Source organism: Leiobunum rupestre, chromosome 5, assembly GCF_980474605.1.
Source record: "Leiobunum rupestre chromosome 5, qqLeiRupe1.1.hap1, whole genome shotgun sequence".
In the NCBI taxonomy this organism is placed as follows: domain Eukaryota; kingdom Metazoa; phylum Arthropoda; class Arachnida; order Opiliones; family Sclerosomatidae; genus Leiobunum; species Leiobunum rupestre.
Genome location: NC_143388.1, coordinates 41,933,091 through 42,032,009, shown reverse-complemented (window position 1 = coordinate 42,032,009; position 98,919 = coordinate 41,933,091). Strand labels below are relative to the sequence as shown.

At 43.3% G+C, this 98,919-nt stretch overlaps 1 protein-coding gene and 338 non-coding genes across 339 annotated transcripts; all 339 read left to right on the top strand.

The window, feature by feature from the left end:
* The first annotated feature begins 4,538 nt into the window (after positions 1–4,538).
* On the top strand, positions 4,539–4,610 carry TRNAA-CGC (transfer RNA alanine (anticodon CGC)). The gene has a single exon. It is a non-coding gene; the product is annotated as a tRNA-Ala (tRNA).
* Positions 4,611–4,666: 56 nt separating this feature from the next.
* On the top strand, positions 4,667–4,738 carry TRNAA-CGC (transfer RNA alanine (anticodon CGC)). Its single transcript has one exon. It is a non-coding gene; the product is annotated as a tRNA-Ala (tRNA).
* Positions 4,739–4,940: 202 nt separating this feature from the next.
* Positions 4,941–5,012, top strand: TRNAA-CGC (transfer RNA alanine (anticodon CGC)). The gene has a single exon. It is a non-coding gene; the product is annotated as a tRNA-Ala (tRNA).
* A 193-nt stretch (positions 5,013–5,205) lies between these two features.
* Positions 5,206–5,277, top strand: TRNAA-CGC (transfer RNA alanine (anticodon CGC)). Its single transcript has one exon. It is a non-coding gene; the product is annotated as a tRNA-Ala (tRNA).
* Positions 5,278–5,342: 65 nt separating this feature from the next.
* Positions 5,343–5,414, top strand: TRNAA-CGC (transfer RNA alanine (anticodon CGC)). The gene has a single exon. It is a non-coding gene; the product is annotated as a tRNA-Ala (tRNA).
* A 202-nt stretch (positions 5,415–5,616) lies between these two features.
* On the top strand, positions 5,617–5,688 carry TRNAA-CGC (transfer RNA alanine (anticodon CGC)). The gene has a single exon. It is a non-coding gene; the product is annotated as a tRNA-Ala (tRNA).
* Positions 5,689–5,753: 65 nt separating this feature from the next.
* TRNAA-CGC (transfer RNA alanine (anticodon CGC)) lies at positions 5,754–5,825 on the top strand. The gene has a single exon. It is a non-coding gene; the product is annotated as a tRNA-Ala (tRNA).
* Positions 5,826–5,891: 66 nt separating this feature from the next.
* TRNAA-CGC (transfer RNA alanine (anticodon CGC)) lies at positions 5,892–5,963 on the top strand. The gene has a single exon. It is a non-coding gene; the product is annotated as a tRNA-Ala (tRNA).
* Positions 5,964–6,028: 65 nt separating this feature from the next.
* TRNAA-CGC (transfer RNA alanine (anticodon CGC)) lies at positions 6,029–6,100 on the top strand. Its single transcript has one exon. It is a non-coding gene; the product is annotated as a tRNA-Ala (tRNA).
* Positions 6,101–6,165: 65 nt separating this feature from the next.
* Positions 6,166–6,237, top strand: TRNAA-CGC (transfer RNA alanine (anticodon CGC)). The gene has a single exon. It is a non-coding gene; the product is annotated as a tRNA-Ala (tRNA).
* Positions 6,238–6,303: 66 nt separating this feature from the next.
* Positions 6,304–6,375, top strand: TRNAA-CGC (transfer RNA alanine (anticodon CGC)). The gene has a single exon. It is a non-coding gene; the product is annotated as a tRNA-Ala (tRNA).
* A 65-nt stretch (positions 6,376–6,440) lies between these two features.
* Positions 6,441–6,512, top strand: TRNAA-CGC (transfer RNA alanine (anticodon CGC)). Its single transcript has one exon. It is a non-coding gene; the product is annotated as a tRNA-Ala (tRNA).
* Positions 6,513–6,577: 65 nt separating this feature from the next.
* Positions 6,578–6,649, top strand: TRNAA-CGC (transfer RNA alanine (anticodon CGC)). The gene has a single exon. It is a non-coding gene; the product is annotated as a tRNA-Ala (tRNA).
* A 65-nt stretch (positions 6,650–6,714) lies between these two features.
* On the top strand, positions 6,715–6,786 carry TRNAA-CGC (transfer RNA alanine (anticodon CGC)). Its single transcript has one exon. It is a non-coding gene; the product is annotated as a tRNA-Ala (tRNA).
* A 65-nt stretch (positions 6,787–6,851) lies between these two features.
* Positions 6,852–6,923, top strand: TRNAA-CGC (transfer RNA alanine (anticodon CGC)). Its single transcript has one exon. It is a non-coding gene; the product is annotated as a tRNA-Ala (tRNA).
* A 64-nt stretch (positions 6,924–6,987) lies between these two features.
* Positions 6,988–7,059, top strand: TRNAA-CGC (transfer RNA alanine (anticodon CGC)). Its single transcript has one exon. It is a non-coding gene; the product is annotated as a tRNA-Ala (tRNA).
* Positions 7,060–7,124: 65 nt separating this feature from the next.
* Positions 7,125–7,196, top strand: TRNAA-CGC (transfer RNA alanine (anticodon CGC)). Its single transcript has one exon. It is a non-coding gene; the product is annotated as a tRNA-Ala (tRNA).
* A 65-nt stretch (positions 7,197–7,261) lies between these two features.
* On the top strand, positions 7,262–7,333 carry TRNAA-CGC (transfer RNA alanine (anticodon CGC)). The gene has a single exon. It is a non-coding gene; the product is annotated as a tRNA-Ala (tRNA).
* Positions 7,334–7,398: 65 nt separating this feature from the next.
* TRNAA-CGC (transfer RNA alanine (anticodon CGC)) lies at positions 7,399–7,470 on the top strand. Its single transcript has one exon. It is a non-coding gene; the product is annotated as a tRNA-Ala (tRNA).
* Positions 7,471–7,535: 65 nt separating this feature from the next.
* Positions 7,536–7,607, top strand: TRNAA-CGC (transfer RNA alanine (anticodon CGC)). Its single transcript has one exon. It is a non-coding gene; the product is annotated as a tRNA-Ala (tRNA).
* A 65-nt stretch (positions 7,608–7,672) lies between these two features.
* TRNAL-CAA (transfer RNA leucine (anticodon CAA)) lies at positions 7,673–7,744 on the top strand. The gene has a single exon. It is a non-coding gene; the product is annotated as a tRNA-Leu (tRNA).
* A 65-nt stretch (positions 7,745–7,809) lies between these two features.
* Positions 7,810–7,881, top strand: TRNAA-CGC (transfer RNA alanine (anticodon CGC)). The gene has a single exon. It is a non-coding gene; the product is annotated as a tRNA-Ala (tRNA).
* A 202-nt stretch (positions 7,882–8,083) lies between these two features.
* Positions 8,084–8,155, top strand: TRNAA-CGC (transfer RNA alanine (anticodon CGC)). The gene has a single exon. It is a non-coding gene; the product is annotated as a tRNA-Ala (tRNA).
* A 202-nt stretch (positions 8,156–8,357) lies between these two features.
* On the top strand, positions 8,358–8,429 carry TRNAA-CGC (transfer RNA alanine (anticodon CGC)). The gene has a single exon. It is a non-coding gene; the product is annotated as a tRNA-Ala (tRNA).
* A 202-nt stretch (positions 8,430–8,631) lies between these two features.
* TRNAA-CGC (transfer RNA alanine (anticodon CGC)) lies at positions 8,632–8,703 on the top strand. The gene has a single exon. It is a non-coding gene; the product is annotated as a tRNA-Ala (tRNA).
* A 65-nt stretch (positions 8,704–8,768) lies between these two features.
* Positions 8,769–8,840, top strand: TRNAA-CGC (transfer RNA alanine (anticodon CGC)). The gene has a single exon. It is a non-coding gene; the product is annotated as a tRNA-Ala (tRNA).
* A 64-nt stretch (positions 8,841–8,904) lies between these two features.
* Positions 8,905–8,977, top strand: TRNAA-CGC (transfer RNA alanine (anticodon CGC)). The gene has a single exon. It is a non-coding gene; the product is annotated as a tRNA-Ala (tRNA).
* A 65-nt stretch (positions 8,978–9,042) lies between these two features.
* On the top strand, positions 9,043–9,114 carry TRNAA-CGC (transfer RNA alanine (anticodon CGC)). Its single transcript has one exon. It is a non-coding gene; the product is annotated as a tRNA-Ala (tRNA).
* Positions 9,115–9,179: 65 nt separating this feature from the next.
* On the top strand, positions 9,180–9,251 carry TRNAL-CAA (transfer RNA leucine (anticodon CAA)). The gene has a single exon. It is a non-coding gene; the product is annotated as a tRNA-Leu (tRNA).
* Positions 9,252–9,316: 65 nt separating this feature from the next.
* TRNAA-CGC (transfer RNA alanine (anticodon CGC)) lies at positions 9,317–9,388 on the top strand. Its single transcript has one exon. It is a non-coding gene; the product is annotated as a tRNA-Ala (tRNA).
* A 202-nt stretch (positions 9,389–9,590) lies between these two features.
* Positions 9,591–9,662, top strand: TRNAA-CGC (transfer RNA alanine (anticodon CGC)). The gene has a single exon. It is a non-coding gene; the product is annotated as a tRNA-Ala (tRNA).
* A 202-nt stretch (positions 9,663–9,864) lies between these two features.
* TRNAA-CGC (transfer RNA alanine (anticodon CGC)) lies at positions 9,865–9,936 on the top strand. The gene has a single exon. It is a non-coding gene; the product is annotated as a tRNA-Ala (tRNA).
* A 202-nt stretch (positions 9,937–10,138) lies between these two features.
* On the top strand, positions 10,139–10,210 carry TRNAA-CGC (transfer RNA alanine (anticodon CGC)). The gene has a single exon. It is a non-coding gene; the product is annotated as a tRNA-Ala (tRNA).
* Positions 10,211–10,275: 65 nt separating this feature from the next.
* TRNAA-CGC (transfer RNA alanine (anticodon CGC)) lies at positions 10,276–10,347 on the top strand. Its single transcript has one exon. It is a non-coding gene; the product is annotated as a tRNA-Ala (tRNA).
* Positions 10,348–10,412: 65 nt separating this feature from the next.
* Positions 10,413–10,484, top strand: TRNAA-CGC (transfer RNA alanine (anticodon CGC)). The gene has a single exon. It is a non-coding gene; the product is annotated as a tRNA-Ala (tRNA).
* A 65-nt stretch (positions 10,485–10,549) lies between these two features.
* Positions 10,550–10,621, top strand: TRNAA-CGC (transfer RNA alanine (anticodon CGC)). Its single transcript has one exon. It is a non-coding gene; the product is annotated as a tRNA-Ala (tRNA).
* A 65-nt stretch (positions 10,622–10,686) lies between these two features.
* On the top strand, positions 10,687–10,758 carry TRNAA-CGC (transfer RNA alanine (anticodon CGC)). Its single transcript has one exon. It is a non-coding gene; the product is annotated as a tRNA-Ala (tRNA).
* Positions 10,759–10,823: 65 nt separating this feature from the next.
* On the top strand, positions 10,824–10,895 carry TRNAA-CGC (transfer RNA alanine (anticodon CGC)). Its single transcript has one exon. It is a non-coding gene; the product is annotated as a tRNA-Ala (tRNA).
* Positions 10,896–10,960: 65 nt separating this feature from the next.
* Positions 10,961–11,032, top strand: TRNAA-CGC (transfer RNA alanine (anticodon CGC)). The gene has a single exon. It is a non-coding gene; the product is annotated as a tRNA-Ala (tRNA).
* Positions 11,033–11,097: 65 nt separating this feature from the next.
* Positions 11,098–11,169, top strand: TRNAA-CGC (transfer RNA alanine (anticodon CGC)). The gene has a single exon. It is a non-coding gene; the product is annotated as a tRNA-Ala (tRNA).
* Positions 11,170–11,371: 202 nt separating this feature from the next.
* TRNAA-CGC (transfer RNA alanine (anticodon CGC)) lies at positions 11,372–11,443 on the top strand. Its single transcript has one exon. It is a non-coding gene; the product is annotated as a tRNA-Ala (tRNA).
* A 65-nt stretch (positions 11,444–11,508) lies between these two features.
* Positions 11,509–11,580, top strand: TRNAA-CGC (transfer RNA alanine (anticodon CGC)). The gene has a single exon. It is a non-coding gene; the product is annotated as a tRNA-Ala (tRNA).
* A 65-nt stretch (positions 11,581–11,645) lies between these two features.
* Positions 11,646–11,717, top strand: TRNAA-CGC (transfer RNA alanine (anticodon CGC)). Its single transcript has one exon. It is a non-coding gene; the product is annotated as a tRNA-Ala (tRNA).
* A 66-nt stretch (positions 11,718–11,783) lies between these two features.
* TRNAA-CGC (transfer RNA alanine (anticodon CGC)) lies at positions 11,784–11,855 on the top strand. Its single transcript has one exon. It is a non-coding gene; the product is annotated as a tRNA-Ala (tRNA).
* A 65-nt stretch (positions 11,856–11,920) lies between these two features.
* On the top strand, positions 11,921–11,992 carry TRNAA-CGC (transfer RNA alanine (anticodon CGC)). The gene has a single exon. It is a non-coding gene; the product is annotated as a tRNA-Ala (tRNA).
* A 68-nt stretch (positions 11,993–12,060) lies between these two features.
* TRNAA-CGC (transfer RNA alanine (anticodon CGC)) lies at positions 12,061–12,129 on the top strand. Its single transcript has one exon. It is a non-coding gene; the product is annotated as a tRNA-Ala (tRNA).
* A 65-nt stretch (positions 12,130–12,194) lies between these two features.
* TRNAA-CGC (transfer RNA alanine (anticodon CGC)) lies at positions 12,195–12,266 on the top strand. The gene has a single exon. It is a non-coding gene; the product is annotated as a tRNA-Ala (tRNA).
* Positions 12,267–12,331: 65 nt separating this feature from the next.
* On the top strand, positions 12,332–12,403 carry TRNAA-CGC (transfer RNA alanine (anticodon CGC)). The gene has a single exon. It is a non-coding gene; the product is annotated as a tRNA-Ala (tRNA).
* A 65-nt stretch (positions 12,404–12,468) lies between these two features.
* TRNAA-CGC (transfer RNA alanine (anticodon CGC)) lies at positions 12,469–12,540 on the top strand. The gene has a single exon. It is a non-coding gene; the product is annotated as a tRNA-Ala (tRNA).
* A 65-nt stretch (positions 12,541–12,605) lies between these two features.
* Positions 12,606–12,677, top strand: TRNAA-CGC (transfer RNA alanine (anticodon CGC)). Its single transcript has one exon. It is a non-coding gene; the product is annotated as a tRNA-Ala (tRNA).
* A 65-nt stretch (positions 12,678–12,742) lies between these two features.
* TRNAA-CGC (transfer RNA alanine (anticodon CGC)) lies at positions 12,743–12,814 on the top strand. Its single transcript has one exon. It is a non-coding gene; the product is annotated as a tRNA-Ala (tRNA).
* Positions 12,815–12,879: 65 nt separating this feature from the next.
* On the top strand, positions 12,880–12,951 carry TRNAA-CGC (transfer RNA alanine (anticodon CGC)). The gene has a single exon. It is a non-coding gene; the product is annotated as a tRNA-Ala (tRNA).
* Positions 12,952–13,016: 65 nt separating this feature from the next.
* Positions 13,017–13,088, top strand: TRNAA-CGC (transfer RNA alanine (anticodon CGC)). The gene has a single exon. It is a non-coding gene; the product is annotated as a tRNA-Ala (tRNA).
* Positions 13,089–13,153: 65 nt separating this feature from the next.
* TRNAA-CGC (transfer RNA alanine (anticodon CGC)) lies at positions 13,154–13,225 on the top strand. Its single transcript has one exon. It is a non-coding gene; the product is annotated as a tRNA-Ala (tRNA).
* Positions 13,226–13,290: 65 nt separating this feature from the next.
* Positions 13,291–13,362, top strand: TRNAL-CAA (transfer RNA leucine (anticodon CAA)). The gene has a single exon. It is a non-coding gene; the product is annotated as a tRNA-Leu (tRNA).
* Positions 13,363–13,427: 65 nt separating this feature from the next.
* Positions 13,428–13,499, top strand: TRNAA-CGC (transfer RNA alanine (anticodon CGC)). Its single transcript has one exon. It is a non-coding gene; the product is annotated as a tRNA-Ala (tRNA).
* A 202-nt stretch (positions 13,500–13,701) lies between these two features.
* On the top strand, positions 13,702–13,773 carry TRNAA-CGC (transfer RNA alanine (anticodon CGC)). Its single transcript has one exon. It is a non-coding gene; the product is annotated as a tRNA-Ala (tRNA).
* Positions 13,774–13,975: 202 nt separating this feature from the next.
* On the top strand, positions 13,976–14,047 carry TRNAA-CGC (transfer RNA alanine (anticodon CGC)). The gene has a single exon. It is a non-coding gene; the product is annotated as a tRNA-Ala (tRNA).
* A 202-nt stretch (positions 14,048–14,249) lies between these two features.
* TRNAA-CGC (transfer RNA alanine (anticodon CGC)) lies at positions 14,250–14,321 on the top strand. Its single transcript has one exon. It is a non-coding gene; the product is annotated as a tRNA-Ala (tRNA).
* Positions 14,322–14,386: 65 nt separating this feature from the next.
* TRNAA-CGC (transfer RNA alanine (anticodon CGC)) lies at positions 14,387–14,458 on the top strand. The gene has a single exon. It is a non-coding gene; the product is annotated as a tRNA-Ala (tRNA).
* A 65-nt stretch (positions 14,459–14,523) lies between these two features.
* TRNAA-CGC (transfer RNA alanine (anticodon CGC)) lies at positions 14,524–14,595 on the top strand. The gene has a single exon. It is a non-coding gene; the product is annotated as a tRNA-Ala (tRNA).
* A 65-nt stretch (positions 14,596–14,660) lies between these two features.
* TRNAA-CGC (transfer RNA alanine (anticodon CGC)) lies at positions 14,661–14,732 on the top strand. Its single transcript has one exon. It is a non-coding gene; the product is annotated as a tRNA-Ala (tRNA).
* A 65-nt stretch (positions 14,733–14,797) lies between these two features.
* TRNAL-CAA (transfer RNA leucine (anticodon CAA)) lies at positions 14,798–14,869 on the top strand. The gene has a single exon. It is a non-coding gene; the product is annotated as a tRNA-Leu (tRNA).
* Positions 14,870–14,934: 65 nt separating this feature from the next.
* Positions 14,935–15,006, top strand: TRNAA-CGC (transfer RNA alanine (anticodon CGC)). The gene has a single exon. It is a non-coding gene; the product is annotated as a tRNA-Ala (tRNA).
* A 202-nt stretch (positions 15,007–15,208) lies between these two features.
* On the top strand, positions 15,209–15,280 carry TRNAA-CGC (transfer RNA alanine (anticodon CGC)). The gene has a single exon. It is a non-coding gene; the product is annotated as a tRNA-Ala (tRNA).
* Positions 15,281–15,482: 202 nt separating this feature from the next.
* Positions 15,483–15,554, top strand: TRNAA-CGC (transfer RNA alanine (anticodon CGC)). Its single transcript has one exon. It is a non-coding gene; the product is annotated as a tRNA-Ala (tRNA).
* Positions 15,555–15,756: 202 nt separating this feature from the next.
* Positions 15,757–15,828, top strand: TRNAA-CGC (transfer RNA alanine (anticodon CGC)). Its single transcript has one exon. It is a non-coding gene; the product is annotated as a tRNA-Ala (tRNA).
* Positions 15,829–15,893: 65 nt separating this feature from the next.
* Positions 15,894–15,965, top strand: TRNAA-CGC (transfer RNA alanine (anticodon CGC)). Its single transcript has one exon. It is a non-coding gene; the product is annotated as a tRNA-Ala (tRNA).
* A 65-nt stretch (positions 15,966–16,030) lies between these two features.
* Positions 16,031–16,102, top strand: TRNAA-CGC (transfer RNA alanine (anticodon CGC)). Its single transcript has one exon. It is a non-coding gene; the product is annotated as a tRNA-Ala (tRNA).
* Positions 16,103–16,167: 65 nt separating this feature from the next.
* Positions 16,168–16,239, top strand: TRNAA-CGC (transfer RNA alanine (anticodon CGC)). Its single transcript has one exon. It is a non-coding gene; the product is annotated as a tRNA-Ala (tRNA).
* Positions 16,240–16,304: 65 nt separating this feature from the next.
* TRNAA-CGC (transfer RNA alanine (anticodon CGC)) lies at positions 16,305–16,376 on the top strand. The gene has a single exon. It is a non-coding gene; the product is annotated as a tRNA-Ala (tRNA).
* Positions 16,377–16,441: 65 nt separating this feature from the next.
* On the top strand, positions 16,442–16,513 carry TRNAA-CGC (transfer RNA alanine (anticodon CGC)). Its single transcript has one exon. It is a non-coding gene; the product is annotated as a tRNA-Ala (tRNA).
* A 65-nt stretch (positions 16,514–16,578) lies between these two features.
* TRNAA-CGC (transfer RNA alanine (anticodon CGC)) lies at positions 16,579–16,650 on the top strand. The gene has a single exon. It is a non-coding gene; the product is annotated as a tRNA-Ala (tRNA).
* A 65-nt stretch (positions 16,651–16,715) lies between these two features.
* Positions 16,716–16,787, top strand: TRNAA-CGC (transfer RNA alanine (anticodon CGC)). Its single transcript has one exon. It is a non-coding gene; the product is annotated as a tRNA-Ala (tRNA).
* Positions 16,788–16,989: 202 nt separating this feature from the next.
* TRNAA-CGC (transfer RNA alanine (anticodon CGC)) lies at positions 16,990–17,061 on the top strand. The gene has a single exon. It is a non-coding gene; the product is annotated as a tRNA-Ala (tRNA).
* A 65-nt stretch (positions 17,062–17,126) lies between these two features.
* Positions 17,127–17,198, top strand: TRNAA-CGC (transfer RNA alanine (anticodon CGC)). The gene has a single exon. It is a non-coding gene; the product is annotated as a tRNA-Ala (tRNA).
* Positions 17,199–17,263: 65 nt separating this feature from the next.
* Positions 17,264–17,335, top strand: TRNAA-CGC (transfer RNA alanine (anticodon CGC)). Its single transcript has one exon. It is a non-coding gene; the product is annotated as a tRNA-Ala (tRNA).
* A 66-nt stretch (positions 17,336–17,401) lies between these two features.
* Positions 17,402–17,473, top strand: TRNAA-CGC (transfer RNA alanine (anticodon CGC)). The gene has a single exon. It is a non-coding gene; the product is annotated as a tRNA-Ala (tRNA).
* Positions 17,474–17,538: 65 nt separating this feature from the next.
* On the top strand, positions 17,539–17,610 carry TRNAA-CGC (transfer RNA alanine (anticodon CGC)). Its single transcript has one exon. It is a non-coding gene; the product is annotated as a tRNA-Ala (tRNA).
* A 65-nt stretch (positions 17,611–17,675) lies between these two features.
* On the top strand, positions 17,676–17,747 carry TRNAA-CGC (transfer RNA alanine (anticodon CGC)). Its single transcript has one exon. It is a non-coding gene; the product is annotated as a tRNA-Ala (tRNA).
* Positions 17,748–17,812: 65 nt separating this feature from the next.
* Positions 17,813–17,884, top strand: TRNAA-CGC (transfer RNA alanine (anticodon CGC)). Its single transcript has one exon. It is a non-coding gene; the product is annotated as a tRNA-Ala (tRNA).
* A 65-nt stretch (positions 17,885–17,949) lies between these two features.
* TRNAA-CGC (transfer RNA alanine (anticodon CGC)) lies at positions 17,950–18,021 on the top strand. Its single transcript has one exon. It is a non-coding gene; the product is annotated as a tRNA-Ala (tRNA).
* Positions 18,022–18,086: 65 nt separating this feature from the next.
* Positions 18,087–18,158, top strand: TRNAA-CGC (transfer RNA alanine (anticodon CGC)). The gene has a single exon. It is a non-coding gene; the product is annotated as a tRNA-Ala (tRNA).
* Positions 18,159–18,223: 65 nt separating this feature from the next.
* On the top strand, positions 18,224–18,295 carry TRNAA-CGC (transfer RNA alanine (anticodon CGC)). Its single transcript has one exon. It is a non-coding gene; the product is annotated as a tRNA-Ala (tRNA).
* A 65-nt stretch (positions 18,296–18,360) lies between these two features.
* TRNAA-CGC (transfer RNA alanine (anticodon CGC)) lies at positions 18,361–18,432 on the top strand. Its single transcript has one exon. It is a non-coding gene; the product is annotated as a tRNA-Ala (tRNA).
* A 65-nt stretch (positions 18,433–18,497) lies between these two features.
* TRNAA-CGC (transfer RNA alanine (anticodon CGC)) lies at positions 18,498–18,569 on the top strand. The gene has a single exon. It is a non-coding gene; the product is annotated as a tRNA-Ala (tRNA).
* Positions 18,570–18,634: 65 nt separating this feature from the next.
* Positions 18,635–18,706, top strand: TRNAA-CGC (transfer RNA alanine (anticodon CGC)). The gene has a single exon. It is a non-coding gene; the product is annotated as a tRNA-Ala (tRNA).
* Positions 18,707–18,771: 65 nt separating this feature from the next.
* On the top strand, positions 18,772–18,843 carry TRNAA-CGC (transfer RNA alanine (anticodon CGC)). Its single transcript has one exon. It is a non-coding gene; the product is annotated as a tRNA-Ala (tRNA).
* Positions 18,844–18,908: 65 nt separating this feature from the next.
* Positions 18,909–18,980, top strand: TRNAA-CGC (transfer RNA alanine (anticodon CGC)). The gene has a single exon. It is a non-coding gene; the product is annotated as a tRNA-Ala (tRNA).
* A 65-nt stretch (positions 18,981–19,045) lies between these two features.
* On the top strand, positions 19,046–19,117 carry TRNAA-CGC (transfer RNA alanine (anticodon CGC)). Its single transcript has one exon. It is a non-coding gene; the product is annotated as a tRNA-Ala (tRNA).
* A 65-nt stretch (positions 19,118–19,182) lies between these two features.
* On the top strand, positions 19,183–19,254 carry TRNAA-CGC (transfer RNA alanine (anticodon CGC)). Its single transcript has one exon. It is a non-coding gene; the product is annotated as a tRNA-Ala (tRNA).
* A 65-nt stretch (positions 19,255–19,319) lies between these two features.
* TRNAA-CGC (transfer RNA alanine (anticodon CGC)) lies at positions 19,320–19,391 on the top strand. Its single transcript has one exon. It is a non-coding gene; the product is annotated as a tRNA-Ala (tRNA).
* Positions 19,392–19,831: 440 nt separating this feature from the next.
* TRNAA-CGC (transfer RNA alanine (anticodon CGC)) lies at positions 19,832–19,903 on the top strand. Its single transcript has one exon. It is a non-coding gene; the product is annotated as a tRNA-Ala (tRNA).
* A 65-nt stretch (positions 19,904–19,968) lies between these two features.
* Positions 19,969–20,040, top strand: TRNAA-CGC (transfer RNA alanine (anticodon CGC)). The gene has a single exon. It is a non-coding gene; the product is annotated as a tRNA-Ala (tRNA).
* Positions 20,041–20,105: 65 nt separating this feature from the next.
* On the top strand, positions 20,106–20,177 carry TRNAA-CGC (transfer RNA alanine (anticodon CGC)). The gene has a single exon. It is a non-coding gene; the product is annotated as a tRNA-Ala (tRNA).
* Positions 20,178–20,242: 65 nt separating this feature from the next.
* On the top strand, positions 20,243–20,314 carry TRNAA-CGC (transfer RNA alanine (anticodon CGC)). The gene has a single exon. It is a non-coding gene; the product is annotated as a tRNA-Ala (tRNA).
* A 65-nt stretch (positions 20,315–20,379) lies between these two features.
* TRNAA-CGC (transfer RNA alanine (anticodon CGC)) lies at positions 20,380–20,451 on the top strand. The gene has a single exon. It is a non-coding gene; the product is annotated as a tRNA-Ala (tRNA).
* Positions 20,452–20,517: 66 nt separating this feature from the next.
* On the top strand, positions 20,518–20,589 carry TRNAA-CGC (transfer RNA alanine (anticodon CGC)). Its single transcript has one exon. It is a non-coding gene; the product is annotated as a tRNA-Ala (tRNA).
* A 65-nt stretch (positions 20,590–20,654) lies between these two features.
* TRNAA-CGC (transfer RNA alanine (anticodon CGC)) lies at positions 20,655–20,726 on the top strand. Its single transcript has one exon. It is a non-coding gene; the product is annotated as a tRNA-Ala (tRNA).
* Positions 20,727–20,791: 65 nt separating this feature from the next.
* TRNAA-CGC (transfer RNA alanine (anticodon CGC)) lies at positions 20,792–20,863 on the top strand. Its single transcript has one exon. It is a non-coding gene; the product is annotated as a tRNA-Ala (tRNA).
* A 65-nt stretch (positions 20,864–20,928) lies between these two features.
* Positions 20,929–21,000, top strand: TRNAA-CGC (transfer RNA alanine (anticodon CGC)). Its single transcript has one exon. It is a non-coding gene; the product is annotated as a tRNA-Ala (tRNA).
* Positions 21,001–21,065: 65 nt separating this feature from the next.
* TRNAA-CGC (transfer RNA alanine (anticodon CGC)) lies at positions 21,066–21,137 on the top strand. The gene has a single exon. It is a non-coding gene; the product is annotated as a tRNA-Ala (tRNA).
* Positions 21,138–21,481: 344 nt separating this feature from the next.
* On the top strand, positions 21,482–21,553 carry TRNAA-CGC (transfer RNA alanine (anticodon CGC)). The gene has a single exon. It is a non-coding gene; the product is annotated as a tRNA-Ala (tRNA).
* Positions 21,554–21,618: 65 nt separating this feature from the next.
* Positions 21,619–21,690, top strand: TRNAA-CGC (transfer RNA alanine (anticodon CGC)). The gene has a single exon. It is a non-coding gene; the product is annotated as a tRNA-Ala (tRNA).
* Positions 21,691–21,755: 65 nt separating this feature from the next.
* On the top strand, positions 21,756–21,827 carry TRNAA-CGC (transfer RNA alanine (anticodon CGC)). The gene has a single exon. It is a non-coding gene; the product is annotated as a tRNA-Ala (tRNA).
* A 65-nt stretch (positions 21,828–21,892) lies between these two features.
* TRNAA-CGC (transfer RNA alanine (anticodon CGC)) lies at positions 21,893–21,964 on the top strand. The gene has a single exon. It is a non-coding gene; the product is annotated as a tRNA-Ala (tRNA).
* Positions 21,965–22,029: 65 nt separating this feature from the next.
* TRNAA-CGC (transfer RNA alanine (anticodon CGC)) lies at positions 22,030–22,101 on the top strand. The gene has a single exon. It is a non-coding gene; the product is annotated as a tRNA-Ala (tRNA).
* Positions 22,102–22,166: 65 nt separating this feature from the next.
* TRNAA-CGC (transfer RNA alanine (anticodon CGC)) lies at positions 22,167–22,238 on the top strand. The gene has a single exon. It is a non-coding gene; the product is annotated as a tRNA-Ala (tRNA).
* A 65-nt stretch (positions 22,239–22,303) lies between these two features.
* TRNAA-CGC (transfer RNA alanine (anticodon CGC)) lies at positions 22,304–22,375 on the top strand. The gene has a single exon. It is a non-coding gene; the product is annotated as a tRNA-Ala (tRNA).
* A 344-nt stretch (positions 22,376–22,719) lies between these two features.
* TRNAA-CGC (transfer RNA alanine (anticodon CGC)) lies at positions 22,720–22,791 on the top strand. The gene has a single exon. It is a non-coding gene; the product is annotated as a tRNA-Ala (tRNA).
* A 65-nt stretch (positions 22,792–22,856) lies between these two features.
* Positions 22,857–22,928, top strand: TRNAA-CGC (transfer RNA alanine (anticodon CGC)). Its single transcript has one exon. It is a non-coding gene; the product is annotated as a tRNA-Ala (tRNA).
* Positions 22,929–23,130: 202 nt separating this feature from the next.
* TRNAA-CGC (transfer RNA alanine (anticodon CGC)) lies at positions 23,131–23,202 on the top strand. The gene has a single exon. It is a non-coding gene; the product is annotated as a tRNA-Ala (tRNA).
* Positions 23,203–23,267: 65 nt separating this feature from the next.
* TRNAA-CGC (transfer RNA alanine (anticodon CGC)) lies at positions 23,268–23,339 on the top strand. Its single transcript has one exon. It is a non-coding gene; the product is annotated as a tRNA-Ala (tRNA).
* Positions 23,340–23,404: 65 nt separating this feature from the next.
* On the top strand, positions 23,405–23,476 carry TRNAA-CGC (transfer RNA alanine (anticodon CGC)). The gene has a single exon. It is a non-coding gene; the product is annotated as a tRNA-Ala (tRNA).
* Positions 23,477–23,541: 65 nt separating this feature from the next.
* TRNAA-CGC (transfer RNA alanine (anticodon CGC)) lies at positions 23,542–23,613 on the top strand. The gene has a single exon. It is a non-coding gene; the product is annotated as a tRNA-Ala (tRNA).
* Positions 23,614–23,678: 65 nt separating this feature from the next.
* TRNAA-CGC (transfer RNA alanine (anticodon CGC)) lies at positions 23,679–23,750 on the top strand. The gene has a single exon. It is a non-coding gene; the product is annotated as a tRNA-Ala (tRNA).
* A 65-nt stretch (positions 23,751–23,815) lies between these two features.
* On the top strand, positions 23,816–23,887 carry TRNAA-CGC (transfer RNA alanine (anticodon CGC)). The gene has a single exon. It is a non-coding gene; the product is annotated as a tRNA-Ala (tRNA).
* Positions 23,888–23,952: 65 nt separating this feature from the next.
* Positions 23,953–24,024, top strand: TRNAA-CGC (transfer RNA alanine (anticodon CGC)). Its single transcript has one exon. It is a non-coding gene; the product is annotated as a tRNA-Ala (tRNA).
* Positions 24,025–24,227: 203 nt separating this feature from the next.
* Positions 24,228–24,297, top strand: TRNAA-CGC (transfer RNA alanine (anticodon CGC)). The gene has a single exon. It is a non-coding gene; the product is annotated as a tRNA-Ala (tRNA).
* Positions 24,298–24,641: 344 nt separating this feature from the next.
* TRNAA-CGC (transfer RNA alanine (anticodon CGC)) lies at positions 24,642–24,713 on the top strand. The gene has a single exon. It is a non-coding gene; the product is annotated as a tRNA-Ala (tRNA).
* A 65-nt stretch (positions 24,714–24,778) lies between these two features.
* Positions 24,779–24,850, top strand: TRNAA-CGC (transfer RNA alanine (anticodon CGC)). Its single transcript has one exon. It is a non-coding gene; the product is annotated as a tRNA-Ala (tRNA).
* A 65-nt stretch (positions 24,851–24,915) lies between these two features.
* On the top strand, positions 24,916–24,987 carry TRNAA-CGC (transfer RNA alanine (anticodon CGC)). Its single transcript has one exon. It is a non-coding gene; the product is annotated as a tRNA-Ala (tRNA).
* Positions 24,988–25,052: 65 nt separating this feature from the next.
* Positions 25,053–25,124, top strand: TRNAA-CGC (transfer RNA alanine (anticodon CGC)). The gene has a single exon. It is a non-coding gene; the product is annotated as a tRNA-Ala (tRNA).
* A 65-nt stretch (positions 25,125–25,189) lies between these two features.
* On the top strand, positions 25,190–25,261 carry TRNAA-CGC (transfer RNA alanine (anticodon CGC)). Its single transcript has one exon. It is a non-coding gene; the product is annotated as a tRNA-Ala (tRNA).
* Positions 25,262–25,326: 65 nt separating this feature from the next.
* TRNAA-CGC (transfer RNA alanine (anticodon CGC)) lies at positions 25,327–25,398 on the top strand. Its single transcript has one exon. It is a non-coding gene; the product is annotated as a tRNA-Ala (tRNA).
* A 65-nt stretch (positions 25,399–25,463) lies between these two features.
* On the top strand, positions 25,464–25,535 carry TRNAA-CGC (transfer RNA alanine (anticodon CGC)). Its single transcript has one exon. It is a non-coding gene; the product is annotated as a tRNA-Ala (tRNA).
* Positions 25,536–25,600: 65 nt separating this feature from the next.
* On the top strand, positions 25,601–25,672 carry TRNAA-CGC (transfer RNA alanine (anticodon CGC)). Its single transcript has one exon. It is a non-coding gene; the product is annotated as a tRNA-Ala (tRNA).
* A 65-nt stretch (positions 25,673–25,737) lies between these two features.
* TRNAA-CGC (transfer RNA alanine (anticodon CGC)) lies at positions 25,738–25,809 on the top strand. Its single transcript has one exon. It is a non-coding gene; the product is annotated as a tRNA-Ala (tRNA).
* A 65-nt stretch (positions 25,810–25,874) lies between these two features.
* On the top strand, positions 25,875–25,946 carry TRNAA-CGC (transfer RNA alanine (anticodon CGC)). Its single transcript has one exon. It is a non-coding gene; the product is annotated as a tRNA-Ala (tRNA).
* Positions 25,947–26,011: 65 nt separating this feature from the next.
* Positions 26,012–26,083, top strand: TRNAA-CGC (transfer RNA alanine (anticodon CGC)). The gene has a single exon. It is a non-coding gene; the product is annotated as a tRNA-Ala (tRNA).
* Positions 26,084–26,148: 65 nt separating this feature from the next.
* On the top strand, positions 26,149–26,220 carry TRNAA-CGC (transfer RNA alanine (anticodon CGC)). Its single transcript has one exon. It is a non-coding gene; the product is annotated as a tRNA-Ala (tRNA).
* Positions 26,221–26,285: 65 nt separating this feature from the next.
* TRNAA-CGC (transfer RNA alanine (anticodon CGC)) lies at positions 26,286–26,357 on the top strand. Its single transcript has one exon. It is a non-coding gene; the product is annotated as a tRNA-Ala (tRNA).
* Positions 26,358–26,422: 65 nt separating this feature from the next.
* TRNAA-CGC (transfer RNA alanine (anticodon CGC)) lies at positions 26,423–26,494 on the top strand. The gene has a single exon. It is a non-coding gene; the product is annotated as a tRNA-Ala (tRNA).
* Positions 26,495–26,559: 65 nt separating this feature from the next.
* TRNAA-CGC (transfer RNA alanine (anticodon CGC)) lies at positions 26,560–26,631 on the top strand. The gene has a single exon. It is a non-coding gene; the product is annotated as a tRNA-Ala (tRNA).
* A 65-nt stretch (positions 26,632–26,696) lies between these two features.
* On the top strand, positions 26,697–26,768 carry TRNAA-CGC (transfer RNA alanine (anticodon CGC)). The gene has a single exon. It is a non-coding gene; the product is annotated as a tRNA-Ala (tRNA).
* Positions 26,769–26,833: 65 nt separating this feature from the next.
* On the top strand, positions 26,834–26,905 carry TRNAA-CGC (transfer RNA alanine (anticodon CGC)). The gene has a single exon. It is a non-coding gene; the product is annotated as a tRNA-Ala (tRNA).
* A 480-nt stretch (positions 26,906–27,385) lies between these two features.
* On the top strand, positions 27,386–27,457 carry TRNAA-CGC (transfer RNA alanine (anticodon CGC)). Its single transcript has one exon. It is a non-coding gene; the product is annotated as a tRNA-Ala (tRNA).
* A 65-nt stretch (positions 27,458–27,522) lies between these two features.
* TRNAA-CGC (transfer RNA alanine (anticodon CGC)) lies at positions 27,523–27,594 on the top strand. The gene has a single exon. It is a non-coding gene; the product is annotated as a tRNA-Ala (tRNA).
* A 65-nt stretch (positions 27,595–27,659) lies between these two features.
* Positions 27,660–27,731, top strand: TRNAA-CGC (transfer RNA alanine (anticodon CGC)). The gene has a single exon. It is a non-coding gene; the product is annotated as a tRNA-Ala (tRNA).
* A 65-nt stretch (positions 27,732–27,796) lies between these two features.
* On the top strand, positions 27,797–27,868 carry TRNAA-CGC (transfer RNA alanine (anticodon CGC)). Its single transcript has one exon. It is a non-coding gene; the product is annotated as a tRNA-Ala (tRNA).
* A 65-nt stretch (positions 27,869–27,933) lies between these two features.
* Positions 27,934–28,005, top strand: TRNAA-CGC (transfer RNA alanine (anticodon CGC)). The gene has a single exon. It is a non-coding gene; the product is annotated as a tRNA-Ala (tRNA).
* Positions 28,006–28,070: 65 nt separating this feature from the next.
* TRNAA-CGC (transfer RNA alanine (anticodon CGC)) lies at positions 28,071–28,142 on the top strand. The gene has a single exon. It is a non-coding gene; the product is annotated as a tRNA-Ala (tRNA).
* A 480-nt stretch (positions 28,143–28,622) lies between these two features.
* On the top strand, positions 28,623–28,694 carry TRNAA-CGC (transfer RNA alanine (anticodon CGC)). Its single transcript has one exon. It is a non-coding gene; the product is annotated as a tRNA-Ala (tRNA).
* A 203-nt stretch (positions 28,695–28,897) lies between these two features.
* On the top strand, positions 28,898–28,967 carry TRNAA-CGC (transfer RNA alanine (anticodon CGC)). The gene has a single exon. It is a non-coding gene; the product is annotated as a tRNA-Ala (tRNA).
* A 202-nt stretch (positions 28,968–29,169) lies between these two features.
* On the top strand, positions 29,170–29,241 carry TRNAA-CGC (transfer RNA alanine (anticodon CGC)). Its single transcript has one exon. It is a non-coding gene; the product is annotated as a tRNA-Ala (tRNA).
* A 65-nt stretch (positions 29,242–29,306) lies between these two features.
* TRNAA-CGC (transfer RNA alanine (anticodon CGC)) lies at positions 29,307–29,378 on the top strand. Its single transcript has one exon. It is a non-coding gene; the product is annotated as a tRNA-Ala (tRNA).
* A 65-nt stretch (positions 29,379–29,443) lies between these two features.
* On the top strand, positions 29,444–29,515 carry TRNAA-CGC (transfer RNA alanine (anticodon CGC)). The gene has a single exon. It is a non-coding gene; the product is annotated as a tRNA-Ala (tRNA).
* Positions 29,516–29,580: 65 nt separating this feature from the next.
* Positions 29,581–29,652, top strand: TRNAA-CGC (transfer RNA alanine (anticodon CGC)). The gene has a single exon. It is a non-coding gene; the product is annotated as a tRNA-Ala (tRNA).
* Positions 29,653–29,717: 65 nt separating this feature from the next.
* TRNAA-CGC (transfer RNA alanine (anticodon CGC)) lies at positions 29,718–29,789 on the top strand. The gene has a single exon. It is a non-coding gene; the product is annotated as a tRNA-Ala (tRNA).
* A 65-nt stretch (positions 29,790–29,854) lies between these two features.
* Positions 29,855–29,926, top strand: TRNAA-CGC (transfer RNA alanine (anticodon CGC)). The gene has a single exon. It is a non-coding gene; the product is annotated as a tRNA-Ala (tRNA).
* A 65-nt stretch (positions 29,927–29,991) lies between these two features.
* On the top strand, positions 29,992–30,063 carry TRNAA-CGC (transfer RNA alanine (anticodon CGC)). The gene has a single exon. It is a non-coding gene; the product is annotated as a tRNA-Ala (tRNA).
* A 65-nt stretch (positions 30,064–30,128) lies between these two features.
* TRNAA-CGC (transfer RNA alanine (anticodon CGC)) lies at positions 30,129–30,200 on the top strand. Its single transcript has one exon. It is a non-coding gene; the product is annotated as a tRNA-Ala (tRNA).
* A 65-nt stretch (positions 30,201–30,265) lies between these two features.
* Positions 30,266–30,337, top strand: TRNAA-CGC (transfer RNA alanine (anticodon CGC)). Its single transcript has one exon. It is a non-coding gene; the product is annotated as a tRNA-Ala (tRNA).
* Positions 30,338–30,402: 65 nt separating this feature from the next.
* Positions 30,403–30,474, top strand: TRNAA-CGC (transfer RNA alanine (anticodon CGC)). The gene has a single exon. It is a non-coding gene; the product is annotated as a tRNA-Ala (tRNA).
* Positions 30,475–30,539: 65 nt separating this feature from the next.
* TRNAA-CGC (transfer RNA alanine (anticodon CGC)) lies at positions 30,540–30,611 on the top strand. The gene has a single exon. It is a non-coding gene; the product is annotated as a tRNA-Ala (tRNA).
* Positions 30,612–30,676: 65 nt separating this feature from the next.
* On the top strand, positions 30,677–30,748 carry TRNAA-CGC (transfer RNA alanine (anticodon CGC)). Its single transcript has one exon. It is a non-coding gene; the product is annotated as a tRNA-Ala (tRNA).
* A 65-nt stretch (positions 30,749–30,813) lies between these two features.
* Positions 30,814–30,885, top strand: TRNAA-CGC (transfer RNA alanine (anticodon CGC)). Its single transcript has one exon. It is a non-coding gene; the product is annotated as a tRNA-Ala (tRNA).
* Positions 30,886–30,950: 65 nt separating this feature from the next.
* Positions 30,951–31,022, top strand: TRNAA-CGC (transfer RNA alanine (anticodon CGC)). The gene has a single exon. It is a non-coding gene; the product is annotated as a tRNA-Ala (tRNA).
* Positions 31,023–31,087: 65 nt separating this feature from the next.
* TRNAA-CGC (transfer RNA alanine (anticodon CGC)) lies at positions 31,088–31,159 on the top strand. The gene has a single exon. It is a non-coding gene; the product is annotated as a tRNA-Ala (tRNA).
* A 201-nt stretch (positions 31,160–31,360) lies between these two features.
* Positions 31,361–31,432, top strand: TRNAA-CGC (transfer RNA alanine (anticodon CGC)). The gene has a single exon. It is a non-coding gene; the product is annotated as a tRNA-Ala (tRNA).
* A 65-nt stretch (positions 31,433–31,497) lies between these two features.
* On the top strand, positions 31,498–31,569 carry TRNAA-CGC (transfer RNA alanine (anticodon CGC)). The gene has a single exon. It is a non-coding gene; the product is annotated as a tRNA-Ala (tRNA).
* Positions 31,570–31,634: 65 nt separating this feature from the next.
* On the top strand, positions 31,635–31,706 carry TRNAA-CGC (transfer RNA alanine (anticodon CGC)). The gene has a single exon. It is a non-coding gene; the product is annotated as a tRNA-Ala (tRNA).
* Positions 31,707–32,186: 480 nt separating this feature from the next.
* On the top strand, positions 32,187–32,258 carry TRNAA-CGC (transfer RNA alanine (anticodon CGC)). The gene has a single exon. It is a non-coding gene; the product is annotated as a tRNA-Ala (tRNA).
* A 65-nt stretch (positions 32,259–32,323) lies between these two features.
* TRNAA-CGC (transfer RNA alanine (anticodon CGC)) lies at positions 32,324–32,395 on the top strand. The gene has a single exon. It is a non-coding gene; the product is annotated as a tRNA-Ala (tRNA).
* A 65-nt stretch (positions 32,396–32,460) lies between these two features.
* On the top strand, positions 32,461–32,532 carry TRNAA-CGC (transfer RNA alanine (anticodon CGC)). Its single transcript has one exon. It is a non-coding gene; the product is annotated as a tRNA-Ala (tRNA).
* Positions 32,533–32,597: 65 nt separating this feature from the next.
* Positions 32,598–32,669, top strand: TRNAA-CGC (transfer RNA alanine (anticodon CGC)). The gene has a single exon. It is a non-coding gene; the product is annotated as a tRNA-Ala (tRNA).
* Positions 32,670–32,734: 65 nt separating this feature from the next.
* TRNAA-CGC (transfer RNA alanine (anticodon CGC)) lies at positions 32,735–32,806 on the top strand. The gene has a single exon. It is a non-coding gene; the product is annotated as a tRNA-Ala (tRNA).
* Positions 32,807–32,871: 65 nt separating this feature from the next.
* Positions 32,872–32,943, top strand: TRNAA-CGC (transfer RNA alanine (anticodon CGC)). Its single transcript has one exon. It is a non-coding gene; the product is annotated as a tRNA-Ala (tRNA).
* A 480-nt stretch (positions 32,944–33,423) lies between these two features.
* On the top strand, positions 33,424–33,495 carry TRNAA-CGC (transfer RNA alanine (anticodon CGC)). The gene has a single exon. It is a non-coding gene; the product is annotated as a tRNA-Ala (tRNA).
* Positions 33,496–33,560: 65 nt separating this feature from the next.
* Positions 33,561–33,632, top strand: TRNAA-CGC (transfer RNA alanine (anticodon CGC)). The gene has a single exon. It is a non-coding gene; the product is annotated as a tRNA-Ala (tRNA).
* A 65-nt stretch (positions 33,633–33,697) lies between these two features.
* TRNAA-CGC (transfer RNA alanine (anticodon CGC)) lies at positions 33,698–33,769 on the top strand. Its single transcript has one exon. It is a non-coding gene; the product is annotated as a tRNA-Ala (tRNA).
* A 65-nt stretch (positions 33,770–33,834) lies between these two features.
* Positions 33,835–33,906, top strand: TRNAA-CGC (transfer RNA alanine (anticodon CGC)). Its single transcript has one exon. It is a non-coding gene; the product is annotated as a tRNA-Ala (tRNA).
* Positions 33,907–33,971: 65 nt separating this feature from the next.
* On the top strand, positions 33,972–34,043 carry TRNAA-CGC (transfer RNA alanine (anticodon CGC)). Its single transcript has one exon. It is a non-coding gene; the product is annotated as a tRNA-Ala (tRNA).
* A 65-nt stretch (positions 34,044–34,108) lies between these two features.
* TRNAA-CGC (transfer RNA alanine (anticodon CGC)) lies at positions 34,109–34,180 on the top strand. Its single transcript has one exon. It is a non-coding gene; the product is annotated as a tRNA-Ala (tRNA).
* Positions 34,181–34,381: 201 nt separating this feature from the next.
* TRNAA-CGC (transfer RNA alanine (anticodon CGC)) lies at positions 34,382–34,453 on the top strand. The gene has a single exon. It is a non-coding gene; the product is annotated as a tRNA-Ala (tRNA).
* Positions 34,454–34,518: 65 nt separating this feature from the next.
* On the top strand, positions 34,519–34,590 carry TRNAA-CGC (transfer RNA alanine (anticodon CGC)). The gene has a single exon. It is a non-coding gene; the product is annotated as a tRNA-Ala (tRNA).
* A 203-nt stretch (positions 34,591–34,793) lies between these two features.
* Positions 34,794–34,863, top strand: TRNAA-CGC (transfer RNA alanine (anticodon CGC)). The gene has a single exon. It is a non-coding gene; the product is annotated as a tRNA-Ala (tRNA).
* A 202-nt stretch (positions 34,864–35,065) lies between these two features.
* Positions 35,066–35,137, top strand: TRNAA-CGC (transfer RNA alanine (anticodon CGC)). Its single transcript has one exon. It is a non-coding gene; the product is annotated as a tRNA-Ala (tRNA).
* A 65-nt stretch (positions 35,138–35,202) lies between these two features.
* TRNAA-CGC (transfer RNA alanine (anticodon CGC)) lies at positions 35,203–35,274 on the top strand. Its single transcript has one exon. It is a non-coding gene; the product is annotated as a tRNA-Ala (tRNA).
* Positions 35,275–35,339: 65 nt separating this feature from the next.
* On the top strand, positions 35,340–35,411 carry TRNAA-CGC (transfer RNA alanine (anticodon CGC)). The gene has a single exon. It is a non-coding gene; the product is annotated as a tRNA-Ala (tRNA).
* Positions 35,412–35,476: 65 nt separating this feature from the next.
* On the top strand, positions 35,477–35,548 carry TRNAA-CGC (transfer RNA alanine (anticodon CGC)). Its single transcript has one exon. It is a non-coding gene; the product is annotated as a tRNA-Ala (tRNA).
* A 65-nt stretch (positions 35,549–35,613) lies between these two features.
* On the top strand, positions 35,614–35,685 carry TRNAA-CGC (transfer RNA alanine (anticodon CGC)). The gene has a single exon. It is a non-coding gene; the product is annotated as a tRNA-Ala (tRNA).
* A 65-nt stretch (positions 35,686–35,750) lies between these two features.
* TRNAA-CGC (transfer RNA alanine (anticodon CGC)) lies at positions 35,751–35,822 on the top strand. The gene has a single exon. It is a non-coding gene; the product is annotated as a tRNA-Ala (tRNA).
* A 65-nt stretch (positions 35,823–35,887) lies between these two features.
* TRNAA-CGC (transfer RNA alanine (anticodon CGC)) lies at positions 35,888–35,959 on the top strand. Its single transcript has one exon. It is a non-coding gene; the product is annotated as a tRNA-Ala (tRNA).
* A 65-nt stretch (positions 35,960–36,024) lies between these two features.
* Positions 36,025–36,096, top strand: TRNAA-CGC (transfer RNA alanine (anticodon CGC)). Its single transcript has one exon. It is a non-coding gene; the product is annotated as a tRNA-Ala (tRNA).
* Positions 36,097–36,161: 65 nt separating this feature from the next.
* Positions 36,162–36,233, top strand: TRNAA-CGC (transfer RNA alanine (anticodon CGC)). The gene has a single exon. It is a non-coding gene; the product is annotated as a tRNA-Ala (tRNA).
* A 65-nt stretch (positions 36,234–36,298) lies between these two features.
* On the top strand, positions 36,299–36,370 carry TRNAA-CGC (transfer RNA alanine (anticodon CGC)). Its single transcript has one exon. It is a non-coding gene; the product is annotated as a tRNA-Ala (tRNA).
* Positions 36,371–36,435: 65 nt separating this feature from the next.
* Positions 36,436–36,507, top strand: TRNAA-CGC (transfer RNA alanine (anticodon CGC)). Its single transcript has one exon. It is a non-coding gene; the product is annotated as a tRNA-Ala (tRNA).
* A 65-nt stretch (positions 36,508–36,572) lies between these two features.
* TRNAA-CGC (transfer RNA alanine (anticodon CGC)) lies at positions 36,573–36,644 on the top strand. The gene has a single exon. It is a non-coding gene; the product is annotated as a tRNA-Ala (tRNA).
* A 65-nt stretch (positions 36,645–36,709) lies between these two features.
* On the top strand, positions 36,710–36,781 carry TRNAA-CGC (transfer RNA alanine (anticodon CGC)). The gene has a single exon. It is a non-coding gene; the product is annotated as a tRNA-Ala (tRNA).
* Positions 36,782–36,846: 65 nt separating this feature from the next.
* TRNAA-CGC (transfer RNA alanine (anticodon CGC)) lies at positions 36,847–36,918 on the top strand. The gene has a single exon. It is a non-coding gene; the product is annotated as a tRNA-Ala (tRNA).
* A 65-nt stretch (positions 36,919–36,983) lies between these two features.
* TRNAA-CGC (transfer RNA alanine (anticodon CGC)) lies at positions 36,984–37,055 on the top strand. Its single transcript has one exon. It is a non-coding gene; the product is annotated as a tRNA-Ala (tRNA).
* A 65-nt stretch (positions 37,056–37,120) lies between these two features.
* TRNAA-CGC (transfer RNA alanine (anticodon CGC)) lies at positions 37,121–37,192 on the top strand. Its single transcript has one exon. It is a non-coding gene; the product is annotated as a tRNA-Ala (tRNA).
* A 202-nt stretch (positions 37,193–37,394) lies between these two features.
* On the top strand, positions 37,395–37,466 carry TRNAA-CGC (transfer RNA alanine (anticodon CGC)). Its single transcript has one exon. It is a non-coding gene; the product is annotated as a tRNA-Ala (tRNA).
* A 65-nt stretch (positions 37,467–37,531) lies between these two features.
* Positions 37,532–37,603, top strand: TRNAA-CGC (transfer RNA alanine (anticodon CGC)). The gene has a single exon. It is a non-coding gene; the product is annotated as a tRNA-Ala (tRNA).
* A 65-nt stretch (positions 37,604–37,668) lies between these two features.
* Positions 37,669–37,740, top strand: TRNAA-CGC (transfer RNA alanine (anticodon CGC)). The gene has a single exon. It is a non-coding gene; the product is annotated as a tRNA-Ala (tRNA).
* A 65-nt stretch (positions 37,741–37,805) lies between these two features.
* On the top strand, positions 37,806–37,877 carry TRNAA-CGC (transfer RNA alanine (anticodon CGC)). Its single transcript has one exon. It is a non-coding gene; the product is annotated as a tRNA-Ala (tRNA).
* Positions 37,878–37,942: 65 nt separating this feature from the next.
* On the top strand, positions 37,943–38,014 carry TRNAA-CGC (transfer RNA alanine (anticodon CGC)). Its single transcript has one exon. It is a non-coding gene; the product is annotated as a tRNA-Ala (tRNA).
* Positions 38,015–38,079: 65 nt separating this feature from the next.
* Positions 38,080–38,151, top strand: TRNAA-CGC (transfer RNA alanine (anticodon CGC)). The gene has a single exon. It is a non-coding gene; the product is annotated as a tRNA-Ala (tRNA).
* A 480-nt stretch (positions 38,152–38,631) lies between these two features.
* TRNAA-CGC (transfer RNA alanine (anticodon CGC)) lies at positions 38,632–38,703 on the top strand. Its single transcript has one exon. It is a non-coding gene; the product is annotated as a tRNA-Ala (tRNA).
* Positions 38,704–38,768: 65 nt separating this feature from the next.
* TRNAA-CGC (transfer RNA alanine (anticodon CGC)) lies at positions 38,769–38,840 on the top strand. Its single transcript has one exon. It is a non-coding gene; the product is annotated as a tRNA-Ala (tRNA).
* A 65-nt stretch (positions 38,841–38,905) lies between these two features.
* TRNAA-CGC (transfer RNA alanine (anticodon CGC)) lies at positions 38,906–38,977 on the top strand. The gene has a single exon. It is a non-coding gene; the product is annotated as a tRNA-Ala (tRNA).
* A 65-nt stretch (positions 38,978–39,042) lies between these two features.
* On the top strand, positions 39,043–39,114 carry TRNAA-CGC (transfer RNA alanine (anticodon CGC)). Its single transcript has one exon. It is a non-coding gene; the product is annotated as a tRNA-Ala (tRNA).
* Positions 39,115–39,179: 65 nt separating this feature from the next.
* TRNAA-CGC (transfer RNA alanine (anticodon CGC)) lies at positions 39,180–39,251 on the top strand. Its single transcript has one exon. It is a non-coding gene; the product is annotated as a tRNA-Ala (tRNA).
* Positions 39,252–39,316: 65 nt separating this feature from the next.
* TRNAA-CGC (transfer RNA alanine (anticodon CGC)) lies at positions 39,317–39,388 on the top strand. Its single transcript has one exon. It is a non-coding gene; the product is annotated as a tRNA-Ala (tRNA).
* A 201-nt stretch (positions 39,389–39,589) lies between these two features.
* Positions 39,590–39,661, top strand: TRNAA-CGC (transfer RNA alanine (anticodon CGC)). The gene has a single exon. It is a non-coding gene; the product is annotated as a tRNA-Ala (tRNA).
* A 65-nt stretch (positions 39,662–39,726) lies between these two features.
* On the top strand, positions 39,727–39,798 carry TRNAA-CGC (transfer RNA alanine (anticodon CGC)). The gene has a single exon. It is a non-coding gene; the product is annotated as a tRNA-Ala (tRNA).
* Positions 39,799–39,863: 65 nt separating this feature from the next.
* TRNAA-CGC (transfer RNA alanine (anticodon CGC)) lies at positions 39,864–39,935 on the top strand. The gene has a single exon. It is a non-coding gene; the product is annotated as a tRNA-Ala (tRNA).
* Positions 39,936–40,000: 65 nt separating this feature from the next.
* Positions 40,001–40,072, top strand: TRNAA-CGC (transfer RNA alanine (anticodon CGC)). Its single transcript has one exon. It is a non-coding gene; the product is annotated as a tRNA-Ala (tRNA).
* A 65-nt stretch (positions 40,073–40,137) lies between these two features.
* On the top strand, positions 40,138–40,209 carry TRNAA-CGC (transfer RNA alanine (anticodon CGC)). The gene has a single exon. It is a non-coding gene; the product is annotated as a tRNA-Ala (tRNA).
* Positions 40,210–40,274: 65 nt separating this feature from the next.
* Positions 40,275–40,346, top strand: TRNAA-CGC (transfer RNA alanine (anticodon CGC)). Its single transcript has one exon. It is a non-coding gene; the product is annotated as a tRNA-Ala (tRNA).
* Positions 40,347–40,411: 65 nt separating this feature from the next.
* On the top strand, positions 40,412–40,483 carry TRNAA-CGC (transfer RNA alanine (anticodon CGC)). Its single transcript has one exon. It is a non-coding gene; the product is annotated as a tRNA-Ala (tRNA).
* Positions 40,484–40,548: 65 nt separating this feature from the next.
* On the top strand, positions 40,549–40,620 carry TRNAA-CGC (transfer RNA alanine (anticodon CGC)). Its single transcript has one exon. It is a non-coding gene; the product is annotated as a tRNA-Ala (tRNA).
* A 65-nt stretch (positions 40,621–40,685) lies between these two features.
* On the top strand, positions 40,686–40,757 carry TRNAA-CGC (transfer RNA alanine (anticodon CGC)). The gene has a single exon. It is a non-coding gene; the product is annotated as a tRNA-Ala (tRNA).
* Positions 40,758–40,822: 65 nt separating this feature from the next.
* On the top strand, positions 40,823–40,894 carry TRNAA-CGC (transfer RNA alanine (anticodon CGC)). The gene has a single exon. It is a non-coding gene; the product is annotated as a tRNA-Ala (tRNA).
* A 65-nt stretch (positions 40,895–40,959) lies between these two features.
* Positions 40,960–41,031, top strand: TRNAA-CGC (transfer RNA alanine (anticodon CGC)). The gene has a single exon. It is a non-coding gene; the product is annotated as a tRNA-Ala (tRNA).
* Positions 41,032–41,096: 65 nt separating this feature from the next.
* TRNAA-CGC (transfer RNA alanine (anticodon CGC)) lies at positions 41,097–41,168 on the top strand. The gene has a single exon. It is a non-coding gene; the product is annotated as a tRNA-Ala (tRNA).
* Positions 41,169–41,648: 480 nt separating this feature from the next.
* Positions 41,649–41,720, top strand: TRNAA-CGC (transfer RNA alanine (anticodon CGC)). Its single transcript has one exon. It is a non-coding gene; the product is annotated as a tRNA-Ala (tRNA).
* Positions 41,721–41,785: 65 nt separating this feature from the next.
* On the top strand, positions 41,786–41,857 carry TRNAA-CGC (transfer RNA alanine (anticodon CGC)). Its single transcript has one exon. It is a non-coding gene; the product is annotated as a tRNA-Ala (tRNA).
* A 202-nt stretch (positions 41,858–42,059) lies between these two features.
* On the top strand, positions 42,060–42,131 carry TRNAA-CGC (transfer RNA alanine (anticodon CGC)). Its single transcript has one exon. It is a non-coding gene; the product is annotated as a tRNA-Ala (tRNA).
* A 65-nt stretch (positions 42,132–42,196) lies between these two features.
* TRNAA-CGC (transfer RNA alanine (anticodon CGC)) lies at positions 42,197–42,268 on the top strand. The gene has a single exon. It is a non-coding gene; the product is annotated as a tRNA-Ala (tRNA).
* Positions 42,269–42,333: 65 nt separating this feature from the next.
* Positions 42,334–42,405, top strand: TRNAA-CGC (transfer RNA alanine (anticodon CGC)). Its single transcript has one exon. It is a non-coding gene; the product is annotated as a tRNA-Ala (tRNA).
* Positions 42,406–42,470: 65 nt separating this feature from the next.
* On the top strand, positions 42,471–42,542 carry TRNAA-CGC (transfer RNA alanine (anticodon CGC)). The gene has a single exon. It is a non-coding gene; the product is annotated as a tRNA-Ala (tRNA).
* A 65-nt stretch (positions 42,543–42,607) lies between these two features.
* TRNAA-CGC (transfer RNA alanine (anticodon CGC)) lies at positions 42,608–42,679 on the top strand. Its single transcript has one exon. It is a non-coding gene; the product is annotated as a tRNA-Ala (tRNA).
* Positions 42,680–42,744: 65 nt separating this feature from the next.
* TRNAA-CGC (transfer RNA alanine (anticodon CGC)) lies at positions 42,745–42,816 on the top strand. Its single transcript has one exon. It is a non-coding gene; the product is annotated as a tRNA-Ala (tRNA).
* Positions 42,817–42,881: 65 nt separating this feature from the next.
* On the top strand, positions 42,882–42,953 carry TRNAA-CGC (transfer RNA alanine (anticodon CGC)). The gene has a single exon. It is a non-coding gene; the product is annotated as a tRNA-Ala (tRNA).
* A 65-nt stretch (positions 42,954–43,018) lies between these two features.
* On the top strand, positions 43,019–43,090 carry TRNAA-CGC (transfer RNA alanine (anticodon CGC)). Its single transcript has one exon. It is a non-coding gene; the product is annotated as a tRNA-Ala (tRNA).
* A 65-nt stretch (positions 43,091–43,155) lies between these two features.
* Positions 43,156–43,227, top strand: TRNAA-CGC (transfer RNA alanine (anticodon CGC)). Its single transcript has one exon. It is a non-coding gene; the product is annotated as a tRNA-Ala (tRNA).
* Positions 43,228–43,292: 65 nt separating this feature from the next.
* TRNAA-CGC (transfer RNA alanine (anticodon CGC)) lies at positions 43,293–43,364 on the top strand. Its single transcript has one exon. It is a non-coding gene; the product is annotated as a tRNA-Ala (tRNA).
* A 65-nt stretch (positions 43,365–43,429) lies between these two features.
* Positions 43,430–43,501, top strand: TRNAA-CGC (transfer RNA alanine (anticodon CGC)). The gene has a single exon. It is a non-coding gene; the product is annotated as a tRNA-Ala (tRNA).
* A 65-nt stretch (positions 43,502–43,566) lies between these two features.
* Positions 43,567–43,638, top strand: TRNAA-CGC (transfer RNA alanine (anticodon CGC)). Its single transcript has one exon. It is a non-coding gene; the product is annotated as a tRNA-Ala (tRNA).
* A 65-nt stretch (positions 43,639–43,703) lies between these two features.
* Positions 43,704–43,775, top strand: TRNAA-CGC (transfer RNA alanine (anticodon CGC)). Its single transcript has one exon. It is a non-coding gene; the product is annotated as a tRNA-Ala (tRNA).
* Positions 43,776–43,840: 65 nt separating this feature from the next.
* TRNAA-CGC (transfer RNA alanine (anticodon CGC)) lies at positions 43,841–43,912 on the top strand. Its single transcript has one exon. It is a non-coding gene; the product is annotated as a tRNA-Ala (tRNA).
* A 65-nt stretch (positions 43,913–43,977) lies between these two features.
* Positions 43,978–44,049, top strand: TRNAA-CGC (transfer RNA alanine (anticodon CGC)). The gene has a single exon. It is a non-coding gene; the product is annotated as a tRNA-Ala (tRNA).
* A 65-nt stretch (positions 44,050–44,114) lies between these two features.
* TRNAA-CGC (transfer RNA alanine (anticodon CGC)) lies at positions 44,115–44,186 on the top strand. The gene has a single exon. It is a non-coding gene; the product is annotated as a tRNA-Ala (tRNA).
* A 65-nt stretch (positions 44,187–44,251) lies between these two features.
* On the top strand, positions 44,252–44,323 carry TRNAA-CGC (transfer RNA alanine (anticodon CGC)). Its single transcript has one exon. It is a non-coding gene; the product is annotated as a tRNA-Ala (tRNA).
* Positions 44,324–44,388: 65 nt separating this feature from the next.
* TRNAA-CGC (transfer RNA alanine (anticodon CGC)) lies at positions 44,389–44,460 on the top strand. The gene has a single exon. It is a non-coding gene; the product is annotated as a tRNA-Ala (tRNA).
* Positions 44,461–44,525: 65 nt separating this feature from the next.
* TRNAA-CGC (transfer RNA alanine (anticodon CGC)) lies at positions 44,526–44,597 on the top strand. Its single transcript has one exon. It is a non-coding gene; the product is annotated as a tRNA-Ala (tRNA).
* A 65-nt stretch (positions 44,598–44,662) lies between these two features.
* Positions 44,663–44,734, top strand: TRNAA-CGC (transfer RNA alanine (anticodon CGC)). Its single transcript has one exon. It is a non-coding gene; the product is annotated as a tRNA-Ala (tRNA).
* Positions 44,735–44,799: 65 nt separating this feature from the next.
* TRNAA-CGC (transfer RNA alanine (anticodon CGC)) lies at positions 44,800–44,871 on the top strand. The gene has a single exon. It is a non-coding gene; the product is annotated as a tRNA-Ala (tRNA).
* A 65-nt stretch (positions 44,872–44,936) lies between these two features.
* Positions 44,937–45,008, top strand: TRNAA-CGC (transfer RNA alanine (anticodon CGC)). Its single transcript has one exon. It is a non-coding gene; the product is annotated as a tRNA-Ala (tRNA).
* Positions 45,009–45,073: 65 nt separating this feature from the next.
* TRNAA-CGC (transfer RNA alanine (anticodon CGC)) lies at positions 45,074–45,145 on the top strand. Its single transcript has one exon. It is a non-coding gene; the product is annotated as a tRNA-Ala (tRNA).
* Positions 45,146–45,210: 65 nt separating this feature from the next.
* On the top strand, positions 45,211–45,282 carry TRNAA-CGC (transfer RNA alanine (anticodon CGC)). Its single transcript has one exon. It is a non-coding gene; the product is annotated as a tRNA-Ala (tRNA).
* Positions 45,283–45,347: 65 nt separating this feature from the next.
* On the top strand, positions 45,348–45,419 carry TRNAA-CGC (transfer RNA alanine (anticodon CGC)). The gene has a single exon. It is a non-coding gene; the product is annotated as a tRNA-Ala (tRNA).
* A 65-nt stretch (positions 45,420–45,484) lies between these two features.
* Positions 45,485–45,556, top strand: TRNAA-CGC (transfer RNA alanine (anticodon CGC)). Its single transcript has one exon. It is a non-coding gene; the product is annotated as a tRNA-Ala (tRNA).
* Positions 45,557–45,621: 65 nt separating this feature from the next.
* TRNAA-CGC (transfer RNA alanine (anticodon CGC)) lies at positions 45,622–45,693 on the top strand. The gene has a single exon. It is a non-coding gene; the product is annotated as a tRNA-Ala (tRNA).
* A 65-nt stretch (positions 45,694–45,758) lies between these two features.
* On the top strand, positions 45,759–45,830 carry TRNAA-CGC (transfer RNA alanine (anticodon CGC)). Its single transcript has one exon. It is a non-coding gene; the product is annotated as a tRNA-Ala (tRNA).
* Positions 45,831–45,895: 65 nt separating this feature from the next.
* TRNAA-CGC (transfer RNA alanine (anticodon CGC)) lies at positions 45,896–45,967 on the top strand. The gene has a single exon. It is a non-coding gene; the product is annotated as a tRNA-Ala (tRNA).
* A 65-nt stretch (positions 45,968–46,032) lies between these two features.
* Positions 46,033–46,104, top strand: TRNAA-CGC (transfer RNA alanine (anticodon CGC)). Its single transcript has one exon. It is a non-coding gene; the product is annotated as a tRNA-Ala (tRNA).
* A 65-nt stretch (positions 46,105–46,169) lies between these two features.
* On the top strand, positions 46,170–46,241 carry TRNAA-CGC (transfer RNA alanine (anticodon CGC)). The gene has a single exon. It is a non-coding gene; the product is annotated as a tRNA-Ala (tRNA).
* A 65-nt stretch (positions 46,242–46,306) lies between these two features.
* On the top strand, positions 46,307–46,378 carry TRNAA-CGC (transfer RNA alanine (anticodon CGC)). The gene has a single exon. It is a non-coding gene; the product is annotated as a tRNA-Ala (tRNA).
* A 65-nt stretch (positions 46,379–46,443) lies between these two features.
* TRNAA-CGC (transfer RNA alanine (anticodon CGC)) lies at positions 46,444–46,515 on the top strand. Its single transcript has one exon. It is a non-coding gene; the product is annotated as a tRNA-Ala (tRNA).
* Positions 46,516–46,580: 65 nt separating this feature from the next.
* On the top strand, positions 46,581–46,652 carry TRNAA-CGC (transfer RNA alanine (anticodon CGC)). Its single transcript has one exon. It is a non-coding gene; the product is annotated as a tRNA-Ala (tRNA).
* A 65-nt stretch (positions 46,653–46,717) lies between these two features.
* Positions 46,718–46,789, top strand: TRNAA-CGC (transfer RNA alanine (anticodon CGC)). Its single transcript has one exon. It is a non-coding gene; the product is annotated as a tRNA-Ala (tRNA).
* A 65-nt stretch (positions 46,790–46,854) lies between these two features.
* TRNAA-CGC (transfer RNA alanine (anticodon CGC)) lies at positions 46,855–46,926 on the top strand. Its single transcript has one exon. It is a non-coding gene; the product is annotated as a tRNA-Ala (tRNA).
* Positions 46,927–46,991: 65 nt separating this feature from the next.
* TRNAA-CGC (transfer RNA alanine (anticodon CGC)) lies at positions 46,992–47,063 on the top strand. The gene has a single exon. It is a non-coding gene; the product is annotated as a tRNA-Ala (tRNA).
* Positions 47,064–47,128: 65 nt separating this feature from the next.
* On the top strand, positions 47,129–47,200 carry TRNAA-CGC (transfer RNA alanine (anticodon CGC)). The gene has a single exon. It is a non-coding gene; the product is annotated as a tRNA-Ala (tRNA).
* Positions 47,201–47,265: 65 nt separating this feature from the next.
* TRNAA-CGC (transfer RNA alanine (anticodon CGC)) lies at positions 47,266–47,337 on the top strand. The gene has a single exon. It is a non-coding gene; the product is annotated as a tRNA-Ala (tRNA).
* A 202-nt stretch (positions 47,338–47,539) lies between these two features.
* On the top strand, positions 47,540–47,611 carry TRNAA-CGC (transfer RNA alanine (anticodon CGC)). The gene has a single exon. It is a non-coding gene; the product is annotated as a tRNA-Ala (tRNA).
* A 65-nt stretch (positions 47,612–47,676) lies between these two features.
* Positions 47,677–47,748, top strand: TRNAA-CGC (transfer RNA alanine (anticodon CGC)). The gene has a single exon. It is a non-coding gene; the product is annotated as a tRNA-Ala (tRNA).
* A 65-nt stretch (positions 47,749–47,813) lies between these two features.
* Positions 47,814–47,885, top strand: TRNAA-CGC (transfer RNA alanine (anticodon CGC)). The gene has a single exon. It is a non-coding gene; the product is annotated as a tRNA-Ala (tRNA).
* Positions 47,886–47,950: 65 nt separating this feature from the next.
* Positions 47,951–48,022, top strand: TRNAA-CGC (transfer RNA alanine (anticodon CGC)). The gene has a single exon. It is a non-coding gene; the product is annotated as a tRNA-Ala (tRNA).
* A 480-nt stretch (positions 48,023–48,502) lies between these two features.
* Positions 48,503–48,574, top strand: TRNAA-CGC (transfer RNA alanine (anticodon CGC)). Its single transcript has one exon. It is a non-coding gene; the product is annotated as a tRNA-Ala (tRNA).
* Positions 48,575–48,639: 65 nt separating this feature from the next.
* On the top strand, positions 48,640–48,711 carry TRNAA-CGC (transfer RNA alanine (anticodon CGC)). The gene has a single exon. It is a non-coding gene; the product is annotated as a tRNA-Ala (tRNA).
* A 65-nt stretch (positions 48,712–48,776) lies between these two features.
* TRNAA-CGC (transfer RNA alanine (anticodon CGC)) lies at positions 48,777–48,848 on the top strand. The gene has a single exon. It is a non-coding gene; the product is annotated as a tRNA-Ala (tRNA).
* Positions 48,849–48,913: 65 nt separating this feature from the next.
* Positions 48,914–48,985, top strand: TRNAA-CGC (transfer RNA alanine (anticodon CGC)). The gene has a single exon. It is a non-coding gene; the product is annotated as a tRNA-Ala (tRNA).
* Positions 48,986–49,050: 65 nt separating this feature from the next.
* TRNAA-CGC (transfer RNA alanine (anticodon CGC)) lies at positions 49,051–49,122 on the top strand. Its single transcript has one exon. It is a non-coding gene; the product is annotated as a tRNA-Ala (tRNA).
* A 65-nt stretch (positions 49,123–49,187) lies between these two features.
* On the top strand, positions 49,188–49,259 carry TRNAA-CGC (transfer RNA alanine (anticodon CGC)). The gene has a single exon. It is a non-coding gene; the product is annotated as a tRNA-Ala (tRNA).
* Positions 49,260–49,324: 65 nt separating this feature from the next.
* Positions 49,325–49,396, top strand: TRNAA-CGC (transfer RNA alanine (anticodon CGC)). The gene has a single exon. It is a non-coding gene; the product is annotated as a tRNA-Ala (tRNA).
* Positions 49,397–49,461: 65 nt separating this feature from the next.
* TRNAA-CGC (transfer RNA alanine (anticodon CGC)) lies at positions 49,462–49,533 on the top strand. The gene has a single exon. It is a non-coding gene; the product is annotated as a tRNA-Ala (tRNA).
* Positions 49,534–49,598: 65 nt separating this feature from the next.
* On the top strand, positions 49,599–49,670 carry TRNAA-CGC (transfer RNA alanine (anticodon CGC)). The gene has a single exon. It is a non-coding gene; the product is annotated as a tRNA-Ala (tRNA).
* A 65-nt stretch (positions 49,671–49,735) lies between these two features.
* On the top strand, positions 49,736–49,807 carry TRNAA-CGC (transfer RNA alanine (anticodon CGC)). The gene has a single exon. It is a non-coding gene; the product is annotated as a tRNA-Ala (tRNA).
* Positions 49,808–49,872: 65 nt separating this feature from the next.
* On the top strand, positions 49,873–49,944 carry TRNAA-CGC (transfer RNA alanine (anticodon CGC)). The gene has a single exon. It is a non-coding gene; the product is annotated as a tRNA-Ala (tRNA).
* A 65-nt stretch (positions 49,945–50,009) lies between these two features.
* Positions 50,010–50,081, top strand: TRNAA-CGC (transfer RNA alanine (anticodon CGC)). The gene has a single exon. It is a non-coding gene; the product is annotated as a tRNA-Ala (tRNA).
* A 65-nt stretch (positions 50,082–50,146) lies between these two features.
* Positions 50,147–50,218, top strand: TRNAA-CGC (transfer RNA alanine (anticodon CGC)). Its single transcript has one exon. It is a non-coding gene; the product is annotated as a tRNA-Ala (tRNA).
* A 344-nt stretch (positions 50,219–50,562) lies between these two features.
* TRNAA-CGC (transfer RNA alanine (anticodon CGC)) lies at positions 50,563–50,634 on the top strand. The gene has a single exon. It is a non-coding gene; the product is annotated as a tRNA-Ala (tRNA).
* Positions 50,635–50,699: 65 nt separating this feature from the next.
* Positions 50,700–50,771, top strand: TRNAA-CGC (transfer RNA alanine (anticodon CGC)). The gene has a single exon. It is a non-coding gene; the product is annotated as a tRNA-Ala (tRNA).
* Positions 50,772–50,836: 65 nt separating this feature from the next.
* TRNAA-CGC (transfer RNA alanine (anticodon CGC)) lies at positions 50,837–50,908 on the top strand. Its single transcript has one exon. It is a non-coding gene; the product is annotated as a tRNA-Ala (tRNA).
* Positions 50,909–50,973: 65 nt separating this feature from the next.
* TRNAA-CGC (transfer RNA alanine (anticodon CGC)) lies at positions 50,974–51,045 on the top strand. The gene has a single exon. It is a non-coding gene; the product is annotated as a tRNA-Ala (tRNA).
* A 65-nt stretch (positions 51,046–51,110) lies between these two features.
* TRNAA-CGC (transfer RNA alanine (anticodon CGC)) lies at positions 51,111–51,182 on the top strand. Its single transcript has one exon. It is a non-coding gene; the product is annotated as a tRNA-Ala (tRNA).
* A 65-nt stretch (positions 51,183–51,247) lies between these two features.
* TRNAA-CGC (transfer RNA alanine (anticodon CGC)) lies at positions 51,248–51,319 on the top strand. Its single transcript has one exon. It is a non-coding gene; the product is annotated as a tRNA-Ala (tRNA).
* A 65-nt stretch (positions 51,320–51,384) lies between these two features.
* TRNAA-CGC (transfer RNA alanine (anticodon CGC)) lies at positions 51,385–51,456 on the top strand. The gene has a single exon. It is a non-coding gene; the product is annotated as a tRNA-Ala (tRNA).
* Positions 51,457–51,521: 65 nt separating this feature from the next.
* Positions 51,522–51,593, top strand: TRNAA-CGC (transfer RNA alanine (anticodon CGC)). The gene has a single exon. It is a non-coding gene; the product is annotated as a tRNA-Ala (tRNA).
* Positions 51,594–51,658: 65 nt separating this feature from the next.
* TRNAA-CGC (transfer RNA alanine (anticodon CGC)) lies at positions 51,659–51,730 on the top strand. Its single transcript has one exon. It is a non-coding gene; the product is annotated as a tRNA-Ala (tRNA).
* A 65-nt stretch (positions 51,731–51,795) lies between these two features.
* TRNAA-CGC (transfer RNA alanine (anticodon CGC)) lies at positions 51,796–51,867 on the top strand. Its single transcript has one exon. It is a non-coding gene; the product is annotated as a tRNA-Ala (tRNA).
* Positions 51,868–51,932: 65 nt separating this feature from the next.
* TRNAA-CGC (transfer RNA alanine (anticodon CGC)) lies at positions 51,933–52,004 on the top strand. The gene has a single exon. It is a non-coding gene; the product is annotated as a tRNA-Ala (tRNA).
* Positions 52,005–52,069: 65 nt separating this feature from the next.
* On the top strand, positions 52,070–52,141 carry TRNAA-CGC (transfer RNA alanine (anticodon CGC)). Its single transcript has one exon. It is a non-coding gene; the product is annotated as a tRNA-Ala (tRNA).
* A 65-nt stretch (positions 52,142–52,206) lies between these two features.
* On the top strand, positions 52,207–52,278 carry TRNAA-CGC (transfer RNA alanine (anticodon CGC)). Its single transcript has one exon. It is a non-coding gene; the product is annotated as a tRNA-Ala (tRNA).
* A 65-nt stretch (positions 52,279–52,343) lies between these two features.
* Positions 52,344–52,415, top strand: TRNAA-CGC (transfer RNA alanine (anticodon CGC)). Its single transcript has one exon. It is a non-coding gene; the product is annotated as a tRNA-Ala (tRNA).
* A 65-nt stretch (positions 52,416–52,480) lies between these two features.
* TRNAA-CGC (transfer RNA alanine (anticodon CGC)) lies at positions 52,481–52,552 on the top strand. Its single transcript has one exon. It is a non-coding gene; the product is annotated as a tRNA-Ala (tRNA).
* Positions 52,553–52,617: 65 nt separating this feature from the next.
* Positions 52,618–52,689, top strand: TRNAA-CGC (transfer RNA alanine (anticodon CGC)). Its single transcript has one exon. It is a non-coding gene; the product is annotated as a tRNA-Ala (tRNA).
* A 65-nt stretch (positions 52,690–52,754) lies between these two features.
* Positions 52,755–52,826, top strand: TRNAA-CGC (transfer RNA alanine (anticodon CGC)). Its single transcript has one exon. It is a non-coding gene; the product is annotated as a tRNA-Ala (tRNA).
* Positions 52,827–52,891: 65 nt separating this feature from the next.
* TRNAA-CGC (transfer RNA alanine (anticodon CGC)) lies at positions 52,892–52,963 on the top strand. Its single transcript has one exon. It is a non-coding gene; the product is annotated as a tRNA-Ala (tRNA).
* Positions 52,964–53,028: 65 nt separating this feature from the next.
* TRNAV-CAC (transfer RNA valine (anticodon CAC)) lies at positions 53,029–53,100 on the top strand. Its single transcript has one exon. It is a non-coding gene; the product is annotated as a tRNA-Val (tRNA).
* Positions 53,101–53,165: 65 nt separating this feature from the next.
* On the top strand, positions 53,166–53,237 carry TRNAA-CGC (transfer RNA alanine (anticodon CGC)). The gene has a single exon. It is a non-coding gene; the product is annotated as a tRNA-Ala (tRNA).
* Positions 53,238–53,302: 65 nt separating this feature from the next.
* TRNAA-CGC (transfer RNA alanine (anticodon CGC)) lies at positions 53,303–53,374 on the top strand. The gene has a single exon. It is a non-coding gene; the product is annotated as a tRNA-Ala (tRNA).
* A 65-nt stretch (positions 53,375–53,439) lies between these two features.
* TRNAA-CGC (transfer RNA alanine (anticodon CGC)) lies at positions 53,440–53,511 on the top strand. Its single transcript has one exon. It is a non-coding gene; the product is annotated as a tRNA-Ala (tRNA).
* Positions 53,512–53,576: 65 nt separating this feature from the next.
* On the top strand, positions 53,577–53,648 carry TRNAA-CGC (transfer RNA alanine (anticodon CGC)). Its single transcript has one exon. It is a non-coding gene; the product is annotated as a tRNA-Ala (tRNA).
* A 65-nt stretch (positions 53,649–53,713) lies between these two features.
* Positions 53,714–53,785, top strand: TRNAA-CGC (transfer RNA alanine (anticodon CGC)). Its single transcript has one exon. It is a non-coding gene; the product is annotated as a tRNA-Ala (tRNA).
* Positions 53,786–53,850: 65 nt separating this feature from the next.
* On the top strand, positions 53,851–53,922 carry TRNAA-CGC (transfer RNA alanine (anticodon CGC)). The gene has a single exon. It is a non-coding gene; the product is annotated as a tRNA-Ala (tRNA).
* Positions 53,923–53,987: 65 nt separating this feature from the next.
* Positions 53,988–54,059, top strand: TRNAA-CGC (transfer RNA alanine (anticodon CGC)). The gene has a single exon. It is a non-coding gene; the product is annotated as a tRNA-Ala (tRNA).
* Positions 54,060–54,403: 344 nt separating this feature from the next.
* Positions 54,404–54,475, top strand: TRNAA-CGC (transfer RNA alanine (anticodon CGC)). Its single transcript has one exon. It is a non-coding gene; the product is annotated as a tRNA-Ala (tRNA).
* Positions 54,476–54,540: 65 nt separating this feature from the next.
* Positions 54,541–54,612, top strand: TRNAA-CGC (transfer RNA alanine (anticodon CGC)). Its single transcript has one exon. It is a non-coding gene; the product is annotated as a tRNA-Ala (tRNA).
* A 344-nt stretch (positions 54,613–54,956) lies between these two features.
* TRNAA-CGC (transfer RNA alanine (anticodon CGC)) lies at positions 54,957–55,028 on the top strand. Its single transcript has one exon. It is a non-coding gene; the product is annotated as a tRNA-Ala (tRNA).
* Positions 55,029–55,093: 65 nt separating this feature from the next.
* TRNAA-CGC (transfer RNA alanine (anticodon CGC)) lies at positions 55,094–55,165 on the top strand. The gene has a single exon. It is a non-coding gene; the product is annotated as a tRNA-Ala (tRNA).
* A 344-nt stretch (positions 55,166–55,509) lies between these two features.
* On the top strand, positions 55,510–55,581 carry TRNAA-CGC (transfer RNA alanine (anticodon CGC)). The gene has a single exon. It is a non-coding gene; the product is annotated as a tRNA-Ala (tRNA).
* A 202-nt stretch (positions 55,582–55,783) lies between these two features.
* Positions 55,784–55,855, top strand: TRNAA-CGC (transfer RNA alanine (anticodon CGC)). The gene has a single exon. It is a non-coding gene; the product is annotated as a tRNA-Ala (tRNA).
* Positions 55,856–55,920: 65 nt separating this feature from the next.
* On the top strand, positions 55,921–55,992 carry TRNAA-CGC (transfer RNA alanine (anticodon CGC)). The gene has a single exon. It is a non-coding gene; the product is annotated as a tRNA-Ala (tRNA).
* A 65-nt stretch (positions 55,993–56,057) lies between these two features.
* Positions 56,058–56,129, top strand: TRNAA-CGC (transfer RNA alanine (anticodon CGC)). The gene has a single exon. It is a non-coding gene; the product is annotated as a tRNA-Ala (tRNA).
* A 65-nt stretch (positions 56,130–56,194) lies between these two features.
* Positions 56,195–56,266, top strand: TRNAA-CGC (transfer RNA alanine (anticodon CGC)). Its single transcript has one exon. It is a non-coding gene; the product is annotated as a tRNA-Ala (tRNA).
* A 754-nt stretch (positions 56,267–57,020) lies between these two features.
* Positions 57,021–57,092, top strand: TRNAS-CGA (transfer RNA serine (anticodon CGA)). The gene has a single exon. It is a non-coding gene; the product is annotated as a tRNA-Ser (tRNA).
* A 65-nt stretch (positions 57,093–57,157) lies between these two features.
* TRNAA-CGC (transfer RNA alanine (anticodon CGC)) lies at positions 57,158–57,229 on the top strand. The gene has a single exon. It is a non-coding gene; the product is annotated as a tRNA-Ala (tRNA).
* A 65-nt stretch (positions 57,230–57,294) lies between these two features.
* On the top strand, positions 57,295–57,366 carry TRNAA-CGC (transfer RNA alanine (anticodon CGC)). The gene has a single exon. It is a non-coding gene; the product is annotated as a tRNA-Ala (tRNA).
* Positions 57,367–57,568: 202 nt separating this feature from the next.
* Positions 57,569–57,640, top strand: TRNAA-CGC (transfer RNA alanine (anticodon CGC)). The gene has a single exon. It is a non-coding gene; the product is annotated as a tRNA-Ala (tRNA).
* Positions 57,641–57,705: 65 nt separating this feature from the next.
* On the top strand, positions 57,706–57,777 carry TRNAA-CGC (transfer RNA alanine (anticodon CGC)). The gene has a single exon. It is a non-coding gene; the product is annotated as a tRNA-Ala (tRNA).
* Positions 57,778–57,842: 65 nt separating this feature from the next.
* Positions 57,843–57,914, top strand: TRNAA-CGC (transfer RNA alanine (anticodon CGC)). The gene has a single exon. It is a non-coding gene; the product is annotated as a tRNA-Ala (tRNA).
* A 344-nt stretch (positions 57,915–58,258) lies between these two features.
* TRNAA-CGC (transfer RNA alanine (anticodon CGC)) lies at positions 58,259–58,330 on the top strand. Its single transcript has one exon. It is a non-coding gene; the product is annotated as a tRNA-Ala (tRNA).
* A 65-nt stretch (positions 58,331–58,395) lies between these two features.
* Positions 58,396–58,467, top strand: TRNAA-CGC (transfer RNA alanine (anticodon CGC)). The gene has a single exon. It is a non-coding gene; the product is annotated as a tRNA-Ala (tRNA).
* A 202-nt stretch (positions 58,468–58,669) lies between these two features.
* TRNAA-CGC (transfer RNA alanine (anticodon CGC)) lies at positions 58,670–58,741 on the top strand. The gene has a single exon. It is a non-coding gene; the product is annotated as a tRNA-Ala (tRNA).
* A 65-nt stretch (positions 58,742–58,806) lies between these two features.
* TRNAA-CGC (transfer RNA alanine (anticodon CGC)) lies at positions 58,807–58,878 on the top strand. The gene has a single exon. It is a non-coding gene; the product is annotated as a tRNA-Ala (tRNA).
* Positions 58,879–58,943: 65 nt separating this feature from the next.
* On the top strand, positions 58,944–59,015 carry TRNAA-CGC (transfer RNA alanine (anticodon CGC)). The gene has a single exon. It is a non-coding gene; the product is annotated as a tRNA-Ala (tRNA).
* A 344-nt stretch (positions 59,016–59,359) lies between these two features.
* On the top strand, positions 59,360–59,431 carry TRNAA-CGC (transfer RNA alanine (anticodon CGC)). Its single transcript has one exon. It is a non-coding gene; the product is annotated as a tRNA-Ala (tRNA).
* Positions 59,432–59,496: 65 nt separating this feature from the next.
* Positions 59,497–59,568, top strand: TRNAA-CGC (transfer RNA alanine (anticodon CGC)). The gene has a single exon. It is a non-coding gene; the product is annotated as a tRNA-Ala (tRNA).
* Positions 59,569–59,633: 65 nt separating this feature from the next.
* Positions 59,634–59,705, top strand: TRNAA-CGC (transfer RNA alanine (anticodon CGC)). Its single transcript has one exon. It is a non-coding gene; the product is annotated as a tRNA-Ala (tRNA).
* A 203-nt stretch (positions 59,706–59,908) lies between these two features.
* Positions 59,909–59,978, top strand: TRNAA-CGC (transfer RNA alanine (anticodon CGC)). Its single transcript has one exon. It is a non-coding gene; the product is annotated as a tRNA-Ala (tRNA).
* A 344-nt stretch (positions 59,979–60,322) lies between these two features.
* Positions 60,323–60,394, top strand: TRNAA-CGC (transfer RNA alanine (anticodon CGC)). The gene has a single exon. It is a non-coding gene; the product is annotated as a tRNA-Ala (tRNA).
* Positions 60,395–60,459: 65 nt separating this feature from the next.
* On the top strand, positions 60,460–60,531 carry TRNAA-CGC (transfer RNA alanine (anticodon CGC)). Its single transcript has one exon. It is a non-coding gene; the product is annotated as a tRNA-Ala (tRNA).
* Positions 60,532–60,596: 65 nt separating this feature from the next.
* TRNAA-CGC (transfer RNA alanine (anticodon CGC)) lies at positions 60,597–60,668 on the top strand. Its single transcript has one exon. It is a non-coding gene; the product is annotated as a tRNA-Ala (tRNA).
* Positions 60,669–60,733: 65 nt separating this feature from the next.
* TRNAA-CGC (transfer RNA alanine (anticodon CGC)) lies at positions 60,734–60,805 on the top strand. The gene has a single exon. It is a non-coding gene; the product is annotated as a tRNA-Ala (tRNA).
* Positions 60,806–61,422: 617 nt separating this feature from the next.
* On the top strand, positions 61,423–61,494 carry TRNAA-CGC (transfer RNA alanine (anticodon CGC)). The gene has a single exon. It is a non-coding gene; the product is annotated as a tRNA-Ala (tRNA).
* A 65-nt stretch (positions 61,495–61,559) lies between these two features.
* Positions 61,560–61,631, top strand: TRNAA-CGC (transfer RNA alanine (anticodon CGC)). The gene has a single exon. It is a non-coding gene; the product is annotated as a tRNA-Ala (tRNA).
* Positions 61,632–61,696: 65 nt separating this feature from the next.
* TRNAA-CGC (transfer RNA alanine (anticodon CGC)) lies at positions 61,697–61,768 on the top strand. The gene has a single exon. It is a non-coding gene; the product is annotated as a tRNA-Ala (tRNA).
* A 65-nt stretch (positions 61,769–61,833) lies between these two features.
* On the top strand, positions 61,834–61,905 carry TRNAA-CGC (transfer RNA alanine (anticodon CGC)). Its single transcript has one exon. It is a non-coding gene; the product is annotated as a tRNA-Ala (tRNA).
* Positions 61,906–61,970: 65 nt separating this feature from the next.
* Positions 61,971–62,042, top strand: TRNAA-CGC (transfer RNA alanine (anticodon CGC)). The gene has a single exon. It is a non-coding gene; the product is annotated as a tRNA-Ala (tRNA).
* A 65-nt stretch (positions 62,043–62,107) lies between these two features.
* Positions 62,108–62,179, top strand: TRNAA-CGC (transfer RNA alanine (anticodon CGC)). Its single transcript has one exon. It is a non-coding gene; the product is annotated as a tRNA-Ala (tRNA).
* A 65-nt stretch (positions 62,180–62,244) lies between these two features.
* Positions 62,245–62,316, top strand: TRNAA-CGC (transfer RNA alanine (anticodon CGC)). The gene has a single exon. It is a non-coding gene; the product is annotated as a tRNA-Ala (tRNA).
* A 65-nt stretch (positions 62,317–62,381) lies between these two features.
* On the top strand, positions 62,382–62,453 carry TRNAA-CGC (transfer RNA alanine (anticodon CGC)). Its single transcript has one exon. It is a non-coding gene; the product is annotated as a tRNA-Ala (tRNA).
* Positions 62,454–62,518: 65 nt separating this feature from the next.
* TRNAA-CGC (transfer RNA alanine (anticodon CGC)) lies at positions 62,519–62,590 on the top strand. Its single transcript has one exon. It is a non-coding gene; the product is annotated as a tRNA-Ala (tRNA).
* Positions 62,591–84,813: 22,223 nt separating this feature from the next.
* On the top strand, positions 84,814–94,789 carry LOC149944538 (N-acetylglucosamine transporter UNC93A-like). The gene is made up of 2 exons (XM_090176783.1): positions 84,814–85,608; positions 94,590–94,789. Exons 1-2 carry the CDS (start codon positions 84,883–84,885, stop codon positions 94,644–94,646), a joined length of 783 nt encoding a protein of 260 aa, XP_090032909.1. The 5' UTR covers positions 84,814–84,882; the 3' UTR covers positions 94,647–94,789.
* Positions 94,790–98,919: the final 4,130 nt, after the last annotated feature.

The window sequence follows — 98,919 nt, the reverse complement described above, 5'->3', positions numbered from 1 at the left end:
TCGGTAATTATCGCTCTAACGATCATAATGTTCAGGATGTACATATGCCTAATGATACCGGTGCCGCCAAGGGTGGTGACGACGTGGAGAAGAATGAAGTAGCTCTTAGCGTGAAGGACTCGGGTAAACGAGTCCTGCCTTTTACTAGTGGGTCGGACGCTGAAAAACGACAACCTCCACCTAAGAAGTCGAATGTAGTTTCCAAGGATCCGAAGACTAATTCTTCGGACACTCCCGCATCGAAGTCGCTTCCCAGTGTTGTTACCCCCATCCCCAACTCGCATCATGCCGCTAAGAATCGTAACAGTTAACGTCAACGGTCTTCGGAACCTTGACAAGATGAGGGAACTTCTTGTTTTTATAGGCGCGTACGACGTGGTTTTCCTACAGGAGACCCATTGGACGAATGAGCACGTAGGAGTTTTTCGGGACATTTTTCGTGGGCGTGTTTTTTGGGATAATGATCCAGTTACCACTTTTTGCGGCGTAGCGACATGTTTCCGTGCCGGCCTTGACATTATTCCTTCTCGGGTTTTTCGTAGTGGTTGCGGGCGTTTTTTATCTGTCTCCGCGCTCGTTGACGATTTACCTTTGGATTTTGAGAATATCTACGCGCCGAATGACGCATCGGCGCGAACAGCTTTTTTGTCTACTGCGAAATTATGGTGCTCTATTTTACCTCGTCCGATTATTGCGGGCGATTTTAACGATGTTTTAAGCTATAATCTCGATCGCCGCCCTGCTTCCAAGGCCCGCCCTGTTTGTCAGCCTTCGTCACTTAAATTGTGGTCTATGGGACTGGATCTTCATGATCCCTGGCGGGCGTCTCACCAAGATCACTTTGATTACCCGCGTTCGGGTTTCGTGTACGGGAACTTTGTAATGTCACGTATTGATTATATATTTACCCGCCCTACGGATACCCATAATTGTTCACGATGTCTCATTTCGACCATCTCTTTTTCCGATCATAAAGCCGTGTCTCTTGTTTTTGATCCTAGTGGTGTTCAACGCGGTCCTGGGGTTTGGGCATTTAATTCTACTTTACTGAAAGAGGATCGCTTTCGCAACGGCATCCAGCGTATTGTTAATCGGAGTCGCGACACTATAGAGTACCGCGAGAACATATTTAGCTGGTACGAGAACCTTAAAGTCACTATCAAGGACTACGCTATCTTCTATGGTAAAGTTCGCGCTCAGAAGTTACGGAATTCGCGGTCTGCTCCGATAGAGCGGATTTCGGGTCTCGTGGCGCGTTTCGCCAATGATCCGAGCTGCCTGTCGGAATTGTTAGTAGCGAAGCAGTCGCTTGCGGATTTCGATGCTGGGGTAATTCGGGCCCAGGTTCTTCGCGCCAAGGCAGATATTCAAGAATTTGGAGAAAGACCTACGCGTTATTTTTTGCGTTTGGAGACCCACCGCCAGGGCATTAAGTCAATTGGTCGTTTGGTTTCTAACTCTGGTGAGGTGTTACGTGACGGGGTTCTTATCCGTAACGAAATATTCGAGTTTTACAATGCCCTTTACACCAACGAGCCTATCTGCGAGGAACAGTGTCGCCGTTTTACTGACCTAGTCCGTAACCGTGTTGATGCCGTTGATAGCTCTGCCCTTGAGCAACCGGTTGCTTGGGGGGAAATCGAACACGCCTTGGGTTCTATGAAGAACAATAAGAGTCCGGGTCTTGACGGTTTAACGGTGGAGTTTTGGCGCTTTTTTCTCCCTCTAATCAAAAACGAATATCTCGGTATGGTTCAAACTATCCGCGACCATGGGCACATTCCTCCCAGTATGAAAGTTGGTCTCATAGTTCTTGTGCCGAAATCTGGTGACTTGTCGCTTTTAAAAAATTGGCGTCCTATTACATTGTTAAACACGGACTATAAAATTTTATCCAAGGTTTTCGCGCTTCGGCTCGCTCGACTGTTACCAAATATTACGTCACCGACTCAGACGGGAGCGGTTTGCGGTCGGGACATTTCTTTAACTACAAGGACTTTGTCGGATGTAACGGAGCTTCTGCGGATTCGTGGGGAAGGTGGTATTCTCGTACAGTTGGACCTCTTGAAAGCTTTCGATCGGGTGTCTTGGCCGTTTTTATTCGCATTATTAGCCTCGATGGGGGTTGGCCCTTTCTTCTGCCGGTGGATTCAAGCTTTTATCGCGGGTTCCAAGGCCTGTGTCAAAATCAACGGTCATTTAACTCCTCTGTTCTCGTTGGGTAGCTCGGTTCGTCAAGGTTGCCCTCTCAGCCCATTGCTGTATATATTAGCTTCGGAACCATTGTTTAGCGCGGTGAATCGCCACGACACAATACCGGCCCTCCGTCTCTCTGCTCATTCGCTTTTGCCGAAACTCTTTCAACATATGGATGACACTACTATCGTATCTACATCTGAGACTGCTATCCCTCCGATATGCGAAATTCTTTCGGATTTTGGTCAGGCTTCGGGTGCTAAATTAAACCCAGCGAAGTGTCAAGCGAAATGGCTTGGTCTTTATCACGGTCGGGATCTTCTCGTCTCGCGTGGTATAACTATCTCAAGTGCGCCTTTGAAGATTCTCGGCATTTGGATTGACTATGACTATGCTAATTTACCTCAACTTCAGTGGGAAGAGCGGTACAGAAAGTTTTGTCGCGTCTTGCGTTCTTGGAAGGGTCGTCCTCTATCTATCATTGGGAAAGTCTTAGTGGTTAACGTTTTGGCTGCGTCTACGCTTTGGCATATCTTAAAAGCGGTCGACATTTCTCGGTTTTGGCTCAGCCAATTTCAAGCCGCCATTTTATCATTTATTTGGGGAACCGGTCCTCACCTTGTCGCGTATGACACTCTCGTTCGGCCAACGTTTTTTGGGGGTTTCGGCCTCGTGGATATCCCGACAAAAGTCAAAGCTTTTCGCGTTCGCGAAATCCTTACTCTGTTTGAAGACGCTACTTCGGATTACTATCGGGACCTTTATTCAGCGATCCTTGACCACTATGGGGGCGATTTGCAACTTGGCATTCAAGTCTTCCGATTAACTATTGACTCGCGTCGTGCTGCCGGTCTTCCCGATCCATACGTTTCAATGCTTCGCGCTTGGGATGATTATTCTCATCTCAGCGGATGGATTTTTCCCCCTCTCTCGGACTTTTTGGACGAACCACTCTTCCTGAATCCACGATTGAGCTTGTCGCGATTCGGTAGTCTCGAATGTCAATACTTTTCTCGTGCTGGTTTCCGGACCATTCGCGATTTGTGTTACGAGTACGTTTTAGGATTTTTACCACAGCAAGCGATCATCGATGCTACCGAGGATTCTATAATCAGAATGTCGCAGTCCAAAACGATGGACCTCTATAAAGAACTTATCGCTGCTATTCCTCCTGCCTGGGCAACCAAGATTGCGCGGGGTGTGAAGAAACCGCGCCGTTTTCCTGTCGCGCCTAATTTCGGGTTATCAGTTGTAAATGACAATGGTGAAACGATCAAATTCGCTCTTTCGGTCAAGTTTATTTACGATACTTTCGCGACCGGTTTATCTACTGAGTCCAGTGGCGAGGAGCGTTGGCGTCGCTTTTTCGGTGGCCCTCTATGCCGTGTTCGTTGGAAATTCGTCCGTTCCAACTTTTTGGGCCCTTCCCTTTCTGCCATGAATCTTCGACTGATCCATCAGGGATTTCCAGTAAAGTCACGTTTAGTGCACGGTCTCGTGGTCCCGGACTCTCGATGTCCCTTTTGTCAAACCGGCTCCGAAACTGTAGAACATCTTTTCGTGGAGTGTCCCGTGGTGTCGCAATGGTGGACTTGGTTGTTCTGTGCCGTCTTGGACCTTTCCCGGGACTTATTCGGTGGTCCTACAAAAACTCGAAACTCTTTTATAATTTTTGGCGAGATAACTACTGATTTAAAAAAACCTGTTATTTTTTGGAAAGTTGTAAATTTATTAAGTGCAATTTTTAAACGAGAAATTTGGATGTATCGTTGTCAATGTTCCTTTAATAAAACCGTATTTCAGGATGTCATATTTCTAAAAAAAGTCCGCGCAATATTAAAAAGAGAATGTCGGAATAAGCAAAGAAAACTAAATATGGATATTCCGTCTGACGTTATCATGAATAATCTATTAAATATAGTTTTTCGGTAATTGCAATATTTATCATTATCAATGTCGAAATTATTTATTTATTAACAATAGAGACATTTCCTCTTTTATTTTCGTACCCGCTATGATCACATAAAATTGTTATATTTGTATTGTATTGTTTTAGACATGTGAATAAAGATTTTATAAAAAAAAAAAAGTGTTCGCTTCGCATTCGAAATGTCCCGGGTTCAATCCCCGGAGTCTCCATCTGTTTCATTAATTTCCTAGTGCACCGTGAATACCGTTTTACGAATTAACGATAGGTTCAGACGCTGGGACTTAGCTCAGTGGTAGAGTGTTCACTTCGCATGCGAAAAGTCCCGGGTTCAATCCCCGGAGTCTCCATCTTTTTCATTAATTTCCTAATGCACCGTGTATCCCGTATCACGAATTAACAAAAGTTCAGACGTGGGGACTTAGCTCAGTGGGAGAGTGTTCGCTTCGCATGCGAAATGTCCCGGGTTCGATCCCCGGAGTCTCCATTAATTTCCTAATGCACCGTGTATCCCGTATCACGAATTAACAAAAGTTCAGACGTGGGGACTTAGCTCAGTGGGAGAGTGTTCGCTTCGCATGCGAAATGTCCCGGGTTCAATCCCCAGAGTCTCCATCCTTTTCATTAATTTCCTAATGCACCGTGTATCCCGTATCACGAATTAACAAAAGTTCAGACGTGGGGAATTAGCTCAGTTGTAAAGTGTTCGCTTCGCAAGCGAAATGTCCCGGGTTCAATCCCCGGAGTCTAAATCCTTTTCGTTAATTTCCTAATGCACCGTGTATCCCGTATCACGAATTAACAAAAGTTCAGACGCGGGGACTTAGCTCAGTGGTAGAGTGTTCGCTTCGCATGCGAAATGTCCCGGGTTCGATCCCCGGAGTATCCATTAATTTCGTTATGCACCGTGTATCCCGTATCACGAATTAACAAAAGTTCAGACGTTGGGACTTAGCTCAGTGGTAGAGTGTTCGCTTCGCAAGCGAAATGTCCCGGGTTCAATCCCCAGAGTCTCCATCCTTTTCGTTAATTTCCTAATGCACCGTGTATCCCGTATCACGAATTAACAAAAGTTCAGACGTGGGGACTTAGCTCAGTGGTAGAGTGTTCGCTTCGCATGTGAAATGTCCCGGGTTCAATCCCCGGAGTCTCCATCCTTTTCATTAATTTCCTAATGCACCGTGTATCCCGTATCACGAATTAACAAAAGTTCAGACGTGGGGACTTAGCTCAGTGGTAGAGTGTTCGCTTCGCATGCGAAATGTCCCGGGTTCAATCCCCGGAGTCTCCATCCTTTTCATTAACTTCCTAATGCACCGTGTATCCCGTATCACGAATTAACAACAGTTCAGACGCGGGGACTTAGCTCAGTGGTAGAGTGTTCGCTTCGCTTGCGAAATGTCCCGGGTTCAAGCCTAGGAGTCTCCATCCTTTTCATTTATTTCCTAATGCACCGTGTATCCCGTATCGCGAATTAACAACAGTTCAGACGCGGTGACTTAGCTCAGTGGTAGAGTGTTCGCTTCGCATGCGAAATGTCCCAGGTTCAATCCCCAGAGTCTCCATCCTTTTCATTAATTTCCTAATGCACCGTGTATCCCGTATCACGAATTAACAAAAGTTCAGACGTAGGGACTTAGCTCAGTGGAAAAGTGTTCGCTTCGCATGCGAAATGTCCCGGGTTCAATCCCCGGAGTCTCCATTCCTTTTCATTAATTTCCTAATGCACCGTGTATCCCGTATCACGAATTAACAAAAGTTCAGACGTGGGGACTAAGCTCAGTGGTAGAGTGTTCGCTTCGCATGCGAAATGTCCCGGGTTCAATCCCCGGAGTCTCCATCCTTTTCATTAATTTCCTAATGCACCGTGTATCCCGTATCACGAATTAACAAAAGTTCAGACGTGGGGACTAAGCTCAGTGGTAGAGTGTTCGCTTCGCATGCGAAATGTCCCGGGTTCAATCCCCGGAGTCTCCATCCTTTTCATTAATTTCCTAATGCACCGTGTATCCCGTATCACGAATTAACAAACGTTCAGACGTGGGGACTTAGCTCAGTGGTAGAGTGTTCGCTTCGCATGCGAAATGTCCCGGGTTCAATCCCCGGAGTCTCCATTCCTTTTTATTAATTTCCTAATGCACCGTGTATCCCGTATCACGAATTAACAAAAGTTCAGACGTGGGGACTGAGCTCAGTGGTAGAGTGTTCGCTCCGCGTGCGAAATGTCCCGGGTTCAATCCCCGGAGTCTCCATCCTTTTCATTAATTTCCTAATGCACCGTGTATCCCGTATCACGAATTAACAAAAGTTCAGACGTGGGGACTAAGCTCAGTGGTAGAGTGTTCGCTTCGCATGCGAAATGTCCCGGGCTCAATCCCCGGAGTCTCCATCCCTTTCATTAATTTCCTAATGCACCGTGTATCCCGTATCACGAATTAACAAAAGTTCAAACGTGGGGACTTAGCTCAGTGGTAGAGTGTTCGCTTCGCATGCGAAATGTCCCGGGTTCAATCCCCGGAGTCTCCATCCTTTTTATTAATTTCCTAATGCACCGTGTATCCCGTATCACGAATCAACAAAAGTTCAGACGTGGGGACTAAGCTCAGTGGTAAAGTGTTCGCTTCGCATGCGAAATGTCCCGGGTTCAATTCCCGGAGTCTCCATCCATTTCATTAATTTCCTAATGCACCGTGTATCCCGTATCACGAATTAACAGAAGTTTAAACGTGGGGACTTAGCTCAGTGGTAGAGTGTTCGCTTCGCATGCGAAATGTCCCGGGTTCAATCCCCGGAGTCTCCATCCTTTTCATTAATTTCCTAATCACCGTGTAACCCGTATCACGAATTAACAAAAGTTCTGACGTGGGGACTTAGCTCAGTGGTAGAGTGTTCGCTTCGCATGCGAAATGTCCCGGGTTCAATCCCCGGAGTCTCCATCCTTTTCATTAATTTCCTAATGCACCGTGTATCCCGTATCACGAATTAACAAAAGTTCAGACGTGGGGACTTAGCTCAGTGGTAGAGTGTTCGCTCCGCGTGCGAAATGTCCCGGGTTCAATCCCCGGAGTCTCCATCCTTTTCATTAATTTCCTAATGCACCGTGTATCCCGTATCACGAATTAACAAAAGTTCAGACGTGGGGACTTAGCTCAGTGGTAGAGTGTTCGCTCCGCGTGCGAAATGTCCCGGGTTCAATCCCCGGAGTCTCCATCCTTTTCATTAATTTCCTAATGCACCGTGTATCCCGTATCACGAATTAACAAAAGTTCAGACGTGGGGACTTAGCTCAGTGGTAGAGTGTTCGCTCCGCGTGCGAAATGTCCCGGGTTCAATCCCCGGAGTCTCCATCCTTTTCATTAATTTCCAAATGCACCGTGTATCCCGTATCACGAATTAACAAAAGTTCAGACGTGGGGATTGAGCTCAGTGGTAGAGTGTTCGCTTCGCATGCGAAATGTCCCGGGTTCAATCCCCGGAGTCTCCATCCTTTTCATTAATTTCCTAATGCACCGTGTATCCCGTATCACGAATTAACAAAAGTTCAGACGTGGGGACTAAGCTAAGTGGTAGAGTGTTCGCTTCAAATGCGAAATGTCCCGGGTTCAATCCCCGGAGTCTCCATCCTTTTCATTAATTTCCTAATGCACCGTGTATCCCGTATCACGAATTAACAAACGTTCAGACGTGGGGACTTAGCTCAGTGGTAGAGTGTTCGCTTCGCATGCGAAATGTCCCGGGTTCAATCCCCGGAGTCTCCATCCTTTTCATTAATTTCCTAATGCACCGTGTATCCCGTATCACGAATTAACAAAAGTTCAGACGTGGGGACTAAGCTCAGTGGTAGAGTGTTCGCTTCGCATGCGAAATGTCCCGGGCCTAATCCCCGGAGTCTCCATCCCTTTCATTAATTTCCTAATGCACCGTGTATCCCGTATCACGAATAAACAAAAGTTCAAACGTGGGGACTTAGCTCAGTGGTAGAGTGTTCGCTTCGCATGCGAAATGTCCCGGGTTCAATCCCCGGAGTCTCCATCCTTTTTATTAATTTCCTAATGCACCGTGTATCCCTTATCACGAATCAACAAAAGTTCAGACGTGAGGACTAAGCTCAGTGGTAAAGTGTTCGCTTCGCATGCGAAATGTCCCGGGCCTAATCCCCGGAGTCTCCATCCCTTTCATTAATTTCCTAATGCACCGTGTATCCCGTATCACGAATAAACAAAAGTTCAAACGTGGGGACTTAGCTCAGTGGTAGAGTGTTCGCTTCGCATGCGAAATGTCCCGGGTTCAATCGCCGGAGTTTCCATCCTTTTTATTAATTTCCTAATGCACCGTGTATCCCGTATTACGAATCAACAAAAGTTCAGACGTGAGGACTAAGCTCAGTGGTAAAGTGTTCGCTTCGCATGCGAAATGTCCCGGGTTCAGTTCCCGTAGTCTCCATCCATTTCATTAATTTCCTAATGCACCGTGTATCCCGTATCACGAATTAACAAAAGTTCAAACGTGGGGACTTAGCTCAGTGGTAGAGTGTTCGCTTCGCATGCGAAATGTCCCGGGTTCAATCCCCGGAGTCTCCATCCTTTTCATTAATTTCCTAATGCACCGTGTAACCCGTATCACGAATTAACAAAAGTTCTGACGTGGGGACTTAGCTCAGTGGTAGAGTGTTCGCTTCGCATGCGAAATGTCCCGGGTTCAATCCCCGGAGTCTCCATCCTTTTCATTAATTTCCTAATGCACCGTGTATCCCGTATCACGATTTAACAAAAGTTCAGACGTGGGGACTTAGCTCAGTGGTAGAGTGTTCGCTTCGCATGCGACATGTCCCGGGTTCAATCCCCGGAGTCTCAATCCTTTTCATTAATTTCCTAATGCACCGTGTATCCCGTATCACGAATTAACAAAAGTTCAAACGTGGGGACTTAGCTCAGTGGTAGAGTGTTCGCTTCGCATGCGAAATGTCCCGGGTTCAATCCCCGGAGTCTCCATCCTTTTCATTAATTTCCTAATGCACCGTGTATCCCGTATCACGAATTAACAAAAGTTCAGACGTGGGGACTAAGCTAAGTGGTAGAGTGTTCGCTTCAAATGCGAAATGTCCCGGGTTCAATCCCCGGAGTCTCCATCCTTTTCATTAATTTCCTAATGCACCGTGTATCCCGTATCACGAATTAACAAACGTTCAGACGTGGGGACTTAGCTCAGTGGTAGAGTGTTCGCTTCGCATGCGAAATGTCCCGGGTTCAATCCCCGGAGTCTCCATCCTTTTCATTAATTTCCTAATGCACCGTGTATCCCGTATCACGAATTAACAAAAGTTCAGACGTGGGGACTAAGCTCAGTGGTAGAGTGTTCGCTTCGCATGCGAAATGTCCCGGGCCTAATCCCCGGAGTCTCCATCCCTTTCATTAATTTCCTAATGCACCGTGTATCCCGTATCACGAATAAACAAAAGTTCAAACGTGGGGACTTAGCTCAGTGGTAGAGTGTTCGCTTCGCATGCGAAATGTCCCGGGTTCAATCCCCGGAGTCTCCATCCTTTTTATTAATTTCCTAATGCACCGTGTATCCCGTATCACGAATCAACAAAAGTTCAGACGTGAGGACTAAGCTCAGTGGTAAAGTGTTCGCTTCGCATGCGAAATGTCCCGGGCCTAATCCCCGGAGTCTCCATCCCTTTCATTAATTTCCTAATGCACCGTGTATCCCGTATCACGAATAAACAAAAGTTCAAACGTGGGGACTTAGCTCAGTGGTAGAGTGTTCGCTTCGCATGCGAAATGTCCCGGGTTCAATCCCCGGAGTCTCCATCCTTTTTATTAATTTCCTAATGCACCGTGTATCCCGTATTACGAATCAACAAAAGTTCAGACGTGAGGACTAAGCTCAGTGGTAAAGTGTTCGCTTCGCATGCGAAATGTCCCGGGTTCAATTCCCGTAGTCTCCATCCATTTCATTAATTTCCTAATGCACCGTGTATCCCGTATCACGAATTAACAAAAGTTCAAACGTGGGGACTTAGCTCAGTGGTAGAGTGTTCGCTTCGCATGCGAAATGTCCCGGGTTCAATCCCCGGAGTCTCCATCCTTTTCATTAATTTCCTAATGCACCGTGTAACCCGTATCACGAATTAACAAAAGTTCAGACGTGGGGACTAAGCTCAGTGGTAGAGTGTTCGCTTCGCATGCGAAATGTCCCGGGTTCAATCCCCGGAGTCTCCATCCTTTTCATTAATTTCCAAATGCATCATGTATCTCGTATCACGAATTAACAAAAGTTCAGACGTGGGGACTTAGCTCAGTGGTAGAGTGTTCGCTTCGCATGCGACATGTTCCGGGTTCAATCCCCGGAGTCTCCATCCTTTTCATTAATTTCCTAATGCACCGTGTATCCCGTATCACGAATTAACAAAAGTTCAGACGTGGGGACTTAGCTCAGTGGTAGAGTATTCGCTCCGCGTGCGAAATGTCCCGGGTTCAATCCCCGGAGTCTCCATCCTTTTCATTAATTTCCAAATGCACCGTGTATCCCGTATCACGAATTAACAAAAGTTCAGACGTGGGGACTAAGCTCAGTGGTAGAGTGTTCGCTTCGCATGCGAAATGTCCCGGGTTCAATCCCCGGAGTCTCCATCCTTTTCATTAATTTCCTAATGCACCGTGTATCCCGTATCACGAATTAACAAAAGTTCAGACGTGGGGACTAAGCTCAGTGGTAGAGTGTTCGCTTCGCATGCGAAATGTCCCGGGTTCAATCCCCGGAGTCTCCATCCTTTTCATTAATTTCCTAATGCACCGTGTATCCCGTATCACGAATTAACAAACGTTCAGACGTGGGGACTTAGCTCAGTGGTAGAGTGTTCGCTTCGCATGCGAAATGTCCCGGGTTCAATCCCCGGAGTCTCCATCCTTATCATTAATTTCCTAATGCACCGTGTATCCCGTATCACGAATTAACAAAAGTTCAAACGTGGGGACTTAGCTCAGTGGTAGAGTGTTCGCTTCGCGTGCGAAATGTCCCGGGTTCAATCCCCGGAGTCTCCATCCTTTTTATTAATTTCCTAATGCACCGTGTATCCCGTATCACGAATCAACAAAAGTTCAGACGTGGGGACTAAGCTCAGTGGTAAAGTGTTCGCTTCGCATGCGAAATGTCCCGGGTTCACTTCCCGGAGTCTCCATCCTTTTCATTAATTTCCTAATGCACCGTGTATCCCGTATCACGAATTAACAAAAGTTCAAACGTGGGGACTTAGCTCAGTGGTAGAGTGTTCGCTTCGCGTGCGAAATGTCCCGGGTTCAATCCCCGGAGTCTCCATCCTTTTCATTAATTTCCTAATGCACCGTGTATCCCGTATCACGAATTAACAAAAGTTCAGACGTGGGGACTTAGCTCAGTGGTAGAGTGTTCGCTTCGCATGCGAAATGTCCCGGGTTCAATCCCCGGAGTCTCCATCCTTTTCATTAATTTCCTAATGCACCGTGTATCCCGTATCACGAATTAACAAACGTTCAGACGTGGGGACTTAGCTCAGTGGTAGAGTGTTCGCTTCGCATGCGAAATGTCCCGGGTTCAATCCCCGGAGTCTCCATTCCTTTTCATTAATTTCCTAATGCACCGTGTATCCCGTATCACGAATTAACAAAAGTTCAAACGTGGGGACTTAGCTCAGTGGTAGAGTGTTCGCTTCGCGTGCGAAATGTCCCGGGTTCAATCCCCGGAGTCTCCATCCTTTTTATTAATTTCCTAATGCACCGTGTATCCCGTATCACGAATCAACAAAAGTTCAGACGTGGGGACTAAGCTCAGTGGTAAAGTGTTCGCTTCGCATGCGAAATGTCCCGGGTTCAATTCCCGGAGTCTCCATCCTTTTCATTAATTTCCTAATGCACCGTGTATCCCGTATCACGAATTAACAAAAGTTCAAACGTAAGGTTTTAGCTCAGTGGTAGAGTGTTCGCTTCGCGTGCGAAATGTCCCGGGTTCAATCCCCGGAGTCTCCATCCTTTTCATTAATTTCCTAATGCACCGTGTATCCCGTATCACGAATTAACAAAAGTTCTGATGTGGGGACTTAGCTCAGTGGTAGAGTGTTCGCTTCGCATGCGAAATGTCCCGGGTTCAATCCCCGGAGTCTCCATCCTTTTCATTAATTTCCTAATGCACCGTGTATCCCGTATCACGAATTAACAAAAGTTCAGACGTGGGGACTTAGCTCAGTGGTAGAGTGTTCGCTTCGCATGCGAAATGTCCCGGGTTCAATCCCCGGAGTCTCCATCCTTTTCATTAATTTCCTAATGCACCGTGTATCCCGTATCACGAATTAACAAAAGTTCAGACGTGGGGACTTAGCTCAGTGGTAGAGTGTTCGCTTCGCATGCGAAATGTCCCGGGCTCAATCCCCGGAGTCTCCATCCCTTTCATTAATTTCCTAATGCACCGTGTATCCCGTATCACGAATTAACAAAAGTTCAAACGTGAAGACTTAGCTCAGTGGTAGAGTGTTCGCTTCGCGTGCGAAATGTCCCGGGTTCAATCCCCGGAGTCTCCATCCTTTTTATTAATTTCCTAATGCACCGTGTATCCCGTATCACGAATCAACAAAAGTTCAGACGTGGGGACTAAGCTCAGTGGTAAAGTGTTCGCTTCGCATGCGAAATGTCCCGGGTTCAATTCCCGGAGTCTCCATCCTTTTCATTAATTTCCTAATGCACCGTGTATCCCGTATCACGAATTAACAAAAGTTCAAACGTGGGGTTTTAGCTCAGTGGTAGAGTGTTCGCTTCGCGTGCGAAATGTCCCGGGTTCAATCCCCGGAGTCTCCATCCTTTTCATTAATTTCCTAATGCACCGTGTATCCCGTATCACGAATTAACAAAAGTTCAGACGTGGGGACTTAGCTCAGTGGTAGAGTGTTCGCTTCGCATGCGAAATGTCCCGGGTTCAATCCCCGGAGTCTCCATCCTTTTCATTAATTTCCTAATGCACCGTGTATCCCGTATCACGAATTAACAAAAGTTCAGACGTGGGGACTTAGCTCAGTGGTAGAGTGTTCGCTTCGCATGCGAAATGTCCCGGGCTCAATCCCCGGAGTCTCCATCCCTTTCATTAATTTCCTAATGCACCGTGTATCCCGTATCACGAATTAACAAAAGTTCAGACGTGGGGACTAAGCTAAGTGGTAGAGTGTTCGCTTCAAATGCGAAATGTCCCGGGTTCAATCCCCGGAGTCTCCATCCTTTTCATTAATTTCCTAATGCACCGTGTATCCCGTATCACGAATTAACAAACGTTCAGACGTGGGGACTTAGCTCAGTGGTAGAGTGTTCGCTTCGCATGCGAAATGTCCCGGGTTCAATCCCCGGGGTCTCCATCCTTTTCATTAATTTCCTAATGCACCGTGTATCCCGTATCACGAATTAACAAAAGTTCAGACGTGGGGACTAAGCTCAGTGGTAGAGTGTTCGCTTCGCATGCGAAATGTCCCGGGCCTAATCCCCGGAGTCTCCATCCCTTTCATTAATTTCCTAATGCACCGTGTATCCCGTATCACGAATAAACAAAAGTTCAAACGTGGGGACTTAGCTCAGTGGTAGAGTGTTCGCTTCGCATGCGAAATGTCCCGGGTTCAATCCCCGGAGTCTCCATCCTTTTTATTAATTTCCTAATGCACCGTGTATCCCTTATCACGAATCAACAAAAGTTCAGACGTGAGGACTAAGCTCAGTGGTAAAGTGTTCGCTTCGCATGCGAAATGTCCCGGGCCTAATCCCCGGAGTCTCCATCCCTTTCATTAATTTCCTAATGCACCGTGTATCCCGTATCACGAATAAACAAAAGTTCAAACGTGGGGACTTAGCTCAGTGGTAGAGTGTTCGCTTCGCATGCGAAATGTCCCGGGTTCAATCGCCGGAGTTTCCATCCTTTTTATTAATTTCCTAATGCACCGTGTATCCCGTATTACGAATCAACAAAAGTTCAGACGTGAGGACTAAGCTCAGTGGTAAAGTGTTCGCTTCGCATGCGAAATGTCCCGGGTTCAGTTCCCGTAGTCTCCATCCATTTCATTAATTTCCTAATGCACCGTGTATCCCGTATCACGAATTAACAAAAGTTCAAACGTGGGGACTTAGCTCAGTGGTAGAGTGTTCGCTTCGCATGCGAAATGTCCCGGGTTCAATCCCCGGAGTCTCCATCCTTTTCATTAATTTCCTAATGCACCGTGTAACCCGTATCACGAATTAACAAAAGTTCTGACGTGGGGACTTAGCTCAGTGGTAGAGTGTTCGCTTCGCATGCGAAATGTCCCGGGTTCAATCCCCGGAGTCTCCATCCTTTTCATTAATTTCCTAATGCACCGTGTATCCCGTATCACGATTTAACAAAAGTTCAGACGTGGGGACTTAGCTCAGTGGTAGAGTGTTCGCTTCGCATGCGACATGTCCCGGGTTCAATCCCCGGAGTCTCCATCCTTTTCATTAATTTCCTAATGCACCGTGTATCCCGTATCACGAATTAACAAAAGTTCAAACGTGGGGACTTAGCTCAGTGGTAGAGTGTTCGCTTCGCATGCGAAATGTCCCGGGTTCAATCCCCGGAGTCTCCATCCTTTTCATTAATTTCCTAATGCACCGTGTATCCCGTATCACGAATTAACAAAAGTTCAGACGTGGGGACTAAGCTAAGTGGTAGAGTGTTCGCTTCAAATGCGAAATGTCCCGGGTTCAATCCCCGGAGTCTCCATCCTTTTCATTAATTTCCTAATGCACCGTGTATCCCGTATCACGAATTAACAAACGTTCAGACGTGGGGACTTAGCTCAGTGGTAGAGTGTTCGCTTCGCATGCGAAATGTCCCGGGTTCAATCCCCGGAGTCTCCATCCTTTTCATTAATTTCCTAATGCACCGTGTATCCCGTATCACGAATTAACAAAAGTTCAGACGTGGGGACTAAGCTCAGTGGTAGAGTGTTCGCTTCGCATGCGAAATGTCCCGGGCCTAATCCCCGGAGTCTCCATCCCTTTCATTAATTTCCTAATGCACCGTGTATCCCGTATCACGAATAAACAAAAGTTCAAACGTGGGGACTTAGCTCAGTGGTAGAGTGTTCGCTTCGCATGCGAAATGTCCCGGGTTCAATCCCCGGAGTCTCCATCCTTTTTATTAATTTCCTAATGCACCGTGTATCCCGTATCACGAATCAACAAAAGTTCAGACGTGATTACTAAGCTCAGTGGTAAAGTGTTCGCTTCGCATGCGAAATGTCCCGGGCCTAATCCCCGGAGTCTCCATCCCTTTCATTAATTTCCTAATGCACCGTGTATCCCGTATCACGAATAAACAAAAGTTCAAACGTGGGGACTTAGCTCAGTGGTAGAGTGTTCGCTTCGCATGCGAAATGTCCCGGGTTCAATCCCCGGAGTCTCCATCCTTTTTATTAATTTCCTAATGCACCGTGTATCCCGTATTACGAATCAACAAAAGTTCAGACGTGAGGACTAAGCTCAGTGGTAAAGTGTTCGCTTCGCATGCGAAATGTCCCGGGTTCAATTCCCGTAGTCTCCATCCATTTCATTAATTTCCTAATGCACCGTGTATCCCGTATCACGAATTAACAAAAGTTCAAACGTGGGGACTTAGCTCAGTGGTAGAGTGTTCGCTTCGCATGCGAAATGTCCCGGGTTCAATCCCCGGAGTCTCCATCCTTTTCATTAATTTCCTAATGCACCGTGTAACCCGTATCACGAATTAACAAAAGTTCAGACGTGGGGACTAAGCTCAGTGGTAGAGTGTTCGCTTCGCATGCGAAATGTCCCGGGTTCAATCCCCGGAGTCTCCATCCTTTTCATTAATTTCCTAATGCATCATGTATCTCGTATCACGAATTAACAAAAGTTCAGACGTGGGGACTTAGCTCAGTGGTAGAGTGTTCGCTTCGCATGCGACATGTTCCGGGTTCAATCCCCGGAGTCTCCATCCTTTTCATTAATTTCCTAATGCACCGTGTATCCCGTATCACGAATTAACAAAAGTTCAGACGTGGGGACTTAGCTCAGTGGTAGAGTATTCGCTCCGCGTGCGAAATGTCCCGGGTTCAATCCCCGGAGTCTCCATCCTTTTCATTAATTTCCAAATGCACCGTGTATCCCGTATCACGAATTAACAAAAGTTCAGACGTGGGGACTAAGCTCAGTGGTAGAGTGTTCGCTTCGCATGCGAAATGTCCCGGGTTCAATCCCCGGAGTCTCCATCCTTTTCATTAATTTCCTAATGCACCGTGTATCCCGTATCACGAATTAACAAAAGTTCAGACGTGGGGACTAAGCTCAGTGGTAGAGTGTTCGCTTCGCATGCGAAATGTCCCGGGTTCAATCCCCGGAGTCTCCATCCTTTTCATTAATTTCCTAATGCACCGTGTATCCCGTATCACGAATTAACAAACGTTCAGACGTGGGGACTTAGCTCAGTGGTAGAGTGTTCGCTTCGCATGCGAAATGTCCCGGGTTCAATCCCCGGAGTCTCCATCCTTATCATTAATTTCCTAATGCACCGTGTATCCCGTATCACGAATTAACAAAAGTTCAAACGTGGGGACTTAGCTCAGTGGTAGAGTGTTCGCTTCGCGTGCGAAATGTCCCGGGTTCAATCCCCGGAGTCTCCATCCTTTTTATTAATTTCCTAATGCACCGTGTATCCCGTATCACGAATCAACAAAAGTTCAGACGTGGGGACTAAGCTCAGTGGTAAAGTGTTCGCTTCGCATGCGAAATGTCCCGGGTTCACTTCCCGGAGTCTCCATCCTTTTCATTAATTTCCTAATGCACCGTGTATCCCGTATCACGAATTAACAAAAGTTCAAACGTGGGGACTTAGCTCAGTGGTAGAGTGTTCGCTTCGCGTGCGAAATGTCCCGGGTTCAATCCCCGGAGTCTCCATCCTTTTCATTAATTTCCTAATGCACCGTGTATCCCGTATCACGAATTAACAAAAGTTCAGACGTGGGGACTTAGCTCAGTGGTAGAGTGTTCGCTTCGCATGCGAAATGTCCCGGGTTCAATCCCCGGAGTCTCCATCCTTTTCATTAATTTCCTAATGCACCGTGTATCCCGTATCACGAATTAACAAACGTTCAGACGTGGGGACTTAGCTCAGTGGTAGAGTGTTCGCTTCGCATGCGAAATGTCCCGGGTTCAATCCCCGGAGTCTCCATTCCTTTTCATTAATTTCCTAATGCACCGTGTATCCCGTATCACGAATTAACAAAAGTTCAAACGTGGGGACTTAGCTCAGTGGTAGAGTGTTCGCTTCGCGTGCGAAATGTCCCGGGTTCAATCCCCGGAGTCTCCATCCTTTTTATTAATTTCCTAATGCACCGTGTATCCCGTATCACGAATCAACAAAAGTTCAGACGTGGGGACTAAGCTCAGTGGTAAAGTGTTCGCTTCGCATGCGAAATGTCCCGGGTTCAATTCCCGGAGTCTCCATCCTTTTCATTAATTTCCTAATGCACCGTGTATCCCGTATCACGAATTAACAAAAGTTCAAACGTGGGGTTTTAGCTCAGTGGTAGAGTGTTCGCTTCGCGTGCGAAATGTCCCGGGTTCAATCCCCGGAGTCTCCATCCTTTTCATTAATTTCCTAATGCACCGTGTATCCCGTATCACGAATTAACAAAAGTTCTGATGTGGGGACTTAGCTCAGTGGTAGAGTGTTCGCTTCGCATGCGAAATGTCCCGGGTTCAATCCCCGGAGTCTCCATCCTTTTCATTAATTTCCTAATGCACCGTGTATCCCGTATCACGAATTAACAAAAGTTCAGACGTGGGGACTTAGCTCAGTGGTAGAGTGTTCGCTTCGCATGCGAAATGTCCCGGGTTCAATCCCCGGAGTCTCCATCCTTTTCATTAATTTCCTAATGCACCGTGTATCCCGTATCACGAATTAACAAAAGTTCAGACGTGGGGACTTAGCTCAGTGGTAGAGTGTTCGCTTCGCATGCGAAATGTCCCGGGCTCAATCCCCGGAGTCTCCATCCCTTTCATTAATTTCCTAATGCACCGTGTATCCCGTATCACGAATTAACAAAAGTTCAAACGTGAAGACTTAGCTCAGTGGTAGAGTGTTCGCTTCGCGTGCGAAATGTCCCGGGTTCAATCCCCGGAGTCTCCATCCTTTTTATTAATTTCCTAATGCACCGTGTATCCCGTATCACGAATCAACAAAAGTTCAGACGTGGGGACTAAGCTCAGTGGTAAAGTGTTCGCTTCGCATGCGAAATGTCCCGGGTTCAATTCCCGGAGTCTCCATCCTTTTCATTAATTTCCTAATGCACCGTGTATCCCGTATCACGAATTAACAAAAGTTCAAACGTGGGGTTTTAGCTCAGTGGTAGAGTGTTCGCTTCGCGTGCGAAATGTCCCGGGTTCAATCCCCGGAGTCTCCATCCTTTTCATTAATTTCCTAATGCACCGTGTATCCCGTATCACGAATTAACAAAAGTTCAGACGTGGGGACTTAGCTCAGTGGTAGAGTGTTCGCTTCGCATGCGAAATGTCCCGGGTTCAATCCCCGGAGTCTCCATCCTTTTCATTAATTTCCTAATGCACCGTGTATCCCGTATCACGAATTAACAAAAGTTCAGACGTGGGGACTTAGCTCAGTGGTAGAGTGTTCGCTTCGCATGCGAAATGTCCCGGGCTCAATCCCCGGAGTCTCCATCCCTTTCATTAATTTCCTAATGCACCGTGTATCCCGTATCACGAATTAACAAAAGTTTAAACGTGGGGACTTAGCTCAGTGGTAGAGTGTTCGCTTCGCATGCGAAATGTCCCGGGTTCAATCCCCGGAGTCTCCATCCTTTTTATTAATTTCCTAATGCACCGTGTATCCCGTATCACGAATCAACAAAAGTTCAGACGTGGGGACTAAGCTCAGTGGTAAAGTGTTCGCTTCGCATGCGAAATGTCCCGGGTTCAATTCCCGGAGTCTCCATCCATTTCATTAATTTCCTAATGCACCGTGTATCCCGTATCACGAATTAACAAAAGTTCAAACGTGGGGACTTAGCTCAGTGGTAGAGTGTTCGCTTCGCATGCGAAATGTCCCGGGTTCAATCCCCGGAGTCTCCATCCTTTTCATTAATTTCCTAATGCACCGTGTAACCCGTATCACGAATTAACAAAAGTTCTGACGTGGGGACTTAGCTCAGTGGTAGAGTGTTCGCTTCGCATGCGAAATGTCCCGGGTTCAATCCCCGGAGTCTCCATCCTTTTCATTATAGTGGGGTGGCGGAGTGGTTAGCACTTTCGCCTCGCAGCAAGAGGAGCCGGGTTCGATCCCAGCTTGTGGCACTGGGTGAAAACTCGGAACAACTCCTTCTGCGTTGAGTTTGCAAGTTCTCTCCCCACTGGTTTAAGGGGTTTTTCCCCGAGTTCTTCGGTTTCCCCTTCCATAAAAACTTGTCGAGGTTAACGGTAATAGTTAGTGTAGGGAGCTGTTGGCTCGATCTCGTGGCATGCAGGGCTTGCCACCACCCTCCTACGCATTATAACCCGGCCACCCGAATTAATGGCTTCAAAAGTCGCTTGATGACTTAGGCCTAAGGTGGTGCCTTGGGTATTAGCCTAGCTGATTATTATTATTATTATTATTAATTTCCTAATGCACCGTGTATCCCGTATCACGAATTAACAAAAGTTCAGACGTGGGGACTTAGCTCAGTGGTAGAGTGTTCGCTTCGCGGGCGAAATGTCCCGGGTTCAATCCCCGGAGTCTCCATCCTTTCCATTAATTTCCTAATGCACCGTGTATCTCGTATCACGAATTAACAAAAGTTCAGACGTGGGGACTTAGCTCAGTGGTAGAGTGTTCGCTTCGCATGCGACATGTTCCGGGTTCAATCCCCGGAGTCTCCATCCTTTTCATTAATTTCCTAATGCACCGTGTATCCCGTATCACGAATTAACAAAAGTTCAGACGTGGGGACTTAGCTCAGTGGTAGAGTGTTCGCTCCGCGTGCGAAATGTCCCGGGTTCAATCCCCGGAGTCTCCATCCTTTTCATTAATTTCCAAATGCACCGTGTATCCCGTATCACGAATTAACGAAAGTTCAGACGTGGGGACTAAGCTCAGTGGTAGAGTGTTCGCTTCGCATGCGAAATGTCCCGGGTTCGATCCCCGGAGTCTCCATCCTTTTCATTAATTTCCTAATGCACCGTGTATCCCGTATCACGAATTAACAAACGTTCAGACGTGGGGACTTAGCTCAGTGGTAGAGTGTTCGCTTCGCATGCGAAATGTCCCGGGTTCAATCCCCGGAGTCTCCATTCCTTTTCATTAATTTCCTAATGCACCGTGTATCCCGTATCACGAATTAACAAAAGTTCAGACGTGGGGACTTAGCTCAGTAGTAGAGTGTTCGCTCCGCGTGCGAAATGTCCCGGGTTCAATCCCCGGAGTCTCCATCCTTTTCATTAATTTCCTAATGCACCGTGTATCCCGTATCACGAATTAACAAAAGTTCAGACGTGGGGACTAAGCTCAGTGGTAGAGTGTTCGCTTCGCATGCGAAATGTCCCGAGTTCAATCCCCGGAGTCTCCATCCTTTTCATTAATTTCCTAATGCACCGTGTATCCCGTATCACGAATTAACAAAAGTTTAGACGTGGGGACTTAGCTCAGTGGTAGAGTGTTCGCTTCGCATGCGAAATGTCCCGGGTTCAATCCCCGGAGTCTCCATCCTTTTTATTAATTTCCTAATACACCGTGTATCCCGTATCACGAATTAACAAAAGTTCAGACGTGGGGACTAAGCTCAGTGGTAAAGTGTTCGCTTCGCATGCGAAATGTCCCGGGTTCAATTCCCGGAGTCTCCATCCATTTCATTAATTTCCTAATGCACCGTGTATCCCGTATCACGAATTAACAAAAGTTCAAACGTGGGGACTTAGCTCAGTGGTAGAGTGTTCGCTTCGCATGCGAAATGTCCAGGGTTCAATCCCCGGAGTCTCCATCCTTTTCATTAATTTCCTAATGCACCGTGTATCCCGTATCACGAATTAACCAAAGTTCAGACGTGGGGACTTAGCTCAGTGGTAGAGTGTTCTTTTCGGAATCGAAATGTCCCGATTTCAATCCCCATAGTTTTAGTCCTTCTCATTGGTTTTTTAGAGCATGGTTTTTTCCCGAATCACGAACCGACAAATGTCAACCTCACGCGGGAACTATTGCTCAGTGGTAGAATTTTCGCATGGCATGCGAAATGTCCCGGGTTCAATCCCCGGAGTCTCCATCCTTTTCATTAATTTCCTAATGCACCGTGTATCCCGTATCACGAATTAACCAAAGTTCAGACGTGGGGACTTAGCTCAGTGGTAGAGTGTTATCTTCGCATGCGAAATGTCCCGGGTTCAATCCCCGGAGTCTCCATCCTTTTCATTAATTTCCTAATGCACCGTGTATCCCGTATCACGAATTAACAAAAGTTCAGACGTGGGGACTTAGCTCAGTGGTAAAGTGTTCGCTTCGCATGCGAAATGTCCCGGGTTCAATCCCCGGAGTCTTTATCCTTTTCATTAATTTCCTAATGCACCGTGTATCCCGTTTCACGAATTAACTTAAGTCCAGACGTGGGGACTTAGCTCAGTGGTAGAGTGTTCGCTTCGCATGCGAAATGTCCCGGGTTCAATCCCCGGAGTCTCCATCCTTTTCATTAATTTCCTAATGCACCGTGTATCCCGTATCACGAATTAACAAAAGTTCAGACGTGGGGACTTAGCTCAATGGTAGAGTGTTCGCTTCGCATGCGAAATGTCCCGAGTTCAATCCCCGGAGTCTCCATCCTTTTCATTAATTTCCTAATGCACCGTGTATCCCGTATCACGAATTAACAAAAGTTTAGACGTGCGGACTTAGCTCAGTGGTAGAGTGTTCGCTCCGCGTGCGAAATGTCCAGGGTTCAATCCCCGGAGTCTCCATCCTTTTCATTAATTTCCTAATGCACCGTGTATCCCGTATCACGAATTAACAAAAGTTGAGACGTGCGGACTTAGCTCAGTGGTAGAGTGTTCGCTTCGCATGCGAAATGTCCCGAGTTCAATCCCCGGAGTCTCCATCCTTTTCATTAATTTCCTAATGCACCGTGTATCCCGTATCACGAATTAACAAAAGTTTAGACGTGGGGACTTAGCTCAGTGGTAGAGTGTTCGCTTCGCATGCGAAATGTCCAGGGTTCAATCCCCGGAGTCTCCATCCTTTTCATTAATTTCCTAATGCACCGTGTATCCCGTATCACGAATTAACCAAAGTTCAGACGTGGGGACTTAGCTCAGTGGTAGAGTGTTCTTTTCGGAATCGAAATGTCCCGATTTCAATCCCCATAGTTTTAGTCCTTCTCATTGGTTTTTTAGAGCATGGTTTTTTCCCGAATCACGAACCGACAAATGTCAACCTCACGCGGGAACTATTGCTCAGTGGTAGAATTTTCGCATGGCATGCGAAATGTCCCGGGTTCAATCCCCGGAGTCTCCATCCTTTTCATTAATTTCCTAATGCACCGTGTATCCCGTATCACGAATTAACCAAAGTTCAGACGTGGGGACTTAGCTCAGTGGTAGAGTGTTATCTTCGCATGCGAAATGTCCCGGGTTCAATCCCCGGAGTCTCCATCCTTTTCATTAATTTCCTAATGCACCGTGTATCCCGTATCACGAATTAACAAAAGTTCAGCCGTGGGGACTAAGCTCAGTGGTAAAGTGTTCGCTTCGCATGCGAAATGTCCCGGGTTCAATCCCCGGAGTCTCCATCCTTTTCATTAATTTCCTAATGCACCGTGTATCCCGTATCACGAATTAACCAAAGTTCAGACGTGGGGACTTAGCTCAGTGGTAGAGTGTTATCTTCGCTTGCGAAATGGCCCGGGTTCAATCCCCGGAGTCTCCATCCTTTTCATTAATTTCCTAATGCACCGTGTATCCCGTATCACGAATTAACAAAAGTTCAGACGTGGGGACTTAGCTCAGTGGTAAAGTGTTCGCTTCGCATGCGAAATGTCCCGGGTTCAATCCCCGGAGTCTTTATCCTTTTCATTAATTTCCTAATGCACCGTGTATCCCGTTTCACGAATTAACTTAAGTCCAGACGTGGGGACTTAGCTCAGTGGTAGAGTGTTCGCTTCGCATACGAAATGTCCCGGGTTCAATCCCCGGAGTCTCCATCCTTTTCATTAATTTCCTAATGCACCGTGTATCCCGTATCACGAATTAACAAAAGTTCAGACGTGGGGACTTAGCTCAGTGGTAGAGTGTTCGCTTCGCATGCGAAATGTCCCGAGTTCAATCCCCGGAGTCTCCATCCTTTTCATTAATTTCCTAATGCACCGTGTATCCCGTAGCACGAATTAACAAAAGTTCAGACGTGGGGAATTAGCTCAGTGGTAAAGTGTTCGCTTCGCATGCGAAATGTCCCGAGTTCAATCCCCGGAGTCTCCATCCTTTTCATTAATTTCCTAATGCACCGTGTATCCCGTAGCACGAATTAACAAAAGTTCAGACGAGGGGAATTAGCTCAGTGGTAAAGTGTTCGCTTCGCATGCGAAATGTCCCGGGTTCAATCCCCGGAGTCTCCATCCTTTTCATTAATTTCCTAATGCACCGTGTATCCCGTATCACGAATTAACAAAAGCTCAGACGTGGGGACTTAGCTAAGTGGAAAAGTGTTCGCTTCGCATGCGAAATGTCCCGGGTTCAATCCCCGGAGTCTCCATCCTTTTCATTAATTTCTTAATGCACCGTGTATCCCGTATCACTAATTAACAAAAGTTCAAACGTGGGGACTTAGCTCAGTGGTAAAGTGTTCGCTTCGCATGCGAAATGTCCCGGGTTCAATCCCCGGAGTCTCCATCCTTTTAATTAATTTCCTAATGCACCGTGTATCCCGTATCACGAATTAACAAAAGTTCAGACGTGGGACTTAGCTCAGTGGTAGAGTGTTCGCTTCGCATGCGAAATGTCCCGGGTTCAATCCCCGGAGTCTCCATCCTTTTCATTAATTTCCTAATGCACCGTGTATCCCGTATCACGAATTAACAAAAGTTCAGACGTTAGGACTTAGCTCAGTGGTAAAGTGTTCACTTCGCATGCGAAATGTCCCGGGTTCAATCCCCGGAGTCTCCATCCTTTTCATTAATTTCCTAATGCACCGTTTATCCCGTATCACAAATTAACAAAAGTACAGACGTGGGGACTTAGCTCAGTGGTAGAGTGTTCTTTTCGGAATCGAAATGTCCCGATTTCAATCCCCATAGTTTTAGTCCTTCTCATTGGTTTTTTAGAGCATGGTTTTTTCCCGAATCACGAACCGACAAATGTCAACCTCACGCGGGAACTTTTGCTCAGTGGTAGAATTTTCGCTTGGCATGCGAAATGTCCCGGGTTCAATCCCCGGAGTCTCCATCCTTTTCATTAATTTCCTAATGCACCGTATATCCCGTATCACGAATTAACAAAAGTTCAGACGTGGGGACTAAGCTCAGTGGTAAAGTGTTCGCTTCGCATGCGAAATGTCCCGGGTTCAATCCCCGGAGTCTCCATCCTTTTCATTAATTTCCTAATGCACCGTGTATCCCGTATCACGAATTAACCAAAGTTCAGACGTGGGGACTTAGCTCAGTGGTAGAGTGTTATCTTCGCATGCGAAATGGCCCGGGTTCAATCCCCGGAGTCTCCATCCTTTTCATTAATTTCCTAATGCACCGTGTATCCCGTATCACGAATTAACAAAAGTTCAGACGTAAGGACTTAGCTCAGTGGTAAAGTGTTCGCTTCGCATGCGAAATGTCCCGGGTTCAATCCCCGCAGTCTTTATCCTTTTCATTAATTTCCTAATGCACCGTGTATCCCGTTTCACGAATTAACTTAAGTCCAGACGTGGGGACTTAGCTCAGTGGTAGAGTGTTCGCTTCGCATGCGAAATGTCCCGGGTTCAATCCCCGGAGTCTCCATCCTTTTCATTAATTTCCTAATGCACCGTGTATCCCGTATCACGAATTAACAAAATTTCAGACGTGGGGACTTAGCTCAGTGGTAGAGTGTTCGCTTCGCATGCGAAATGTCCCGAGTTCAATCCCCGGAGTCTCCATCCTTTTCATTAATTTCCTAATGCACCGTGTATCCCGTATCACGAATTAACAAAAGTTTAGACGTGCGGACTTAGCTCAGTGGTAGAGTGTTCGCTCCGCGTGCGAAATGTCCAGGGTTCAATCCCCGGAGTCTCCATCCTTTTCATTAATTTCCTAATGCACCGTGTATCCCGTATCACGAATTAACAAAAGTTTAGACGTGCGGACTTAGCTCAGTGGTAGAGTGTTCGCTTCGCATGCGAAATGTCCCGAGTTCAATCCCCGGAGTCTCCATCCTTTTCATTAATTTCCTAATGCACCGTGTATCCCGTATCACGAATTAACAAAATTTCAGACGTGGGGACTTAGCTCAGTGGTAGAGTGTTCGCTTCGCATGCGAAATGTCCCGGGTTCAATCCCCGGAGTCTCCATCCTTTTCATTAATTTCCTAATGCACCGTGTATCCCGTATCACGAATTAACAAAATTTCAGACGTGGGGACTTAGCTCAGTGGTAGAGTGTTCGCTTCGCATGCGAAATGTCCCGAGTTCAATCCCCGGAGTCTCCATCCTTTTCATTAATTTCCTAATGCACCGTGTATCCCGTATCACGAATTAACAAAAGTTTAGACGTGCGGACTTAGCTCAGTGGTAGAGTGTTCGCTCCGCGTGCGAAATGTCCAGGGTTCAATCCCCGGAGTCTCCATCCTTTTCATTAATTTCCTAATGCACCGTGTATCCCGTATCACCAATTAACAAAAGTTCAGACGTGGGGACTTAGCTCAGTGGTAGAGTGTTCGCTCCGCGTGCGAAATGTCCAGGGTTCAATCCCCGGAGTCTCCATCCTTTTCATTAATTTCCTAATGCACCGTGTATCCCGTATCACGAATTAACAAAAGTTTAGACGTGCGGACTTAGCTCAGTGGTAGAGTGTTCGCTTCGCATGCGAAATGTCCCGGGTTCAATCCCCGGAGTCTCCATCCTTTTCATTAATTTCCTAATGCACCGTATATCCCGTATCACGAATTAACAAAAGTTCAGACGTGGGGACTAAGCTCAGTGGTAAAGTGTTCGCTTCGCATGCGAAATGTCCCGGGTTCAATCCCCGGAGTCTCCATCCTTTTCATTAATTTCCTAATGCACCGTGTATCCCGTATCACGAATTAACCAAATTTCAGACGTGGGGACTTAGCTCAGTGGTAGAGTGTTATCTTCGCATGCGAAATGGCCCGGGTTCAATCCCCGGAGTCTCCATCCTTTTCATTAATTTCCTAATGCACCGTGTATCCCGTATCACGAATTAACAAAAGCTCAGACGTGGGGACTTAGCTCAGTGGTAGAGTGTTCGCTTCGCATGCGACATGTCCCGGGTTCAATCCCCGGAGTCTCCATCCTTTTCATTAATTTCCTAATGCACCGTGTATCCCGTATCACGAATTAACAAAAGTTGAGACGTGGGGACTTAGCTAAGTGGAAAAGTGTTCGCTTCGCATGCGAAATGTCCCGGGTTCAATCCCCGGAGTCTCCATCCTTTTCATTAATTTCTTAATGCACCGTGTATCCCGTATCACTAATTAACAAAAGTTCAAACGTGGGGACTTAGCTCAGTGGTAAAGTGTTCGCTTCGCATGCGAAATGTCCCGGGTTCAATCCCCGGAGTCTCCATCCTTTTAATTAATTTCCTAATGCACCGTGTATCCCGTATCACGAATTAACAAAAGTTCAGACGTGGGACTTAGCTCAGTGGTAGAGTGTTCGCTGCGCATGCGAAATGTCCCGGGTTCAATCCCCGGAGTCTCCATCCTTTTCATTAATTTCCTAATGCACCGTGTATCCCGTATCACGAATTAACAAAAGTTCAGACGTTAGGACTTAGCTCAGTGGTAGAGTGTTCTTTTCGGAATCGAAATGTCCCGATTTCAATCCCCATAGTTTTAGTCCTTCTCATTGGTTTTTTAGAGCATGGTTTTTTCCCGAATCACGAACCGACAAATGTCAACCTCACGCGGGAACTTTTGCTCAGTGGTAGAATTTTCGCTTGGCATGCGAAATGTCCCGGGTTCAATCCCCGGAGTCTCCATCCTTTTCATTAATTTCCTAATGCACCGTATATCCCGTATCACGAATTAACAAAAGTTCAGACGTGGGGACTAAGCTCAGTGGTAAAGTGTTCGCTTCGCATGCGAAATGTCCCGGGTTCAATCCCCGGAGTCTCCATCCTTTTCATTAATTTCCTAATGCACCGTGTATCCCGTATCACGAATTAACCAAATTTCAGACGTGGGGACTTAGCTCAGTGGTAGAGTGTTATCTTCGCATGCGAAATGGCCCGGGTTCAATCCCCGGAGTCTCCATCCTTTTCATTAATTTCCTAATGCACCGTGTATCCCGTATCACGAATTAACAAAAGTTCAGACGTGGGGACTTAGCTCAGTGGTAAAGTGTTCGCTTCGCATGCGAAATGTCCCGGGTTCAATCCCCGGAGTCTTTATCCTTTTCATTAATTTCCTAATGCACCGTGTATCCCGTTTCACGAATTAACTTAAGTCCAGACGTGGGGACTTAGCTCAGTGGTAGAGTGTTCGCTTCGCATGCGAAATGTACCGGGTTCAATCCCCGGAGTCTCCATCCTTTTCATTAATTTCCTAATGCACCGTGTATCCCGTATCACGAATTAACAAAAGTTCAGACGTGGGGACTTAGCTCAGTGGTAGAGTGTTCGCTTCGCATGCGAAATGTCCCGAGTTCAATCCCCGGAGTCTCCATCCTTTTCATTAATTTCCTAATGCACCGTGTATCCCGTAGCACGAATTAACAAAAGTTCAGACGTGGGGAATTAGCTCAGTGGTAAAGTGTTCGCTTCGCATGCGAAATGTCCCGAGTTCAATCCCCGGAGTCTCCATCCTTTTCATTAATTTCCTAATGCACCGTGTATCCCGTAGCACGAATTAACAAAAGTTCAGACGAGGGGAATTAGCTCAGTGGTAAAGTGTTCGCTTCGCATGCGAAATGTCCCGGGTTAATCCCCGGAGTCTCCATCCTTTTCATTAATTTCCTAATGCACCGTGTATCCCGTATCACGAATTAACCAAAGTTCAGAAGTGGGGACTTAGCTCAGTGGTAGAGTGTTCTTTTCGGAATCGAAATGTCCCGATTTCAATCCCCATAGTTTTAGTCCTTCTCATTGGTTTTTTAGAGCATGGTTTTTTCCCGAATCACGAACCGACAAATGTCAACCTCACGCGGGAACTTTTGCTCAGTGGTAGAATTTTCGCTTGGCATGCGAAATGTCCCGGGTTCAATCCCCGGAGTCTCCATCCTTTTCATTAATTTCCTAATGCACCGTATATCCCGTATCACGAATTAACAAAAGTTCAGACGTGGGGACTAAGCTCAGTGGTAAAGTGTTCGCTTCGCATGCGAAATGTCCCGGGTTCAATCCCCGGAGTCTCCATCCTTTTCATTAATTTCTTAATGCACCGTGTATCCCGTATCACGAATTAACAAAAGTTCAGACGTGGGACTTAGCTCAGTGGTAGAGTGTTCGCTTCGCATGCGAAATGTCCCGGGTTCAATCCCCGGAGTCTCCATCCTTTTCATTAATTTCCTAATGCACCGTGTATCCCGTATCACGAATTAACAAAAGTTCAGACGTTAGGACTTAGCTCAGTGGTAAAGTGTTCGCTTCGCATGCGAAATGTCCCGGGTTCAATCCCCGGAGTCTCCATCCTTTTCATTAATTTCCTAATGCACCGTGTATCCCGTATCACGAATTAACCAAAGTTCAGACGTGGGGACTTAGCTCAGTGGTAGAGTGTTATCTTCGCATGCGATATGTCCCGGGTTCAATCCCCGGAGTCTCCATCCTTTTCATTAATTTCCTAATGCACCGTGTATCCCGTATCACGAATTAACAAAAGTTCAGACGTGGGGACTTAGCTCAGTGGTAAAGTGTTCGCTTCGCATGCGAAATGTCCCGGGTTCAATCCCCGGAGTCTTTATCCTTTTCATTAATTTCCTAATGCACCGTGTGTCCCGTATCACGAATTAACAAAAGTCCAGACGTGGGGACTTAGCTCAGTGGTAGAGTGTTCGCTTCGCATGCGAAATGTCCCGGGTTCAATCCCCGGAGTCTCCATCCTTTTCATTAATTTCCTAATGCACCGTGTATCCCGTATCACGAATTAACAAAAGTTCAGACGTGGGGACTTAGCTCAGTGGTAGAGTGTTCGCTTCGCATGCGAAATGTCCCGGGTTCAATCCCCGGAGTCTCCATCCTTTTCATTAATTTCCTAATGCACCGTGTATCCCGTATCACAAATTAACGAAAGTTCAGACGTGGGGACTTAGCTCAGTGGTAGAGTGTTCGCTTCGCATGCGAAATGTCCCGGGTTCAATCCCCGGAGTCTCCATCCTTTTCATTAATTTCCTAATGCACCGTGTATCCCGTATCACGAATCAACAAAAGTTCAGACGTGGGGACTTAGCTCAGTGGTAGAGTGTTCGCTTCGCATGGGAAATGTCCCGTGTTCAATCCCCGGAGTCTCCATCCTTTTCATTAATTTCCTAATGCACCGTGTATCCCGTAGCACGAATTAACAAAAGTTCAGACGTGGGGACTTAGCTCAATGGTAAAGTGTTCGCTTCGCATGCGAAATGTCCCGGGTTCAATCCCCGTAGTCTCCATCCTTTTCATTAATTTCCTAATGCACCGTGTATCCCGTATCACGAATTAACAAAAATTCAGACGTGGGGACTAAGCTCAGTGGTAGAGTGTTCGCTTCGCATGCGAAATGTCCAGGGTTCAATCCCCGGAGTCTCCATCCTTTTCATTAATTTCCTAATGCACCGTGTATCCCGTATCACGAATTAACAAAAGTTTAGACGTGCGGACTTAGCTCAGTGGTAGAGTGTTCGCTTCGCATGCGAAATGTCCCGGGTTCAATCCCCGGAGTCTCCATCCTTTTCATTAATTTCCTAATGCACCGTGTATCCCGTATCACGAATTAACCAAAGTTCAGACGTGGGGACTTAGCTCAGTGGTAGAGTGTTCGCTTCGCATGCGAAATGTCCCGGGTTCAATCCCCGGAGTCTCCATCCTTTTCATTAATTTCCTAATGCACCGTGTATCCCGTATCACGAATTAACAAAAGTTCAGACGTGGGGACTTAGCTCAGTGGTAGAGTGTTCGCTTCGCATGCGAAATGTCCCGGGTTCAATCCCCGGAGTCTCCATCCTTTTCATTAATTTCCTAATGCACCGTGTATCCCGTATCACGAATCAACAAAAGTTCAGACGTGGGGACTTAGCTCAGTGGTAGAGTGTTCGCTTCGCATGCGAAATGTCCCGGGTTCAATCCCCGGAGTCTCCATCCTTTTCATTAATTTCCTAATGCACCGTGTATCCCGTAGCACGAAATAACAAAAGTTCAGACGTGGGGACTTAGCTCAGTGGTAAAGTGTTCGCTTCGCATGCGAAATGTCCCGAGTTCAATCCCCGGAGTCTCCATCCTTTTCATTAATTTCCTAATGCACCGTGTATCCCGTAGCACGAATTAACAAAAGTTCAGACGTGGGGAATTAGCTCAGTGGTAAAGTGTTCGCTTCGCATGCGAAATGTCCCGAGTTCAATCCCCGGAGTCTCCATCCTTTTCATTAATTTCCTAATGCACCGTGTATCCCGTATCACGAATCAACAAAAGTTCAGACGTGGGGACTTAGCTCAGTGGTAGAATGTTCGCTTCGCATGCGAAATGTCCCGGGTTCAATCCCCGGAGTCTCCATCCTTTTCATTAATTTCCTAATGCACCGTGTATCCCGTATCACGAATTAACAAAAGTTCAGACGTGGGGACTTAGCTCAGTGGTAGAGTGTTCGCTTCGCATGCGAAATGTCCCGAGTTCAATCCCCGGAGTCTCCATCCTTTTCATTAATTTCCTAATGCACCGTGTATCCCGTAGCACGAATTAACAAAAGTTCAGACGAGGGGAATTAGCTCAGTGGTAAAGTGTTCGCTTCGCATGCGAAATGTCCCGGGTTCAATCCCCGGAGTTTGATCCTTTTCATTAATTTCCTAATGCACCGTGTATCCCGTATCACGAATTAACAAAAGCTCAGACGTGGGGACTTAGCTCAGTGGTAGAGTGTTCGCTTCGCATGCGACATGTCCCGGGTTCAATCCCCGGAGTCTCCATCCTTTTCATTAATTTCCTAATGCACCGTGTATCCCGTATCACGAATTAACAAAAGTTGAGACGTGGGGACTTAGCTAAGTGGAAAAGTGTTCGCTTCGCATGCGAAATGTCCCGGGTTCAATCCCCGGAGTCTCCATCCTTTTCATTAATTTCTTAATGCACCGTGTATCCCGTATCACTAATTAACAAAAGTTCAAACGTGGGGACTTAGCTCAGTGGTAAAGTGTTCGCTTCGCATGCGAAATGTCCCGGGTTCAATCCCCGGAGTCTCCATCCTTTTAATTAATTTCCTAATGCACCGTGTATCCCGTATCACGAATTAACAAAAGTTCAGACGTGGGACTTAGCTCAGTGGTAGAGTGTTCGCTTCGCATGCGAAATGTCCCGGGTTCAATCCCCGGAGTCTCCATCCTTTTCATTAATTTCCTAATGCACCGTGTATCCCGTATCACGAATTAACAAAAGTTCAGCCGTTAGGACTTAGCTCAGTGGTAGAGTGTTCTTTTCGGAATCGAAATGTCCCGATTTCAATCCCCATAGTTTTAGTCCTTCTCATTGGTTTTTTAGAGCATGGTTTTTTCCCGAATCACGAACCGACAAATGTCAACCTCACGCGGGAACTTTTGCTCAGTGGTAGAATTTTCGCTTGGCATGCGAAATGTCCCGGGTTCAATCCCCGGAGTCTCCATCCTTTTCATTAATTTCCTAATGCACCGTATATCCCGTATCACGAATTAACAAAAGTTCAGACGTGGGGACTAAGCTCAGTGGTAAAGTGTTCGCTTCGCATGCGAAATGTCCCGGGTTCAATCCCCGGAGTCTCCATCCTTTTCATTAATTTCCTAATGCACCGTGTATCCCGTATCACGAATTAACCAAATTTCAGACGTGGGGACTTAGCTCAGTGGTAGAGTGTTATCTTCGCATGCGAAATGGCCCGGGTTCAATCCCCGGAGTCTCCATCCTTTTCATTAATTTCCTAATGCACCGTGTATCCCGTATCACGAATTAACAAAAGTTCAGACGTGGGGACTTAGCTCAGAGGTAAAGTGTTCGCTTCGCATGCGAAATGTCCCGGGTTCAATCCCCGGAGTCTTTATCCTTTTCATTAATTTCCTAATGCACCGTGTATCCCGTTTCACGAATTAACTTAAGTCCAGACGTGGGGACTTAGCTCAGTGGTAGAGTGTTCGCTTCGCATGCGAAATGTACCGGGTTCAATCCCCGGAGTCTCCATCCTTTTCATTAATTTCCTAATGCACCGTGTATCCCGTATCACGAATTAACAAAAGTTCAGACGTGGGGACTTAGCTCAGTGGTAGAGTGTTCGCTTCGCATGCGAAATGTCCCGAGTTCAATCCCCGGAGTCTCCATCCTTTTCATTAATTTCCTAATGCACCGTGTATCCCGTAGCACGAATTAACAAAAGTTCAGACGTGGGGAATTAGCTCAGTGGTAAAGTGTTCGCTTCGCATGCGAAATGTCCCGAGTTCAATCCCCGGAGTCTCCATCCTTTTCATTAATTTCCTAATGCACCGTGTATCCCGTAGCACGAATTAACAAAAGTTCAGACGAGGGGAATTAGCTCAGTGGTAAAGTGTTCGCTTCGCATGCGAAATGTCCCGGGTTAATCCCCGGAGTCTCCATCCTTTTCATTAATTTCCTAATGCACCGTGTATCCCGTATCACGAATTAACCAAAGTTCAGAAGTGGGGACTTAGCTCAGTGGTAGAGTGTTCTTTTCGGAATCGAAATGTCCCGATTTCAATCCCCATAGTTTTAGTCCTTCTCATTGGTTTTTTAGAGCATGGTTTTTTCCCGAATCACGAACCGACAAATGTCAACCTCACGCGGGAACTTTTGCTCAGTGGTAGAATTTTCGCTTGGCATGCGAAATGTCCCGGGTTCAATCCCCGGAGTCTCCATCCTTTTCATTAATTTCCTAATGCACCGTATATCCCGTATCACGAATTAACAAAAGTTCAGACGTGGGGACTAAGCTCAGTGGTAAAGTGTTCGCTTCGCATGCGAAATGTCCCGGGTTCAATCCCCGGAGTCTCCATCCTTTTCATTAATTTCCTAATGCACCGTGTATCCCGTATCACGAATTAACCAAAGTTCAGACGTGGGGACTTAGCTCAGTGGTAGAGTGTTATCTTCGCATGCGAAATGGCCCGGGTTCAATCCCCGGAGTCTCCATCCTTTTCATTAATTTCCTAATGCACCGTGTATCCCGTATCACGAATTAACAAAAGTTCAGACGTGGGGACTTAGCTCAGTGGTAAAGTGTTCGCTTCGCATGCGAAATGTCCCGGGTTCAATCCCCGGAGTCTTTATCCTTTTCATTAATTTCCTAATGCACCGTGTATCCCGTTTCACGAATTAACTTAAGTCCAGACGTGGGGACTTAGCTCAGTGGTAGAGTGTTCGCTTCGCATGCGAAATGTCCCGGGTTCAATCCCCGGAGTCTCCATCCTTTTCATTAATTTCCTAATGCACCGTGTATCCCGTATCACGAATTAACAAAAGTTCAGACGTGGGGACTTAGCTCAGTGGTAGAGTGTTCGCTTCGCATGCGAAATGTCCCGAGTTCAATCCCCGGAGTCTCCATCCTTTTCATTAATTTCCTAATGCACCGTGTATCCCGTAGCACGAATTAACAAAAGTTCAGACGTGGGGAATTAGCTCAGTGGTAAAGTGTTCGCTTCGCATGCGAAATGTCCCGAGTTCAATCCCCGGAGTCTCCATCCTTTTCATTAATTTCCTAATGCACCGTGTATCCCGTAGCACGAATTAACAAAAGTTCAGACGAGGGGAATTAGCTCAGTGGTAAAGTGTTCGCTTCGCATGCGAAATGTCCCGGGTTAATCCCCGGAGTCTCCATCCTTTTCATTAATTTCCTAATGCACCGTGTATCCCGTATCACGAATTAACAAAAGCTCAGACGTGGGGACTTAGCTCAGTGGTAGAGTGTTCGCTTCGCATGCGACATGTCCCGGGTTCAATCCCCGGAGTCTCCATCCTTTTCATTAATTTCCTAATGCACCGTGTATCCCGTATCACGAATTAACAAAAGTTCAGACTTGGGGACTTAGCTAAGTGGAAAAGTGTTCGCTTCGCATGCGAAATGTCCCGGGTTCAATCCCCGGAGTCTCCATCCTTTTCATTAATTTCTTAATGCACCGTGTATCCCGTATCACGAATTAACAAAAGTTCAGACGTGGGACTTAGCTCAGTGGTAGAGTGTTCGCTTCGCATGCGAAATGTCCCGGGTTCAATCCCCGGAGTCTCCATCCTTTTCATTAATTTCCTAATGCACCGTGTATCCCGTATCACGAATTAACAAAAGTTCAGACGTTAGGACTTAGCTCAGTGGTAAAGTGTTCGCTTCGCATGCGAAATGTCCCGGGTTCAATCCCCGGAGTCTCCATCCTTTTCATTAATTTCCTAATGCACCGTGTATCCCGTATCACGAATTAACCAAAGTTCAGACGTGGGGACTTAGCTCAGTGGTAGAGTGTTATCTTCGCATGCGATATGTCCCGGGTTCAATCCCCGGAGTCTCCATCCTTTTCATTAATTTCCTAATGCACCGTGTATCCCGTATCACGAATTAACAAAAGTTCAGACGTGGGGACTTAGCTCAGTGGTAAAGTGTTCGCTTCGCATGCGAAATGTCCCGGGTTCAATCCCCGGAGTCTTTATCCTTTTCATTAATTTCCTTATGCACCGTGTGTCCCGTATGACGAATTAACAAAAGTCCAGACGTGGGGACTTAGCTCAGTGGTAGAGTGTTCGCTTCGCATGCGAAATGTCCCGGGTTCAATCCCCGGAGTCTCCATCCTTTTCATTAATTTCCTAATGCACCGTGTATCCCGTATCACGAATTAACAAAAGTTCAGACGTGGGGACTTAGCTCAGTGGTAGAGTGTTCGCTTCGCATGCGAAATGTCCCGGGTTCAATCCCCGGAGTCTCCATCCTTTTCATTAATTTCCTAATGCACCGTGTATCCCGTATCACAAATTAACGAAAGTTCAGACGTGGGGACTTAGCTCAGTGGTAGAGTGTTCGCTTCGCATGCGAAATGTCCCGGGTTCAATCCCCGGAGTCTCCATCCTTTTCATTAATTTCCTAATGCACCGTGTATCCCGTATCACGAATCAACAAAATCTCAGACGTGGGGACTTAGCTCAGTGGTAGAGTGTTCGCTTCGCATGGGAAATGTCCCGTGTTCAATCCCCGGAGTCTCCATCCTTTTCATTAATTTCCTAATGCACCGTGTATCCCGTAGCACGAATTAACAAAAGTTCAGACGTGGGGACTTAGCTCAATGGTAAAGTGTTCGCTTCGCATGCGAAATGTCCCGGGTTCAATCCCCGGAGTCTCCATCCTTTTCATTAATTTCCTAATGCACCGTGTATCCCGTATCACGAATTAACAAAAATTCAGACGTGGGGACTAAGCTCAGTGGTAGAGTGTTCGCTTCGCATGCGAAATGTCCAGGGTTCAATCCCCGGAGTCTCCATCCTTTTCATTAATTTCCTAATGCACCGTGTATCCCGTATCACGAATTAACAAAAGTTTAGACGTGCGGACTTAGCTCAGTGGTAGAGTGTTCGCTTCGCATGCGAAATGTCCCGGGTTCAATCCCCGGAGTCTCCATCCTTTTCATTAATTTCCTAATGCACCGTGTATCCCGTATCACGAATTAACCAAAGTTCAGACGTGGGGACTTAGCTCAGTGGTAGAGTGTTCGCTTCGCATGCGAAATGTCCCGGGTTCAATCCCCGGAGTCTCCATCCTTTTCATTAATTTCCTAATGCACCGTGTATCCCGTATCACGAATTAACAAAAGTTCAGACGTGGGGACTTAGCTCAGTGGTAGAGTGTTCGCTTCGCATGCGAAATGTCCCGGGTTCAATCCCCGGAGTCTCCATCCTTTTCATTAATTTCCTAATGCACCGTGTATCCCGTATCACGAATCAACAAAAGTTCAGACGTGGGGACTTAGCTCAGTGGTAGAGTGTTCGCTTCGCATGCGAAATGTCCCGGGTTCAATCCCCGGAGTCTCCATCCTTTTCATTAATTTCCTAATGCACCGTGAATCCCGTAGCACGAAATAACAAAAGTTCAGACGTGGGGACTTAGCTCAGTGGTAAAGTGTTCGCTTCGCATGCGAAATGTCCCGGGTTCAATCCCCGGAGTCTCCATCCTTTTCATTAATTTCCTAATGCACCGTGTATCCCGTATCACGAATTAACAAAAGTTCAGACGTGGGGACTAAGCTCAGTGGTAGAGTGTTCGCTCCGCGTGCGAAATGTCCAGGGTTCAATCCCCGGAGTCTCCATCCTTTTCATTAATTTCCTAATGCACCGTGTATCCCGTATCACGAATTAACAAAAGTTTAGACGTGCGGACTTAGCTCAGTGGTAGAGTGTTCGCTTCGCATGCGAAATGTCCCGGGTTCAATCCCCGGAGTCTCCATCCTTTTCATTAATTTCCTAATGCACCGTGTATCCCGTATCACGAATTAACCAAAATTCAGACGTGGGGACTTAGCTCAGTGGTAAAGTGTTCGCTCCGCGTGCGAAATGTCCCGGGTTCAATCCCCGGAGTCTCCATCCTTTTCATTAATTTCCTAATGCACCGTATATCCCGTATCACGAATTAACAAAAGTTCAGACGTGGGGACTAAGCTCAGTGGTAAAGTGTTCGCTTCGCATGCGAAATGTCCCGGGTTCAATCCCCGGAGTCTCCATCCTTTTCATTAATTTCCTAATGCACCGTGTATCCCGTATCACGAATTAACCAAAGTTCAGACGTGGGGACTTAGCTCAGTGGTAGAGTGTTATCTTCGCATGCGAAATGGCCCGGGTTCATTCCCCGGAGTCTCCATCCTTTTCATTAATTTCCTAATGCACCGTGTATCCCGTATCACGAATTAACAAAAGTTCAGACGTGGGGACTTAGCTCAGTGGTAAAGTGTTCGCTTCGCATGCGAAATGTCCCGGGTTCAATCCCCGGAGTCTTTATCCTTTTCATTAATTTCCTAATGCACCGTGTATCCCGTTTCACGAATTAACTTAAGTCCAGACGTGGGGACTTAGCTCAGTGGTAGAGTGTTCGCTTCGCATGCGAAATGTACCGGGTTCAATCCCCGGAGGCTCCATCCTTTTCATTAATTTCCTAATGCACCGTGTATCCCGTATCACGAATTAACCAAAATTCAGACGTGGGGACTTAGCTCAGTGGTAAAGTGTTCGCTTCGCATGCGAAATGTCCCGGGTTCAATCCCCGGAGTCTTTATCCTTTTCATTAATTTCCTAATGCACCGTGTATCCCGTTTCACGAATTAACTTAAGTCCAGACGTGGGGACTTAGCTCAGTGGTAGAGTGTTCGCTTCGCATGCGAAATGTACCGGGTTCAATCCCCGGAGGCTCCATCCTTTTCATTAATTTCCTAATGCACCGTGTATCCCGTATCACGAATTAACAAAAGTTCAGACGTGGGGACTTAGCTCAGTGGTAGAGTGTTCGCTTCGCATGCGAAATGTCCCGAGTTCAATCCCCGGAGTCTCCATCCTTTTCATTAATTTCCTAATGCACCGTGTATCCCGTAGCACGAATTAACAAAAGTTCAGACGTGGGGAATTAGCTCAGTGGTAAAGTGTTCGCTTCGCATGCGAAATGTCCCGAGTTCAATCCCCGGAGTCTCCATCCATTTCATTAATTTCCTAATGCACCGTGTATCCCGTAGCACGAATTAACAAAAGTTCAGATGAGGGGAATTAGCTCAGTGGTAAAGTGTTCGCTTCGCATGCGAAATGTCCCGGGTTAATCCCCGGAGTCTCCATCCTTTTCATTAATTTCCTAATGCACCGTGTATCCCGTATCACGAATTAACCAAAGTTCAGACGTGGGGACTTAGCTCAGTGGTAGAGTGTTCTTTTCGGAATCGAAATGTCCCGATTTCAATCCCCATAATTTTAGTCCTTCTCATTGGTTTTTTAGAGCATGGTTTTTTCCCGAATCACGAACCGACAAATGTCAACCTCACGCGGGAACTTTTGCTCAGTGGTAGAATTTTCGCTTGGCATGCGAAATGTCCCGGGTTCAATCCCCGGAGTCTCCATCCTTTTCATTAATTTCCTAATGCACCGTATATCCCGTATCACGAATTAACAAAAGTTCAGACGTGGGGACTAAGCTCAGTGGTAAAGTGTTCGCTTCGCATGCGAAATGTCCCGGGTTCAATCCCCGGAGTCTCCATCCTTTTCATTAATTTCCTAATGCACCGTGTATCCCGTATCACGAATTAACCAAAGTTCAGACGTGGGGACTTAGCTCAGTGGTAGAGTGTTATCTTCGCATGCGAAATGGCCCGGGTTCAATCCCCGGAGTCTCCATCCTTTTCATTAATTTCCTAATGCACCGTGTATCCCGTATCACGAATTAACAAAAGTTCAGACGTGGGGACTTAGCTCAGTGGTAAAGTGTTCGTTTCGCATGCGAAATGTCCCGGGTTCAATCCCCGGAGTCTTTATCCTTTTCATTAATTTCCTAATGCACCGTGTATCCCGTTTCACGAATTAACTTAAGTCCAGACGTGGGGACTTAGCTCAGTGGTAGAGTGTTCGCTTCGCATGCGAAATGTCCCGGGTTCAATCCCCGGAGTCTCCATCCTTTTCATTAATTTCCTAATGCACCGTGTATCCCGTATCACGAATTAACAAAAGTTCAGACGTGGGGACTTAGCTCAGTGGTAGAGTGTTCGCTTCGCATGCGAAATGTCCCGAGTTCAATCCCCGGAGTCTCCATCCTTTTCATTAATTTCCTAATGCACCGTGTATCCCGTAGCACGAATTAACAAAAGTTCAGACGTGGGGAATTAGCTCAGTGGTAAAGTGTTCGCTTCGCATGCGAAATGTCCCGAGTTCAATCCCCGGAGTCTCCATCCTTTTCATTAATTTCCTAATGCACCGTGTATCCCGTAGCACGAATTAACAAAAGTTCAGACGAGGGGAATTAGCTCAGTGGTAAAGTGTTCGCTTCGCATGCGAAATGTCCCGGGTTAATCCCCGGAGTCTCCATCCTTTTCATTAATTTCCTAATGCACCGTGTATCCCGTATCACGAATTAACAAAAGCTCAGACGTGGGGACTTAGCTCAGTGGTAGAGTGTTCGCTTCGCATGCGACATGTCCCGGGTTCAATCCCCGGAGTCTCCATCCTTTTCATTAATTTCCTAATGCACCGTGTATCCCGTATCACGAATTAACAATAGTTCAGACGTGGGGACTTAGCTAAGTGGAAAAGTGTTCGCTTCGCATGCGAAATGTCCCGGGTTCAATCCCCGGAGTCTCCATCCTTTTCATTAATTTCTTAATGCACCGTATATCCCGTATCACGAATTAACAAAAGTTCAGACGTGGGGACTAAGCTCAGTGGTAAAGTGTTCGCTTCGCATGCGAAATGTCCCGGGTTCAATCCCCGGAGTCTCCATCCTTTTCATTAATTTCCTAATGCACCGTGTATCCCGTATCACGAATTAACCAAATTTCAGACGTGGGGACTTAGCTCAGTGGTAGAGTGTTATCTTCGCATGCGAAATGGCCCGGGTTCAATCCCCGGAGTCTCCATCCTTTTCATTAATTTCCTAATGCACCGTGTATCCCGTATCACGAATTAACAAAAGTTCAGACGTGGGGACTTAGCTCAGTGGTAGAGTGTTCGCTTCGCATGCGACATGTCCCGGGTTCAATCCCCGGAGTCTCCATCCTTTTCATTAATTTCCTAATGCACCGTGTATCCCGTATCACGAATTAACAATAGTTCAGACGTGGGGACTTAGCTAAGTGGAAAAGTGTTCGTTTCGCATGCGAAATGTCCCGGGTTCAATCCCCGGAGTCTCCATCCTTTTCATTAATTTCTTAATGCACCGTATATCCCGTATCACGAATTAACAAAAGTTCAGACGTGGGGACTAAGCTCAGTGGTAAAGTGTTCGCTTCGCATGCGAAATGTCCCGGGTTCAATCCCCGGAGTCTCCATCCTTTTCATTAATTTCCTAATGCACCGTGTATCCCGTATCACGAATTAACCAAATTTCAGACGTGGGGACTTAGCTCAGTGGTAGAGTGTTATCTTCGCATGCGAAATGGCCCGGGTTCAATCCCCGGAGTCTCCATCCTTTTCATTAATTTCCTAATGCACCGTGTATCCCGTATCACGAATTAACAAAAGTTCAGACGTGGGGACTTAGCTCAGTGGTAAAGTGTTCGCTTCGCATGCGAAATGTCCCGGGTTCAATCCCCGGAGTCTTTATCCTTTTCATTAATTTCCTAATGCACCGTGTATCCCGTTTCACGAATTAACTTAAGTCCAGACGTGGTGACTTAGCTCAGTGGTAGAGTGTTCGCTTCGCATGCGAAATGTACCGGGTTCAATCCCCGGAGTCTCCATCCTTTTCATTAATTTCCTAATGCACCGTGTATCCCGTATCACGAATTAACAAAAGTTCAGACGTGGGGACTTAGCTCAGTGGTAGAGTGTTCGCTTCGCATGCGAAATGTCCCGAGTTCAATCCCCGGAGTCTCCATCCTTTTCATTAATTTCCTAATGCACCGTGTATCCCGTAGCACGAATTAACAAAAGTTCAGACGTGGGGAATTAGCTCAGTGGTAAAGTGTTCGCTTCGCATGCGAAATGTCCCGAGTTCAATCCCCGGAGTCTCCATCCTTTTCATTAATTTCCTAATGCACCGTGTATCCCGTAGCACGAATTAACAAAAGTTCAGACGAGGGGAATTAGCTCAGTGGTAAAGTGTTCGCTTCGCATGCGAAATGTCCCGGGTTAATCCCCGAAGTCTCCATCCTTTTCATTAATTTCCTAATGCACCGTGTATCCCGTATCACGAATTAACCAAAGTTCAGAAGTGGGGACTTAGCTCAGTGGTAGAGTGTTCTTTTCGGAATCGAAATGTCCCGATTTCAATCCCCATAGTTTTAGTCCTTCTCATTGGTTTTTTAGAGCATGGTTTTTTCCCGAATCACGAACCGACAAATGTCAACCTCACGCGGGAACTTTTGCTCAGTGGTAGAATTTTCGCTTGGCATGCGAAATGTCCCGGGTTCAATCCCCGGAGTCTCCATCCTTTTCATTAATTTCCTAATGCACCGTATATCCCGTATCACGAATTAACAAAAGTTTAGACGTGGGGACTAAGCTCAGTGGTAAAGTGTTCGCTTCGCATGCGAAATGTCCCGGGTTCAATCCCCGGAGTCTCCATCCTTTTCATTAATTTCCTAATGCACCGTGTATCCCGTATCACGAATTAACCAAAGTTCAGACGTGGGGACTTAGCTCAGTGGTAGAGTGTTATCTTCGCATGCGAAATGGCCCGGGTTCAATCCCCGGAGTCTCCATCCTTTTCATTAATTTCCTAATGCACCGTGTATCCCGTATCACGAATTAACAAAAGTTCAGACGTGGGGACTTAGCTCAGTGGTAAAGTGTTCGCTTCGCATTCGAAATGTCCCGGGTTCAATTTCCGGAGTCTTTATCCTTTTCATTAATTTCCTAATGCACCGTGTATCCCGTTTCACGAATTAACTTAAGTCCAGACGTGGGGACTTAGCTCAGTGGTAGAGTGTTCGCTTCGCATGCGAAATGTCCCGGGTTCAATCCCCGGAGTCTCCATCCTTTTCATTAATTTCCTAATGCACCGTGTATCCCGTATCACGAATTAACAAAAGTTCAGACGTGGGGACTTAGCTCAGTGGTAGAGTGTTCGCTTCGCATGCGAAATGTCCCGAGTTCAATCCCCGGAGTCTCCATCCTTTTCATTAATTTCCTAATGCACCGTGTATCCCGTATCACGAATTAACAAAAGTTCAGACGTGGGGACTTAGCTCAGTGGTAAAGTGTTCGCTTCGCATGCGAAATGTCACGGGTTCAATCCCCGGAGTCTTTATCCTTTTCATTAATTTCCTAATGCACCGTGTGTCCCGTATCACGAATTAACAAAAGTCCAGACGTGGGGACTTAGCTCAGTGGTAGAGTGTTCGCTTCGCATGCGAAATGTCCCGGGTTCAATCCCCGGAGTCTCCATCCTTTTCATTAATTTCCTAATGCACCGTGTATCCCGTATCACGAATTAACAAAAGTTCAGACGTGGGGACTTAGCTCAGTGGTAGAGTGTTCGCTTCGCATGCGAAATGTCCCGGGTTCAATCCCCGGAGTCTCCATCCTTTTCATTAATTTCCTAATGCACCGTGTATCCCGTATCACAAATTAACGAAAGTTCAGACGTGGGGACTTAGCTCAGTGGTAGAGTGTTCGCTTCGCATGCGAAATGTCCCGGGTTCAATCCCCGGAGTCTCCATCCTTTTCATTAATTTCCTAATGCACCGTGTATCCCGTATCACGAATCAACAAAAGTTCAGACGTGGGGACTTAGCTCAGTGGTAGAGTGTTCGCTTCGCATGGGAAATGTCCCGTGTTCAATCCCCGGAGTCTCCATCCTTTTCATTAATTTCCTAATGCACCGTGTATCCCGTAGCACGAATTAACAAAAGTTCAGACGTGGGGACTTAGCTCAATGGTAAAGTGTTCGCTTCGCATGCGAAATGTCCCGGGTTCAATCCCCGGAGTCTCCATCCTTTTCATTAATTTCCTAATGCACCGTGTATCCCGTATCACGAATTAACAAAAATTCAGACGTGGGGACTAAGCTCAGTGGTAGAGTGTTCGCTTCGCATGCGAAATGTCCAGGGTTCAATCCCCGGAGTCTCCATCCTTTTCATTAATTTCCTAATGCACCGTGTATCCCGTATCACGAATTAACAAAAGTTTAGACGTGCGGACTTAGCTCAGTGGTAGAGTGTTCGCTTCGCATGCGAAATGTCCCGGGTTCAATCCCCGGAGTCTCCATCCTTTTCATTAATTTCCTAATGCACCGTGTATCCCGTATCACGAATTAACCAAAGTTCAGACGTGGGGACTTAGCTCAGTGGTAGAGTGTTCGCTTCGCATGCGAAATGTCCCGGGTTCAATCCCCGGAGTCTCCATCCTTTTCATTAATTTCCTAATGCACCGTTTATCCCGTATCACGAATTAACAAAAGTTCAGACGTGGGGACTTAGCTCAGTGGTAGAGTGTTCGCTTCGCATGCGAAATGTCCCGGGTTCAATCCCCGGAGTCTCCATCCTTTTCATTAATTTCCTAATGCACCGTGTATCCCGTATCACGAATCAACAAAAGTTCAGACGTGGGGACTTAGCTCAGTGGTAGAGTGTTCGCTTCGCATGCGAAATGTCCCGGGTTCAATCCCCGGAGTCTCCATCCTTTTCATTAATTTCCTAATGCACCGTGTATCCCGTAGCACGAAATAACAAAAGTTCAGACGTGGGGACTTAGCTCAGTGGTAAAGTGTTCGCTTCGCATGCGAAATGTCCCGGGTTCAATCCCCGGAGTCTCCATCCTTTTCATTAATTTCCTAATGCACCGTGTATCCCGTATCACGAATTAACAAAAGTTCAGACGTGGGGACTAAGCTCAGTGGTAGAGTGTTCGCTCCGCGTGCGAAATGTCCAGGGTTCAATCCCCGGAGTCTCCATCCTTTTCATTAATTTCCTAATGCACCGTGTATCCCGTATCACGAATTAACAAAAGTTTAGACGTGCGGACTTAGCTCAGTGGTAGAGTGTTCGCTTCGCATGCGAAATGTCCCGGGTTCAATCCCCGGAGTCTCCATCCTTTTCATTAATTTCCTAATGCACCGTGTATCCCGTATCACGAATTAACCAAAATTCAGACGTGGGGACTTAGCTCAGTGGTAGAGTGTTCGCTTCGCATGCGAAATGTCCAGGGTTCAATCCCCGGAGTCTCCATCCTTTTCATTAATTTCCTAATGCACCGTGTATCCCGTATCACGAATTAACAAAAGTTTAGACGTGCGGACTTAGCTCAGTGGTAGAGTGTTCGCTTCGCATGCGAAATGTCCCGGGTTCAATCCCCGGAGTCTCCATCCTTTTCATTAATTTCCTAATGCACCGTGTATCCCGTATCACAAATTAACGAAAGTTCAGACGTGGGGACTTAGCTCAGTGGTAGAGTGTTCGCTTCGCATGCGAAATGTCCCGGGTTCAATCCCCGGAGTCTCCATCCTTTTCATTAATTTCCTAATGCACCGTGTATCCCGTATCACGAATCAACAAAAGTTCAGACGTGGGGACTTAGCTCAGTGGTAGAGTGTTCGCTTCGCATGGGAAATGTCCCGTGTTCAATCCCCGGAGTCTCCATCCTTTTCATTAATTTCCTAATGCACCGTGTATCCCGTAGCACGAATTAACAAAAGTTCAGACGTGGGGACTTAGCTCAATGGTAAAGTGTTCGCTTCGCATGCGAAATGTCCCGGGTTCAATCCCCGGAGTCTCCATCCTTTTCATTAATTTCCTAATGCACCGTGTATCCCGTATCACGAATTAACAAAAATTCAGACGTGGGGACTAAGCTCAGTGGTAGAGTGTTCGCTTCGCATGCGAAATGTCCAGGGTTCAATCCCCGGAGTCTCCATCCTTTTCATTAATTTCCTAATGCACCGTGTATCCCGTATCACGAATTAACAAAAGTTTAGACGTGCGGACTTAGCTCAGTGGTAGAGTGTTCGCTTCGCATGCGAAATGTCCCGGGTTCAATCCCCGGAGTCTCCATCCTTTTCATTAATTTCCTAATGCACCGTGTATCCCGTATCACGAATTAACCAAAGTTCAGACGTGGGGACTTAGCTCAGTGGTAGAGTGTTCGCTTCGCATGCGAAATGTCCCGGGTTCAATCCCCGGAGTCTCCATCCTTTTCATTAATTTCCTAATGCACCGTTTATCCCGTATCACGAATTAACAAAAGTTCAGACGTGGGGACTTAGCTCAGTGGTAGAGTGTTCGCTTCGCATGCGAAATGTCCCGGGTTCAATCCCCGGAGTCTCCATCCTTTTCATTAATTTCCTAATGCACCGTGTATCCCGTATCACGAATCAACAAAAGTTCAGACGTGGGGACTTAGCTCAGTGGTAGAGTGTTCGCTTCGCATGCGAAATGTCCCGGGTTCAATCCCCGGAGTCTCCATCCTTTTCATTAATTTCCTAATGCACCGTGTATCCCGTAGCACGAAATAACAAAAGTTCAGACGTGGGGACTTAGCTCAGTGGTAAAGTGTTCGCTTCGCATGCGAAATGTCCCGGGTTCAATCCCCGGAGTCTCCATCCTTTTCATTAATTTCCTAATGCACCGTGTATCCCGTATCACGAATTAACAAAAGTTCAGACGTGGGGACTAAGCTCAGTGGTAGAGTGTTCGCTCCGCGTGCGAAATGTCCAGGGTTCAATCCCCGGAGTCTCCATCCTTTTCATTAATTTCCTAATGCACCGTGTATCCCGTATCACGAATTAACAAAAGTTTAGACGTGCGGACTTAGCTCAGTGGTAGAGTGTTCGCTTCGCATGCGAAATGTCCCGGGTTCAATCCCCGGAGTCTCCATCCTTTTCATTAATTTCCTAATGCACCGTGTATCCCGTATCACGAATTAACCAAAATTCAGACGTGGGGACTTAGCTCAGTGGTAGAGTGTTCGCTTCGCATGCGAAATGTCCAGGGTTCAATCCCCGGAGTCTCCATCCTTTTCATTAATTTCCTAATGCACCGTGTATCCCGTATCACGAATTAACAAAAGTTTAGACGTGCGGACTTAGCTCAGTGGTAGAGTGTTCGCTTCGCATGCGAAATGTCCCGGGTTCAATCCCCGGAGTCTCCATCCTTTTCATTAATTTCCTAATGCACCGTGTATCCCGTATCACGAATTAACCAAAGTTCAGACGTGGGGACTTAGCTCAGTGGTAGAGTGTTCGCTTCGCATGCGAAATGTCCCGGGTTCAATCCCCGGAGTCTCCATCCTTTTCATTAATTTCCTAATGCACCGTGTATCCCGTATCACGAATTAACAAAAGTTCAGACGTGGGGACTTAGCTCAGTGGTAGAGTGTTCGCTTCGCATGCGAAATGTCCCGGGTTCAATCCCCGGAGTCTCCATCCTTTTCATTAATTTCCTAATGCACCGTGTATCCCGTATCACGAATCAACAAAAGTTCAGACGTGGGGACTTAGCTCAGTGGTAGAGTGTTCGCTTCGCATGCGAAATGTCCCGGGTTCAATCCCCGGAGTCTCCATCCTTTTCATTAATTTCCTAATGCACCGTGTATCCCGTAGCACGAAATAACAAAAGTTCAGACGTGGGGACTTAGCTCAGTGGTAAAGTGTTCGCTTCGCATGCGAAATGTCCCGGGTTCAATCCCCGGAGTCTCCATCCTTTTCATTAATTTCCTAATGCACCGTGTATCCCGTATCACGAATTAACAAAAGTTCAGACGTGGGGACTAAGCTCAGTGGTAGAGTGTTCGCTCCGCGTGCGAAATGTCCAGGGTTCAATCCCCGGAGTCTCCATCCTTTTCATTAATTTCCTAATGCACCGTGTATCCCGTATCACGAATTAACAAAAGTTTAGACGTGCGGACTTAGCTCAGTGGTAGAGTGTTCGCTTCGCATGCGAAATGTCCCGGGTTCAATCCCCGGAGTCTCCATCCTTTTCATTAATTTCCTAATGCACCGTGTATCCCGTATCACGAATTAACCAAAATTCAGACGTGGGGACTTAGCTCAGTGGTAAAGTGTTCGCTCCGCGTGCGAAATGTCCCGGGTTCAATCCCCGGAGTCTCCATCCTTTTCATTAATTTCCTAATGCACCGTATATCCCGTATCACGAATTAACAAAAGTTCAGACGTGGGGACTAAGCTCAGTGGTAAAGTGTTCGCTTCGCATGCGAAATGTCCCGGGTTCAATCCCCGGAGTCTCCATCCTTTTCATTAATTTCCTAATGCACCGTGTATCCCGTATCACGAATTAACCAAAGTTCAGACGTGGGGACTTAGCTCAGTGGTAGAGTGTTATCTTCGCATGCGAAATGGCCCGGGTTCATTCCCCGGAGTCTCCATCCTTTTCATTAATTTCCTAATGCACCGTGTATCCCGTATCACGAATTAACAAAAGTTCAGACGTGGGGACTTAGCTCAGTGGTAAAGTGTTCGCTTCGCATGCGAAATGTCCCGGGTTCAATCCCCGGAGTCTTTATCCTTTTCATTAATTTCCTTATGCACCGTGTATCCCGTTTCACGAATTAACTTAAGTCCAGACGTGGGGACTTAGCTCAGTGGTAGAGTGTTCGCTTCGCATGCGAAATGTACCGGGTTCAATCCCCGGAGTCTCCATCCTTTTCATTAATTTCCTAATGCACCGTGTATCCCGTATCACGAATTAACAAAAGTTCAGACGTGGGGACTTAGCTCAGTGGTAGAGTGTTCGCTTCGCATGCGAAATGTCCCGAGTTCAATCCCCGGAGTCTCCATCCTTTTCATTAATTTCCTAATGCACCGTGTATCCCGCAGCACGAATTAACAAAAGTTCAGACGTGGGGAATTAGCTCAGTGGTAAAGTGTTCGCTTCGCATGCGAAATGTCCCGAGTTCAATCCCCGGAGTCTCCATCCTTTTCATTAATTTCCTAATGCACCGTGTATCCCGTAGCACGAATTAACAAAAGTTCAGATGAGGGGAATTAGCTCAGTGGTAAAGTGTTCGCTTCGCATGCGAAATGTCCCGGGTTAATCCCCGGAGTCTCCATCCTTTTCATTAATTTCCTAATGCACCGTGTATCCCGTATCACGAATTAACCAAAGTTCAGACGTGGGGACTTAGCTCAGTGGTAGAGTGTTCTTTTCGGAATCGAAATGTCCCGATTTCAATCCCCATAATTTTAGTCCTTCTCATTGGTTTTTTAGAGCATGGTTTTTTCCCGAATCACGAACCGACAAATGTCAACCTCACGCGGGAACTTTTGCTCAGTGGTAGAATTTTCGCTTGGCATGCGAAATGTCCCGGGTTCAATCCCCGGAGTCTCCATCCTTTTCATTAATTTCCTAATGCACCGTATATCCCGTATCACGAATTAACAAAAGTTCAGACGTGGGGACTAAGCTCAGTGGTAAAGTGTTCGCTTCGCATGCGAAATGTCCCGGGTTCAATCCCCGGAGTCTCCATCCTTTTCATTAATTTCCTAATGCACCGTGTATCCCGTAGCACGAATTAACAAAAGTTCAGACGTGGGGACTTAGCTCAGTGGTAAAGTGTTCGCTTCGCATGCGAAATGTCCCGGGTTCAATCCCCGGAGTCTACATCCTTTTCATTAATTTCCTAATGCACCGTGTATCCCGTATCACGAATTAACAAAAGCTCAGACGTGGGGACTTAGCTCAGTGGTAGAGTGTTCTCTTCGCATGCGACATGTCCCGGGTTCAATCCCCGGAGTCTCCATCCTTTTCATTAATTTCCTAATGCACCGTGTATCCCGTATCACGAATTAACAAAAGTTCAAACGTGGGGACTTAGCTCAGTGGTAAAGTGTTCGCTTCGCATGCGAAATGTCCCGGGTTCAATCCCCGGAGTCCCCATCCTTTTCATTAATTTCTTAATGCACCGTGTATCCCGTATCACTAATTAACAAAAGTTCAAACGTGGGGACTTAGCTCAGTGGTAAAGTGTTCGCTTCGCATGCGAAATGTCCCGGGTTCAATCCCCGGAGTCTCCATCCTTTTAATTAATTTCCTAATGCACCGTGTATCCCGTATCACGAATTAACAAAAGTTTAGACGTGCGGACTTAGCTCAGTGGTAGAGTGTTCGCTTCGCATGCGAAATGTCCCGGGTTCAATCCCCGGAGTCTCCATCCTTTTCATTAATTTCCTAATGCACCGTGTATCCCGTATCACGAATCAACAAAAGTTCAGACGTGGGGACTTAGCTCAGTGGTAGAGTGTTCGCTTCGCATGCGAAATGTCACGGGTTCAATCCCCGGAGTCTCCATCCTTTTCATTAATTTCCTAATGCACCGTGTATCCCGTATCACGAATTAACAAAAGTTTAGACGTGCGGACTTAGCTCAGTGGTAGAGTGTTCGCTTCGCATGCGAAATGTCCCGGGTTCAATCCCCGGAGTCTCCATCCTTTTCATTAATTTCCTAATGCACCGTGTATCCCGTATCACGAATCAACAAAAGTTCAGACGTGGGGACTTAGCTCAGTGGTAGAGTGTTCGCTTCGCATGCGAAATGTCACGGGTTCAATCCCCGGAGTCTCCATCCTTTTCATTAATTTCCTAATGCACCGTGTATCCCGTAGCACGAATTAACAAAAGTTCAGACGTGGGGACTTAGCTCAGTGGTAGAGTGTTCGCTTCGCATGCGAAATGTCCCGGGTTTAATCCCCGGAGTCTCCATCCTTTTCATTAATTTCCTAATGCACCGTGTATCCCGTATCACGAATTAACCAAAGTTCAGACGTGGGGACTTAGCTCAGTGGTAGAGTGTTCGCTTCGCATGCGAAATGTCCCGGGTTTAATCCACGGAGTCTCCATCCTTTTCATTAATTTCCTAATGCACCGTGAATCCCGTATCACGAATTAACCAAAGTTCAGACGTGGGGACTTAGCTCAGTGGTAGAGTGTTCGCTTCGCATGCGAAATGTCCCGGGTTCAATCCCCGGAGACTCCATCCTTTTCATTAATTTCCTAATGCACCGTGTATCCCGTAGCACGAATTAACAAAAGTTCAGACGTGGGGACTTAGCTCAGTGGTAAAGTGTTCGCTTCGCATGCGAAATGTCCCGGGTTCAATCCCCGGAGTCTCCATCCTTTTCATTAATTTCCTAATGCACCGTGTATCCCGTATCACAAATTAACAAAAGTACAGACGTGGGGACTTAGCTCAGTGGTAGAGTGTTCTTTTCGGAATCGAAATGTCCCGATTTCAATCCCCATAGTTTTAGTCCTTCTCATTGGTTTTTTAGAGCATGGTTTTTTCCCGAATCACGAACCGACAAATGTCAACCTCACGCGGGAACTTTTGCTCAGTGGTAGAATTTTCGCTTGGCATGCGAAATGTCCCGGGTTCAATCCCCGGAGTCTCCATCCTTTTCATTAATTTCCTAATGCACCGTGTATCCCGTATCACGAATTAACCAAAGTTCAGACGTGGGGACTTAGCTCAGTGGTAGAGTGTTCGCTTCGCATGCGAAATGTCCCGGGTTTAATCCCCGGAGTCTCCATCCTTTTCATTAATTTCCTAATGCACCGTGTATCCCGTATCACGAATTAACCAAAGTTCAGACGTGGGGACTTAGCTCAGTGGTAGAGTGTTCGCTTCGCATGCGAAATGTCCCGGGTTTAATCCCCGGAGTCTCCATCCTTTTCATTAATTTCCTAATGCACCGTGTATCCCGTATCACGAATTAACCAAAGTTCAGACGTGGGGACTTAGCTCAGTGGTAGAGTGTTCGCTTCGCATGCGAAATGTCCCGGGTTCAATCCTCGGAGTCTCCATCCTTTTCATTAATTTCCTAATGCACCGTGTATCCCGTATCACGAATCAACAAAAGTTCAGACGTGGGGACTTAGCTCAGTGGTAGAGTGTTCGCTTCGCATGCGAAATGTCCCGGGTTCAATCCCCGGAGTCTCCATCCTTTTCATTAATTTCCTAATGCACCGTGTATCCCGTAGCACGAATTAACAAAAGTTCAGACGTGGGGACTTAGCTCAGTGGTAAAGTGTTCGCTTCGCATGCGAAATGTCCCGGGTTCAATCCCCGGAGTCTCCATCCTTTTCATTAATTTCCTAATGCACCGTGTATCCCGTATCACGAATTAACAAAAGTTCAGACGTGGGGACTAAGCTCAGTGGTAGAGTGTTCGCTCCGCGTGCGAAATGTCCAGGGTTCAATCCCCGGAGTCTCCATCCTTTTCATTAATTTCCTAATGCACCGTGTATCCCGTATCACGAATTAACAAAAGTTTAGACGTGCGGACTTAGCTCAGTGGTAGAGTGTTCGCTTCGCATGCGAAATGTCCCGGGTTCAATCCCCGGAGTCTCCATCCTTTTCATTAATTTCCTAATGCACCGTGTATCCCGTATCACGAATCAACAAAAGTTCAGACGTGGGGACTTAGCTCAGTGGTAGAGTGTTCGCTTCGCATGCGAAATGTCACGGGTTCAATCCCCGGAGTCTCCATCCTTTTCATTAATTTCCTAATGCACCGTGTATCCCGTAGCACGAATTAACAAAAGTTCAGACGTGGGGACTTAGCTCAGTGGTAGAGTGTTCGCTTCGCATGCGAAATGTCCCGGGTTTAATCCCCGGAGTCTCCATCCTTTTCATTAATTTCCTAATGCACCGTGTATCCCGTATCACGAATTAACCAAAGTTCAGACGTGGGGACTTAGCTCAGTGGTAGAGTGTTCGCTTCGCATGCGAAATGTCCCGGGTTTAATCCCCGGAGTCTCCATCCTTTTCATTAATTTCCTAATGCACCGTGTATCCCGTATCACGAATTAACCAAAGTTCAGACGTGGGGACTTAGCTCAGTGGTAGAGTGTTCGCTTCGCATGCGAAATGTCCCGGGTTCAATCCCCGGAGTCTCCATCCTTTTCATTAATTTCCTAATGCACCGTGTATCCCGTATCACGAATCAACAAAAGTTCAGACGTGGGGACTTAGCTCAGTGGTAGAGTGTTCGCTTCGCATGCGAAATGTCCCGGGTTCAATCCCCGGAGTCTCCATCCTTTTCATTAATTTCCTAATGCACCGTGTATCCCGTATCACGAATTAACAAAAGTTTAGACGTGCGGACTTAGCTCAGTGGTAGAGTGTTCGCTTCGCATGCGAAATGTCCCGGGTTTAATCCCCGGAGTCTCCATCCTTTTCATTAATTTCCTAATGCACCGTGAATCCCGTATCACGAATTAACCAAAGTTCAGACGTGGGGACTTAGCTCAGTGGTAGAGTGTTCGCTTCGCATGCGAAATGTCCCGGGTTCAATCCCCGGAGACTCCATCCTTTTCATTAATTTCCTAATGCACCGTGTATCCCGTAGCACGAATTAACAAAAGTTCAGACGTGGGGACTTAGCTCAGTGGTAAAGTGTTCGCTTCGCATGCGAAATGTCCCGGGTTCAATCCCCGGAGTCTCCATCCTTTTCATTAATTTCCTAATGCACCGTGTATCCCGTATCACGAATTAACAAAAGTTCAGACGTGGGGACTAAGCTCAGTGGTAGAGTGTTCGCTCCGCGTGCGAAATGTCCAGGGTTCAATCCCCGGAGTCTCCATCCTTTTCATTAATTTCCTAATGCACCGTGTATCCCGTATCACGAATTAACAAAAGTTTAGACGTGCGGACTTAGCTCAGTGGTAGAGTGTTCGCTTCGCATGCGAAATGTCCCGGGTTCAATCCCCGGAGTCTCCATCCTTTTCATTAATTTCCTAATGCACCGTGTATCCCGTATCACGAATCAACAAAAGTTCAGACGTGGGGACTTAGCTCAGTGGTAGAGTGTTCGCTTCGCATGCGAAATGTCACGGGTTCAATCCCCGGAGTCTCCATCCTTTTCATTAATTTCCTAATGCACCGTGTATCCCGTAGCACGAATTAACAAAAGTTCAGACGTGGGGACTTAGCTCAGTGGTAGAGTGTTCGCTTCACATGCGAAATGTCCCGGGTTTAATCCCCGGAGTCTCCATCCGTTTCATTAATTTCCTAATGCACCGTGTATCCCGTATCACGAATTAACCAAAGTTCAGACGTGGGGACTTAGCTCAGTGGTAGAGTGTTCGCTTCGCATGCGAAATGTCCCGGGTTTAATCCCCGGAGTCTCCATCCTTTTCATTAATTTCCTAATGCACCGTGTATCCCGTATCACGAATTAACCAAAGTTCAGACGTGGGGACTTAGCTCAGTGGTAGAGTGTTCGCTTCGCATGCGAAATGTCCCGGGTTCAATCCCCGGAGTCTCCATCCTTTTCATTAATTTCCTAATGCACCGTGTATCCCGTATCACGAATCAACAAAAGTTCAGACGTGGGGACTTAGCTCAGTGGTAGAGTGTTCGCTTCGCATGCGAAATGTCCCGGGTTCAATCCCCGGAGTCTCCATCCTTTTCATTAATTTCCTAATGCACCGTGTATCCCGTATCACGAATTAACAAAAGTTTAGACGTGCGGACTTAGCTCAGTGGTAGAGTGTTCGCTTCGCATGCGAAATGTCCCGGGTTTAATCCCCGGAGTCTCCATCCTTTTCATTAATTTCCTAATGCACCGTGTATCCCGTATCACGAATTAACCAAAGTTCAGACGTGGGGACTTAGCTCAGTGGTAGAGTGTTCGCTTCGCATGCGAAATGTCCCGGGTTCAATCCCCGGAGTCTCCATCCTTTTCATTAATTTCCTAATGCACCGTGTATCCCGTATCACGAATCAACAAAAGTTCAGACGTGGGGACTTAGCTCAGTGGTAGAGTGTTCGCTTCGCATGCGAAATGTCCCGGGTTCAATCCCCGGAGTCTCCATCCTTTTCATTAATTTCCTAATGCACCGTGTATCCCGTAGCACGAATTAACAAAAGTTCAGACGTGGGGACTTAGCTCAGTGGTAGAGTGTTCGCTTCGCATGCGAAATGTCCCGGGTTCAATCCACGGAGTCTCCATCCTTTTCATTAATTTCCTAATGCACCGTGTATCCCGTATCACGAATTAACCAAAGTTCAGACGTGGGGACTTAGCTCAGTGGTAGAGTGTTCTTTTCGGAATCGAAATGTCCCGATTTCAATCCCCATAGTTTTAGTCCTTCTCATTGGTTTTTTAGAGCATGGTTTTTTCCCGAATCACGAACCGACAAATGTCAACCTCACGCGGGAACTTTTGCTCAGTGGTAGAATTTTCGCTTGGCATGCGAAATGTCCCGGGTTCAATCCCCGGAGTCTCCATCGTTTTCATTAATTTCCTAATGCACCGTGTATCCCGTATCACGAATTAACCAAAGTTCAGACGTGGGGACTTAGCTCAGTGGTAGAGTGTTATCTTCGCATGCGAAATGTCCCGGGTTCAATCCCCGGAGTCTCCATCCTTTTCATTAATTTCCTAATGCACCGTGTATCCCGTATCACGAATTAACCAAAGTTCAGACGTGGGGACTTAGCTCAGTGGTAGAGTGTTCGCTTCGCATGCGAAATGTCCCGGGTTCAATCCACGGAGTCTCCATCCTTTTCATTAATTTCCTAATGCACCGTGTATCCCGTATCACGAATTAACCAAAGTTCAGACGTGGGGACTTAGCTCAGTGGTAGAGTGTTCTTTTCGGAATCGAAATGTCCCGATTTCAATCCCCATAGTTTTAGTCCTTCTCATTGGTTTTTTAGAGCATGGTTTTTTCCCGAATCACGAACCGACAAATGTCAACCTCACGCGGGAACTTTTGCTCAGTGGTAGAATTTTCGCTTGGCATGCGAAATGTCCCGGGTTCAATCCCCGGAGTCTCCATCGTTTTCATTAATTTCCTAATGCACCGTGTATCCCGTATCACGAATTAACCAAAGTTCAGACGTGGGGACTTAGCTCAGTGGTAGAGTGTTATCTTCGCATGCGAAATGTCCCGGGTTCAATCCCCGGAGTCTCCATCCTTTTCATTAATTTCCTAATGCACCGTGTATCCCGTATCACGAATTAACCAAAGTTCAGACGTGGGGACTTAGCTCAGTGGTAGAGTGTTCGCTTCGCATGCGAAATGTCCCGGGTTCAATCCACGGAGTCTCCATCCTTTTCATTAATTTCCTAATGCACCGTGTATCCCGTATCACGAATTAACCAAAGTTCAGACGTGGGGACTTAGCTCAGTGGTAGAGTGTTCTTTTCGGAATCGAAATGTCCCGATTTCAATCCCCATAGTTTTAGTCCTTCTCATTGGTTTTTTAGAGCATGGTTTTTTCCCGAATCACGAACCGACAAATGTCAACCTCACGCGGGAACTTTTGCTCAGTGGTAGAATTTTCGCTTGGCATGCGAAATGTCCCGGGTTCAATCCCCGGAGTCTCCATCGTTTTCATTAATTTCCTAATGCACCGTGTATCCCGTATCACGAATTAACCAAAGTTCAGACGTGGGGACTTAGCTCAGTGGTAGAGTGTTATCTTCGCATGCGAAATGTCCCGGGTTCAATCCCCGGAGTCTCCATCCTTTTCATTAATTTCCTAATGCACCGTGTATCCCGTATCACGAATTAACCAAAGTTCAGACGTGGGGACTTAGCTCAGTGGTAGAGTGTTATCTTCGCATGCGAAATGTCCCAGGTTCAATCCCCGGAGTCTAAATCCTTTTCATTAATTTCCTAATGCACCGTGTATCCCGTATCACGAATTAACAAAAGTTCAGACGTGGGGACTTAGCTCAGTGGTAAAGTGTTCGCTTCGCATGCGAAATGTCCCGGGTTCAATCCCCGGAGTCTTTATCCTTTTCATTAATTTCCTAATGCACCGTGTATCCCGTATCACGAATTAACAAAAGTCCAGACGTGGGGACTTAGCTCAGTGGTAGAGTGTTCGCTTCGCATGCGAAATGTCCCGGGTTCAATCCCCGGAGTCTCCAGCCTTTTCATTAATTTCCTAATGCACCGTGTATCCCGTATCACGAATTAACAAAAGTCCAGACGTGGGGACTTAGCTCAGTGGTAGAGTGTTCGCTTCGCATGCGAAATGTCCCGGGTTCAATCCCCGGAGTCTCCATCCTTTTCATTAATTTCCTAATGCACCGTGTATCCCGTATCACGAATTAACAAAAGTTCAGACGTGGGGACTTAGCTCAGTGGAAAAGTGTTCGCTTCGCATGCGAAATGTCCCGGGTTCAATCCCCGGAGTCTTTATCCTTTTCATTAATTTCCTAATGCACCGTGTATCCCGTATCACGAATTAACAAAAGTTCAGACGTGGGACTTAGCTCAGTGGTAGAGTGTTCGCTTCGCATGCGAAATGTCCCGGGTTCAATCCCCGGAGTCTCCATCCTTTTCATTAATTTCCTAATGCACCGTGTATCCCGTATCACGAATTAACAAAAGTTCAGGCGTTAGAACTTAGCTCAGTGGTAAAGTGTTCGCTTCGCATGCGAAATGTCCCGGGTTCAATCCCCGGAGTCTCCATCCTTTTCATTAATTTCCTAATGCACCGTTTATCCCGTATCACAAATTAACAAAAGTACAGACGTGGGGACTTAGCTCAGTGGTAGAGTGTTCTTTTCGGAATCGAAATGTCCCGATTTCAATCCCCATAGTTTTAGTCCTTCTCATTGGTTTTTTAGAGCATGGTTTTTTCCCGAATCACGAACCGACAAATGTCAACCTCACGCGGGAACTTTTGCTCAGTGGTAGAATTTTCGCTTGGCATGCGAAATGTCCCGGGTTCAATCCCCGGGGTCTCCATCCTTTTCATTAATTTCCTAATGCACCGTGTATCCCGTATCACGAATTAACCAAAGTTCAGACGTGGGGACTTAGCTCAGTGGTAGAGTGTTATATTCGCATGCGAAATGTCCCGGGTTCAATCCCCGGAGTCTCCATCCTTTTCATTAATTTCCTAATGCACCGTGTATCCCGTATCACGAATTAACAATAGTTCAGACGTGGGGACTTAGCTCAGTGTTAAAGTGTTCGCTTCGAATGCGAAATGTCCCGGGTTCAATCCCCGGAGTCTTTATCCTTTTCATTAATTTCCTAATGCACCGTGTATCCCGTATCATGAATTAACAAAAGTCCAGGCGTGGGGACTTAGCTCAGTGGTAGAGTGTTCGCTTCGCATGCGAAATGTCCCGGGTTCAATCCCCGGAGTCTCCATCCTTTTCATTAATTTCCTAATGCACCGTGTATCCCGTATCACGAATCAACAAAAGTTCAGACGTGGGGACTTAGCTCAGTGGTAGAGTGTTCGCTTCGCATGCGAAATGTCCCGGGTTCAATCCCCGGAGTCTCCATCCTTTTCATTAATTTCCTAATGCACCGTGTATCCCGTATCACGAATTAACAAAAGTTCAGACGTGGGGACGTAGCTCAGTGTTAGAGTGTTCGCTTCGCATGCGAAATGTCCCGGGTTCAATCCCCAGAGTCTCCATCCTTTTCATTAATTTCCTAATGCACCGTGTATCCCGTATCACGAATTAACCAAAGTTCAGACGTGGGGACTTAGCTCAGTGGTAGAGTGTTCGCTTCGCATGCGAAATGTCCCGGGTTCAATCCCCGGAGTCTCCATCCTTTTCATTAATTTCCTAATGCACCGTGTATCCCGTATCACGAATCAACAAAAGTTCAGACGTGGGGACTTAGCTCAGTGGTAGAGTGTTCGCTTCGCATGCGAAATGTCCCGGGTTCAATCCCCGGAGTCTCCATCCTTTTCATTAATTTCCTAATGCACCGTGTATCCCGTAGCACGAATTAACAAAAGTTCAGACGTGGGGACTTAGCTCAGTGGTAGAGTGTTCGCTTCGCATGCGAAATGTCCCGGGTTCAATCCACGGAGTCTCCATCCTTTTCATTAATTTCCTAATGCACCGTGTATCCCGTATCACGAATTAACCAAAGTTCAGACGTGGGGACTTAGCTCAGTGGTAGAGTGTTCTTTTCGGAATCGAAATGTCCCGATTTCAATCCCCATAGTTTTAGTCCTTCTCATTGGTTTTTTAGAGCATGGTTTTTTCCCGAATCACGAACCGACAAATGTCAACCTCACGCGGGAACTTTTGCTCAGTGGTAGAATTTTCGCTTGGCATGCGAAATGTCCCGGGTTCAATCCCCGGAGTCTCCATCGTTTTCATTAATTTCCTAATGCACCGTGTATCCCGTATCACGAATTAACCAAAGTTCAGACGTGGGGACTTAGCTCAGTGGTAGAGTGTTATCTTCGCATGCGAAATGTCCCGGGTTCAATCCCCGGAGTCTCCATCCTTTTCATTAATTTCCTAATGCACCGTGTATCCCGTATCACGAATTAACAAAAGTTCAGACGTGGGGACTTAGCTCAGTGGTAAAGTGTTCGCTTCGCATGCGAAATGTCCCGGGTTCAATCCCCGGAGTCTCCATCCTTTTCATTAATTTCCTAATGCACCGTGTATCCCGTATCACGAATTAACCAAAGTTCAGACGTGGGGACTTAGCTCAGTGGTAGAGTGTTATCTTCGCATGCGAAATGTCCCGGGTTCAATCCCCGGAGTCTAAATCCTTTTCATTAATTTCCTAATGCACCGTGTATCCCGTATCACGAATTAACAAAAGTTCAGACGTGGGGACTTAGCTCAGTGGTAAAGTGTTCGCTTCGCATGCGAAATGTCCCGGGTTCAATCCCCGGAGTCTTTATCCTTTTCATTAATTTCCTAATGCACCGTGTATCCCGTATCACGAATTAACAAAAGTCCAGACGTGGGGACTTAGCTCAGTGGTAGAGTGTTCGCTTCGCATGCGAAATGTCCCGGGTTCAATCCCCGGAGTCTCCATCCTTTTCATTAATTTCCTAATGCACCGTGTATCCCGTATCACGAATTAACAAAAGTTCAGACGTGGGGACTTAGCTCAGTGGAAAAGTGTTCGCTTCGCATGCGAAATGTCCCGGGTTCAATCCCCGGAGTCTCCATCCTTTTCATTAATTTCCTAATGCACCGTTTATCCCGTATCACAAATTAGCAAAAGTACAGACGTGGGGACTTAGCTCAGTGGTAGAGTGTTCTTTTCGGAATCGAAATGTCCCGATTTCAATCCCCATAGTTTTAGTCCTTCTCATTGGTTTTTTAGAGCATGGTTTTTTCCCGAATCACGAACCGACCAATGTCAACCTCACGTGGGAACTTTTGCTCAGTGGTAGAATTTTCGCTTGGCATGCGAAATGTCCCGGGTTCAATCCCCGGGGTCTCCATCCTTTTCATTAATTTCCTAATGCACCGTGTATCCCGTAGCACGAATTAACAAAAGTCCAGACGTGGGGACTTAGCTCAGTGGTAGAGTGTTCGCTTCGCATGCGAAATGTCCCGGGTTCAATCCCCGGAGTCTCCATCCTTTTCATTAATTTCCTAATGCACCGTGTATCCCGTATCACGAATTAACAAAAGTCCAGACGTGGGGACTTAGCTCAGTGGTAGAGTGTTCGCTTCGCATGCGAAATGTCCCGGGTTCAATCCCCGGAGTCTCTATCCTTTTCATTAATTTCCTAATGCACCGTGTATCCCGTATCACGAATTAACAAAAGTTCAGACGTGGGGACTTAGCTCAGTGGAAAAGTGTTCGCTTCGCATGCGAAATGTCCCGGGTTCAATCCCCGGAGTCTTTATCCTTTTCATTAATTTCCTAATGCACCGTGTATCCCGTATCACGAATTAACAAAAGTTCAGACGTGGGACTTAGCTCAGTGGTAGAGTGTTCGCTTCGCATGCGAAATGTCCCGGGTTCAATCCCCGGAGTCTCCATCCTTTTCATTAATTTCCTAATGCACCGTGTATCCCGTATCACGAATTAACAAAAGTTCAGACGTTAGGACTTAGCTCAGTGGTAAAGTGTTCGCTTCGCATGCGAAATGTCCCGGGTTCAATCCCCGGAGTCTCCATCCTTTTCATTAATTTCCTAATGCACCGTTTATCCCGTATCACAAATTAGCAAAAGTACAGACGTGGGGACTTAGCTCAGTGGTAGAGTGTCCTTTCCGGAATCGAAATGTCCCGATTTCAATCCCCATAGTTTTAGTCCTTCTCATTGGTTTTTTAGAGCATGGTTTTTTCCCGAATCACGAACCGACAAATGTCAACCTCACGCGGGAACTTTTGCTCAGTGGTAGAATTTTCGCTTGGCATGCGAAATGTCCCGGGTTCAATCCCCGGAGTCTCCATCCTTTTCATTAATTTCCTAATGCACCGTGTATCCCGTATTACGAATTAACCAAAGTTCAGACGTGGGGACTTAGCTCAGCGGTAGAGTGTTCGCTTCGCATGCGAAATGTCCCGGGTTCAATCCCCTGAGTCTCCATCCTTTTCATTAATTTTCTAATGCACCGTGTATCCCGTATCACGAATTAACAAAAGTTCAGACGTGGGGACTTAGCTCAGTGGTAAAGTGTTCGCTTCGCATGCGAAATGTCCCGGGTTCAATCCCCGGAGTCTTTATCCTTTTCATTAATTTCCTAATGCACCGTGTATCCCGTATCATGAATTAACAAAAGTCCAGGCGTGGGGACTTAGCTCAGTGGTAGAGTGTTCGCTTCGCATGCAAAATGTCCCGGGTTCAATCCCCGGAGTCTCCATCCTTTTCATTAATTTCCTAATTCACCGTGTATCCCGTATCACGAATCAACAAAAGTTCAGACGTGGGGACTTAGCTCAGTGGTAGAGTGTTCGCTTCGCATGCGAAATGTCCCGGGTTCAATCCCCGGAGTCTCCATCCTTTTCATTAATTTCCTAATGCACCGTGTATCCCGTATCACGAATTAACAAAAGTTCAGACGTGGGGACGTAGCTCAGTGTTAGAGTGTTCGCTTCGCATGCGAAATGTCCCGGGTTCAATCCCCAGAGTCTCCATCCTTTTCATTAATTACCTAATGCACCGTGTATCCCGTATCACGAATTATCAAAAGTTCAGACGTGGTGACTTAGCTCAGTGGTAGAGTGTTCGCTTCGCATGCAAAATGTCCCGGGTTATATCCCCGGAGTCTCCATCCTTTTTATTAATTTCCTAATGCACCGTGTATCCCGTATCACGAATTAACAAAGGTTCAGACGCGGGGACTTAGCCTAGTGGTAGAGTGTTCTTTTCGGAATCGAAATGTCCCGATTTCAATCCCCATAGTTTTAGTCCTTCTCATTGGTTTTTTAGAGCATGGTTTTTCCCGAATCACGAACCGACAAATGTCAACCTCACGCGGGAACTTTTGCTCAGTAGTAGAATTTTCGCTTGGCATGCGAAATGTCCCGGTTTCAATCCCCGGAGTCTCCATCCTTTTCATTAATTTCCTAATGCACCGTGTATCCCGTATCACGAATTAACCAAAGTTCAGACGTGGGGACTTAGCTCAGCGGTAGAGTGTTCGCTTCGCATGCGAAATGTCCCGGGTTCAATCCCCGGAGTCTCCATCCTTTTCATTAATTTCCTAATGCACCGTGTATCCCGTATCACGAATTAACAAAAGTTCAGACGTGGGGACTTAGCTCAGTGGTAAAGTGTTCGCTTCGCATGCGAAATGTCCCGGGTTCAATCCCCGGAGTCTTTATCCTTTTCATTAATTTCCTAATGCACCGTGTATCCCGTATCACGAATTAACAAAAGTCCAGACGTGGGGACTTTGCTCAGTGGTAGAGTGTTCGCTTCGCATGCGAAATGTCCCGGGTTCAATCCCCGGAGTCTCCATCCTTTTCATTAATTTCCTAATGCACCGTGTATCCCGTACCACGAATCAACAAAAGTTCAGACGTGGGGACTTAGCTCAGTGGTAGAGTGTTCGCTTCGCATGCGAAATGTCCCGGGTTCAATCCCCGGAGTCTCCATCCTTTTCATTAATTTCCTAATGCACCGTGTATCCCGTAGCACGAATTAACAAAACTTCAGACGTGGGGACTTAGCTCAGTGGTAAAGTGTTCGCTTCGCATGCGAAATGTCCCGGGTTCAATCCCCGGAGTCTCCATCCTTTTCATTAATTTCCTAATGCACCGTGTATCCCGTATCACGAATTAACAAAAGTTCAGACGTGGGGACGTAGCTCAGTGTTAGAGTGTTCGCTTCGCATGCGAAATGTCCCGGGTTTAATTCCCGGAGTCTCCATCCTTTTCATTAATTTCCTAATGCACCGTGTATCCCGTATCACGAATTAACAAAAGTTCTGACGTGGGGACTTAGCTCAGTGGTAGAGTGTTCGCTTCGCATGCGAAATGTCCCGGGTTCAATCCCTGGAGTCTCCATCCTTTTCATTAATTTCCTAATGCACCGTGTATCCCGTATCACGAATTAACAAAAGTTCAAACGTGGGGACTTAGCTCAGTGGTAGAGTGTTCGCTTCGCATGCGAAATGTCCCGGGTTCAATCCCCGGAGTCTCCATCCTTTTAATTAATTTCCTAATGCACCGTGTATCCCGTATCACGAATCAACAAAAGTTCAGACGGGGGGACTTAGCTCAGTGGTAGAGTGTTCGCTTCGCATGCGAAATGTCCCGGGTTCAATCCCCGGAGTCTCCATCCTTTTTATTAATTTCCTAATGCACCGTGTATCCCGTATCACGAATTAACAAAGGTTCAGACGCGGGGACTTAGCCTAGTGGTAGAGTGTTCTTTTCGGAATCGAAATGTCCCGATTTCAATCCCCATAGTTTTAGTCCTTCTCATTGGTTTTTTAGAGCATGGTTTTTTCCCGAATCACGAACCGACAAATGTCAACCTCACGCGGGAACCTTTGCTCAGTGGTAGAATTTTCGCATGGCATGCGAAATGTCCCGGGATTAATCCCCGGTGCTTCCAACGATTTTATCCGATGTCCTAAAAAACCATTATTTAGAGAAATCACCATAGGCCAGCGGGGACCTCGCCTACAAGGAGACGAGCCTAGGTGTAACGCACCGATTTTGTTCAAACTCGGGGGTTTGGTAGACCTTCATGTTGCTTGAAAAACCCTAAAGGGAATTTATTCAATGGGCAACCGTTTTGCCATGGCAACCAAAAATGTTTTTGACAACACAAAATGGAAATTTTCCCATTGAAAATAACATGGGAATCTGACCAATTTTGAATTAAAATTTTTGAAAATGCTTAAAATAGAAAATATAAATAAAAAAATAATGAAAAAGTTCGAAATTGATTAAAATTTTTACAGGGGGTACCCTTAAAATTGGTCAGATTCCCATGTTATATTCAATGGGAAAATTTTGGTTGCCATGGCAAAACGGTTGGCCATTGAATAAATTCCCTTTAGGGTTTTTCATGATACATGAAGGTCTACCAAACCCCCGAGTTTGAACTCAATCGGTGCGTTACACCTAGGGTCGTTTCCTTGTTAGTGGAAGAGTTTTCGCTGCGCATGCGAGATGTCCTGGATTTTTATTTATGTTTCTGGATGTTCTATTATTTTATACTTTAAGTAAATGGAATAGAGAATTTGTATCGTTCCTTAGCGATAATAAATTTAAAATCCAGTCTTCTAATTTTATCATTTATTCAACATTTTGTCTCTTTTTTAATCCGTTTGAGTTTAAATAAGATGATTTTGTCCAAATATCGCTTTATTTACGGAATAATCCTTTTAAATCAAAGGAAGCATAAATAATGGAGCGGTTAAAGCAATATATTCGTTGTTGATGTTTCCGTCGCAAGAATTTCTGTTGATTTAGTTCTTTCGGGAATTAGTCGGCGTAAAAAGATCTTTCGAGTATTATTCTAAATAATTGATTCTCCGAAGCGATCGTTTTGGTCTTTCCATTACTTATAATACGAAAGGTATATTCATAATTTGACCCGTATTATTATTTGTTGATGGAAAACTTATTATTCAAATTGAAACAAGAAAAACATTTTTGCCGAGAGAGATCTTCAAAGGGAAATATTAATTTAGTTATGTGTTTTAGTTAGGGGTCGTTCGCGAATTTCCTAACGCCAGATAAGTATACTATTCTTCTCTTGATTTCATAAAATCAGGATGTTATCAAATAATTCATAAAATATTTAATTAATTTGAACATTCAAAACAGGCTACAGTTGATTTTTCAAAGCCGGTTTTTAAAAAAAAATAATACTGAGATAATTCTTTATAGCAGTAATTTAATATTTAAGGTACTTAACTAATAAAATTGTTTATGAAAATATCGCTACGAAGTGTATTTATTACACAAGTATATAGGCAAATTGATTTTGAGCTTTTGAAAGTATGCATCCAATTGTGGAGCGAGGATTTTTGGTTAAGTTGGCCAAGTTTAATTTGGGCCATTTGGATTTTGCGAAACTTCTTTTACCCTCTAAAGATCAGCTCATTTTGATTAAATCAGGTTGGTGCAAAGAGATTTGTAGTTAAATTGGAACCGAATTTCTAAATCCAACGGTTCTCCGGATAAATATTGAATGCCCTTGTAGACATGGTCCAAGGTCATAGCCATAGACTCCTTACCAGGCCGAGTTAGTCGTGAAATTTTCAATTATTAACACCTAAACGTGATATCTTGAACATTTTTAGTTAATGACCTTGGTGTCTTTTATGTAAATATTCTTGACTTCCAATTGGTCAATTCACGTCGGTTTTTAGACTCAAAATGCGATGACGCACTTTTTTCTAATTAGACCGGGTCTCTTAATTCAACGGCTCTCGAGATAAATTTTGAATGACTTTGAAAACAAGGTTCAAGGTCATTGAATTTTCTCTCACCAAATGACCCCCTGCGCCGGCTATGCGATCTGAAAATATTGAACTCCTAGGCAAAAATGAATTTTTAATTATTAGCAGTGGAGCATATTTTAGTGAACAGCCTGTATATCGCCTCAAGTCTAACCAGGAAATATTTTTGCATTGGTGTTGTAAAATTAATTCAAACTTTTATTTAATTTTTATTGATTGATTGGTGTTCCCATAAAAACCAAAATTTTTACTCTTTTAATTCTACGAACCATGTGGTCAAATGCATTTTCATCCTGGTTTGCCTTAATATTCATTAAGCGGAGTTTTTCTAATGATATATGACCCTTCTTAAATACGATAGTATTATTTTCAATCTTGATTAAAGTAAGCGGCAGTATACGCTAGGAGCAACAAACACAGCACCCCACAGCACAGCACCCCACACAAGGAGAACGCAGCTAGCCTTAAAACACGCGATCTTTTATTGGACGGGCCTTTACACTGAACGTTTTACGGGCACTGGGGGAAGACAATTTCAGAATTTCCCTTTTCCGACGGCAGCAGGCGCTAAAGCGTCTAACCAATGAAAACTGTCCACAAGAAAATGCACGACTTTTGACGGGTTGCGTTCTCCTTGTGTGGGGTGCTGTGTTTGCTGCTCCTTGGTATCAGCCCCTTAAAGGATCCCAGAATCAATTAAAAAATTCGTCCCGAGTTTCAAGTGACCCCTCCTCGTAATAACAGATCCGACCTATCACGTTCAATTACAGATATTCCCATGGTACTGTGACCCTTTAATGAATCAGTATCACTGCCATGTGAAAAAATATATTCCCCATAATGGCGGACACAGGGAAAAGTACTGAAAGATACTCTATTGCTAGCTTTTTCGTCGGTGTGGCTGGTGTTCGTTGCTTTGATGACCCGTATAGTTCACCCATGGGGGTCACATGATTATTTCGCAGTGTCAAGTGGAGTTTTGCCTCGTGATCTGTGACGTGAAATTAATGTCATGGCGGCCGTTTCAAGGAGGGGCTAAGCAACGACGTATGCCTATAACGCCTACGACGCTCGAGCAAGCTACGAATAGATCGTAAAATGGGTAAACGTACAGCAGCGGTAGATGTTGTCAGAGTTGGGCAAAACTTGGAGTGAATTTATGCGAGTGATCCCCCTCCTTAATTTTCTCACACCACTCTCTAATAAAAAACTTCACTCGTAAGATTGGAAATTTTACTTTTTGGTCACTCGCCGATTGAACTCGCCTGAAAAGATTGAAGATAGTCAAGGTCAGTTCTTTCACTCTTATCGGTTTCTAGAAATATTAAAGGATAGCGGGACATTTGAATTGAATTTAATTTTATGACTTTACTGGAGAGCGTATTAAAATTTCCCGCTTTAAATTTCAGGTTTCCCGCCAATAATAAGAGTGAAAGCAGTGACAGGACTAAATCTCACTCTTTGGGGAAGAGTGCAATCGGCGAGAGACGGAAAACGAGAGTGAGCAAGAGTGAAGATTTTAATTTGGTTCAACTCGCACTTTTGAGTGAGAGTGAATCTCTTAAAATCACTAGTGATTTTGCCCATGTCTGGATCATGTTGTTAGCCAAGGCTGGTTTCAGAAAGTGACTTTGGTGGTTTGAAGTTAAACTAATTGTCCACATATTTACAGCCCCTTATTTCCATAATTTCTACTCCCTTTAACAGCTTAGAATCGCAACCAATTTCCCAAGGCCACTTCAAGAATGTACTTATTTCCAATTAGGGATAATTTTTATATTGAGACGATAAGCGTCCATCATGGTCGACGTTTATCCCGGAACCTGTGGTTGGGAAGGGAAAACGTCCCCATCGTGTGTTTAAATGGCGTTGGATGACGCCAGTTTTAGGGAATGAAAAAAAATCATTCAAATATTGTAACCGTCAAAAACTGGGTCTAGAAGAAATCTTAGAGGGTTAGGGATCAGTTTATATCAGTGTTCCGAAGTGCTAAAATTCAGGTGGCAAAAAAAGGTGGCAAGAAGTGGTAAATACCGACATGGCGAATAATACTTTTACTGGCTAATATGCCAAATAGTGGCTAATAATAAATTTTAATAAAAATAAAAAAACATACCAAAGAATAATATATTTGTGCTAATTTAGACAAATATACTGGATTAGTTGCCATGTTTTGGGCTAGAAACTAAATTATAGCCCAATAGAGTTATTTCTCTTGGCTATTTTTCAACGATTTTTCCTGAGTTTGAATTCATCTGCTATATATCTTTAAAGTGTTTTTAATGGTTCTTTTGTGAAAAACTGAAACATTATCTCAAATGTAAGTGATGCTACATATCTAAAAGATATTATTTACATCATTTAATGCATTTACTGATTATTAGTCACTAATTGTCACTTTTTGCCATATTTTGCCACTTTTTGCCATTGACATGGACTTTATTCTAAAAAAGTGGCATTTAGGTAACACTGCTTTACGATTTTATGTTTTCATTTTATTTAACATGGCTGTCCTTCAAAAAATATTAACGATCGTATCTTACTCATTTGATCTCTTATATTGGTTTGTAAACTTCAATGGATTATCGATAATTATTTTAAATAAACTGAAAGAGACGGGAAACCATAATGGGAAGCCAGTTTAAAGGTAATAATATCTTATTTTGGTTAACATTGAAGGTATAATTTGAAATTAAGCCAAAATTAACCAAAAATTAGGGTTTTAAAGAGATGAATTTTTTATAATTCGAAGATCGAATTTTATCGGAAAAACATTGAAAATAAATATTTTTCTTGGCCATAGGTGGCACTAGCGTCGGGTCCACGTCAAATTTTTTCCCCTATTTTCAAACAAAATCTTGTTTTTTTTAAACGTCTAAACATTCTCCCGGATTTTAAATAAATACTAATTATTAAAAAGATTGTTTGAAATTTAGAGTTGTTACACTACAATTCAATTTGCAATAATATAACCAAAAATAGACAAAGAACCCGTTTACGATTGTTTATACTTGCATCCGCCATCCAGGCTTGTTGCTATTTTTAATTAAAAAAAATCGATTTATTAGATTTAAATCGGATTTTTATTGATTTTTTAAAGCTTTTATGCTGGTTTAAAAATTGATTAAAGTTTAAAATAATCTTCAATAAATTTAATTATAAATTTAAAATTATACTTTACTTTTCTTTTCATAATACATTGACGCGTAATATCCTTTAATAGGTGATTTAAATAAATAATGTTTTTTAAATCACTTGAATGAAATTGCGATTTTAAGACAATCCTGTTTTAAACTATGCTTTATCTGTTTAAATGTATGTAATATCTGTTTAAAACTACGTTATACCTGTTTAAAGCTACGCTATATCTGTATTAAAATACGCTGTATCTGTTTTAAACCATGCTATAACTGTTTTAAAATAGGTTATATCTGTTAAACTTGTTGAAAGGACCGTCTTGCACATATTAGAATTGATTAAAATTAATAAAAACCACTATTGTAATATAAAAAAATTTAATTACAAAATTAAGCTAATTAAAACTTTTTATTGTACATATTAGAATTGATTAAAATAAATAAAAACCACTATTGTACAATAAAACGTTTTAATTACAAAACCAAGCTAATTAAAACTTTTTATTGTACAATAATGGTTTTTATTTATTATAATCAAGGTTATATCTGTTTAAAACTAAAAATGGCTGGAATTCTGAATTGAACAAGATGAAGGTACGCGCAACCACAATCTAAAAACGGAAAAATCCCCGTTAATATTTAATAAGAACCAGGAAGAAAATTACTTTGACCGGGGTTCAGTACACTCTGTTATTATCGAGAGGAAATATAAAAATTCCAAAAATTGATAAAGGAATATTTCTTCTAATTTAAAAATAATTTTGACCTTTATTTTTGGAGCATCAGGCAGCGAAGACTCTATTTCCTCTTCATTACAAGTCCGAGCCAAAATTCTTGTCAAAACAAGAATGCATACTTATTAACGGAGAATATGAAGCTGCAACTATAGATTCCACCTACACGAAGACAGAGACGGGTACAAATTGAGAAAGATAATAATTTTAATCAGCTAGGCTAATCACCCTTGAACTTTAATGTCTTTAAATCCGGGTTCCGATGCGTAGGAGGGTTGTGACCAGTGACCAGTCCTTCATGAAATTGAGCCAACCGAGGGGCTAACCAGTAAGAATTTGCCTGTACACCGATTACGTAATCATTAATGAGTACACATGATTAAGCAATGAGTACAGAATGATTACGATGAGTACAGAATTATTACGATGAGTACAGAATTATTACGATGAGTACAGAATTATTACGATGAGTACAGAATTATAACGATGAATACAGAATGATTAAGATGAGTACATAATAATTACGATAAGTACAGAATGATTACGATGAGTACAGAATGATTACGATGAGTACTGAATGATTACGATTAGTACAGAATGATTACGATGAGTACAGAATAATTACGATGAGTAGAGAATAATTACGATGAGTACACATGATTAAGATGAGTACAGAATTATTACGATGAGTACAGAATTATTACGATGAGTACAGAATGATAACGATGAGTACAGAATAATTACGATGAGTACAGAATAATTACGATGAGTACAGAATGATTACGATGAGTACATAATGATTACGAAGAGTACAGAATAATTACAATGAGTACAGAATGATTACGATGAGTACAGAATGTTTACGATGAGTACACAGGCAACCCAAAACTTTAATTTTTTACAGGTGAGTAATTGATTACGGGATAATTCCAATGATTACACGTGATTACAGATGAGTACGCGTGATTTCATAATGATTACAGATGAGTACGAAGATTACAAATGATTATGAATGAGTACAAGAGATTACAGAAGATTACGTAATCATTACAGTTAGGGTGTACACCGATTACGGGAAGTGGTTAGCCCCTCGAAGCCAACTGCTCCCTACACTCACTATTACCGTTATTGTAAACAAGTTGATATAGAAATTGGAAACAGAATTAGTTGGGAGAAAACCCCATAAACCAGTGTAGAGAGAATTGGAAGACAGAAGTTCCAAGTTTTCATCTAGTGCTAAAAGGTGGGATCGAACCAGCTTCTCTCGCTACGAATCGAAAGTGTTAACGACTTTGTTACTAAAGATTACGCGGGCGTGGTTTTTCTCCCGGGAATTACTGCCCGGAAAACATTCCTAAAAATTACCCGGATAAATCAGTAGGGGCGTGCTTTCGAACTGCGTACTGCCTGTAATACATTCTTAGTTCGAATTAAGCGCATAGTTTTAAAATGGACTTCATTTTATTCCGGTATTTAAAACCTTTTCGAAGTTGATAAATAGTTTAAAAATCTCTCTGACAAAAAGAAGGTTTCACTCCCCGTTATATTAAATTTCGCGGAGAAAATATATTTTACGAAAAGGGGAGGGAGGTCCGCTATCTAAATAATCCTTCGGGTATTAAAAGTAACGGAGTGCCCCCTGGCGACGGAGGAAAGAATCTCTTAAAATATAGAAAACCGGCCGCTCGCGGCGCTCTTAGCCTGTTTCCTCCGTTCGCTTTATATAAATTACAAATTAGTTGAGATAGACCCGTAGAAAGAATTTTATAAGTTAGGTATATATATAAGGGCCAGTTCAAAGCTTTTGTCAAAGGAACACGCTCGTTTTGGCGGGGTTTTATAGCGTATATGTGTGTCTAGGAAAAATCCACGCGCGGATGTGGAAAAGATTGAGAGGCGGAGAATTAAACGACAGGTAGATGGCGACACTTACTTATTCCAGGTTTCTGACTAGCAGTCCCCCCGTCTCTCGCGCCATCAGGGGGGGGGGTGAGCTTGTAGGTTGAAGGGGCTCAAGAGGGGCCGGATTTTTGTTGGGGAGGGAAAGGAGATAGAATAGTTCTTTAAAACAAACATTTTCAGGAATTAGCGGCGTACGTATTTTTAACCCTGCCGGATTCGGGGGAGAATTTTTAAAATGAACCGTTTCTAAGCTACTAAAGTAAAGTTTTAGAAGGTCGAGTAGTGGTGTATAATGTATATGGCTTTGAGCTAAGGTACCTTTTCTCGTCGCGAAATTATTTCGGCCGAAGAACAAAACAACAAAAATCAGCCTGAGGGCTGCGAAAGAGCGCGCTAGGATACATCTCTCGTTACGGAGGTTTCGCGTCTTTCAAAATCTGCCCTCGCGTTTTAGGGTCACGCAGCCCGTCCCCTTCATCGTTATCATTGGTCTTTTTTGGAAACGGGGGGGGGTCTTAATTTTCCAACATTTTCCATTGTCGTAAGCAGGCGCGAAGACAAATCGAGGGTCGTAATCCTCCGCGTGTACGCGACGCAACTTGGCCGTTTCCCAAAGTAAGAGCGCCTTCGGGGGTTGAAACTATTTGGGTTCGTTCGCGAGCTACTGAATACGGAAACGAAGCCGTAAACAATAGGCTTAGTAGAGCCTGCAAAGACCACGGTACAGGCGTTGACCATACGCGTCCTTAAAGACTATCCCGGTGGCTCTGTAAGACGCTTCGATGAACATCGAGTATTCCGACTGACTCCCGCCGGTGACACGGTAGGCTTTAGCGCAGCCATCTTAGAGGCTTATCCGTTCATCGGCGAAGACTCGGAAGGCTTGTCCTAGGAGTGGGTGCTTCGCTACTTCAGCTAGCGAAGGACAATGACGACTGAATGTCCTGAAGAGAGAGATATTCCGGAATCGGAGAGAACACTCGAGTCGCGGTGACTCGATAACGAGCGCCTCGTCTCTTAATTTAGTTTGGGGGGCTGCCACGATCAACCTCAAGATTGTGGTCGATCCCCTCAGAGAGCGTCTTCATTGGGCAGCCCTTTAATAAGGCTAGTTTGCCTAGCCCCCCTTTCCCTTTCAAGAGTCAATATTTGAAGTAGCCCCCGTGAAAGATAATCTTACGAAGGGGTCTGGACAGGCTATCGGAATCCGAGGAGGGTTGCACTTTTTCCCGCTTGAGTGGATAAAGACAAACTAAATTGGAAAAAAGAATCGCAATATAAAACTTTGGCCGCCGTTGCTGACCGCCAAAGCGTTGATTAACGCGGGTCCGAGTGTCGGAAAAATATCTATACCCAGGAATCGTGTATGTATAAATAACGATGTCCCGAGCTTTGCAATATTAAAAAGAGGGGTGCTTATAACCACTATAACGATGTCCTTTCGTATTGGGTTCCACCACAGAATATTAAAAGATATTATTATAGTATCCTTTTTTCTTCGTGGAGCCGAGCTTGATTTCAATGTTTGTCAATGAAAAGACGTATATCGTACGGATATTTTTCAACATTTGTTTCATACGACTTTTAAAAATCTTTGGCAAAGAGCGCTGTGTCGTTCAAACTGGCGACTTATAACTTTAAATACTGATTTGTTTTTATTGGAAAGACCAGATAATTATGTCCGTAAAGAGCTATATTTGGTTCGAGCGGAGCGATCGAAGCTTCCTGGATGTCTACTAGAAAACTTCACTGTTGCATTTTTGTCGTCAACTCAAGAACCTCTTTATAACGATTTTGTACGGAATTATACAAATAGGTAGAATGAAATGTCTAACAGGTCGTGCAGAGGGGCGCAATATCCCCGGGGCCCAGCGAAAAAGAACCAGCAAAGTATGGTTTTTAGGGGCCAGGCGAAAATGAACCCGCAAGCAGGGTTTGTGGAGAGATGGTTGATAGACTCCGATTTTTGTACTCTTTAATATTCTTAGTGTGCGCCAGAAGGCGCAGCGAGCGCTATGTTTAGGGGCTCGTCATCAGCTCTCTGCTTTCGTCATATCAAGAAAGATTTTTTGCGTCTTCGACTCTACTCCATACTTTTTATAAATTTTACGAATTTGCGGGCGGTAAATATAGTTTTATGAACAATGATTTTTATCGGTGCTGTGCTTTCGTTTTTTAATTTAGTTGTCTTTAAATAGTGGTAAAAGTTTTCTTACATAACATTTTTCCATAAATTCAAATCAATATTCTAATTTAACTTTAAAAATCTAATCTGTAAACTCGCAATTATAGCTACAAAACATCAGTGCGCTACTTTATTTCCAAAACCACCTATCTTTTAAAAACATTTGTGCAAAGATACGTGGTTTTGGAAATAAGATAGCGAATGAGCTTCACCGCTATACTTCTATGTGCTGCAGAGAAGTGGTCGACATTTCAAAGGGGCTACATAGCGATGACAGCGGTATCTATATTTTTCAATAGCGTTATCAAAGCTATACTATGGGAAAAAATCGGAGTCTATCAACCATCTCTCCACAAACCCTGGTAACACCATAGTAACAGCAGGTTTATGATTATAAAAGGAGTTATTCTTATCGTTATAGGTTATGGGTCTAAAGCTTACTTTTAAATTTTGGTGTAGTCGCGTGAAAACGAAGTATTTAAACAGTTATAGCCCTGGTTCGGCGCCAGAGCCCAGAAAACCCGGTATGGCAAAATTTTCTGCAGAGCAGAACAATCACGATTGAGACAATACAATAGAAAACGGCTAATTAACTCGTGACATTGAGCGTGCGCGCGGTTATTAATAGTGTTGCGTAGCGCCATCTTCAGAATAATTAAAGCATAATTTTTTTATTTAAAATAATGCAAGATTTCTAATCAAGGTAAATATTAGAGGTAGTATTTATAAACATAAGCCGAGCATTTTTTTATGATATTGCATCCAACGTATCCCGCTATAAATCCACAAAAAGTAAATAAATAAAATTTCTTCAATGAAAACACCTGTTCTGAACTATAAATAGGACTGTTCCATGACAAAAATTAGAAATCGCCGTTATTTAAATTCGACATAATTTAGAGATTCTCACCTACACAGGTTTTAATAAGTTTTTTTTAACATGTTTCATAATTACACCAAAGACTATACAGTAAAGAAAGGTATATTATTGTATTGCTGAAATTTAATCTTTTTGAAAAAATCTAACTTTATTATCGCGTTAGAACAAATCACTGAAACCCAAAATATTTCTAATCTACTAGTAGATTAAATAAAATGATATTTTCTTTGAAGAGAAAATATGAAATGAAGACTTTGGATCTTAAATTAAATTTCCTGGAAATGGGATAAGGTTTTGAAGCTGCGTAAGAGTCTAAGTCGGATCTTCAATCTTGGCTTTGAGGTAAGCCGATTACCATTTTCTGAGCTGCCTCTAATTAAATCAGAGAGTAGACTGAACGCTATTTAACGGTATTCCGCTGACAAGACACCGAATTAAATGAATCCACAGGACTATGTTACGTAACCGCAAATTCCCAAGTTATACTTAAACGAGAGTATAATGTAATAATCTAAATCTCAGGACTGTAAAGTAATTAAATTAGTTTTAAGATTATGAAGTGCAAATCTCTACATAGATAATTTTGTGTTCTAGCAATTACATATTAAATACTTTTACTTCAGTGTGAGTAGAGAAGTTAATAATTACGAGTTTCAGCTAGTCGAAATATGTGTTGAGTGACCAAAATACTAATTATCTGGCGTGGGTCCTACGTCTACTGCATGCGTTCACTATGACGACGATTCGTGGAACACGTGTGGCCATTTCTAGATTAAGGGGGTCAGATAACCATTTAGAACTATTATAATTATACACCTTATATTCTACTTAGTGAACTTTAACCTAAATTATATATCCCATATGAAATAAATGGTTAAAAATTACTATAATTTAAGTTGTTGACAAATTTACAAACGAGCCAATCAACGCGAGAGGTACTTTTATGTCCCGCCTTATGGGTCAAAATATAGCTTAGCTATCTTGTTTTGATTTCGACGCTAGTGACGTATGTTGAAAAAAGAGTTACTTCCCGTCGAACCAACACTAACTTTAATAAATCCCAAACAAAACTGCTCCCTTTCGTGTTAGTGGATTATCTATATCTTCTATCTTACCCTCGACTCGTGCCTTCTACAAGCTCCCCCGTTCTACAACGCAATCTGTTCCGGATCGCCTGGCTTTGGCCTATGCTGAAACCGTAAGCCCCGAAATTTCGACTGAGAACTTTTTAACATGCATTTCTTGTAATTTTTATATCTCTAAAACTATTGGTCCTAGGCGAAATCTAAAACCACCACTGGATTCCTGACGTCGGAAACATGTGCCTTTTACATTTTTCGATATAATGTGAGTTTTTTTAAGTGCTTAATCATTAGTTTAAAGAAATGCGATTTTTTAAATTAACATAAAATTAATATTCAATTAATTAATATTAAATTAACACTAAATTAATACTCAATTAATTAATGTTAAATTAACACTAAATTAATATTCAATTAATTAATGTTAAATTAACACTAAATTAATATTCAATTAATTAATATTAAATCAACACTTAATTAATATTCAATTAATATTACAGTACTTTTACCGACAATAGTTTGGTTTAACAAATTCCCGTTTCGCGGTACCGGCTACTTGGGGAGCGACAACGGGGGAGACAGTCGTTTCACAGAGCAGGGAGAGAGAGAGAATACGAGACGGGAAAGGCGTCGGGGCCATAGATATAGGAAACGTATATAAAGGTCTAGATAAAATATTTCAAAGGGAGTGAATACGGAGTTGACAGCTAGCAGAAACGCGTAATTTCTGCAGGCTATCCTTATAAGGCGCTATCTATCGGTAAGAAAGCTCGTGCTATCGTCGCGAGAGCCATTGTCTCTTGCTTAAAAATTATACTAAAAGTAACCAACAGAGAGATTCGAATCGCACTTTATAATTATTTTTCCACTCTTTAATTTTGTATTTAATCTCTTAACATTTGTAGAGTTTATTCTGGATAAACTTTGCGTACATTTTTCTGTTATGATGTTTCGAAAAAACATTAATTCTAAATTTATTTTAATGTCTGTCCCTTCTTAGCCGTAACACTTACAAGAATAAACACTATTTTTTCAGTTCGAAGAACTGGTTTTTGTATAATCTATACTATATTCCTAAGTGTCTATCTGTCTGTCGGTCTGTCTTGCGTCTGTTTCTCTATAGGCGTCCGAGCCATTCAACCTAGGACCTCCAAATTTCTCACAGCTATTTTTACGGCTCAAAGGCAGCGGGTCGCGCTATTTTCATCGATTTCCAATTTGGGTTAAGTTAATTAATTAAATAATGTTAATGTTAAAAAGCGAGTCGAAATCTATGTATTTTTGCCCCTGGAAAGGTGCCGTGAATCCTGCAACCTACATACACCTATACAACCAATATTTTTCTGCCTCAGCCAATTTAGCGGCTGCGTCATAGTACTTGGAGAATGGAGACTGGGGGAGGGGCGGGGGGGAGGACGTGTTTTGTTTATGACTCAGTCTTCACGGCGATTGCCAATTAAGTTAATTAATCAAATCATGTATTTTTGCCCCTGGAACGGTGCCGTGAATCCTGCAACCTACATACATCTATACATCCAATATTTTTCTGCCTCAGTCAATTTAGCGGCTGCGATGGGAGGGGGGAAGGGTTTGGTTTATGACTCAGTCTTCACGAGATTATAGTTCTAGCTGGGGCCCGGCCCAGTGGCGTAGCCAGGGGGGCACAGGGGGCACATGCTCCCCCCCCAAAACGTATGGTCGTACGTACAAATATTTTTACTTTTTTACTTTTTTTTCAATGGCGTGCCCCCCCCCCCCCCGAAATAAAATCCTGGCTACGCCACTGGCCCGGCCGAAACAGTCTTCACGGGAATTTAGTTCTAGCTGGGGCCCGGCCGAAGGACGGGCTACCCAGATAGTACATTATATTAAGAGAGAGTACAAGTATTTTTATACCACATCGTGAATGTTAAATTTGTTCCATTTTTACCGAATTGGTTTAGTGTTGAGCTAAATTATTTGAAGTACGGTTTGTACAGTTTCCCTAACATCATATGTAAAATAAACACGCATAAGTATGCCTCTGTATAACTTTCCAATAGGAAAAAATTCAAGGAGACATTGTTTCGCTCGGAAAATACAATAACCAAGTTTCAATAACCGTACCGCCATCTTTTAAAATTACTATTTCGATGGGGCATTTTCATAACAAAGGGTAATTTAAATTGACGTAAAAGGTCACCGAGGTCACGCTTAGGTATGACGTCAAAATACCATAATCGACTGGTTTTTTTTGCCCAAATATTTTCATGGTGGTTCTAAAATTTAGTATTATTCAAAAACATTCAGTTTCCGAGTCATGTTGGGTAGTGTCAAAATTGGTTTTACAAAAGTGACATAATTACCAATCTTATCCTAATTTGGATTAGTTTTGAGACAATAGACACTGGTCCAAATAATGGGTAACCCAAAGAAGCCACCCACCCCGTTGTAAAATATAAAGGGTCGGAATTGGTACTTGATCTACAGATGCTTTGACTCGATCTGATTTGCGAAATAGGAAGTCGAGAAATGTTAGGCCATAAACAAGAAGGTCGTTAAGTTAATAACGTGTGGAAGATGAGTCAAAGTTAGTTAGCCATAAAATGTGACGGGGAACACCTTTCTAATTGGAACCAACTTCGCAGCTCTTACGGTTCTCAAGTTAATTTTCAAACGACCTTGAAGACATGGTTCAAGGTCATTGAAATTTTCATAGTTGGTTGACCCCCTGAGCGCTCTATAACAACCTAAGTTTTCAAAATCGTAGCTAAAACACATTTTGAGATATTCGCCCTGGTCCATTTTTTAATTAACACCCTGTATATTGAATGTGTTTACAGAATTCTGTGTTCGTGTTATTAACAAACATTTTTCAACTTTTTTTAGCAATAATGGGGGGGGGGGGCAAGGGCGAGGGTGCACAAGTATCATCCATAGATACTTAATCGGGTTCAAAACAGGGCCTATTTTAGAAGGTGGCTCTACCGTATTTAGTTCTAAAATAGGTGATTCCACGATTTGGTTATTATCTGTCATATGGTTGAAGTATTTCAGCGTGCTTCGTTTTTCAATTTCCACACGACTGAAATCACGCGAGCCACAATTTACTAATATATCAAGAGCACGCGCCCAAAACTCTTTTATACGCGTATTTGTCGATATTATATTTCAGAATCACCTATTGAGTACTACAAGAAACGTTCAGTCTGCGAGTCCTGTTAGGTAGTAGCAAAATTGTTTTGGCAAAAATGGCATAATTACCAATCTTATCCTAAATTTGATTAGCTTTGGGAATTTCTAAATAATCCTTACGGTCTGGGTCCGATGGCCCGAAGACCAACCGATCGAATGGGGGTCCAACGGACCGAAGTCCATCCAATCGAAGGAAAGCACTAACCGACCGAAAATTAAAAAAATCATTTTTTATGAGTTAATTGCAGAAGGTTTCAACGGACCGAAATATATAAAAAAAAAATCACTTTCGTGGACTAAGTACACTTTAAAAAAAAACTACTTTTAAAAAGTATATATTAAGGAGCTCATAATTATCGTTATCTGCAGAATGGATTCGACTCGCGATTATCGGACTCTAACGTCTAACGGTGGGAAACTTTTAGAGCATGAGAAATATTTGTATGCAAAACATAAAATGGAGAAAAGTATTAAGTATTATCGTTGTGCCCAATTTTGCACCTTTATATTTTTTTTTAGTACATCGAATTTTTTTTATAGATATATATAAGTCACGGACGTATCCAACGGTACCTAACCTTTGCGCGCTCCACGCGCTTACCTAACCTAACCTAACCTAATCCGAACTAATCTAATCTAAAACGTTTTTCGCGTACCCTGCTATATCTCGGGGCAGAAGTAAAAAAACAAAACAGTAAACTTGAACAGTAAAAAAGTTATTTTAATTTTTATTTAACGATATACAACTTTTCAGTCCGTTGAAACCTTTTCCCTTTTGTTGCTATGTTAAATTTCGGTCGGTTGGTCCTTTTTTTTCGGGCCGTGAGTTTTCGATCCGTTGGACCCCTTCAATCGGTTGGTCTTCGGCCCATCGGACCTACCCCATCCTTACAATAGGCACATTCTTCAGATATTATTGAAACTCGCTTATTAGTGGAACCTAGGAGCAACAAACACAGCACCCCACACAAGGAGAGCGCAACCCGCCAAAAGTAATGCATTTTCTTGCGTACAGTTTTCATTGGTTAGATTCTTTAGCACGTGCTGCCGTCGGAAGGGGGAAATCCTTCAGATTCACATGTTATTTTCAATGGAAAAATCCCAAATCATGTTGTCAAAAACGTTTTCGGTTGCCATGGCAAAACGAAAGCCCGTCGCAACTTTTCCCTTGCAGGTTTTTTAAGGTACATGGAGGTGTACACTATACCCGAGTTTGAACCAAATCGGTGATTATCACTCGGGTCGTCTCCTTGTTAGTATAGTCTATTTGTTAAAAGAAGTCACGGCCCATAGGTTATCGTTCTACGTTAGGGCGTCGCTAGTCCGGGCTCACTATCAATAGAGTTTCCTTGCCAAGATTCGTGGTGTTTCCCAAAACCAGGCTGCCCATGACAAAATAAGCATGTGATAAGGTACACGATGGGTCAAGGTATTTTTTAATTGGGTTAGTGATTTGTAATAAAGAACTGCTTGTCTTACGGGTCAAAGTGGAGGCTTTCCGGAAATACGAACCACGTGACGCAACTTCCGGTGACCTTGAAAATTGATATGACCTGATATTGGTATCATTCGATTGGTCTCAACGTGCTCTTACCAAATATTGCTAAATTAACCCTCAAATCTGAACCAAACGGCGTATAAGACTAAAAAGGTAATTTTGTCTTATACGTGTAAATTTGGGAGGGGCTCGAAATTGAATTATTGGCTTCTTACAGTAAAGTGTATTCTGGATAAAATCCGGATTTGAATTGTCCGCTTACTTTTGAGCTACGCGCGTTTTTCAAGCCCCAAGAGTGATTAATCTAGCGGATATTGTAAATGTACTCGGAATAAATACTAGGCGGCTCACTCGTTTTGAATCCTCGACTCAACACAAATTTTATGGCACAGTACAAAAATATACTGAGTCGGTACAAAACAAATGGCTGCATGTTTTTGTAGTTGTTTTATGAGTAAAAGGGATTTAATGTACCTATACATAAGCATTCATGCTATTTAACACGCATCCTCCAATAAAATGGACAGCTTACCATAATGCTCTTCCAATTTTAGAAGCCGCAAAATACAATTTATTATTTCAACAACAAGTATTATTTGCTTAACCAAGAATACCTCATTCAGAAATAGTAATTGAAAACGGTATGAATACTGCTTTATTTAAGTGAAATTGCAAGCTTTAAGCATGGGCCACTAAAAGATAGCCATTAACTTGTTTCCTACGACATTGCTGTAGTTTCGTCCATTCGCTTTTGGTTTCCCCTTCGTGAATCCTGGTTTATCTCGTAAATACCAATACATAACCCTATTCCTCCAAATTAAGAAACAAACGAAATTTACTTTATGCTTTAAAACGTAAAATTACATCTACCGCTAACATTATACGGTTAAAATTTTATAACTACTACTGTATTTTAGAAAAACAAATGAACTTACTAAAAACGGCAGCATCGTTTTGAACTTGGAAAAGTTGCGAAATGGGCGGTTAAAAACATAGAGATAGAAAAGAAATAGAGGCACTATTGTATCTGGCGAAGTTGACCGCGAGTGCCGACCCCCTTTTCGCCAATGTAGGAAGTCATCATATAGGCCGATTACGTGGCGCCATCGATGCGCGGTGAAATGAAATACATTATGCCTTTTTGAAAATCAACTGTCATTTGATGAAACAAAGGAAGGATAGGTGGCGTTGCAAATTCTGCCCATCTCCACTTTCATACATGCTCGAGGGGGGATGAATTTTCCCGATCAAAAACAGGGGTGCTTTAACGCGGTAATCTTCCCTCTATTTCTTTTCTATCTCTTTGGTTAAAAACGACCTTTTCCAAAAATAAACAAGGGTTACGTGTGTGCAAAAATCGCATGACTCGCATCATTCAATTATTTTTAGGGGTGGACGATTATTGATGATTTCGTACTCTGAACAAATACCATTTCGAGACGCGAAATAACCCAACACCGGTCTCAAGCTCGTGCTTATTCACTTGGACTCGTCTCAGGATCGTATCCAAAAGAACTCTAACTCGGGCTCATTTCTAAACTATTTTTCGGACTCGGACTCAGTCTCGTCTCAGCTCATAAATTAGACAACATATTTCTTGGTCTCGGCTCGTACTCAATATAGTCTACGTTTTTTCGAATGGTCTCAGCTGAGGCTCGTTATTTAATGAAATTTAGAAGGGACTCGTCTCGGGCTCAAAAATAAACTCGAATATTTAAGGACTCGGTCTCAAACTCACAAATTGGCTCAATATCGAGACAAGCCCGTGCAGCTATGGCCTCGAATTTGTTTTCGTTATGATGAACGAACTCAATAAATAAATATTTAAATATTGAGTTTCAACTGTCGTGTGACCGTGACTTTAGACGCCTGTGTGACTAAAATCTATAAATATATGTTTGATCTGTTGTGGTGTGACTGTTTTTTTCCTATCAGCGAGTGTTGAATGTGGGATCCAACGATAAGGCTTTGTCGGTTTCAAATGAAAATGACACGCAGCGCCTCTCGTGGCGAGATCACGCGTAACTTGGTTAAATGTTTTTCCCCGCTCCCATTGAAATTAATGTAAAGTTGGCGATAATTAAACGTTAATTAACCTACCAAATGATATAAGAAATATTCCACTGAACTTAAATGTAATATTAACTCGTCTTGAAAAGTCGTTTATCACTTTATAACATTCAAAAATAATATTTTTAACGCGCCATGTAGATAATCGAACAGCTGCTCGTCTAGGTAAAGTTTGCGTTGTCAACGCGCGTATTAGAAAGCAAAATGAGATTTTAGAAAGTAGGTTGTAATTCGGAAAGATATTAATACTTTTCGCAAATTTTGTCATCAGTCAATTATAAATATGACTTGAAATAAGTTTCAAGGTTTATTTAAAAGCTAGTTTCATAACTTTTCATCCATTGGTTCGTTCCCAAAGTATCTTTAAAGTAGACGAAAATTGGAAGGCGGTGACTCTTGCCCAGTCTTAAGCTTCGGTTTAATCTACCGCGTATTTTGAAAAGCAAAAACCTGATTACTAAAGTTAAATGATGGCGAACGATAATTGTAATACGTAACAAAAAACGAAATACGTGGGATTTTTGGCGTTAAATGGACTTGGAAAATATTTTAGAGAACCTACGTTTAAAAAAGGTCAAGCCCGTTTGGTAGGCAATCGTATATTTAACGTTACGGAAACAGTTAACGAAGACAGCTCAGTAGTTCAAGGGCAATGCTTACGAGAGAGGTCGGTGACTAAAAAAGTCTACGATATAACAATTAATGTAAGTAATTTAATTTTAATTGTCATGTAATTTCTATAAAATATTACTCTAGGTTGTACAAGATAGAAGTATTTAAAATTCACCGGTAATAACCGCTCTCTCCCTAGATATATATCTAGGCAAATGCATGAACTTTGAGCCCTCCGTTTTCGAAAATAAAACGATAAAATATATCTTAAAGTCTTTTTTTGGGTTTCTTTTAAATTCATTTATTATGGAAAAATGTAAATCAAATATTTTTTCAAAAAACTATTTGTTAGTTTACTTTAGGTCATCGCTACATTTACATTAGCGTCAACGGGAATTGTAGTTTATTTTTAACCAAGTTACGCGCGAGCTCAACCCTAGAGGCGCTGCGCGTCAATCGCTCGTACTCTATATTCTGATTTCTTATTCCACGTATGAAAATTCATCGCACAATAAGTGGCGAGAAAAAAATAATGAATAATGAATGAGAGGTTTAAAAATATTGGTAAGAAAACTCTGTTGATGGGCCGTGACTTCTTTTAACAAATAGACTATACTCAGTTTTGTCCACTTTTGACCGCTGTTACTGGACAAACTATAGGAGCTAGGGAAATATGGCAATGGACAATTTTACTCCTTTGTTCAAACTTAACAACATGTTTCAATTTGAAAGAAAAATCAGTCGAAAGCCAAATCCCATAGAAGACGTGCGATGTTCTCTATCCTTTATTACTTATATTGCTAAAATTTACTCGTATTTACCTCAAATTTACCAAAATTTATTGTATTTTTTGGCTTTACCCAATATATTTAAATTGGTCCAATTTAGTCGAATTTATCTGCATACACTTATATTTTGTTAAATTATTCACAACTACTTCTACTTACCTCCATTTATGAGCATTTACTCGCTCGCATTTACGCAGAAGAATTCACCCAATAATAGAATCTCTAACCCAACAATACTAATATGTTCCCAATTTATATATTTTTAGGTTTTCAAAACTTTTATCTTATCGTATTTAACTGGCATTTTCTTAAATTATTTTTTTATTTATTAGTTTTTACCCAATTTAATCGACTTTGACCAATTTAGATGAATTTACTCAAATTAGTCGTAACTTACAGAACTTTACTTTATCTTACCGAAATTAACTCGTATTTTCCGTAATATTAACATTTACCTTAAATTATCAGTATTTACCCAAATTAATCGACTTTGTCCAATTTAGACGATTTAAACCAAATTTATTAAAATTTACCCTTTATTACTTATACTGTCGAATATTTCTCGTATTTCACTCAAATTTACCAAATTTTACTGAATTTTTCGGTTTCACCAAAATTATTGAAATTGATCCAATTTAGTCCAATATATATGAATTAACTTATATTTTGTTCATATATCCACAAATACTTCAACTTACCTCAATTTATGAGCATTTACCCTAGCTCGCTCGCATTTACCCAACGACAGAATAATTCACCCAAAAATTCTAAAATGTTCCCAATTTATATATTTTTAGTTATTCATCTTATCGTATTTAACTCACATTTACCTGAAGTAATGCTTTTTTTTAATATAATAGTATTTACCCAATTTAATCGTCTTTGTCCAATACAGACGAATTAACTCAAATTAATTAAAATTTACACATTATTACTTATATTGCCGAATATTTATAGTATTTAATAGAAGTGAAGAGAAGCACATTGTGAAAAACTAAATGAACAGAGACTTAAAACCATTTTAAGTCTCTTTTCATATAGTATTTAACATAAATATACCAAAATTGATTGTGTTTTTCAGGTTTACCCAATTTTTTTAAATTGGTCCAATTTAGTCGAATTTATGTAAATAAATTTCTATTTAGTTAGTTTAATTAGAATTATTCACAAATTATTGAACTTACCTCAATTTACCCTACCACGCTCGCTTTTACCCAACGACGTACCAATTCACCCAAAAATACAAAAAGTTTCGCAATTTACATATTTTTTTTTAAATTTTAATTTTTTTTAATTTCTTGGTTTTTTTCATAGGGGGGCCCTTGAAATATGTGATTTTCCTATGTTAAATCACATAGAGAAATTTGGATTTTGTGTTGTCAAAAACCGTTTTGGTTGCCATGGCAAAACGAAAGCCCAGCGTATTTTTTCCCTTTGGGAATTTTGAAGTTACGTTAAGGTCTACTAATTCACCGAATTTAAGGAAAATTGGTGGGTTACACCTCGGGTCGTCTCCTTGTAAGTTTTGTCCACTTTTGACCGATTATACTGGACCAGGGCCGTAATTTAGGAGCCCTGGGCGAGTAGAATTCAGTGCCGTCTTTATAGATTTACTTAGAGGTACCTCCCCCCCCTGGCTACACACTGGTACTGGACAAACTATGTCCTTTACTATCTTCAGCGTATTCCTTACAAATTTGTCTTTTGGTAGCTTCAATTTTGTTCGGATATGTGAACACATCAAAAATCAATGATGTAGCTTCAATGTACGGTTTTTTGATCCACCATCGGTGTTTACCTTGGTTTTTACAATATTCGAGAGTGACCTTCTTTGAAGTATATCACGAGCTTTCATCTAATCCCAGCTGTTACGGTAAAAGCCTCAAAGGTACACGAGTAAAATGGAATTGGTACGGGATTCCCTTCATTGGCACCGGAACGAAATGGAGACCAAAAGTCTCATTAATGAGCGTGAAGAGAAACTCAACGTTATCAAGAATCTGACAGTCTTAGTAATTACTTATCACGTGATTAACCTTGCCGCGGCACCAACCAATCAGCTGCAAAGTAGTTTGTACATAGTGAATGGAATGGGAACGACATCTCAAAGCGTCGCTCACGGCGTGGCCATCGTGGCATGCGTCCTAGTACCACCAATAACGGCCCAGTCTATCGGACTCAAAAAATGTATCTTGCTGGGGTTTGTACTTACCGCTATGAATATCGCCATCAACTTTTACCCCATCTACGCTACGCTCATTATCTTCAAGTTCATCAACAGCGCCTTACACAGCTCAGCCAACTCCTCCGCTTTGACCTTGGTCGCGGTCCTTGCCGAACGTTATCGTAAAATCAGCGGTACAAAGATTTTGGCCCTCGTCTTCGCCGCGCAATCGGCCATTAGTAACGTTTCAGGGGCGATCGGGGAGGCCATCACGTACGTGATTCTCAACGCGAGCGTCCAGAGTGGAAATCATTCCATCGTCGAAGACTACGACTTCAGAAACAAGTGCGGCAGTTTCTTCGTGTCCAGGGAACACGAAAACAGCGTTCATTTCCGTTCACCGGACACTGAATTTGTGTACACTCTGTTTGGCATTTTCCTGGGTTTGGTCGTGTTAAACTTTCTGTTGTGCGCTCTCTTTCTGGACCCGACACCCTTGACCATTACCCAACAGCGGAAGACTTTTCGGGAACGATTTTTGGTGCTTTTCGAAACGTTAAGGTTGAACCGAGACTGGAGAGCCCAATGTTTGTTGTTATGCAATATCCACGTGGGCTTATTGGACGCTTTTAGAGAATCGGATGTTAACAAAGTAAGTATATATACAATAAAGTGTCAGTCCAATCTTTGCGCTTTTTGAATTTTTTTTTGAAATATCTCTTGGACTAATAAATACAGGGACGTTTCGGTGACACAGAAATTCTTTAGCAAGCGTGAAACCCTCTTCTTGCTATGATGCTATCCCTCTAGCGGGGAAAATAAGCGTAACAGCGACTACGCAAGTGCCACATGTGGAACAGCCACGTTTAAAAAAAGTGTGGATTAAAGAAAAAACATATCCCTTAGCACGCAAATATACCGGTTTGGTAAAAATAGCCGCTCCTAGTGGTTGGTACCTTTGCACATACGCAGAGGGATTTTGAGTTTGAGGGAGCCGAAACGCCCCGCTCGAAACGCCCAATGTATTATTTAGTTCAGCAAGGATAGTATAGAGCTCGGTACCCTAGATTCGAAATCAGAGATCTTCCCTATTGACGGTTTTGCTACGAATCGATTGCTCACTTCCGGCACGTGGCCTCAGAAAATTCGGCCTCCATCGTTTGCTGTAGGGCGCTATCTTAGTTGGTTACGTAACTATGGAGCTTGATTTATCGGAGTTTCGGATTAAAACCAGTTGTCCATCAAAGGTTTTAGGTTAGTTTTAATCGGGAAATTTCCGAATATGCCTGCTCAAAACATTTTAGCTATATGTAAAATTTAATAAAAGTTCTGCTACTGCATGGAGGCCTATTAAAATAAAATAAAATTTATTTTCGGTAGCTTTCGTACCGCGGTCCTTCTTCAGCCGTTATTACCCAGGGTTGTAATAACGGCTGACGAAGGACCGCGGTCCGAAAGCTACCGAAAATAAATTTTATTTTATTTTAATTGGCCACCCTGCAGTAGCAGAACTTTTATTAAATTTTACATTAAGATATTCCACCATGGAACAAAATTTTAGTATTTACATTTTAGCTATCTCTGACATCATGACTCTACGTAACTAATTTTGCTCCACCTTTCGGGATAAAGAGTAAAATGGTCTTCTAGCATTCAGTAAATTCTAAGGGTCAAAGTTACCTCATTTTATTTAAGAGTCGAGGGAAAATTCTTTAGCGGTCGTCAGGGGACCTTGTCAGGTGATTGGTTGGCTATTTGTCAGAGCAACGTTCACAATTCCCGACTTAAGTCACGTTGCACTAACCGACAAGAAATTAAATTAAAACAATTGCGCATGCGTAATTGTTATTGGTCAGGTTTTTCAACCAGCTAGGGCTTACCATTTGAAAGCGTCTGCTATTTCAATTTTAGATTATAATAAGAAAAATAGCGTTAATTGGAATAGCGCTCCTCTTTAATGAAGACCATAAGAAATGGAAAACCCAGAGATCGACATGGGTGAAAACAATTATTAAAAAAAGAAAATAACGCCGATGCTTTCTTCGACGCTATAGCTAAGCGGCTAAGCCTTTGACTCACGGTAAACAAAAACCAATTATTTTTGTTATCGCGTGGGTCACCTCATTGGATATCGACTTCCCTGATTTTTGTCGGGGCGACTTCAATCAGGTGCCTATCCGATTGAAGTCAGACCATTTAATTAGACAAAAATCAGGTCAGGTAGAGCGTTCATATTGCCTACTTGTCAGATTGACTTGTAAGGTGGACCAGGTTCGCTGACCAAAAGCGGGTAGTTTGAACGAGCATTAGCTGCCTTGAAGTAGAGGGCTATCACGGTTAGTACACGACCTGGAAAACCTGGAAAAGTCAGGAAATTTGAAAATGGTCCCAAAAAGTAAAGGAATTTTAAAATGACCCCGAAAAAATCAGGCAAATACATTTTTGAAAGAAAATATTTTTCAAGATTTTTACTTCAAACCATTCATTTATTCTGCAAACATGGTCAGGGAAAATTTGGCAATATGTTCAGGGAAAACCATTGAGTTGGGAATAAATAGAGGTACAACTAAATCTGGTTGGCGCGGGACCAATTTTGTTCAATAAGGTGACTTTATCAACTTTATCGTTCTACGGTGGCGGCACCTGTCTCTTGTGGTGGCAACTATATTGCAATTGAAATTTTTCGCGAATCTGATGCGAATTTGAAATGTATGATTACTCGTAACAAACAAACCTTTGAAGTTGTTTACAAATAATTATATTCTGTCAACACGATCCTTTTTAATTCAAGTTACGGTGAGTTAGCTAATAATTATTTATTTTTAGTCATATAACTTTACAAAATATAGATGGCGCTACCGCCTAATTATAAAGATGAATTTCGTAGTCTTATCAGAACAGGTCCCTCGTAACCATGGCAACCGAAATCGTAATTGTAATTCTAGCAGTATTATTTCCAATTCAATGGGGAAAACCTGGAACTGTCAGGGAATTTAATTCCGGAAATTTTGTACGAACCCTGGCTATGTACTGGAAGAAGAAACTTCACACGTTGTACGAAATGTTCATTTATTTTGGTTAGACTACATAATTGATAAGAACCTAATTGCTCACTTAGGCTTTCGTCACATGCCTTCTGGGAATGCAGTACGTCGGAATTGGTGCAGTCCTTTCTTCCGGTTTCAGCGTGTCGTTCTCAGTCACCTGCTCTTTCTTGGTGAAGTACACGAGCCGAATTCCGTTCTTAGTCTTTTCAGTCGCGTGCGAACTAGCTCTGTTGCTGTTGGCCATTTGCTGGACGCCTGTTTTAACCAACGACTATTTGACGGTTTATTCCATCACTGCGCTCTTCGGTTGGGTGTCTCCCGGATTTACAATCGTATTTCATGGTAATTCATTCAACCATCAATAGAATTTAGTTAGTTAACACTCGTTTTTTGCCAAGTTAGGCTAATATCCTAGGCACAACCTTTAGCCTAAGTCGTGGCCGGGTTACAACGCGTAGGAGCAAAAGTAAATAGGGGGAGAAAGTCTGGCACTTGTGTCCAACCGCACGACGTCTTATTTGAGGGGTATGATTTTTGGGCTTCGGAAATGACTTCCCCCTCGCCTCTTTACAGGGACACAAAGGTATCGGTTGTACTCCGCCACGATGAAAAATAGTTCTCTATAAAATACGTGAATATTAAACTTTTGCTTTCGATAATTTGGTTAATTTAGTTCCTAAATAAAGTAGATATATGATAGGAACTAAAATGCGACATTTTAAAAATAATAACACGACTTTTGAAAAGAAATAAACCGTAACTAGAATAACGCTCACTTTAATCGTGGAGAGCGTGGCGCCATCTAAGAGCAGAGATCGGGACTAATTGGTAAATCTACGATGTTAAGGCCTAACAATTTGCAAGTTTAACTGAAATAATAGCTATAGCTACAAGCTTTTTTTGTTTATTTTACAATTGATATAGTAATTATCAATTAAAATCAACCGCTATCGAAGGAAATAATGGTCAGCATTTGACAGAGAGACTATTTGAAATCGCGAGGCGGTGACATGGTTGCCAGGGAATAAAATTAAACATTTTCATCTTGAGCGCGGACCGGAATACCTCAAATGCACTACTTCGCGCGTAATGTGCTATCCTTATTGGTTAGAAATATCACGTGATTACTAGCTCTTTAAAAAGGGTGTCAAGTATGGTGGAAGGTAAAATCTGAAGGCAGTGATAGACTTTCTCCCCCTAAAGGGCCCCTATTTACATTTGGTAGGAGGCTGGTGGCAGGCCCTTCATGCCACGCTAGCCAAAAGCTTCCTGCACGCACTATTACGGTTAACCTCTACAAGTTTTATGGAAAGGGAAAACCCCTTTAACCAGTTAGTAGAGAACTTGCAAACTCTACGCGGAAGGATTTGTTCATAGTTTACACTCGGGCCTAACCCAGGCAAAGTACCTAGATGAAATCTTGGCTGCTTTCAGTAACAATTACCCGGTTTCTAAGAAATAAAACTGTTGAAGTAACCTTACGATTTGTGGAGAAGTTTGGTTCCTTAACCAGTGAAAAATAATACACTCTTAAGTATGGCATAAAATAATTTTCTTTAATGAAACCTTGTTCACGGGGTATGACGTAGATTACGTCATTTCGAATTCGGTGACGAAAAACGCGTCAACAACTTTATACAAGGGAAGTGGAAAATAAAAAAAAATAAAAAATTCCTCGCATGTTTCTGGCTTTGAAGATTTAAAGTGGCTTTGAGTATGGAACACACTCGTAGGATTAAATCATTATTAAACCTAATAAAAAAAATTGTAGCTTTGGCTGTATCAAGAATGTATTTATTTATACTCAGGGAGAATGAATATATCGAGATTATTTTTAGCGTTGCTTTTTTTTATATTTATATTCAACAAAGTCATCATTATCAAGCATATGTAATACGCGTTACATACGATAAATGAAAACTTTTCAGTTGGTGCCTCGCGATCACGGTATTTCGTTTCCATGGAAACCTTTTCAATAGCCAAATGATTATTATAATTTTCCTTTTTTAAGTCCATTTATCGTATGTAACGCGTGTTACATATGCTTGATAATGATGAATTTGTTGAAAAAAAACGAACATAAATATAAAAAAAAGCAACGCTAAAAATAATCTCGACATATTCATTCTCCCTGAGTATAAATAAATACATTCTTGATACAGCCAACGCTACAAAAAATTTTTATTAGGTTTAATAATGATTTAATCCTACGAGTGTGTTTCATAATCAAGGCCACGATTTGGGTCTGGGTCCAATGGATCGAAGTCCGTCCAATCAAAGCAATGCCTGACCTAACCTAACCTAACCCAATGCAATCTAACTTAACCTAAGCTAAGCTAACCCAACCCAATGCAACCTAACCCACCCAACCCAACAGAACCTAACCTAACCTAACCTAACCCAATGCAATCTAACTTAACCTAAGCTAAGCTAACCCAACCCAATGCAACCTAACCCACCCAACCCAACATAACCTAACCTAACCTAACCTAACCCAATGCAATCTATCTTAACCTAAGCTAAGCTAACCCAACCCAATGCAACCTAACCTAACCCAATGCAATCTAACTTAACCTAAGCTAACCCAAACCAATGCAACCTAACCCACCCAACCCAACAGAACCTAACCTAACCTAACCTAACCCAATGCAATCTAACTTAACCTAACCTAACCTAACCTAACCTAACCTAACCCAACCCAATGCAACCTAACCCAACAGAACCTAACCTAACCTAACCTAACCTAACCCAATGCAATCTAACTTAACCTAAGCTAAGCTAACCCAACCCAATGCAACCTAACCCACCCAACCCAACAGAACCTAACCTAACCTAACCTAACCCAATGCAATCTAACTTAACCTAAGCTAAGCTAACCCAACCCAATGCAACCTAACCCACCCAACCCAACATAACCTAACCGAACCTAACCTAACCCAATGCAATCTAACTTAACCTAACCTAACCTAACCTAACCTAACCTAACCCAACCCAATGCAACCTAACCCAACAGAACCTAACCTAACCTAACCTAACCTAACCCAATGCAATCTAACTTAACTTAAGCTAAGCTAACCCAAACCAATGCAACCTAACCCACCCAACCCAACAGAACCTAACCTAACCTAACCTAACCCAATGCAATCTAACTTAACCTAAGCTAAGCTAACCCAACCCAATGCAACCTAACCCACCCAACCCAACATAACCTAACCTAACCTAACCTAACCCAATGCAATCTATCTTAACCTAAGCTAAGCTAACCCAACCCAATGCAACCTAACCCACCCAACCCAACAGAACCTAACCTAACCTAACCTAACCCAATGCAACCTAACCCACCCAACCCAACAGAACCTAACCTAACCTAACCTAACCTAACCTAACCTAACCTAACCTAACCTAACCTAACCTAACCTAACCTAACCTAACCTAACCTAACCTAACCTAACCTAACCTAACCTAACCTAACCTAACCCAATGCAATCTAACTTAACCTAAGCTAAGCTAACCCAACCCAATGTAACCTAACCCAACAGAACCTAACCAAACCTAACCTAACCTAACCCAATGCAATCTAACTTAACTTAAGCTAAGCTAACCCAAACCAATGCAACCTAACCCACCCAACCCAACAGAACCTAACCTAACCTAACCTAACCCAATGCAATCTAACTTAACCTAAGCAAAGCTAACCTAACCCAATGCAACCTAACCCACCCAACCCAACAGAACCTAACCTAACCTAACCTAACCCAATGCAATCTAACTTAACCTAAGCTAAGCTAACCCAACCAATGCAACCTAACCCACCCAACCTAACCTAACCTAACCTAACCTAACCTAACCTAACCTAACCTAACCTAACCTAACCTAACCTAACCTAACCTAACCTAACCTAACCTAACCTAACCTAACCTAACCCAACCCAATGCAACCTAACCCAACAGAACCTAACCTAACCTAACCTAACCTAACCCAATGCAATCTAACTTAACTTAAGCTAAGCTAACCCAAACCAATGCAACCTAACCCACCCAACCCAACAGAACCTAACCTAACCTAACCTAACCCAATGCAATCTAACTTAACCTAAGCTAAGCTAACCCAACCCAATGCAACCTAACCCACCCAACCCAACATAACCTAACCTAACCTAACCTAACCCAATGCAATCTATCCTAACCTAAGCTAAGCTAACCCAACCCAATGCAACCTAACCCACCCAACCCAACAGAACCTAACCTAACCCAATGCAATCTAACTTAACCTAAGCTAAGCTAACCCAACCCAATGCAACCTAACCCACCCAACCCAACAGAACCTAACCTAACATAACCAAACCCAATGCAATCTAACTTAACCTAAGCTAAGCTAACCCAACCCAATGCAACCTAACCCACCCAACCCAACAGAACCTAACCTAACCTAACCTAACCCAATGCAATCTAACTTAACCTAAGCTAAGCTAACCCAACCCAATGCAACCTAACCCACCCAACCCAACAGAACCTAACCTAACCTAACCTAACCAAACCCAATGCAATCTAACTTAACCTAAGCTAAGCTAACCCAACCCAATGCAACCTAACCCACCCAACCCAACAGAACCTAACCTAACCTAACCTAACCCAATGCAATCTAACTTAACCTAAGCTAAGCTAACCCAACCCAATGTAACTTAACCCTACAGAACCTAACCTAACCTAACCTAACCTAACCCAATGCAATCTAACTTAACTTAAGCTAAGCTAACCCAAACCAATGCAACCTAACCCACCCAACCCAACAGAACCTAACCTAACCTAACCTAACCCAATGCAATCTAACTTAACCTAAGCAAAGCTAACCTAACCCAATGCAACCTAACCCACCCAACCCAACAGAACCTAACCTAACCTAACCTAACCCAATGCAATCTAACTTAACCTAAGCTAAGCTAACCCAACCAATGCAACCTAACCCACCCAACCCAACATAACCTAACCTAACCTAACCTAACCCAATGCAATCTAACTTAACCTAAGCTAAGCTAACCCAACCCAATGCAACCTAACCCACCCAACCCAACAGAACCTAACCTAACCTAACCCAATGCAATCTAACTTAACCTAAGCTAAGCTAACCCAACCCAATGCAACCTAACCCACCCAACCCAACCCAACAGAACCTAACCTAACCTAACCCAATGCAATCTAACTTAACCTAAGCTAAGCTAACCCAACCCAATGCAACCTAACCCACCCAACCCAACAGAACCTAACCTAACCTAACCTAACCCAATGCAATCTAACTTAACCTAAGCTAAGCTAACCCAACCCTATGCAACCTAACCCACCCAACCCAACAGAACCTAACCTAACCTAACCTAACCCAATGCAATCTAACTTAACCTAAGCTAAGCTAACCCAACCCAATGCAACCTAACCCACCCAACCCAACAGAACCGAACCTAACCTAACCCAATGCAATCTAACTTAACCTAACCTAACCTAACCTAACCTAACCTAACCCAACCCAATGCAACCTAACCCAACAGAACCTAACCTAACCTAACCTAACCTAACCCAATGCAATCTAACTTAACTTAAGCTAAACTAACCCAAACCAATGCAACCTAACCCACCCAACCCAACAGAACCTAACCTAACCTAACCTAACCCAATGCAATCTAACTTAACCTAAGCAAAGCTAACCCAACCCAATGCAACCTAACCCACCCAACCCAACAGAACCTAACCTAACCTAACCTAACCCAATGCAATCTAACTTAACCTAAGCAAAGCTAACCCAACCCAATGCAACCTAACCCACCCAACCCAACAGAACCTAACCTAACCTAACCTAACCCGATGCAATCTAACTTAACTTAAGCTAAGCTAACCCAACCCAATGCAACCTAACCCACCCAACCCAACAGAACCTAACCTAACCTAACCTAACCCAATGCAATCTAACTTAACCTAAGCTAAGCTAACCCAACCCAATGCAACCTAACCCACCCAACCCAACAGAACCTAACCTAACCTAACCAAACCCAATGCAATCTAACTTAACCTAAGCTAAGCTAACCCAACCCAATGCAACCTAACCCACCCAACCCAACAGAACCTAACCTAACCTAACCTAACCCAATGCAATCTAACTTAACCTAAGCTAAGCTAACCTAACCCAATGCAACCTAACCCACCCAACCCAACAGAACCTAACCTAACCTAACCTAACCCAATGCAATCTAACTTAACTTAAGCTAAGCTAACCCAACCCAATGCAACCTAACCCACCCAACCCAACAGAACCTAACCTAACCTAACCCAACCCAATGCAACCTAACCCACCCAACCCAACAGAACCCAACCCAAACCAACCTAACCCAACCAAATCAACCTAACCTAACCTAATTATTTATTTCCACTACAGCATGACTGGGAGGAATCCACGCTAAAATATAATTAAATCATGCGATCTTTTTCGATCCGTTGGACCCCTTAATTCGGTTGGTCTTCGGCCCACTAGACCTATCCCGTGATTTGCCCCTTGCGTTTGGAAATGTTGTAAGTACTTACCAAACTTTGTCTGGACATAGTTCTCCACGCCGAACTGTTTCCTCAACAGCAACAAGCGTCTTTCGCCAGTTTTCTGATGGCTCATAATGTGGGTGGCATGATTGGCAACGCCTACAGCGAAACAATGTGGATCCCGTACGAGGTGTACATCCTTTTGTGCATGATGACCATATCGACTATTTGTTATCTCTTCATTGAATATTCGATAAAGAAAAATGACACAAATGAAACCAGTATCACAGCACTAAAATACCAGACCACATCGGAATAATACCAGGCATTTATAATATGTCTCTTACGCAGTGGCGGATTAACTACCACTCGGGTATGGCACGCCATCCCGGTCAAAATTAAAAAGAAAAAAAACGGAGTTTTTCGTTGAAAAAAAAAATTGGATATTTTTCCAAAAAAAAAATATTATTATTAATTAGTTCGAGGTCATTCAATTTATTTCAATTACTAGTTAGATTATTTTGTGTTTAAAACATTTAAACTCAAAAAAGTTAATAAAAATACTTGGTACGTCTTAAATCAATTATTTAACGTTTATTTTGGAGTCTTATTGGTTTATTTACCTCGGGTAAAAGGTAATTTGACTTAAAAACCTTGGCGGGCATTTTTCTAATTGGAATCATTCTCCTAATCCTAATGGTTCTCGAGATAAATTTTTAATGACCTTGAACTAATGTTTCAAAGTCATCATAAGTTACAAATTACGAACTCTCCCCCTCAGTTTAGAGTGTCACGACTATTTTGATCCGTTAGATCTGGTAGTTTTCGATTTATAAGCCCTTAAATGTCGTGTCATGATTAGAATATCACACACGACCTTATGGTTTTTGGTCTAACCTTTCTCGGCTTCCCATTGGTCAAATTAGATCGGGTCAAAGCTGGTTAGACTTAAAATTAAACGTAGAACACATGTCTAATTGGAGTCATTCTTCTAATCCTGACGGTTCTCGAGGTACAATTTCAATGACCTTGAAGACCTGGTTCAAGGTCATTGAAATTTTCATTGTCATTTGACCCCCTGCACCCTCTATGTAACCTGCAAATTTCAAATTCTTAAATAAAACACATTTTGAGTAATTGCCTCTATATCGATTTTTAGTTAACACCCTGTATATTAATATCGAGCTTCTTTAGGTTTCGTCGAAAGGGAGCGGTGTACAAAAATATGCATTGAATTCACAATCAAATAATCCCATGACAGTATTAGTAGTCACTGCAAGCGTAAAGTAGAGCCATCTATGTGTGGTATATGCAAAAAAAAAGTTCTTTCAAAATTAATTTTTTTTCTTTCAAAGTAATTTTTTTTTCCAAATTATTTTTTTTCTTTCAAAATTATTTTTTTTTTTCTTTCAAAATTATTTTTATTTCTTTCAAAATTATTTTTTTTCTTTCAAAATTATTATTTTTTTTCTTTCAAAATTATTTTTTTTCTTTCAAAATTATTTTTTTTTTCAAAATTTTTTTTTCTTACAAATTTTTTTTTTTCTTTCAAAATTATTTTTTTTCTTTCAAAATTATATTTTAAAATATATTTTTTTTTTTGGAAAAATATCCAATTTTTTTTTTAACGAAAAACTCCGTTTTTTTTTCTTTTTAATTTTGACCGGGATGGCGTGCCATACTCGGGCCCCTAGGCTTAGCTTTGTTTAGGGGCCCCTTGACCTTGGGAAACTTGCCGCGGCGGTTTTGATATTATTCGTTTAAGCATTTATGGTTGTACACTCTGTTTGAAAAGTCTTCGACAGCTGAAATTTTGGTCCTCTTTTTAATTCTGCTAGAAAACTATAATAGATAGCTCGATAAAACCAATTGCAACTTTTATTTATTTTCCAATATCTTTCGTTATTTATCGGTTTCGTCCGCCAAATAGATAGTTTGGCGGGAACCGTCAAAACTCATTTTTGACAACTTTTTAAATATTGGTTCTACGACACTGACTCGTGCGTTTTTGAATTCACAATGGTCGGTTCATATTTAGAAAGTGGAAAATTATCCCTCTACAACCAACGGTTGAGAAGTTATAGCATTTCCAAACTTTCGTCGAAACTATAGGAAACACCTAAAATGCATCAAGCGATTATGAATAACGCAACTTCGACAGCGATCCAACAACATATATTTAATTAAAGGCTGTCGTTTTTGACAACCTTTTAAATAATGCAGTTACGCCACTGAAACCAGCATTTTCGGATTCAGGGTGGTTGATTCATATTTTGAAAGTGTCACTGTCATTGCTCTACCACCAACGGTTGAGGAGCTATAGCCGGTTGCGACTTTCGATTCCATTTGGGAAAAACTAAAAGACGTCAAATATCACCTGTGGCATTGCTCCGATAATGCAGAGCGTTTCAAAAACAATTAATATTGTATAGGAAAAGATACGAGAATGAAAGCAATGAAATTATAAAATAGGTGAAGAAAACTGTAATCACTGGTGTAGCAAAAGGCTTCCACCTTTTATTCCCTCAACCGATTCTGCCAAATTCGTTTTTACAACAAGTAACATAATCTCTATTAGTATGACACTTGCCATTGTTTCAATGTTATAACTTTTAGTCACTGTGTCTATCAAAATATTGTAAACAAAAGCCATTCACTCGAGGAAAGGATGCTAAAGCAGTAATTACAATTTTCTACACCTATTTTCTACTTTCATTGCTTCCATTCTCGTCTCTTTTCCTATACAATATTTGTTGTTGTTGAAATGCTCTGCATTATCTGGGGAATGCCAGTGATATTTGACGTCTTTTAGTTTTTCCCAAATGGAATCGAAAATTGCAACCGGCTATAGCTCCTCAACCGTTGGTGGTAGAGCAATGACAGTGACACTTTCTAAATATGAATCAACCACCCTGACTCCTAAAATGCTGGTTTCAGTGGCGTAACTGCATTATTTGAAAAGTTGTCAAAAACGACATCTGGCGTTTCCGCCGTAACTATTATCGCTTTGCAAAATACTACAACTCCACGTGAAAGGAAATAAAAAAGTATTAAAAATTGCTTGTGGTTTCATTTTTCTATCGTTTACACGTTTCGAGAAAATGTAAGATAAATGTAAAACTCCCTTTGTCGAAGACTTGTGTAACAGACTGTACTTTGTACGATACTAAACTTTCTTATGAAATATATATAACTAAAAAAATCTGATGATACAAAATGAAGAACTGACCATTGACAAAGCACACCTTAACTGAATTCGTCTCAGAAGCAGCGAAATTATTTTTCTTGATATTTGGATCGCAGTTCATCGCACAGATAACTCGAGTCAGAAATTAGAATTTCTAATCCAGCCTTGATTGGCACTTGCCTTAAGTTTTATGAACAGCGCACAGTTTATCACAATCAATCAGTCATCCAATTAATCAAATATTATAATATATCAAAAATGGTGAAGAAAATAACCGCCTCATTGGTGATGGACTCGGACTCGGACTCCGATCCGTACTGTCCAGGTCCGTTATTATTTCGTGGCTTCTCGCAAAGTATTATTTTATTTAATTTTACTCAATTTTGAGGACAACAGGATACACGTATAAAATAAATGCTTGGATTATACTATATAGATAAAATCAATAAGCAGAGTAGTATTATCAAAAAGAAAGCGTTTTCATGTATCCGGCTTTACTACAAAACGAAGATAATATAGACGATCTTAGCGGCGGTTGTTGAAATGATATCCAACAATCAGTAGGAAACACGATTACAAAAATTTGTGTTTGGACAATTTTCCAACAATTTTTTTCCAACTAAAAGCTTAAATATTTTTATATTTTGAGTTAACTGCGGATTAATTTTCTCGAAAAATCCCTCCGGGCCCATTTATGATTTATCCTCCAGGCCCGTAGGCTTTAAGCCTACTCAGCCTATTGGATAATCCGTCACTGCTCTTACGAGTGTGTCTAACGTTTGTTTATATATTACAAAACATCTAATATTACATTACGATACATCTATATAAATAAAATATTATGTTTGTTTGTATGTATGTATGACATACATCGGCGGCTCCGGCCTCCAGTCTCCGGAACCGGAGACCTGCGATTTCTATGAAGAATGGAGGCCTCTAGTCGCGATCAAGACTTGGAGACTGGGGGGTCTCTAGTCGGGATGGAGACCTGGAGATTGGAGGCCCTAGATGCGATGGAGACCAGGAGACTTGAGGTCTCTAGTCGGGATGGTGACTGGAGGACCAAAGACTGGAGGCCCAACGTACCAGTGGAGACTGGAGCCCAAAAGTGTATGTGTGTTTGTTGGTTTCGATACTCTTTATACGCTCTTACAGTTTCTGTCCGAGCTCTACAAAAATCTGCTTTGTGGGGCCGTGGTACCCTACGCCAG

What these genes read in the sequence shown, in the direction of transcription:
- LOC149944538 (XM_090176783.1), top strand. Translation starts at nt 84,883, where the DNA reads ATGGGAACGACATCTCAAAGCGTCGCTCACGGCGTGGCCATCGTGGCA. An exon ending in GAGAATCGGATGTTAACAAA is followed by an intron (nt 85,609 to 94,589) that starts GTAAGTATATAT and finishes GTCTGGACATAG; the next exon opens with TTCTCCACGCCGAACTGTTT.